The following is a 128,338-nucleotide window of genomic DNA, read 5'->3' as shown; positions in this document are numbered from 1 at the left end:
CATATGCTTCTTTTTTATCTCGGATAATTAAGGAGTTCCCACGGGATTTTTAAAAACCAAAATCCACGCGTACGAAGTCGCGGGCATCAGCCAGTGAGTAAATAAACAAACACACTTTCGAATAAATTAAATAATAATATAAGTACTTTTCCTCTGATTCAAAAGAGCGCCATGCTGTCTGCCCCGTTTATCATTTCTTTTATCAATCATGTTTTGGTGTTGGTAAAAACCCTGAGTGGATTTTACACTCTTCTCAGAATGCCAAATGGTCAGATGGTACTTAGGCGTATCTTAGTTTATCAAATACTAGCTTATTCCCGCGACTACGTCCGCGTTGACTACACAAATTTCAAACCCCTATTTTACCCCCTTAGAGGCTGAATTTTCAAAAATCCTTTTTTAGCGGATGTCTATGTCATAATAGCTATCTGTATGCCTTTCAGCCCGATCCATTCAGTGGTTTGAGCTGTGCGTTGATAGATCAGTCAGTCAGTCAGTCAGCTTTTGCTTTTATTGACTGAGCGAAGCGGAAGATCTCTTGAGTCTACTCGAGTGAAATTGCACTAGTCTGTCTGTCTGTCTGTCAGAGCCTTATAATTTCTGAATTACTGATCGTTATTACTTCAAATTAAACATGTAAAATGATGGCCTGCAGCCGAATATTGCATAAAAAATTATAAAAAGCTCTATTTCACGCAGGCATGCGATAAACTTACCTTAGCACCAGATTTTCCATTGATTTCTGCGGGGTATTTGTACTTATAGAAACCGCATGGGGCATTCGAGAGGAATTTCACCTTTAGTCCAGGGCCACACCGCTCTGACAATACTCGCTCTGCAGTCTGTGAAAGTAAGACAAACGTTAGTATCTGGTGCAGTATTTTTTTTGGTACATGGATAAGTTTCACGATGTTAATATCATACTTAATACAATTGAATTAAAATATAAGGTAGATCAAAACTAATAATAAATCAGTGAATTTTTTTGAACCTATAAATAAATGACTGAGAAACTAAGTTTGAGTATTATTTCATTTGAGTATCTAGATTCTAGATCGTCGCAACACAAATCACTCATGACTCAATCGCTTAATAGTATCTACAGTGCGACAAGGCTCTCTTGGCGCGTGGCGAAAATCGGAACTAATGCCGCCATCTTGTGAAGTGTCAAGCTGTCGCCTTATATGCCCCCTTATATGCAATGTAAAAATCTAAAATTCACTGGTTTTGTTAAATATTAGATTCCATTCCATATACATATACGTTATGTATATCCCGATAATATAAATAAAATAAATAAATAAAAAGCTATATTTAGCACTAGGTAAAAAAGCTGTGATAGCGTAGTGGTTAGGACGTCCGCCTTCTAATCGGAGGTCGGGGGTTCAATCCTGGGCATGCACCTCTAACTTTTAGGAGTTATGTGCATTTTAAGCAATTAAATATCACTTGCTTTAATGGAAAACATCGTGTGATGTCTACCAATCCGCACATGGCCAGCGTGGTAGACTATGGCCAAAACCCTTCTCACTCGAGAAGAGATCCGTGCTCTGTAGTGAGCCGGCGATGGATTGATCATGATGATGATGATTTCTGATACGATGGTACGGAACCCTTCGTGTGCGAGTCCGACTGGCACTTAACCGTTTTTTTTTACATTGTTGTGTTTAGTTAGTTACCTGTCGTAGAGTCTCTCCTTCCCTCCACAGTCCCTGTGGCAAGATAGTTTTAACATCATTTCCGAGCTTCTGATTCGTAACCAGTACCAGATGCCTTTGCAGACATCTCTCAGGGGTGCTTTTTATTCCTTTTTTATCAGCTTCTGAAAAATATGACAATGGATAACACCAGCGAGTTAAAATGTTACATTAAAATATGTCTATCTAGCTTATTCTCGCGATTCCGTCCGCGTGGACTACAAAAATTTCAAACCCCTATTTCACCCCCTTAGGGGTTGAATTTTCAAAAATCCTTTCTGAGCGGATGCCTACGTTACAATAACTATCTGCATGCCAAATTTCAGCCCGATCCATCCAGTAGTTTGAGCTGTGCGTTGATAGATCAGTCAGTCAGTCACCTTTTCCTTTTATATATTTACATAAAGTAAAGTAAAAGTAAAATATGCTTTATTAATTATTGTACACCAAAACAAAAACAATAGACATATAACAAAGATAGCATGTACAATAGTACATATCTAGTGCTTAGGTGATTAAAACGGGACCCTATTACTGAGACTCCGCTGTCCGTCCGTCTGTCTGTCCGTCTGCACCAGGCTGCATCTCATGAACCGTGATAGTTAGACAGTTAAAATTTTCACAGATGATGTAATTTTGTTGCCGCTGTACCAACAAATACTAAACAACAGAATAAAATAAATAAAGGGGGCTCCCAACACAACAAATTGATTTTTATGCTCGTCTTTATAGATAAACTAGATGATTCCCGCGACTTCGTCCGCGTGGATTTAGGTTTTTAAAAATCCTGTGGGAACTCTTTGATTTTCCGGGATAAAAAGTAGCCTATGTCCTTCCCCGGGATGCAAGCTATCTCTGTAAAATTTCGTCAAAATCGGTTGAATGGTTGACCCGTGCAAAGCTAGCAGACAGACAGACAGACACACTTTCGCATTTATAATATTAGTATGGATGGTACGGAACCCTTCGGGCGCGAGTCCGACTCGCACTTGGCCGTTTTTTTGTTATTTTTCCTAGATCACTTTACTGTAACTAAAATTAAGACCCATTCGTTATTAACTAACATCTGCAAAAGGGAATGAAAGGAAAAGGGGAATATCACGAATCCGTCAGCAGGCAGAGTTCTGCTATTATGTCACCTTCCATGCAACACATACAGTTACAGTACGCGGCAGAAAGTAATCTACATCGGCCTTTAGAATGACATTTCGGCTTTGTAGTGTTGTCTCTGTCACTCATACCCATTGATGTTGGAAGCCCTAAATTGTGTTCATAGTACCCATATGACGTTTTGTCAGTCTATACGACGGAGACAATGCTCTACAAATCTGCTATCTCATTCTAAAGTTCGATGTACATTACTTTCTGCTGCATACTGTACAAAATCTTCGAAATTCCGCGTCGCGTAGATATGGTGATGGTACCTGAGATTCCAGGATAAATAGTTGCTTAGAAAAATAATAAGTAATTACCTGTTATAGTATCAGCAAACTTAAACTGATTCAATTCATCAGTGGAAGCATCCTCAAAATCCTGAGCAGTTATTTTGCTCACAGTATCCAAGTCCACATCCACAGCTTCATTCTTAAGCAGCTCTGCTTGAACCCTGAAATATATTAGGACAATATTGACCATGTGGGCAGTTTCTATTTCTACATGATCAACCCATCACCGGCTCACTACAGAGCACAGGTCTCCTCTCAGTGAGAAAGGTTTTTGGCCATAGTCTAACACGCTGGCCAAGTGCGGATTGGCAGACTTCACACACCTTTGAGAACGTTATGGAGAACTCTCAGGCATACAGGTTTCCTCACGATGTTTTCCTTCACCGTTAAAGCAAGTGATATTTTAATTACTTAAAAACGCACATAACTCCGAAAAGTTAGAGGTGCGTGCCCCGGATCGAACCCCCTACCTCCAATTGGAAGGCGGACGTCCTAACCACTAGGCTACCACAGCTATTTCTACATAGGTTTTCTAAAAAAACCAGCCAAGTGCAAGTTGCACAAAGTTGTACAATGCAAGGATATGAAAAAAATCTGTCAAGTGCGCGGTGGATTTGCACATGAAGGGTTGTGTATTATTGTACAATAAAGTCTCAATACAGAGACAACACTCTATGACACCGCTTTCTCTTTCTTAGCTTTTGGACCAATAAGCTACATTGTGTTACATTAATCACACTAAGGAATATTTAATGTAAATCTGTAGTGAAACAATTTGCTTTATTACAGAACTAACCCGGCTATATTATTTTTCATTAAATCTTGCCTAGTCATGTACTTAGGTGTATAAAAACTGGCTTACTTATCACTTTCATGCCTCAGTTCATGGTCTGATTTAAGACTTTTCTCAATTTCAATTGTCCACAACAAGTCTTTGAACTTCTTTTGAATTTCATTAAGAGGTGGAGTCACAACAGGTAAACGTTCAATGCACACGCCTGCTACAATGTCCCATGATGATTTTGCTGTATAGATATAAGTTTTTTTATGTGTGTAGGTATATAAGTGAAAAATTAGGCTGGTGGTGGTAGTTATAAGGAATGATGATGCTTTTTTTTTGTTTGGTTAGCTTTTAGGATTATGTACCTCAAAAGGAAAAACGGAACCCTTCCTTGTAGGATCACAATTTTTATTTTTATTTTTTTTATTTTTGTCTTGTCTTTGTTGACTTTGTTGCCTGTCTGTCTGTCGGTCTGTCAAGAAACCTACAGGGTACTTCCCATTGACCTAGAATCATGAAATTTGGCAATTAGGTAGGTCTTATAGCAGACATTAGGGGAAAAATCTGAAAACTGTGAATTTGTGGTAACATCACATAAAAAATTAAATTGTGGTCATGAACTAAAAATTAGTACATATTTTCAATTTTCGCAGTAAGATAACTATATCAAGTGGGGTATCATACGAAAGGGCTTCATTTGTGCATTCTAATACAGATTTTCATTTATTTTTATGCATCATAGTTTTGAATTATCATGCAAAATGTCGAAAAAATACGACTGTAGTACAGAACCCTCGGCCGGTTTTTGTATTCTCCTGTGGAATTTGGGGCTGCAGCAGTGGTTTTATCAAGACTCTTTTTAAAGGATCTGCCTTTACAGGGTCAAGAGAAAAATTACAATAACATCTAGTAGTAGGTAACATGTAACAGCCAATTTTGCTTTGTATTTTGTGTAGGTAAGTAATTAAGTACCTATATAATAAGAGATAATATTATGTAGGTACATAATATGTACTTTATATTATAATGAAAAATAATAGAAGACTGACTATGGCTCTAAATTTAATACATCAGGTCATACACTTTAACATGCTGTGATATTATAAAGAACTAGTAATATATAGAAAACAAAGTAGTTAAAGGTTTCAACTAGATCTAGGTTACCTCTAGTTATTACTTTATGTCCTAAAAAAACTTCAGCAACAACAAGTTTTCTTAAAAGCATTCTAAGGAGACCGATGAAATAATGCTTTGGCCTTTAATTTTATGTACGTATAAGGTATCTTATTAAGCTTATTTTCCCAATTCGAAAAATATTTTAGGTTAGTTTTCTGACTTTAGAGATTTGACTTATGCATTTTTGATTTTGACTGTTGACATGAATTTGACATGGACATGACCACAAGGACATTTATATGCCAAGATGTGGCCAAGATCCATGCAAGATCCCAATATAGTAGATAATCTATGATCCCAATATTGCACTGCCCTAGGAAACAATATGCTTACTCATTGCAATATTGCCATCTGTCTGTGTCTCAGACTCAGACTATAGTCGAATTTTTAACCAATGAGTAAACAAATAACTAGGTTTGTTTCCTAGGCACTTCCTAGGTCAGTGCTTAGATGAATGGTCAGTGTTTTTTTTAACATTTTTTGACGTTCTCAGTGCTACCAGAGTTTTATGAAAAATAAATAGGTAGTGCAAACGGCTAAAAGATTCACCAACTGAGTTGGTGCTGTAACTACGAGTAACTTTGGAATGGTGTAACATTGTGAGTCGATGGTTCAATGGAATTAATAGTATAAAAACTATAAAAAAAGCTCGATCATCTGCTGTAAATTATTTAATAACATCTAAGACTCAATAAAATATATATTTAGGTAAGTCATATCTTAAAACCTTTTTTTAAAGCACTATTATACCAATCTTACCTACCGCTATTACTTATTTTAGTTTGGTAATTATTACTAGTTTTATTCATGCTTCCTTTTTACTCAGATTGTGTGAGCTCAAATTAAAATAGAGAAGCGGTTCATTGCCTCATTTAACATGATACAACTGAACCACATACATCACTATTATCCTAAATATGGTATCATTATTTTACTATTTGACATTAGCTAACAGCTAATGTAGAAACGTGTAGTTTAATAGGACGTCACGAAGGCTATTTGTGAAAGTTTGATTATGCACTCACCTATGCTCGACGCGCAGTCTGCTTGCGCGTGCGACACCTGATTAATGCTCATTTTCCATGGCACGAATGCAACCGGAGGGGAAGCAGTCTTCCTCCCCTGTCGCGTGCGATAGAACTCATTATCCGCACTCTGTAATACAAATAGGACGGGCAGGTCTCGTCTAGACAGGGCCCCAGTTTTCCTCGTTACTAGGCGAGGAAAACCAGTGCTTACAAGTACTTAATTAAAGGAGGAATGGTTCTATCATCAGCTTAGCCATTAGGATTATAATTGGGTCCAATTGACCTACCGTGATTCGGTCAGTTAATTGCCTATCTGTGTCGGCTCAAAGTGCCAACCCTTCGCCCTGGATATTTGTGTCAGCTCAAAGTGCCAACCTGGCGCCCCAGCTATTTATGTCAGCTCAAAGTGCCGACCTGGCACCCCGGCTATTTATATCAGCTCAAAGTGCCAACCTGGCGCCCTAGCTATTTATGTCAGCTCAAAGTGCCAACCTGGCGCCCTAGCTATTTATGTTTTGTACAATTAACTATTTCGAGACGTTCGTCGCGACAAGGTCTGTCTTAAACATTCCAATTGAAGCTCTTCTAATTTGGAAGCCGTCTGTTGTGCAGTGTGTGGTTTAGCGTTGTCCTGAAGCAGCAGTGGCCTCTAGAACGATTGACCAGCCTCGGTTGTTTAGTAGCTAGCTTTTTCGTCATGATTTGCAGTTGTTGCCAATAGACATCCACCGTAATCGTCTGGCCAGTTTAATAAAGCTAGTGAACGACACCGGCAGTAATCCACCAAACGCTCACAAGTAATTTTTTTATTATTGCCCTGTGTACTAGCATATTATGTGTGCCTAAATAGTTAGTTCTATTTGACAGTGAAGATAAATAACATAGAAATATTCGACTATCTAAATTCTAAATAGGTACACCGTGATACACCATACACCGTGATACACCGTGGAATAGTTTTAGCTGGCAACATTATTTTGCCTTTTCCGGCTATCGGTGTCACTGAAAGTAAGCATAATATTTTTACGGAATTAAAAATCTAAATTAATCTCTCAAAATCCTGTGTAATTCTGTGATTGAGTGCAATTACGAGTGCAGTTCATTGATAGCCATATGTTTTAACTTATATTTCGAAGTTTCTACAAAAACAATTCATTATATAGTGTCAAAGTTGTTTTAGGTTATGTTGATCGAAATAATATTTTATTTTTAGGCCACAACATGAAGCAAATCGTTGCAAATCAAAAAGTGAAAATCCCTGATGGATTGACTGTTCATGTGAAATCTCGTTTAGTGACAGTGAAAGGTCCTCGAGGAGTATTGAAGAGGAACTTTAAACACTTGGCTGTTGATATTCGCATGGTAAACCCAAGGGTTTTAAAGGTAGAAAAATGGTTCGGATCAAAGAAAGAACTCGCAGCTGTAAGAACAGTGTGTTCTCACGTTGAAAACATGATCAAAGGTAAGGTTATTTATTTTTAATATGAAGTTTAATAAGATCTTCCATATCCATGAATTTTCTGTGACTTTGAATGATATTTTGTCTGTGAACTACTAAGGAACAGTAAAAATTATTCATTTTGATAAAGAGATATTACTTTTAATCTTATTTTATAAGTTATAGCCATTTATTTGTAGGACTTGTTATTATTACCTACATATTTCAACAAAGCATGCATTTTTTGCTTTTGATACCTTTTGCATATATAGTAAGTATATACCTACTTAAAATAATTTTTTCTCCTTCGTTTTGAGTTTTTTTTATATTACGATACTGAATTAAATTATTTTAGCTAGGAAGCTAGTGTTTTTCAAGTTAATGTGAATATTAGTGATCAGTATTAGAATCATTTGCAATAAATAGGCACTCTGAGACTGGGCATATTTATTTTATATGCAAGGTATTATATAATATAACTAGATGATGCCTGCGAATTTGTCTGCATGGATTTAGATTTTTTAAAATACCGTGGGATCTCTTTAATTTTTCGGGATCAAAAGTAGCCTATATCATTCCCCGGGATGCAAGCCCAAATCACTTACGCGGATGGGTCGTGAAAAGCTAGCCGACAGACAGACAGACACACTTTCGCATTTATAATATTACTTTAGTATGGATAGGTACATATAACCAACTTTCTAATTTCTAAAGTATGAAATTGGTTTATCTATATTAAAGATTAAATAATTAATAACTATTTTCAGGTGTGACTAAGGGATTCCAATACAAAATGCGTGCAGTATATGCCCATTTCCCCATTAACTGTGTTACGACTGAAGGCAATTCAGTAATTGAAATCCGTAATTTCCTCGGGGAGAAATACATCAGAAGGGTAAAGATGGCACCTGGTGTGACCGTTGTGAACTCCCCCAAACAAAAGGATGAACTTATCATTGAAGGTAACTCCCTCGAAGATGTTTCAAGTTCAGCGGCTCTCATTCAACAGTCAACTACTGTCAAAAACAAGGATATCAGAAAGTTCTTGGATGGACTCTATGTATCTGAGAAAACAACTGTTTTATTGGATGAGATATAAGGACATTAAAGTTTTAAGCTGAATGAGTTTTTAATTTTATAATCAAATCTAGACTTACAACAGTTCCATATTACTTGTTCAAAATAATTTGAATTTTTCAAACTTAGTTCTGAACCAATTATTATCATTGAACTAAGCATTATAGATCACTGATGGTTATAGTCTGTAGAAAATTACTCACACACCATTTTAACTCTATGGGTTAACTGTCTTGTCAAAAGTAAGCCTTTGAACTGCTTTAAAATAAGGACTAAAATCTTATTTTTGATGTGTTTAAAGTTAGAATGGTGTGTGAGGAGTCATTCTTACGCATTTTAGTGTTTTTGTAATTGAGTTAGGTTTGATTCTTTTTTGGATCTTTTGAGATTTAGTTACAGTTTAGGATTGTGAAATTATAAGTAGTAATATAACCTACCACACTGGCCATGTGTGGATGGATTAGCAGACTTAACATACCTTTGATCTATATAGAGCTCTGGCATGCAGGTTTCCTCATGATGTTTTCCTTCACAAAGCAAGCAAGTGCCTGAGATCAGACCTAGGTCCCCTGAATAGGAGTTTGACTTAACCACTAGGCGATCAGTTCTATTTCTACCACCATAGTAATAACAATTTCTGCAGATATAACAAGGCTAGAAACCAAATATGCCAGTCTGAGCATTATATTCTATTTTTTTATAACAATGAATATGAATAGATAAGGAAAAGGTTTGGTGGATGAAGAAAAACAATGATAGAATTTTCAACGTAAATAATTTTATTCAAACTAGTCTATTGAACATCACTAACTGATAAACATTGTACATCTGCAAATATGGGAGTTTGGTAAAATGTTCAAGTTAACTAGGTGTTAAAACATTATTAATACTTACAATTTTATTAATATTTATTATACAAAAATTTAACACATTCCATTAATTTAATAGAATACCTACTTAGCACAACTAAATAAATACCTATTTAAATAAAACAATAATCATTATAATATTGTTAATACATCAGTGTAGTAACTTAAATTAAAAAATTATAACATGACAGTACACACACAATAATCAAGTATCCACATTCAAGTTAAAATTATATTCATTATGATAAATATTACATAAAGTGAGTCAATATAAATGTATATTTTATTTACATTTATGTAGGGTCTTAAAACAAACCACGTTCAAGCAACACCCATCTATTAAGTAGTTATTTATATGCCAATATGCCTTGTGAATGTGATTCAAATATCTTTGGTAGCTATTATGTAAATATAGTAAATATAATACATGCAAAAAATCGATTTTTGTCGCGATCGTCCTTAATGGATAGAGTAATATTAATCTATTTTGTCATCATGCAAATAAAATAACCCTTAAATTGTGTTAACATGGCATGTGTACTTTTTATATTTAAATGTAAAAATAAAAATATAATCTATTCATATAATTTAAGTACACAAAGAGTAATGAATAAAATCGAACCTTTATAAAATAAAAGGAATTAGAGATGTTCAATAAATGTCATAATTTTAAGCATAGAGTGCTCGCGTTCAGTGCCATATTTGCAGATGGGCATTCCATTACTCGTAAGAAAATAAAATTCTCAATAAATAAATGTCAAACACTATTGGTGAGACATTTCACACCATATAACACAATTTCTTACTATAAAAATGATCAACAACTTTGCACCTCGCCTAATTAGTGTTAATGGATGTTGGTGTGCACAATGTCATGAGATTCAATGGCTTCAATACGGATTGCCGCTTGAGCAAAAAATTCTGATTATACGACTTAGCCTAGCCATGCAGGATGTGAGGTGGGTTTCAACTACTGTATTATAATTTATAAAGTTAACAACTAGAACAATTGTCATATATTTCTTGTATCACCCAATTATAGTGATAATCGCTTCAAGAATTATTTTTGTTACCTGTGTACATAAAAGATTATAAATTATGATTATTAATGCTGACGAAAAATTCACAATTTACTCTAGCAATCTGAGTTAACAAATTAACATGAACAATAATATCATTTTTCTTTACAATATACAATTCATTTACATTCAATTGAAGCATATTAACTGGCTTTCTCAATAAATAACTTTTTATTATTATTATATTTTCTATTTCGCGAAATATAAACGCTACGGTAAAGATTTGCACAATAAACACAAGCGTAATTATGCTACAGTGAAAGCATTGGTATTATAAAACGGTTACCATTTCAGTTTGCGTGAAATGTTTCAAAAGACGAAACTTATGCTAAAACGATCTCCGCCTATAGTCTACAATGCGTCAATTATAAAATCGTAAAATAAATAGATTTTAAAAAACGTGACTATCTAATGCGCTTTGCTTCTAATGACCGCGAAATATTGCTCATAGATGATGAATATGCGACTTCATATTGCTTCTAGCTCTCCTGGAAAGCCCCATTGGCGAAAGATTCAAAGTTCTCGAACATGATATTGCTTTTGTAGATAGTAGATATAAGTATGATTGCCGCTTTAATAGTACAATACTTTGGTATTTGATTTTATTAAGTTAAAATACAATCTGAATTCAAGTTAACGATGGACTTAATATTATTTTAACTTTTGAATCTCTTTATAGTAACATTACAGTACAGGTTTATCAAGTGATAATTTGCTATTTATTCTTTTAAATTACATCTAAAACGAACAGTTTAGTTCGTTAGGGATAGTTCAACGCGTTGGTCAATTTATTTACTAACGCAATACAAATTCGCGTTTTCGGTCCTCAAACCTATCACATTATTCAACAAACGTAAGCTTCGTATCCAGTAGAAGCGATCGCAGGCTGAGGCAGCTCTTGAGACCTTTTAGTTAGAGCTGTTTTGAGTAGTCTGAAGTCGCGACGAGCGTATGGAGTCTGTTGCCATCGCGTATCTGCAGAAAACTGGTTTGAGCGGCCTCACCTGCTCCTATGGATATAAAGCTCCAGGGGAGTCAAATACCAGTGTTTGGGCCGCAGTTGGGTGGATGGGGAGGGGGGTATGGCACGGGGGCTCACAGTGGGTCGCGGCGCGGCACCCACACGGTGGGCCCGCTCTCCGCAGTGATTACGGCCTTCACTTTCGCGTAGATCTCTTCCGGCGTATCGCCTGTTACTACCGCTGAAAAGAAAATGCCTCAAGTTAGAAACACAATAGCAACACCAGTAGAACGGCGACAGTTATCAACGGGAACAGCCGATTCTGTTGGGCAAATTGATTGAAACCAGAAATACTAGCATATCATGTTGTACCGTGCCTCGTCAGAATAATATCGGTTTTATACATTTAGTATTAGTAGATTTGATTACACATTCAAGATGATTAAATAGAAAGTAAATAAGTATCTTCTAGAAAGTTCTCGTCTTAGACTTCTTGATTGCAGTCAAGCGCATGCCTATCAAAATAAAAACATTATACTGGACTGGCGTGTCGTATGTCTCCCTAACCATACTAAATGTATGAAACTGACACGCTTCTGACTGGTTACGACACAACATGGCACGCTAGTATATTTCCAGCTTGACTCGAGAATCCGTGAATTTTGGTAAATTTTTGTCACATCAATATAATAGATGGTTGGTTGTAATACGCTGGGGTCATAAAAACAACTTATAACGATGTTTTGAGTAAGACAAGTATCCTACCGGGGTAAGTTATGAACATCAGCAATAATTAAACACGAACCTGTAAAATATTCAGCGAATTCTTGCTCCATCTTTAGAGCGCGTTCGTACGTTTTTTTCGCTTGCTCTTCGGTCATTCGCTTCGTCATTTCCCTGTAAATAAATTGATTGAGTTTGTTTGTGGGCTTCTCTGACATTTGGAACCCGTGTAGCTTTAGTTTTAAGTTTACGTAATTATCACCATTACTCAATTATCTTACAAATTCAACAATTGATAATCAAAAAGTGTACAGTGGTACCCATTTCGAATTAATGGCTGACCTGACTTTGATTTTACTACGTCATGATAAATAATATAGAAGGTATGTAATCATTTATTTTTAAAAACTATCATACTCACATTATTGACTCTACACTCTTTGGTTTAATAAATATGGCAATAGGATAAAGTTGCGCCACTTGTAACCTTTTGATGGCGTTTCCGCTTACGTCTAAAATGCAATGTTTGCCCTGAAACAAATAAATTACAAAATAATAGTAATAAAACTAGCGATTCCTGTTTTCACAATCAGTTTTTAATCAATAGACTAACGAGCCATCCATTCCACATGAAGTTTTATTTTATCTATATCCTTATCGTACTGAGTCAGTAATTCATATCAGCTTTTTGTCTCACTCCCAACACTATTTATTTTTCAGACAAACTAAGCAACCCAAGAAACGTCAGTTTGCCTTATTTAAATAAAAATTCGACTATAATACAGTCGCTATTGATCTTATAAAATAGTAGTATACCTTTTCGGCGACTTCTCTGACAGAGGCGACGGACGTCCCGTAGAGGTTTTCGTTATACTGGCCGGCCTCGATGAACAGGTGGTTCTGTATATCGCGCTCCATCTGTTCGCGGCTGCCCACGAAATGGTAATCCCGCCCGTCGACTTCGTAGTCTCGTCGCGGCCGGGTTGTATCTGATATGGAAGCAATTAGATATTAATATTTTCAGAAATTGTCTGTCCCACTCACTCCGTGAACATCAGAAGTATATGCCCGATCGGCCAATATTTTGACAATCTGTGGAGTGTTCGCGGTATCTAGTACAAAATGTATGATCAGAGTGAGCGAAATGTATGGCCATACAGACAAACAATATTTCTGACAGACAATTTTTGATGGTAATATGCAGTGTCCTTACAAGATTTTCATCGATTAAAAATAACTGGTTAATAGCATGTCAAAACACGCATGGAATAACGGTTCCGTAATCATGCTTATAAAAAAATTGCCGATAAAAGTGAAAACTCCTACAGCCGAAACTAAAAATTGAATCTTAACAGATTGTGTTAAGGAACAAATTTTAAAAGCAAATGAAATAAGCACGCGACCTTAAAGTTTTTAATCATCCCAACATCACCTAATGGAGGCAATTAAAGGAGATTTCACCTCAATAATTTACACAATAAATAATTTAATTAATTACGTTACTCACGGGGCACGCAGCTTCCAAACTTATCGGGGAACTCTGATATGAGGTCGTCATTGATTCTGTCTTTGAGCGGGCCGAGGATTATCACCGGCCTCGTGTAACTGATCGTCAGCTGCTGTACTGTTTCGTACGACAAAACCGCTTCATCTTGACCTGTGAAATACCAAAGTGTCAGTAAAAATGCAATTTCCAAAGGCTGCGAGTATTGGACGTCCCAAGCGAATTCACGGTCTCAGGTGTCTGGTATTAATTAATTATCTTATCTATAGTTTCATGATAAGGGTTCAGGGTTTAAAAATTATTTTTTCAAACGAATTCGCTTGTTTCGACAAAACTATGTCCCTCGTACAGCCTTGATCGGTCATCTACGCATTAAATTCTCGTGAATTGCTCTAACGCTATCCTAAAACCTGTGAATTGACAAAAAGTGACTAATGCGACTTGTTATTCTGAAAACTTTGAGAGCATCCCAGTTGAATCGCTATAAGCAACTATGTTATGTTCAATAGGGATTTTCTATTTAGCGATTTGCAGTATTTTGGTATTATAATTATTTCGATCGATATCTATTCTAATTTAAAAATAGAATTCATAAGCTTTGAATTATTAATCGTGCAACGTGCTTCTATAACTATTTGCTATAGATAAAATTACTAAAGATATCAAATGGACGCAGTTGTGAACGTTTTCGTGTGTTAACAAACATGAACATACCTATTCCTATTTCCCTGTACTAAAATAATAAAAAATAGTAGGTTCAATGAGATTTATGTATCGTAGTAATCAATTTTAAGACCTGCGAGGTGATTCGCTAACCGATATATCATCGTTAAATGTAAGCCCATTTTGGTTCTACATTGCTGCTTCACTGAGCAAATATAAACGTAAGTTTCGTAGCAAACCTGCCAAGGATTAAAATTAGGAAGAGAAAGTCAAACAGCTTGGTGGCTTTCATTTACTGAGTTAGCGAATAACCCCACAGAGCCTTATTGAAAACACACGAATATTAATTAACAGCGTCCTATCGACAAATAATTATATTTTACAAAATCATGTGCAATACCTAAAACCTTGATTATTTAGCTAAGATATGATATTTACCAACTCAATTCAGTGATATAAAGCCATACTAGGTCGCGGAGGAATCAATAAAGTAAAATGTTCAATGATAACAATATTATCATTGTTTATATGTGTTTGAGAATATTTTGAAGAACAAAAATCTATGATTGCACCGCACCCTTTGAGTTCCTAAACTAGATTAACATTACTTAACAAACACCCTAGCATGGTTTTTGTAACGTTTTTGAAATAGATCTAGCTAATTACTACGAGAGCTAATTATGCAAGAGTGTATATACAAAAATATTATGCAATTTCTATCTTATAATTATTCTTTCTCACTTATGATATTTCTTACCTTAACGCATTGGAAACTTTTGGTTAATACAAAAAGTGTTCACAAAATATTTGACGTCAAATAAAAAAATACATACAATGCGTACCGACAACTATACCAATCTCAAATGGACGAATCAGCGAATAAATGACATGCTTTGCAAAATTACTTTTAAAACTGCAAATGAATTAAAAATCCTATAATATTAAAATATAATAATATAGCCAGGATTAAAGTAACACTACACACATTAATTTATTCTGTAATAGAACAATAATAATGGCTGTTGAAAGCTATAACTAACCTATGTATCAACCATTAGTCCTAAGACTAATATTGGTACTTGGTTGATACATACGATAGGTATAGCTTTCAAAGATTATTCTGTCAATACTTGTTTAGTTTTGCTTATAACTGAATATGCTGCATATTAAAATAAAGTATGTACCGAATTCAATAATTCTGGCTACAATGACTGTTTACATTGAACGTGTTCATTTCTAGACACAGTCGTGCACGCTAGGCCATATTTTACTAGAGCGTATCTCAACTTATAAAGCGACACAAAATCTACATTCGTAATTAAACCAGCGCAGCAAATCTGAAAAAATGAAAATAAGCCTAAAGAGATCAATATCTGTACATGCTCGTGAGAGATGTATCGCTAGAGGCTAAGGCGAAGCGCGTAGCGTGCAGCATGCGCGGCGCCCGAAGCGTCACTACTGTGATAGAGGCGGCTCTTGTGTCCTCGTGTGCTTCCAGTGGCCCACTCTCCCTTCACAAGTTAATAATGACTGTACCGTTGTATTGTACAACACATTGCGCCGACGGCCCGTTCGGACTAGAGAGCGCGACGTCATATATCTAGTTCATAAATGACTCAAACTTTGGTGGGCTTTATGGTGGATACAATCGTGTGCGGAGGCTATTAGAATCATCGCGTTGTATGAATTAGAAAAAAAACTAAACATAAACATATGAAAAATAATAGACAAAATCGAGTGTTATTAAAATGAAAACTACGTTTCTAATTGATGATCATAACCAGAATGCGGGAGGTAAGGTATCGGCTACGGCACTCGCAAGCTACGCCTCACTCCCATAACTTACTCTCGTCCTCGAGATAAATGAGCGTTATCTCCTCCATCATGGGAAGTTCCACTCGATACAAGATTTCCCCTACACGTAGAAAAATTCACGTTATATACATTTATAGAAGCACTCCACATTGCAAATTCTCCCTATGGAGAAGGTCTAAATGGGAGTCTGGTTTCGGTAAAAAAGTTACACACTATGATGGTTCAAATGTGTCATTATCGGTGATATTAAATTCAATGCGTCTTCGAAGAACGTAGTGTCTACCCATAGTTCTACTTTATGAGTAGTTCACGAAAAAAAATAGCAAATAAAAATGATGTACATAGTCGATAGGACGATGTTAGGATATGTTCGGTTTGGCTTCAGTTAGGCAACTAGAAGCACGGGACGGTGGCCAGTCGTGTACCTATTAAACCAATCCGTGTGCTAGCTGCGGCCCTCAAGCTGACCGCTTGCTATGACACCTAGGCGGTACAGAGTCTGTGACAATGTTCTTCAGTGCCGACTAACAACACAACCGCGCACCCAATAATAGTGTCGGTTTCTTGGCCGTATAACATGTCGTCGACAAAGTGATTAATCAATAATCAGGCATTTTGTATAATGCAAAGGGAAATGGGGAAGTTTGATTAATAAAAAAAACTGTAACGTCAATATTTATCACACTAAGGATTATCACGAATATTGCTAAGACACTGTTGTAATCTCAGTAACCTTTTCGGCAACATACAATAATTACTGTGATTGTGCATTACAAGGTTAAAATTCGAAAAAAAAATAGTTTGACCGATAAAGGCCTCTGAATGTCATAGCCTATTAGTTTCTTGACATTATTATTCATTATTTCCAGAGAAGTGCAAATTCTTAGAGTTATAATATTGGGTCATTTTGCAACATATACAATATTCATAAAAACCAAAACCTGCGGCTTAGACTACCACCCGCAAGCTTGTAATTTATAATTTACTAGCTTATGCTCGCGACTCCGTCCGCGTGGACTACACAAATTTCAAACCCCTATTTCACCCTTTTAGGGGTTGAATTTTGAAAAATCCTTTCTTACCTTCTTGCCTACATCATAATAGCTATCTGTATGCCAAATTTCAGCCCAATCCGTCCAGTAGTTTGAGCTGTGCGTTGATAGATCAGTCAGTCAGTCACCTTTTCCTTTTATATATTTAGATTTGCTTCGATGTAAAGCCGTCTAAAGAAGTTTTGCTTCAGTTAAAGAGCTCAAATTTTGGACTACACTCCCATAACATTTTTAAAATAAGAAAAAAATTACCTAGTGCTCAAAAAAAATACAGTAGGTACGCGGCAGAAAGTAATATACATCGACATTTAGAAGGAGATAGCAGATTTGTAGTGTTGTCCCGCTGCGCGATTGCGGGAGATTGACAGCTACAATATCACGATCGCAATCACCTCAGATTGTAAAAACTATCTGTCCCGGCCTACTCACGTGTGTAGTCGACGTTAGTCCGACTAGTTTCGCACGCGCCGCGGTTTTGACGCAGTCAAAACCGCGGCGCGTGCGCGGACGGACTCCCTTTGAAAAAGGACCCCGGATGGGTTCGAAACTAGTCGGGCTAACGTCGACTACACACGTGAGTAAAGCCGGGACAGATAGTATTTATAATGGAAATCACTCACGGTAGTTTAAACGCTAAAACACCTCAGATTGGTTGACGATCGCTCACTATTGGCTACAATGCATTGTTGCAACAAGAATCGCACAAATTCAGCCAATCAGAACAATTGAGATTGTAATAATGATTGATGCAGGTTTTAGACAATCGCCCTTCTGGTGTCATCACAGATTATGTCATTGAGACCGACAAAACGTCATATAGGTATGAGTGACAGAGACAAAGCCGAAATGTCATTCTAAAGGATGTAGATTACTTTCTGATGAAGTTTTTTAAAGTTTTGCTAATAACATTGCCCAATTCACCTTTGCATAATTCAAATAGCCCAATAATGATTTATAGTTCCATAATTAATTAATCACTTTGCTCGTAACAATATTATATAAACTCTCTGTATCACTGAATGGTTATGTGGCAGGACACGATAGTTAATTGTTACTGTAAGTTACAAACAAATGCAGATCACATAACTGGTCCTCGGGCCGCTTACACCATTTCATCAAGCAACAGTCATATTACGCATAAACTTCCAATTATATTACTATAAAAATTCTATAATTAATTATGAAGCATTGTCATGCTTTCCATAGACACTACAAGCGTTAATTTACTCACACATATCCAATTTGAAATAATTTAAAAATTTATAACAGTAGAAAACCAATTCACTAAATACATCTTACACAAAATATGAATTTTATTCTGTCACCTAACTATTTGTAAAATTTATTTTATAATTTTGATCGCTAGCAATATGTAATTTAGAATTTTTACCGACCTAATACAAGGAATCTCTGAACAAAATATTCGGGGAGTATGTATTAACGTCAAAACGCCTATGAAACTAATCAATAATAATAATTATAAGTGGGTTTACCCGATTTGAAATCCTATCATGTAATGAGAGACACAAAATAACATGAACATGTATTGTCGTCAATTGAATGGTTAGAAGAAGCACACAGCTTGAATAAAGACTTCATTATGTGACAATTATTAGCAGCCGCATGGATTTTGCATACAGTAGCGACGAAATCTTATCGATCATCTAATATAACTTTATTTAAATATTTATAAGATAGTTCCAAAAAGATAAACGACAAGGGCATTGGATAACTAATTTATAACAAATAGAATGTGAAAAGAAATTCAGTCAGTTAAATCGCGTATATGCCAAGTCGCAATTTTACAAAATATGGTAAACCGATTCTACACAAGGTCGCAAAAATTTGAACACATGTTTGTAAGATGTCATCAAAACTGTTCACACACTTCTGCGTAATTTTTTAAATCTTTGCTCATAAATGTGAGCGACATAATAATTTCTTGATTGAAACATACCGTAACGTTGGGTACGTTACGGTATGTTTCAATCAATGTAGGAAAGAATGCACATCGAACTTTCGAAAGAGATTCCGGTTTCGTAAAGCGTTGTCTCTGTCGTTAAGACAAAACGTCATATAGGTATATGAGTGATAGAAACGACGCTCTGCGAAGCCGAAATTTCTTTCTGAAGTTCGATGCACTCTTTGCTGCCATGTACTTTAAATTTACTAATTAAAAAAATTTACAAAATCCCTGAAGAGTATTTCAAGATCGATAAGACAACGCGCGGCGAATAATGACCTACACACGAACAGCGTAATAGCGAAAGTAATAGACAAGTATGGAGACTGAATGTGCACTTACCGTCCGCGTTAGTGTCCTCTTGAGTATAACAAAGCATGAAAGCTGTAACAAAATGGTATATTACAACTTGAGTCCATCTTCACATTGCCATGTGAAGGTGCAAGCTTTAGAGCCAACACACAAACCTGCGCGAAGCTTCGCAAAAGCTTACGAATTGATTCGCATCGCGAATTCTTCCGATGTTCTGCATCACAATTAATAACAGAAGTGCAACGCTTTTTGCTACCCATGACACCTGGACAAATCCGTTTAGACGCACGACGCCAAAAACACAAAATGCCAAATAACGTAAACGGTATGCAGAATGTCCTTAAATAATACCAAAGCTGATGTCAAATCGCTATGATAATAAAAACCTAAACTATAAGAGAACTTTAAAATTTAAGAAATCTTAAAGAACAGCTTGCTTAAACTAAGGGGTTTGGTATTTCTTCAATTTTGGCATTTTACGTTTTTGGCATTATGCTTGTTTAGTATTTTACGTAAGTAATTTTACATTATAGCAACGCAAAACACCACAAATTTTGCGTTTGCGCATTTTGCGTTTTTGGCATTGTGCGTCCAAAGTATAACAAAGTCCAGTGTATTTAACTATGGCAGCAGAAACCTTGCAACGCGTAATCGCATTGCATCGCAGTATTTTGCGTTACAAATTCGTATCGCATCGCAACGCAGGTTTGTGTTTCGGCCCTTTGAGTTAGATAGTTATTTACTGTGAGAAGTTTTGCAGCGTGTTTTGTTCCCCAATTAATTAATAATAAGGCCCATTTACACTTGTCGAACGATGGTTAGTTTAGATAAAAGCTCGCTATAACGACCCTTGTAAAGTTCTAAACTCTAATGTTAAATAAAGTACAATTAATAACGTATAATTGTATATACTTCATAGCATAGTTAGTGATTTAATAAGAGATAATATAATTTTTTCTTTAGATATCTATGAATTTTTATGAAGAAAATCGTAAAATGAATTAATTCCAAATAAGTGTGTATGTGTAAATGAGCCTTTAGGCCAGCTAATCATCCCAAAATCAGCGGTACGGAAGATAAAATACATAGTTTTGATTTTTCGAAAATTTACATTAAAAATGTTATGTTCGCAAGAACATTGTATCTTACACACACATGTATATTATGATTTGACTTTTTTTACATAAAATATTATTATACCAGAAGGCACCCTAAAGCTTACGCTAAGACTCAAGGCACATAGCGGCAGAGGCGAAGCGATGCGAAGACGTGTCTTTTCTAAAATAATACTAAGAACTTTACATTGTCATTTGCAAAAGGAAAAAAAAGCGTGGTTGAATGCATAGATTTATTTTTCTTGTCTTGTTGTTCCTCGCAAGTAGTTGCAGTTGATATAAATTTTAGTTTGCAAACAATTTAGAAAAAGTGCGTCGCGTCGCTTCGGCTGTCTCGCAAAATGCCTTGAGTCACAATCTTTTAATTATTTTTGAGTAATGGGGATCCACATTCCACATTGCGAATTTATCCCGACAGGTGACGCATAAGCGAACCGGCCATGATGGAACAAGCTATACTGAGCTGTCAAACACCATTATTAAAATTGTCATGTAACCAAAACCTCTTTAATCTAAGTATTATGCGTACAAAATAACTTCTGACGCGCCATTTTAACTTTATGTATCAATTGACATGTCAAAAGTACAATTTTAGTGCTTATTTTAAAGGTGAACCATGCTTTTGATATGAAAGTTAACCCATAGAGTTAAAATGGCTCGTGAGAAGTATTTTTGTACGGATTAAAAGAAACTATAAAGATGACAGCTTGCATTGTCCGGACCTCTTGTGGCGTCCTCTGAGATCAGTTTTGCTTGTGGATCCCCATTGGCGATAATGATATTATTACGCTTAGGAATCTTTTATGAAAAGACTTACGCTCCTGATCCGAGCCGTCTTCTGATTTGCCGTCCTCCCGGCTCTTCATGAATGGGAACTTTCTGCTAAACGATAACGTTTTCTTTTTCCTTTCCAATGTTGACTGACTCTGGAATCAGAATGGTGGAGTTCTTTTCAGTAATATTGCAACCCTTAAACAAATTATTTATTCCTTTTGAGGCGTATAAAGAGCTTTATGAGCATAAAATACGACACCGCTCAGTCGTTCGACGGCACAGCACCTCAAAGATTCTGTCAATAACTTCGGGTAGAAAGTTCTTACTCAGTACTTTTTAACAATATAGGCATGCGATTGACTGCAATGCCTTGCGCCGATGTTCTACTGTAGAATACCGACGCGCAGGCAATCTTGCGTCGATGTTCTACTGTACAATTGTTCTAAATTTTGGAGCTCAGAATTAGTACATCATATTTAGTGTAAATTCTGTTCTTATCTTTATAAAAAAAGGAAAAGCAGACAGACTGACTAATTTATCAACGCACACAACCACATCAGACTAAAATTTGGCATACAGATAGGTATTGTGACGTAGAAGAAAGGATTTTAAAAATTCGACCCCTAAGAGGGTAAAATAGGGCTTTGAAATTTGTGTAGTCCACGCGGACGAAGTCGCGGGAATAAGCTAATAAAGAAAGAATAGACGCCTATGAATATTGAATACTCACCGTGCTGACGGGTGTGCCCTGTCCCTGGAACTTGACCTGTCGATCCCGCGCCCGTTGTTTTCGCTCCCAGCGTCGCTTCGACGGAATGATACCGATTGCGTCTGGATCCGTCGTGTCTAGCCGTCTGCAAATGTTCATTGTAAATTAACAAACATCAATTCCATATTAGAACGGAATAACTCTTTAATGTTGAAGTGCCTGTGATTTGCAATATAACAAGGTTAAAGTGAACTTAAACAATGAAACTAAAACTAAAACCTTAAAAAATATAATATTATAACTAAAATATATTATTAAAAGGAGTCCCTTTAGGCAAGGTTCCGAAGATACTGGCAGCGTTCCCCCTTTGAATAGCTAGGCTAATTCTTTGTCCGAGGTAGCTGCCAGCTCTTCAGTCTCCTGTGATGTCGACTAACCTTTTTGCTATTTCCTTAAAAAGGCTTATAGCGCTAGGACCCCACGGACCAAGGGTCCGTATTATATTCCAATCAATCAAACAAAAAGGATCAAACAAGACAGACAATAAAAGAAAGAGTTTAGAAAGATGGTCCATGAGATATTTAGGCTAGCTGTATATTAGGTATCAGAAAACTTTGTCCCGCTGACTCTACGACTGCAAACGTCAGAGGATATCTAGTCCGCCGCAGGTTGAGATGGCAATCGGGGTACAAGGCGGGGGTACGCCCGCACACCCACACATCACCCGCCCGAAATTTAAAGTGCAAAAGTTTGCATTTATAGATCAAATAAAATTTTTTGGTTGTTTACTTACATATCACTTTAGGATTAAATTAAGACACTTCAAAAAAGGGATTGGCATCTCACACATACCTGGCTTGCCACCACTCGTCGTCAGAAGCGTTGGTGACGTGTAATATGTCACCGTATCGGAATGGCAGTCCTCTTGACGGCAGCCCGTCGTCCCGGATGGGATCGTAGTCAAAGAGAGCTCTCACATAAATCGTCCGTTTCTGGGAAGTCCTTAACAGTGTGTGGTGTTGCTTGAGTTCATTTATACGAGCTTCAAATTTATTGTATTCCTGTGGCCTGTACACTACCGTTAATTTTACATTTTGTCCTGTGCCCTATAAAAAGAAACCTCAATAGTTAGACAAACCAAACCCATACACCTATAGATACTTTTAATAAAACTGTTTACTGGACAATTTTTATACAATAAATATATTTTGAAAATTTTAATCGGAAGAAGCATTATTATCGATACAGTCTAAAACAGTATTTTTAGGGTTCTGTACCTCAAAAGGAAAAAGGAACCTTATAGAGTCACTTTGTTGGGGCGCTAGTTATAAATAATATTTTAGCGATCTAATATTTGAGCAATAATAATATACTCATGCCTAACACCCATAAAATAACAATTAAAATTTGCAACAAGTAATAATTAGCAGATGCTTAAAAGGCGCATATTGATTGTCCTATTCATAACACGTTGATTGAGTCATGGGATTTTTAAATTATTCAGTTACGCAATTCAATATTAGCTGGTCTATTTTGTCAATCAGACAAATATGGCAACTAGATTTGTATGCAGTTGACAAACCTAATATGTAGTGATAATAAAATGTAGCTTGATAGACTGGTAATGAGTAAAATTAATTTTAATTGTGTTCTTACGAACCTTTAAAATATTTTCTTAGTAATCAAGCAATACCTACCGTATTTTGTAATTCCAAGTGCATATCAATGTTAATTTAATTGTAGGAATTAAGGCAGCTCAGTTCGGTGCTTTCTTCATACAAACGTAGGAGGGAAAATACAACAATATTCGATATTGTACGCACAAAACTAAGAATTATATCGATTTATCTCGTCATTATCTAGGTTCAATGATATCTAAAACATTAAAAAAAATTTGATTTAAAAGTTACGAGCCTCAAAAGATTCCTATTTTAACACTAAATCTATGACAACTTTGGGCGTAAATAAATAAGATTAGGGATATGAAAATTCTAAAACAATTTATCATTACACGTAGTTTATTTATTCATTAGTTGAAATAACTTTACTTTGCAAACCTAAATTCAGTAGTTTTTTCTCAAAAATACTTTTCCCAAACTACTGTTCAACCCTTTTCAAGCGCTAGATTTCGGCTAAAATCATCATGCTTCTCACCCCAAAACATTAGACACCGCGCGGGTGGCGGAGGGAAGGGCCAGCCCAGCGGCGCGCGGCTGCGCGTGTAATATTGTGGTTTCTATGACGACAACTGTTGTTATGTTTTCAAAAACAAAAGTCGTAATGATTTTATAAAATTAATTTTTATTCGTTTATTAATTCAGTGGCTATGCAAATGTGTAGAAGATTGAGCAGAGCAGAGTCAATAAGTCCTTCAAATACTTATTGCATTTTGTACATTGACCTCTGGAATTTGAAATTTGGACACCAATTTTATTCATTGGTTTATTGACCTGACTTTGTTGTTGAGGTCCTAGTAGGGATATCTACTCGTGTGGTCCTAGTACAATAGGTAAGTAACTTTGTTTAGTTATTTATTTTATCTAATTTTAAAAAACCGGCAAGTGCGAGTTGCTCGCGCACCAAGGGTTCCGTACTCAGGTATTTTTTTGACATTTTGCTCCATAAATCAAAAACTACTATGCATAAAAATAAATAAAAATGTGTTTTAGAATACACAAGTAAAGCCCTTTCATATAATACCCCACTTGGTATACTTATTATACATTGAAAATTGAAAATACTAATTATTTTTTCATTAACACACTTTAATTTTTTTTTGTAAGTTGTTATCACAAATCTATGGTTTTTGGATTTATTCCTTTACTTGTGTTCTAAGACCTACGTACCTACTAAATTTCATGATTCTGGGTCAACGGGAAGTATCCTATAGGTTTGTGTGACAGATACGACACAGACGGAGAGACGGAAAGACAGACAGACAACGAAGTGATCCTAAGGGTCCCTTTTTTCCTTATAAAGTACGGAACCCTAAAAAGGTACCTGTATATGTATAATAATATAGGTAGGTAGGTACCTACCTGGTGGTATTTCTTTATATTTTTAGGGTTCCGTACCTCAGAAGGAAAAAACGGAACCCTCTGTCTGTCTGTCTGTCGGTCCGTCTGTCCGTCCGTCCGTCCGTCCGTCCGTCCGTCCGTCCGTCCGTCCGTCCGTCCGTCCGTCAGTCCGTCCGTCCGTCCGTCCATGCGTCTGTCGGTCCGTCCATCGGTCCGTCTGCCCGTCCGTCTGTCCGTCTGTTCGTCTGTCCGTCTGTCTGTCTGTCCGTCTATCTGTCTGTCTGTCTGTCTGTCCGTCTTACAAATAAAGTACGCAACGCTTCGTACAAATAGTACTTTTTTATTTATTTACTAGCTGACGCCCGCGACTTCGTCCGCGTGGATGTAGGTTTTCAAAAGCCCGTGGGAACTCTTTTATTTTCTGGGATAAAAGAAGGCAGGTCATGCCTGTCGTAGAGGTGATGGCCGTTGGAGCCGGAAAGTTCTTGAGTGGAGACCGCGTAGGTATAAGTAAGCGTAGTGTGGGACGCCTTCCAGCACGATGGACCGACGATATACAGAGGCTGGCGGGAAGTGGCTAGGTGAGGAAGGCTGAGGACCGGGTGTGGTGGCGCTCTTTAGGGAAAGCCTATGTCCAACAGTGGACGACCGCAGGCTGATGATGATGGAAAAAATCACGTTGATCCGTTGCACCCCTCACACGTCCCTATCCGCCTTCTCCACTCCTGTCACGCTGGCGAATAAGTTTGGAATAGAATAGGATTTCGATGGAGTGCGTGGATTTTTGTGAACGGAGTTCAACCATGTAGTCGTGGTTTGGTACAATATTAATTCACCAACAACAGTTCCTAAAACCCATAGAATAGGAGTGCAGTACCCTGCAGCATCAGTATTGAAGAGTTGGAACTTAAAATTCAATAATGGTATATATGTTTGGCATCTACAATATTATCTCACAATCAACAGTGGCTTAGGAGTGCAATACCCTGCATCATCAGGGTTGAAGAGTTGGGATATCGAGTTGAATTATGAAGTCGTTGCTTGGTACCTAAACCAGAGATAGTTTATTCTAAGCGTACCTTTAATATCAATTCAACATCAACTATTCCTAAAACAGCTGATTGAAATCCAAAAGTACAAAAGCTACCCGTCATTATTATGATGATGGTTGAGAAGTTGGAACTTGAAGTTTTAACATGTATGGTTTCTAACAAAAAAGAATGAATGAAATCGGACTACGCGTTAATGAATTACAGCTCAGTATACATTTTAACTTTCAACCCCTCTCCTAAGGGAACCATGCTGAATTTCGGGATAAAAAGTATCCTATATTCTTCCTCATAGTATGACGTCAAATCGTACCAAGTTTCATTGGAATCCATTCAGTAGTTTCAGCGTGATGCGCGGCCGTGATACAGACATACAGACAGACAGACAAAAATGAAAAAAATTCCAGTTTTGGGTTCAGTATCGATTATAGAGTGCCCTCGAAAAAAAAATTTCAAAATATCTTCAATGTACAGAATTTCACCTGTTACAGTTTTATTATAAGTAATAAAATAATAATAATAATATTGATTCAGATACAAGTTAGCCCTTGACTGCAATCTCACCTGGTGGTAGGTGACGATACAGTCTTGCTTACGACTATTTCGGATCGGAAATTCTTGGATTCAGGTTAAATGCAGTGCAAAAAGAGAGATCATTAGGATTCCGTACCTCAAAAGGAAAAAGGAACCCTTATAGGATCAGTTTGTTGTCTGTCTGTCTGTCCGTCTTACAAACAAAGTACGCAACGCTTCGTATAAATAGTACTTTTTTATTTATTTATTCAGATACAAGTTAGCCCTTGACTGCAATCTCACCTGTTGACAGACATAGAAACGGCGAGACTAGTATATTTTAGTTACTTTCACAGCATTATGTCATATGGCATATTATTAGAAAAGAAAAAGAAAGAAAAGAAAAAACGTTTATTTTTTAAAGCTGTACCACACATTACCAGTTACCAACTGGTTAGGTTATCCCAGCGCCTCTTATACTTGAGTAATAAAGTCAAAAAACCTCAAGTAGAAGAAGCGCCGGAATAAAGTATGTCATGTGTGGCACAACCCAAAAAAAAGGTCTATCAACACTATATTTTACAAATCCAACAACTGACAATCGAAAAGAGTAATTTATTACCTATTTTGAACAAATCATTTGACTTTGACTTTTGATCCCGGAAAATCAAAGTTCCCACGGGATTTTTAAAAAACCTAAATCCACGCGGACGAAGTTGCGGGCATCATCTAGTGCATACTAAATAGTTTTTGATTTATCATGCAAAATGTCAAAAAATACTATTTACCTATTTATTTATTTTTATTTTTCACTAGCTGCCCCGGCGAGCTTCGTACCGCCTAACAGTCGATTCTTTTTCAGGAATTTTTTAAAAATTTTCTCTCCGTAAGAACCATATTCGTACTTCAAGGAATATTATAAAAAAAGAATTAGCGAAATCGGTTCAGCTGTTCTCGAGATTTGCGATCAGCAACACATTTAGCGATTCATTTTTATATGTACCGAAATTCTAGTTACATAGTAGTAATAAATTAAGTTACATTGTAAATGCTTATCTCTAAACAGAGATTTAGAGATAAACATTTTACTATTGTAGTACGGAAACCTCGGGGCGCGAGTCTGACTCGTACTTGGCCGGTCGGTCTGTCGGTCGGTCGGTCGATTTATTTTAGAATGCATCGTATCGACAGCTGGTGGTAGTAGTTTACATATATCCTACTAATATTATAAACTAGGTGAAGCTATGATAGCCTAGTGGTTAGGACGTCCGCCTTCTAAACGGAGGTCGGGGGGTTCGATCCCGGGCACGCACCTCTAACTTTTCGGAGTTATACGCGTTTTAATTAATTAAATATCACTTGCTTTAACGGTAAAGGAAAACATCGTGAGGAAACCTGCATGCCGAGTTCTCCATAATGTTCTCAAAGGTGTGTGAATTCTACCAATCCGCACATGGCCAGCGTGGTAGACTATGGCCAAAACCCTTCTCACTCTGAGAGGAGACCCCTGCTCTGTAGTGAGCCGGCGATGGGTTGATCATGATGATGATGAGGTGATGCCCGCGACTTCGTACGCGTGAAATTAGATTTTTAAAAATCCCGTGGAAACTCTTTGATTTTCCGGGATAAAAAGTAGCCTATGTCACTCTCCAGGTCAACCATACCCATGCAAAAAATCACTTCGATCCGTTGCTCTGTTGCGACGTGATTGAAGGACAAACCAACGAACCAACAAACAAACACACTTTCACATTTATAATAGGTGTAGTGATGTGTGTGTGTGGATGTTTGGATGTTTGTTACTCAATCACACAAAAACGGCTGAACGGTTTTGGATGAAATTGGGAATGGAGATAGATAAAAGTGTTAATTAGAATAGAATAGAATAGAATAGAATAGAATGTTTTTTTATTCATGTAAACTTTTTAAAAGTGCTTATGAATAGTCAGGTTTAATTTACCACTGGTTCGGAATGCCGTTCCTACCGAGAAGAACCAGCAAGAAACTCGGCGGTTGCTCTTTTTAATTTTTCAATTTACAATGTTATTATACCGTACTATACAAGCCATTGCACCCCCGTGCATTGCGTCAAATCCAAGCTTTTTTATCGTTTACATAGTCTGCGACTGTATAATATGCTTTTTTTAGGAGCATACTTTTAACACATTTTTTAAACTTGTGTAAAGGCAAGTCTAAAATTGCTTGTGGAATTTTATTATAAAATATTACACTCATTCCCACAAATGACTTTCGCACCTTCCAGAGGCAGAGCGCAGGAGTAGCTAGCTTATTTTTGTTTCTAGTTTGCCTATCATGGAGATCACTGATTTTTTTGTAACTGTGAATGTTTTGTCGTACAAAAATTATATTATTGTAAATATATTGGGAAGCTACTGTAAGAATACCTATTTCCTTAAATATCTCTCGTAGGGAATCGCGCGGTTTTAAATTATAAATTGCACGTATTGGTATATAATTAAATTTAGGGTATACCCTAAATTAACACATAGGCTACTTTTTATCCCGGAAAATCAAAGAGTTCCCACGGGATTTTTAAAAACCTAATTCCACGCGGACGAAGTTGCGGGCATCAACTAGTAATAAAATATAATTTGGACTTATCCGAATTCCGAAAGTCAGGGTTGTCAAATCACACTTATATTATAAAGGCGAAATTTTGTATCTGCGTGTGTGTGTATAGGTTTGTTACCCTTTCACGCAAAAAGTACAAGACGGATTTGGCTGAAATTTGAAATAGTGATCGCTTTTGAAAGAGTTCTCGTGGGATTAAAAAACCACTATATCCTCGCGGACGAAGTCGCGTGTATCATCTAGTTACAAATATAAGTATGTAGGTCATATTGTGTGCTTAGACAATTTAATTATATACTTGAGTTTTCATGTAACAGAAACAAAAATGGATTGGCGGAAGAGGAAAAAGAAACGGTTTAGACTCGCAAAAGCAAATCGCTTGCAAAGAGGAGATCTATTAAAAATCATCAGAATCTTTCCAAACCATAATATTATCTTGTGATGATAATGCCATTACTTTTTCGGGGTTATTCCCGTGAGTCACACCCGACGTGAGTAACAATGTGACTCGACGGGAATTTTATTTGACTGAATATGTACTTTTCCGGGATGCTGAATTTGATAATGACATTTATTTTCAAATCCAAAATAGCAGACATGCACTTTTCACAAAAAATAGAAATGGGTGTCGTTTTCAGGTTTTCCAGGATGCTGGTTTTGATAATGACATTAATTTTTTAATCTAAGATGGCGGGCCAGCACTTTTTATAAAAAATAGACGCGAGTGTCGTTTTCAAGGTTCTCCAGGATGGTGAATTTGATGATGACATTTATTTATTTTTAATAAATACTTATATATTATACTTCTATTTTAGTGGATCACAGGATTTTCTTTGACAAGGAAACGACAAAGCAAAAAATCGAATTGAATTAGATTATGATGCTATCACACCGTACCATTTAGAGCCAGCTTCTGAAAATTTGACACTGTGTTTGTAAGTTGATATTATTTAGATACTAGCTAATGCCCGCGACTTCGTCCGCGTGGATTTCACATTTTTCAAAATCCCGCGGGAACTCTTTGATTTCCGGGATAAAAAGTAGCCTATGTGTTAATCCAGTTAAGAATTCTAAATTTCATTCAAATCCGTTCAGCCTTTTTTGCGTGATTGAGTAACAAACATCCAAACATCTACACTTTCACATTTATAATTCCACTAGCTGCCCTGGCGAACTTCGTTCCGCCTACGGCCTAACAGTCGATTCAAATTTTTCAAATTTTTCTCTCGGTAAGAACCATCCTCGTACTTCAAGGAATACCTAATTTAAAAAAAGAATTAGCGAAATCGGTTCAGCTGTTCTCGAGATTTGCGATGACATTTAGTGATTCATTTTTATATTATAGACTAGCTTATGCTCGCGACTTCGTCCGCGTGGGCTACACAAAATTTCGAACCCCTATTTCACCCCCTCCAGAGTTGAATTTTCAAAAATCCCTTCTTAGTGGATGCCTGCGTCATAATAGCTATCTGCATGCCAAATTTCAGCACGATCCGTCCAGTATTTTGAGCTGTGCGTTGATAGATCAGTCAGTCAGTCAGTCACCTTTTTCTTTTATATATTTAGATTAGGATTAGGATAATATAATTATTATGTTACTAGCTGCCCCGACGAACTTCGCACCGCCTACAGTCGATTCTTTTTCAGGACTTTTTAAAAAAAATTCTCTCCATAAGAACCATCCCCGTACTTCAAGGAATATTATCAAAAATAATTAGCGAAATCGGTGCAGCTGTTCTCGAGATTTGCGATCAGCAACACATTCAGCGATTCATTTTTATATAATATAGAGATTTACTATTTGTTGTCAGATTTGTCAATGCTGAATTATGTTGTATTTTAGTGACTCAAGACATTCCTTTTAGAAGAAAACAAGGAAAATAAAATGAATGTGCCCAATATACGTACCACTGAAATCCAACATGATGCTGCAACATTCAATTCTGTACTAAATATTGAAAGGTCTACCATACCATACTTGTAAGTTGTTATGCTATGTTTTTTGCATACATTCTATATAGATAATACTCACAATATAATTATGTTGATTGTATGTTTATTAATTCCAGAAATGAAATGGAGAGCTTCAATAGTTCTGCGTCGAATGATACATCTAATGTGACTGTTGAAACAGAAAATGATACATATTGTGTTTATGTGTGTAGTGGGCTTTTAGAGGGAAATTGAATTGTACCTACTTCCTACTTATAAAAATAAAATTTTCATTTTTGAGATCAAAGTGGAATTTATTTTGACTTTTGTATACACAAGTAGATAGTATATATAGTTTTTAGTCGCTACTAATAGATAAGTGTAGGCAACAAAAGTTATTTTCACAGACAAACGAATGTGTAATCATGTGTTCCTAATAGGTAATCCGCCAGCACAGAGAATTCAACTCCTAGAGTACGCATATACAAGGTTTTACATGAAAACAAATCGTAAAATGTTGGCGGGGGACAGGGGAGAATGCTTTGTTGTGATTGGTGGACTGACTAATCAAAACAATGTGCGGAATGAGGGTACCGAACGGGCGTGGGCGATGATTCATTTAAAATTCCGTGGGATCACCACGATTTAGCAATGCAATTCCTTAGGTACAGCATCAGGGTCGAGAAGTGGGTCTTCGAGTTCAATGATAAAGTCTTTACTTGGTAGATATAGGTACCTACCTCCAATATCAATTTATAACCGACAGTTTCAAAATCCCATAAGTTTTGGTGGTCATGTCCCCTGCAGCATCAGGATTGAGGAGTTGAAATCCTGTGTGTCCTATATAAAATGACATTTTATATAGGACAATGTCGCAAAGTTTCTTTATCAATTAAAAAAAATACCCAAATCGGTTCAGAAATCTCGGAGATTTCTGTGTACATAGGTAGAAAAACACAACTCCTTTTTTAAAACTCGGTTAAAAAAGTATCCTTTGTTAATCCTCTACTTGTCTGTAAAAGTCCCGTCAAAATAGGTTCTGCCGTTCCGAAGATTAGCCCGTTCAAACAGACAGACAGACAGACAGTTTTTAAAAACGTTTGATTCAGCTGTTATGGTACAGTTCAAATAACAATATTATGAGCTTGCGGTAGTTATTTCGAAATTACAGACAGACACTTCATAGAAGTATGGATTTCTATAATATATACGAGTTGTTTATACACGCTGAGGCAGTAGTTACCTAATAGGTATGTATGTAAGTGAGATTTTATAGTATTCATCAAAAGATAAGTAGGTAATCATTATCATTCAAAAAAAAAATTAAAAAATATTTATTTCAGTAGGTAAAACAATTTCACATAGTGCGTAGTAATTGGGACCATCCCAGTAACTGTTTTAGTATTGCTACGAGTACTCGTGGCAGGCGACCCCGCTCTTCCATAAAATCTTATACAATAATAATTGAAATAAGTAGTTCCTTCATAAATCATATATTTACAAAAATTCATCGGTGACATCTGTCCAACTATCTGTGTGCCATCATCAATATATCCGGACGCTAGTGTGAGCGCATGCACTCGCTACACTGCTCATCACTGAGTCTATCTCTTTCTATCACAATGTTAGGTGAAATAGCATACAGGTTACCCACGTGGGCCGAGCAGTTCGGACGTGCATCCAGCGTCACCTTAACTGGTCGATATCAATGTTCTTGCACATTTTTACCGACCATCTATTCTGATTGGAGATGTTAGGGCGGTTTCAGACTAGAGTATTTTTTTGCGCGTATACGGTCGTTTCAGCATACGCGCTTACACGCGCGCTACATACGCGCTTCAAAAAACCGGACGCGCGTATACGGGAATATTTCGGCGTGTACGCTCGAACCGGTGGCTCGGTGGGTGGTGGTCTCGCGCTTATACGAGCTTTGAAGTGCGTTAACGCTCGTACGAGTTGAGCGTGTGCCAAAAGGCGCGCCTATACGCGCCTACATGCGCTTCCAAAAACGAGCTTATACGCCAGTCTGAAACCGCCCTTATAGTCAAAAGCCAGGATTAAGAGCCAGCGCGTGCCAGACCTTTGTTATTTTATAAAAGCTGAAGATTCTTTGCGTATTGACAGGGTTACAGACAAAATAGACACACTTTAGTGGATACAGATTAGATCCCTTACATACCTTCAATGCTTTAGCGGCTTGTTCATGAGTAGCGTGGGTTATATCAATGTCATTGACAGCTAGTAACCGGTCCCCTCTTCTCAGTTGGCCTGACTTCTCTGCCGGGCCCCCCGCCAGTAGGAATGATACGTAGATCCCGTGGCCGTCTTCACCGCCCACGATGTTGAAGCCGAGGCCTTGCGGGCCTTTCTCGATGTCCACCACACGAGGCTCCTCGGAGCTATCTGTTTCATCCTCGCGTCTTAGAGAATTTGCAGTACTTGAGGCTGGAATCATTACAAAGTTACAAAATTATCTAATTTTTCTTATACTTTCCAATCTTTAAGGTTGCCTGGTAGAGATCGCTAATTAGCGATAAGGCCGCCTTTTGTATCTTCCCTCTGTCTGTGTATTTATTATTATTATTATTATAAAGTTGGCAAATTATTTTTTGTAAATAACATGACTGACTGATCAATAGCGACTCTGCACTGTATGACATAGCAATCATTGTGCTCTGTGTGGCACAAATGAAAGCCACAAAGCAAAATAAGAAGCAGAAGACATAGTATTGGTATACCCACTTCAAGGTGCAATAGCCACGCGGCACAAGACCGTTGATAGTGAATATCGGATAAAATATACTTAAACAGGCCTGTGAGAATTAAGTGGCCTGTGTTTTGGTAAAACATTATAGTCCCCGATGCCCTCTTCGATTGTCATTTCGACCTGTCGCGTATTATAGGATATTTCAGTATTTAAGAGTTACTTTTACACCTTTCCCTGGGTTATAAAGTCTTTCAATTTTACAACCTAATAAGTTAAAATGCGAATCGTTATCGTCGCCGGGTCGCTAGGAGTAGATTATAGCTTACGTGTGTTAGCCCGCGACGTCCTCGGCGAAGGCTGTCCGTGCCTGGGGCCCGGGATGAGCACCAGCTGCACGCGCTCGCCGGTAGCCTTCAGCGCGCTCACGGCGTCCTCGTGGGTCACGCTGTCTAGATCCACGTCACCTTTCTGTTTGACAATTGACGTGACTTAAACGTAAAGTGTAATGGCGTTTATTCAATAGATCATGCCCAAAATAATTACTATTTTAATTACACATATTGAGGACGCAAATCACTTTGTATGTGTGTGCCGAATATTAACTACGTATCCGAGACCAGTGATTAAAAACACTAACATCCTTAAGAGAAGTAGTCCTAGCGCGCTCTTTAGCGCTTTACATACAAAAGTATTACACAGACAGCTCTGGGAAGCGCGCTAGGGTTACTTCTTATAATAGTCGATCGGATATATAGGCTCGGTCTGTCAAGATACTATCCAACGGGTCGTCCATAGAACTGAATAGTCCATATCAAACTTACTGAAGTGTTTTTAACGACCAGCAGTTTGTCGCCGACCCGCAGCCGGCCGTCGCGGTGCGCGGCTCCGCCCGCCATTATCTTGGTCACGTAGATGCCATTGTCGCCCGGTATGTGCTGATTGCCCAAGCCACCCGCTATGCTGAAGCCTAACCCCGACCCGCCTTTCACTAACTCTATTTCTACCGCTTCTTCCTTATTTGATATTTGTGACACGCTTAGCAGATTCTCATCAGTCGGCCGACGTCTTATTTTCTGTAAAAAAAAGCGTTCTTAAACACACGGTCATAAGGAAAAGGGATGCTAGCCCAAAAGGGAGTCACTGTACTTAATGTTATGAGTACTCTCATCAGTACGAAAACCAATAATTAAATTGTGAAAGTCTATTCCGTACAAAGTATATGGACCATAAGATTTTTTGTTAATTTGAGATTTGGTCACACACCTAGTTAAAATCCTTACTATAATATGAAAACACATGTCTGTCTGGTAGCTTATCACAGTCTATTCGTTTATCAGATTTTGACGAAATCTGGTACAGAGATAGTTTGCATCCCGGGGTCTTAAGAGCAAAGGCTACTTTTTATACTGAAAACTAAAGAGTTCCTACGGCATTTAAAAAAACCTAAATCCATGTCAAAGAAGTCGCGTACATCATCTGTTTTGGTCTTCTTTTGGTCCCGAAAAATAAAGAGTTACCATGGGATTTATAATAAACTTAGATCCACACGGGCGAAACCACGGGCATTAACTAGTAAAACTTAAAAAGGACACTTACCAGTCTTACGGTGTTTCCAGCCTTTTTTAACGCATCAACCGCCTCGGCGTGGGTCACATTTTCGACTGGCGTGTCGTTAACCTGAATGAGTTTGTGAATACATTATATTAATATGAGTGACACACTGTTTTATTAAATTACAATTCATAGTGGATCATAATCTTGTGACTAATAGATCAAACTAAAAACTGATTTAAGATTTATTCGGACAAGATAAAAAGAAGAAGAATTAAATTAGCTAAACAAACCACACTTTTTTTAGAATTTTTGTTTGATGTCTAGTCTTGGTGGACCATGATTTAACCTGGCCTCCTAATCAGCGATAGTTGTTACAAGCCAAATTAATGCTATTTTTGTCGAAACGGTTTTAACTAATAGACGAAGAAACTAGGACTACTGAATAGTCAAGATGAAACTGAGTACAGTGACTGGTTATTTGATTTATGATTTTTTTTACAGATGTAAGGATGAGGATGGAGACAGAGAGTAACACCTCTTGTATATGACTAAAGCATGACACAGTATACAGTGCCTAGAGTGGTGACAGTCAGGAATGCTGCAGCAGTCATCTCTACAAAGTAACAAAATCTAACTATACAAAAATTCTGATCAGTCTTCTTCCTGGATCGTCTACATCCCAACATCTGCTGGTTAAGTATTTAGGCTGGCCGTATTGTATAAGAATTTGTTAGTCAGAAAAATCTGTTAGATGGCATTCTCCTTATACATTTTGTACTAGACCCAGAGTACAGAGAATTTTGCAATGTCATACCTCCGCTTTTGACGCTCACCAGATACACGTCAGCCCGACGTCAATTTTTTTTTGAATCAAAACGTCGGAAGGCGCTTTCTCCATACATTTTGTGCAAACCATCAAAAATTTGCTTTTGTATCAGAGAGCGGCCAATCGCAAACTGAACTTAGGTTCGCCAGAGGAAAATTTGTGATACTTTGTGGGGTGGGGTGTGTCGAGGGTAGTCAACGAGCGTCAGAAAGTTTTCTGATAGACAAATTCTTATAATATACGGCCGGCCTTAAGAGCTACCGCCAATCACAATACCTGTAGTATCGCGTCGTTAATTAGCAATTGGCTAGCAGCAGCCGCCCCACCGGGTATGAGCTTAGTGACGTAGATGTGCGGGTCGTCGGCCACGTGCGGATTGTCGGCGCCGCCCGCGATGCTGAAGCCGAGCCCCGCGCCCCCCGCCCGCGACAACACCACAGTTAAGTACAAGTAGCCATCTTCGCCCACCGTGCGCTCCGAGCCACCTTCTATCCCATTTATCTGCAACTTTCACATCAACCAGTCAATTGGCAGGCTAAAGCTGATCGCACAGTACAGCCGCAAAGCACACACGCACGCATTTTTCTGTACTTATAAACATCTTGAGCTAAAGCAATTTTTTTTATTTTAAACTAATATGGGAGTAAGCTGGCAAATGCGGGAAGCAAGGACCAACTTAAGTGGAACAGGCCGACTTATCGAGCAATCGTGTGCATCCACGCCGACTGATCAACGAACCGCGTGCACCCGCCATTCCCAACCAATCGCGCCAATGTACAAGATGTTTGCCGAATAATGTAACTAATGACCATCAACCGCATTTATTTGGCGAATTCGAACTAAAAATGCGGATGACGATATTCATCAAAAGTAAGTAACAAAAAATGCGTTTCTTTGGCCTCGTCTCGTATTGTGCGATCAGCTAAAGGCTCCTTCACATAAAAACTTGTTATCATTCTTCAGGAACAGTTTTTAAGATTGCCAAATACCTAAGATATACTTAATGAATATCTTTATAGGTAGATATATGAGTAATGCCTCTACAACAACTTTTTATCTTATATGTCAAGGAGCCCTAACTGTTTGATAAGAAAGGTACATTTTTAAGCTGGGACATGCATAGTTTAGTTAAAGTAGGTAAGCCAGAATAGTGACAACTGGTGATTCGCCTGGCTCAGAAGTCCCATTTGAAGATGTCAAATGATTGATATGTAAACAATGCATTTGTGCTTTAATGATGAAGCGCACACCGCTCTTAATTAAGTAGTATTTTATAAATATCACCGACATGCAATTAATCAGTAACTTCTTGCTGATTATTATATTTTATAGTAATTATAAGTACCTACATACAGATATTATTCATTGAAATGTCTCTAGCACTAACTACCTACTACCTACACAGTGGCGAGCAGCTCAAAGAGGCATAAACGCACTGCTTACCCTCGTTGTAATAAGTCAATGCTTATTTTTCATTTTAACCTGCCGTAAAATAAGTTCATATCTAAATGCATACCCTGGCTGAACTCCTGTGCACGCCACTGTACCTACAGTACATTATAGTCCATAATGAGCCCTTAACACTGAGTGCAATACAAAATAGATTGTCAACACATTGACTAACTATAATGAAAAGGGACAATGTTACAATGCAATATGCATACATTAGCACACAAACTCAGTTCAAAGAATTCCATCTTCAGGTTAAAAAACTTATTACGAAACTTTTGATATAACTAAATGATGCCCGCGACTTCGTCCGCATGATTTGTTTTGGAACTCTTTAATTTGCCGGGATAAAAAATCTATGTCCTTCCCCGAGATATTAGCTGACTCTGTGTCAAATTTTATCAAAATCGGTTATACTGTTGGGCTGTGAAAAGCTAGACAGACAGACACACTTTCACATTTATAATGTTAAGTAGTATCGGTAGTAGTAGGTAATATAGTAGATATTATTCAAAAAACATACATCAAAATAAAAATTTTGGAAATATGGTGTATTTAAAATGTTAGATCGAGATTTGATAACACTTTGTTTGAAATAATAGTTATATAAGTATTGGTATATATGTGAACACATAATATTCCTAAAGTATTCAATTGAAACAAAAAAATTGTTAAGTATTATATTATTATGGAATAATTATGTAATCATAATAAGTGTGATATATTATTTAGTTTTAGTCTTTTATGTACATATTTTTAGGTAGTTTTAGTAAATAATATTTAGGCTACAGTCAGAACTCTTATCTGATCGAAACTACTTTTAACTGAAAGAAACAGTTAAAAAGTATTTTTTACTATAGAGGTAGGTTAAAAGTAATTTTAACTAAAATTTATTGGTCAATACTGCACGGAGTAAGTGTGCTTCGATTTTGTTCTGAGCCACATTCAACCTAATCTTGTATTTTTTATGGACTTAATCATGATTTATTCCAGCGAAGAGTTTTTATTTCACACACTGCTGTAATTTTATTATTGTATATACCTACATTTATTCTAAATCTATTCTGTTAAAATAGTTTTAATTATAATTTTAAGTAATCTCTTTTGGCCTTCTGTTATACCTAGATTTAAATTTAAATAATAATTATGTATTTACGCTGTTGATTACTTTCAAATAAACAAAACAAAACAAAACTTTTGAACAACCTCCATAGTGATAAGTAATTTCAACTGATTTTTTGCTGTTGAAAGTAGTTTTGACTGGATGATGCTGTTTTGACTGTAACATATACATACAACGTGTCCAATGTAAGAATAGGAAAGTCAATAATCTCTGTCAATTGTCACTTGAAAATTATGGTTTGGATACAAGAACAATGCTTTGCTTAGTATGGGTAATCTCTTCCTATGTTATTTAATTAAGCCTTAGTACTGCAAATTCTATTGAAAATATATTAAATCAAAATATGACATCCAAGATATTACAATATGGCAAAAAATTATTCCTGTTCATAATTTGGACATACATTTTAAGTGTTATGTTAAAATAGTTTCCTTTCATAATATTACCATTATTAGCTGTAATTATTTAATTAATAACGCTTAACTTACTTCTAATGATCAAAATCATTATTTTAATATAATTACCTGCTTCATTTCAGGTGGTGAGACGTGAGCCTGAAATATAGAAACCATTAACTAAAGTTAAATACCTAAATTAAGTTTTTACCATGAATAATGATATAAAATAGTTAACTACTTCCTAGTGATTTAGTAACATAAATTCTAATGAATTAAACTATAATCAAACTTAAATTGATGAGTTAAAAACCTAAAAATATATGAATATGCCTTTGGTTTTTCATATTTTAAAACGCCAATGGAACATCTCTGAAGCATTCTTTTTAATTCTTGCCTGTTTGTGTATCTAGGCTACTAAATTTTATTTACTTAAGTTCTTAATATTTTTTTAATTAACAAACTAATAATGTATTTATTTAAAATAAATTGTATTCAACTAAGCAATGTATTTATTTAAAATATCATAAGAGATTCTATTTTTAATTTTATTATGAAATAGCGGTTATATTTTCCAACAGAAATACCTAAGTAATTTTCACTTGTTTGTTTAATAACTTATAATATTATTCAAGTATATACAAAAAGATCATTGTTCATTATATTAACAATGAAAGTGTTACACAAAAATATTCTAAAACACCTCTTAGGTTCTTTTTGAGGTCAAGTTATATATCTAAATAGAGTGAAAGTTCTATTAGAAGTTTGAATAGCAACTCTTTAACACATTGTGTAGTCCAATGATGTGTTAGATTTCTTATCTATTGCTATAATCTTATATCAATTTGGCTGCTGCTTATATCAATTTATCAGATTGAAATGAAGTATATTTAAAGAATATTAAGTAAATTAATTTAATATTACTATTTACTTAATTGTATGTTTCTTTATTGTCCTAAAACACATTAAATAAGCTTTAGTCCTACTAGATGATTAGTATTTATGAAATTTAGATCTATTGAGGTCTGAAAGACCAATTTGTACAGATAGAAGCAATAACCTACTCACCGTGTCAAGGTTAAACAAGGAGGAGACTTTCCGAAGGAATCCATTATGGGTTTTTTTCTTCCGTCTCTCAGTCATTGTGACAACCAAGTGTGCATAGCCCTCAGGTACTTGTATTCAGTTCTACACTATGTACACTGCATGCATGTTAGTTACACACTTGTGCCGCTGTCAGGAGCTCACTGGCTGCACTCCGGCATGCACCATTCTCTACCTAGAACCCACTTGTAGCTTGCACCAAAAACTTTAACTGTGTTTTGTTACCACTTTTAAAGGAATGCAACCTCATTTTTTGTTTGCATGTATTCCCACAGTATAAGCTGGTTATCATGTTAGCTCACTTAAAAATTACACCAATCCTTATCAGCTAAGGAATTATTTTCGAGCCGAGCCCTTCCTGATAGCGAATTTTATTAGAATGTATGCGTATGTAAGTAGTTAATTGAGTGTTACCAACTTGTGTTCGATGATAGGATGGTAAATGAATGTCAAAGCGATGAACTTTAATTAGAATGTCCGTGTTACGTTATTTAACGTGCAATATAGATACTCTAAATACACTAATATTTAGAAGAGAGGTAAATCGTTCAGCGCGTAACAGCGAATCGTTACAAGCAAAACTATTTCAGAAGTTTCATTAGTCTCACCAAAGGTTTGAAAACGGTCCCAAATTGTAAAGAAGTTACTAAACGTTTAAAAATAGATTAGTGTATATTATATGGCCTTACTTGCGACGAATACGAAATAACAGCAGTATGAATGTCAAAATTTTGTGTGCAATATCATTTCACTTGATAACCATTTACGTTTATTCCTCAGTCGATGTTGTGTTCGTATGTCATTGGCACAATTGTAAAATTTAACAGCACAAAATCACACAACGATGAAACGTTAGCGTACATATCGCTGAAACTTGTACTATATTTGAAGGTTATAAATAGTACTACGAGACGCGAAACACCAACCATCCGCCATTACCACTTGTTGTATAGCGTTCGGCTGTGGCGTTCGGTAACCTACCTTTGGAAACGTCACGTCATCAAAAACAAGACAATAAAAAAAACGATCCAACTATCGGTAAACAGTAAACACGACGAGTTTCGCAGGTTTTCTGGAAGGTGGCGCTACAAGTGTGATTCTACGACTATGGAGTAATTATTTTTATTTCGTGTTCAATTTAAATTATTATTTACTTTTTTTTCCACTAAATATCTTAAATTTTTGCAAAAGTCTTTATTGCTCAGAAAATAATAACAGCAGCAGCCAAAGAGATTTTCCATACCTACCCCACTCTACCATTCAGAGGAAGTAGGTAAAAATAACGGTTAATTTTTGAATACCTGTATTACCTGTACCTGAATACCTGTATTCAAAAATTAACCGTCATTTTCACAGTTGTAATTTGTATACATACCTACAAGTTTAAAAGGTTTATGTGGTATTTATAATTCTTATTAATTTATTACATATACCAAATAATATTATATGAACTTTTTGTATAGAAATTAGTTTACCTTCTTCTCTTCTGCTTCTCCAGTTGGCGATATGATAAAAGGAATGGCCCCCACCTTGTAAAATATTCAAGAGTAGGTAAAATTATTAATTTTAATATTAAATAATTAGATAACTAGGTACCTACTTTAAAATAATTAAATAATAATAATTAAATATTATTTTTAAACATTATAAAGGTAAAAAATTTACTTAGGTATATTTTAGTTACTGGGTAAGTAGATCTACGTAATTACTAATTATTTAAAAATGTAGAGTTCAGTTTTGTTGGAATAATTATTAATACTGCAGTGTAATAAAAGATTTTCTATTCTTTTGTGTTTTATAGCACGTTTTCTACTTTTGTAATGTAGGTAAATTAAACAGGTACCTTTAAAGTACCTTATTGAGGCATGTATCATATATATACCATTTATAGTTCAGCTAGCTCGTGCGGATGTGCGGGGCGGCCGACCGCCTCATACCCCGATTGATATCTCGACCTGTCGTGGACTATACTTGCGTAGTTTACAGATCATTTAAATGTATCAAACAGTTCATTGATCAAACATACCCGCGCCGAATCTGGCGTGTCAGCATTCCGATTGTCCGATTTTCTATTGTTATCTTGCAGAAAGGCATTCGAAATTGATCTATATTCATTGTCTCCTGACTGTAAATATAAAAAGGCACCTATATTATGTAGGTATACGAAAACAATCACAGAATCATTAACTTTTATATTATGGATAGTTAGGTACCCAGGTATACATAATTTTTTAAAGTTAAAAATACTTTAGACATCTACTCGTACTATCTATTTCAATAAGCATCCTATTATGTTCTTATTATTTAGCGATCTTTTTTTACAATCGGAGCGTGAGTAGGTACTGTATTGTACTGCGGCCGAAAGTAATACATCGACCTTTAGAAGGAGATAGCAAATTTGTAGAGCGTTGTCCCTGTCGTTGGGACCGACAAAACGTCATATAAGTATGAGAAACAACAAAAGAGATACTCTACAAAGCCGGAATGTCATTATAAAGGCCGATGTATATTGCTTTCTGCCGCGTACTGTAGCTGATAAATATTGGTTGGTATAGCTAAGGCAGGTGCTATTTCAAACAGCTTTCGAAGTACTTATTACTAAGAGTAGGTTACCTATTAATCATCAATTATATTAATGATGCCCGCGACGCATGTGGTATTGAAATTTGTGTAGTCCACGCGGACGAAGTCGCGAGCATAAGCTAGTGGATTATAAAAACTTACTTCACGACGAACGCCGTCGGCTTCCCACTTGTTTGCTATGCGGATTGTCTCCGCAGTTTTCTGCTGAACAGACTTGGTGTCGTCGAGAAGGGTTAACTCGTAAAACTCTTGAATATCTGCACATGAAAGTAGGTACCTAAGTTAGCAATTGTTTGTAGGTTAGAAGCCAAATTTCTAAGAATACATTCTAAAATTGTGTAAATCGATAGGTAGCCCGAAAGGGATGCGTTCATATTATGTAGGTAGGTAAGTAGGTAAGTAGTTTTCCATTTTACCAGGCTGCATCAGAAGAAGGGTAATAATGAATGTGTTTAGGGTGTATGTTATAGACCTTTTGATCCTGTACCACCTACTCGATTTATAAGACTTTTTAAAATATTGATTGATTCAAGCGGCAATGAGTTTGGCTATCAATTTTTTTTAAACGTACCTATAAAAATGATACCCATACCCGTACCCATGAAAAACTGTGTTGGAGAACAAGTCCCATGTATGTAATAAATGCCTAGGTACTTAGGTACCTATAGCATTTGTTAACTTTTAAACTATTTCGAACTCCGGTGTATTAGTTATTTAAATTTATACAAATAACTGAGTTCAAATTATTGTAGGCTGGAAAAAGCTTCAATATAAATCTCTCTAAACTCGTAAAAGGATTAAATCATGTTGTAGTTTTCATATAAATTCACATTTCTCTTAGTAAGTAGGTAAGGTAGGTACCTAGATTGCCTGCAAATAATCGCGTGTCGTGTATTAGGTGATCGATATCAACAACGGGTAACGAACCTATAAAATATTATATAGGTAAGTACTTATGTATTTATGTATTATTATACTTCAGTCTAAAATGTATTTACAAAACTTCAAACACTTTAAAAATATTTCTACGCACGGTCTACATAGAGTTATAATAATGAGTGTTACTTAAGTATAATAATACTCCAACAGAATATGCATGGACTGGCAATTATTACTTTATTACCTATCTATATATTTATTTATTTTATTTACTTTTAGTCTAAAGCAGAGCAGCGTTCAGGAAGCTTCGAGATTTCTTCTCGTCCGAAATTCCTCAGTGCTTGAAGATCAAAGTCTTCGAACAGTGCGTGTTGCTTAGTGATGACATAATAATGGATTATTATGGATCCGAGATAATATTATAGTCTCTAACTATGGCCTAGTAAGAAAGCTCAGAGTCACTCAGCGAGCGATGGAGAGAGCTATGCTTGGAGGTACTCTATGTGATCATATCAGAAATGAGGAGATCCATAGGAGAACCAGAGTAACCGGTGGCGAAGCTAAAGTGGCAGGGCACATAGTTCGAAAAACCGATAGACGTTGTCGTTCGGGTCTCAAGGTGCTGGAATAGCGACCTCGCACCGAAAAGCGCAGAGTTGGAAGACGAAGTCAGACGAGTCTCAGGGCGGCGCTGGATTCTGGCGCGGGCGGCGCAAGACCGTAGCGTGTACACAAGAGACCTATGTCCAGTAGACGTCAATCTGTTGTTGATGATGATGATGACTTTTATAAATTAATTTTTAAGAGAATTTTTATAGCAGTTGCCGGATTAGAAAAAATAAGTTTTGGTTTTGGACTGGGAATTGAAGCACTTCTCTTCTAGATCGGCCTAAAAAATTGTTAGAAGGCAAAGTTTTGACTTTGGGGCAAAGCGATCTCGGCATTCCTGAGTATATTGCCTAGGCTAATCGTGATGTGCCGGTATTTCGGCTTTGTATTATAACATAATACCTATTACGACGTTATTTATATTTATAGGCTCTGATATATCATAATACTTACCTGCATTTTTAATTAATATAATAAGACCTGTTTTATTCATTAGTTTTTTTTATTATGTTGTTAAAACTTTCAATGTTACTAATGTTATCCCATGCACATTATCTATGCGAAACCAGTCACTTGTAATTTGAATGCATAGACAAGCCACGTGGTATCTATAGTCTAACAAAGTACTTATTTGAGAGCACACACACAACGTTCACAGCCAGAGAGCACAATGAATCAATATTATTAGATTATATAGACCGTCGTTATTTTATAAAAGCTGAAAGTTTAATTGCATATTGTCCCCAAAACATGGTAGCTTTGGGAGATAACAGGTAATAAATAAAGGTTGTAATAAAAATCTTTCGTCAAAATATAAAGTCTAATTTTTTTATATTTTCTTCAAAATATTATAGTATTAGAAAACACGTCATGCATTGCCAAATGCCAGACACTTAGTATCGTGGCAAACCCATGCCAGACGCCCTTAAAGTTTAAGTTTAATACTATTATAAAGAAAATATAAAAACTAGACTTTATACTTTGACATAAGATTTTTTGCACCTTTATTACCTGCTATCTGCCAAAGCCACCATGATCCCAAACTTCATAGTCGCTCGTCGTTCCACCCTGTGTCGGGGACAAATAAACTTTCAGCTTTTATAAAATAACGAAGCTCTCTGGCACGCGCTGGCTCTTTCTCTATTCAGATTGTTAGTTTGACTGGAAGGTTAGATTTTATTTAAGTTTATTCTAGCTACACCTACTTACTAACAACAGATACCTTATTATACTTAGCTAAATAATAATTTCTTCGGTACATACTTAAATTGTCACTAGATAAGTTGATCACAATAGAAATACTTGATTCTTATTTCTTGTAAAATATGGATGTACTTACAGTTTGATAGGTAGGTCACTAATAGCTGACATTTCATTTATCGCACGAACGATTATTTGAATTTTAATTAAAAATACTTTTCCAGCTTATAGCTGAGCAGAACTCAACTAAAAGCTGGCAAAGGTAAACTGTGGGCGAAGCTTTGACCCATATTTTTATATTTGGGTCGAAAGAAACATCGCTGCACAGCAATCATAGCTCTGCATTCAACCATTATTCAGGTAGATATATTCGTAGTTTTATATATCTATGTTCTATTTTTTTTAAATAGAATAACTAGCTGTTCTTATACCTGAGTAGTTATAAAAATGTCGCATGTTTATCATACTTCAGGCTTTGAATAATGATAATTCATATCTAATCCTATACCCTTTAACAAATAAACCTGGAATAGCGGTGGAATAGTTATACTCTGTTTTGTCTTTTTCGTTCAAATGTCAAATTATTGATGACAGAGAAAGACAAAACAGAGAATAACTATTCCACCGCTATTCCAGGTTTATATGTTAGAGGGATAAAGTATAAACCACAAATTAAACTATGAAATTACGAGTAGAAAGCGATAATGTTTTTCTCCCTGTAAATGTAGTCCAATTTTCATATTTTTATGAAATGTTGTAGATATAATGAAGAACTACGCTCGTATTTTTTAATGTTAAAAAAATGCTTATGTTAAAAGTTACTAGCGTCTAAAAATATCAATATTTTTGACCCGAAATTTTGTTTGATTTTTTTAAATTAAAATATAAAAAAAATAAAACATACGAGCCTAGATTAAGGTGTACCTACTGAATTTAATGAGACCAAAATTGACTAATTTTGTAAACGTTTGGGAGGGCGGGGGGTAAAAACGTTATCACCTACTTAACTGAACCTGTAACTCTATCTTTCACGAGAAGAAAGAAGCGAAGCGGCGTGAAACAGATAGCATTTTTGAAAATATCTACTCACGTTGCGTTTTGTAACTAGACGATTATATTTTAAAACGATTTCGAATTTTACGGTGTACCACAGCCCCTGCCTGGATGACTAAATCGTTAATGAAATAAAAATCTTAGCTTGAATTAGTTTCTGTTATATTTCTGTGAAAAAAACCTAAGCAAAAACTTATCGTAGCAGGCCAGTGTGTTCGAAAATAATGCATTTTAAGAAAATAATTTCAAAAATCTATAGGTACTTACTTATATACATATACTTATATGTACCTACTTATATACATAATCAGAGAAACTGATATAGTATAAAGGTATGACATTTTATAAGTAGATACCATCACTAAAAAGAATGTTGGTCACCCGAGTGAAGTCCAAAAATAATTAAGCATGGGCGGAGGCGTAGCCCACCGCGTGAAGCGTAGCCGTAGCGCAGGTAAATACTATACGAACGCTCTACGGGGGAATAACCTTTTTTGCTGAACTTTTATTTATACCACTGTTTATTGATTTTTTATTAAAATTACTCAAACAAAAATAAGTTTTGCAGCTGAAGCTTCATTTTGAAATAAGTAAATCTGTCATGCACTCTCTCAAAGCTTTTGTGTCCGCGACTTCGTCCGCGTGGACTATACACCAAACGCCTATTTTACCCCCAGATAAAAATCCGTGCACGCTACACAGTCGAATTTGGACTGCTTAGTTTGTTTTGTTTTTATCAGCACTTCAAAACCCCGATTAGATATAATGGAGACAGACCATGGCCGTGGGCAATGATCTTACTTGAATGTGGCAGGAATATTAAGTTTGTACTTTTAAGTATTTGTGTACTTAATGGTTTTTTGATAAGCAAGTACGTAGTTCAAACAGATTGCTAACTATTAAATTTTTTAATTAAAAGTTTAAACATTGGCGTGGTATGTTTGATGTAGCTCATGCAGATTATTAACTATTAGAATTTTTTAATTGAAAGTTCAACGAATTCGATCAATCGTGCGATAAGTGTAAAGAATTAAACCTATGCCTACGTACTACGCAGTTATTTCAACGTAGTGCTTCCACGTAATCGATACGATGGCTTTTGGAATGAAAAAACCGGCCAAGTGCGAGTCAGACCATAGGGTTCCATACTCGGGTATTTTTTTCGACATTTTGCACGATAAATCAAAAACTATCACTTTCATATGATACCCCACTTGGTTGGTTTGGGTGGTTTGTACATGAACAGATTTTAATCGAATTTATTCGTTTACTTGTGCTATAAGACCTACCTATGCCAAATTTCATGATTTTAGGATAACGGGAAGTACCCATGAAGTACCCTGTAAGTTTCTTAATAGACACGACCAACAGACAGACGGACGGATGGAGGGACGGGCAGACGGATGGACGGCCGGAAGGACTATAATTAAGTAGCTATTTAATTAGCAAAGGGACAATACTTAGCGGTTTTAAAATATGTACGTGGTACCTAAAAGAAAAACAACAGTAATCGATAACCTGATTCTCACAATGCGGAGCTGGTCCGTGCCTTAGCGTATACCTACCTACTTATGATTTTATATTGTTTGACCTACCTATTCCCTCTGTTACATTATAAGGGTGCTAACAGAATGGACACCATGTTGTTCACAATATTATCGTGATTGAAACGTGAATAAGGATTATTTGAAATTTTTGACCTACTTAATTGTTTTAATTTATGGTCATAATTTGAACATATTTTGTGAAAGCTTTTTAATTTTTATTATTAAAAATAATATAATATATATTTTTAAATATAATATAATCTAAATATATAAAACGAAAAAGTGACTGACTGACTGATCTATCAACGCACAGCTCAAAGTACTGGATGGATCGGTCTGAAATTTGGCATTCAGATGGCTATTATGACGTAGGTATCCGCTAAGAAAGGATTTTTGATAATTCAACCCCTAAGGGGGTGAAATAGGGGTTCGAAATTTGTGTAGTCCACGCGGACGAAGTCGCGAGCATTAGCTAGTATTATAATAAAAGTAAAAGGTGACTGACTGACTGATCTATCAACGCACAGCTCAAACTACTAGACGGATCGGGCTGAAATTGGGCATGCAGATAGCTATTATGGCGGAGGCTTTCGCGAAGAAAGGATTTTTGAAAATTCAACCCCTTAGGTGTTGAAATAGGGGTTTGAAATTTGTGTAGTCCACGCGGACAAAGTCGCGAGCTTATGCTAGTAATATTATATAATTAATATTTAAAAAACTTGTATGAGTGTAAAAAGGCCAACTTTTATATGCAAAGCAATGTAAAATTTATGGGAAAGCTTGACTTCAGAAATCTTTACATACCTAGCACTTAATTAATTTAATTGCCGCAATGCATTTAAATTGCTCTAGACTTAGTAGCATTTTGAAATTGCTTCTTTAATCAAACTTTTTCTCACTACATATTGTAAACTACATGTTGATGTCATGCACCCTAACTTGAATAAAACCGTATCCTACGGCCTACGATACGAGTAAAGGCTACGTAACTTAGCTACACAAGGCGCGTCTACACTCTACACTACACTGTCGTAGCACTGTAGCGCAATGCTACGTATGTGAACATAGCTTCGCTTTGTATGTGAAAATATTAAATAATATGGTGTACGCTACCTAGGTGTAGCGACTAAATAGTTGTTAGTTAGCTTCACGTGGTGTAGAAGTTCTTGTTCACGTAATATTATCCAGTAAAGAGTAGTAAAAGTAAAGATCATTTAATCGTTAAAAGTGAATATACTTATTCATGTACAAAAAGCTAATTTATACTGTAAAAAATAACCGGAATAACGACATGAATAAACGAACAGAAAGGTTAGTGTTTGTGTGAGCCTACAGGTACATTCGAGTCGTTTCACAGACCAACACAATTATAATATGGATACGTATATGTGTCGCGAATCTCGATCGCTGGTTGCGGTCGTCGCTACCAAAATGTAAATAAGTAGTATCTTTATATAGTCCGCGACAGGTTGAGGTGGCAATCGTGGTATGAGGTGGGGAGACGCCCCGCACACCCACACGTCACCCGCACTCACCCGCAAAGGATTAGCTTTCGCAACCTTTCGCATAGGTACTATAGGTGTTGAACTGTCTAGACTCGAGACTGTCCACACGTTCTATTCACTTCCTATAGGTAGTAAACGGAGACAGTGTGTTTAAAAGCAGCTATCACAATTAAACGGCCGATGCTCATTCCAACGGTTTAAATATACACAACACAATGGCAGTGTCTTGGTCAGCACTCGGCTTCAAGATCGGTAGTGACGCGTGGCTGCGGTCACGCGCGCTCACGATGTGCGATCCGAAGTATTTATAGCATAGTAACGATATTTAGTTCAACAAAATCATTTGGGCTTTAACTACCTATTGTTCTATTTTTTAAATTTGATTTCGATTTGATTGTTTCGATAAAGGGAGCTTTTTAGGGTTGCGTACCTCAAAAGGAAAAAGGAACCCTTATAGGATCACTTTGTTGTCTGTCTGTCTGTCAAGAAACCAGTTGACCTAGAATCATGAAACTTGGTAGGTAGGCAGGTCTTATAGCACACATAACCCCTTATGTGTGCTATAAGACCTGCCTACCTACCAAAATAATCTGAAAACCGTGAATTTGTGGTTACATCATTAAAAAATTTAAAATGTGTTCATGAAAAATAATTAGTACTTTCAACGTATGATAACTATATCAACTGGGGTATCATATGAAGGGACATTACATGTACATTCTAAAACAGATTTTCATTTATTTTTAGGCATAGGTAATAGTTTTAGATCTATCGTGCAAAATGTCGACAAAATACGATTGTAGTACGGAACCCACGGTGCGCGAGTCTGACTCGCACTTGGCCGGTAAGTACCCCGTAGGTTTCTTGGTAGACCGACAGACAGATAGACAACAAAGTGATCCTATAAGGGTCCCGTTTTTCCTTTTGAGGTACGGAACCCTAAAAATAAAATACTTAATCTCTTTGGTTACATGCAAGAAATATAACAAAAGTTAAGTACTTACCTAATTTATGTGGATAAACATAATTAACATTGGTCAACTCTATGGACTGGATAACTCGGACTTTAAGCACTGAGGAAAAATGAGTAGGTCAATAAAATCGTGACACCTCTGATCGTCGCTTTCGGGGAAGTTTGAAAGTTAACATGGCAGAAAAAGACAAATCCAAATAGCCAAAGTTGCAAAGATCAGAATTTCTCTATTTCTTCTATTCCTACTTCTTCTTTCGCTTTATGGACTCTATTCCAACTTATCTGGGAAAATCAGTTTTCTACGCGATTTTTCTGTTAAGTATACCTAGATTAATGTTTGAGTTGCAAACTGCAATATACCTACTTAGGCATCATGTTGTTGTGCAATTGTGCATACGTACCAAGTAGAGCTTGGAATAAGCGTGACTTGAAAATCCTGATAACTCTTTCGATGGCAAGGCGAAGCTGTCGGTCTTGTGGTTTTATTAGTTTGCTGTGGTAGTCTTCCAGCAGTTCTAACGCTCGGTGGGCCTCTGTGAAATAGAATACTTTGTATCAACACAGTACGTAGGTATGGAAGCACTTAGGTTATGCTTAACCTGAATAATTCATCAAAGTGCTTAACGTAAGTTACGTGTAGGTAGGTATAAGTTAGATATAGGCAGGTGAAGAACGAATTTTTTAGGCATTTCCTGTGTATAAAAAAAGAAAAGAAATATACTAGCTAAGTATACCTACTTATTTGTTAATAGATACCTACCTACCTATTAATAATATCGATTATTGTGTTTGTGTCTACAAACTAAGCACCTAAATTGAAAATTCAAAAGTACTATGTAGTAAACAAAACGTGGAAACGTTCATTGTGTTCTTTGACACACATCGTGGTTATTAAAATAAAGTAGAGATTAAACATTAATTATTGTAAATAGAATTCTTCTCTGCATCGCAATTCATTTGTCTATGTTTTTATTTTTAATGACTATAGGTAGGTACAGGTGGGTGTATTGTTTTATTTTTAGAATTGCTACACTATACCTTATAATTTAATAAGACACATGACCTCTTTAGTTAAGGTAAGTAAATAAGTAGAGTAAAGCCTTGACTGGCAACACCACCAATAAAAACATGAGTGTTTTTTAAAGCCATGTACAATATCGCCCCTTGCATAATCTCACGTCAATAACAACGAACTAAGTAGTAGGTATAGATCAAACCACAACTTTACGATGTTAATATGTTCACCTTGCTTACGAACTGGCATCACGGTACCGCCCCCTAACGTAGCTAATCCTGTGAAACTAATACAATTGTAAAGAAATAAAACTATAAACTGTTTTAGTAGTGAAAAATGGGGAACTTCATTTCACAATTTGAATCACACGCAAATACATTGTCAAACGGCACATATGGTCACACACCAAAACATTAAAATATAATACAATACAATACAATAAAAATGATAATTTGCGGTAGTTCTTCCGCTTACGAGGGCCGTCGTCTACTGCTTAATGGGATTGGTCGATTTTCATTGTGACGTCAAAGGGTGGTTCATAGACAATGTAGAATTGCGAGGGTGAGGGCGAGCTTTTTAAGGGGTGGCCTCACTGGCCTACGTTGATGCATGCTTTATGCTTAATATCTTTGATGAACATAAAATGCCGAGCTCTAACCTTAAGTAGGAGTAGGTACCTACCTACTATCGTTTGTACAATGATAAGTATAAGAACTAAGTTGAAGACCAGCAGTTAATCCAAACTGTGGCTCAAAACCATTGTAAATGGAATACCTAAATAAATGTTCCAGGTTAGCCCGCTTCCATCTTAGACTGTGACATAGATCCAGGAACGGACATAGGCAAATTTTTATCCGGGAAAATCATTTAGTTACCACAGGTAAGATTGTAGTCAAGGGCTATAACGTGTATCAAAAAAAATTGTTTTATTGTATTTCATAGTATAGGTAGGTACCCTATGTACTAGCAAATAAACAATCTTGAATTATTAAGTGAAACTTAGTTCCCGCAGATAATATGTTTGTGTGGACCTAGCCTAAAGGGAAACTACCTTCGTTATCTTAAAATGCAAATAAATAATTACTTGAATTTTGAACTTAAGTACTTATTTGAGAATGTTTAGATATTGGAGGTACCTACTAAGCAAAGACTTTTTGAACTCGAGGACCCAACTCCTCAGCCCTGATGCTGTAAGGAATTGCACTCTTAAATCGTGGTGATCCCACAGAATTTCTAAAGAACCACGCATTCAAATGTTTTTACGAAATTGGGTAACTACTGAGATATCTTGCATCTCGGGGACGGGCTAGGTAACTACTACAGAAAGGCTAATTTTTGTCCTGGAAAATGAAAAGTTCCCACAGGTTTTTAAAAACCTAAATTCACGCAGGCGAAGCTGCGGTATCAGATAGTTTTAAATATATTTAGTAACATTTAAAGGTAACAATTAATGACGCCATCTATTATCTAATAGCTGAACTTTATTATTATAAAAAATCTCAAATGAAAAGGAAATATTATTTTTGAACCATACAATACTAGTAGTAACTATTTAGTCAGTTTTATTATTTTAACTTATGTAAGTACAATTATTAAAAATCAGTTTTAAGTAATGCATCGTGATCAAAGATTATGATGACGATTTGATTGTTCATATTTTATGAAGTGTTAAGCAGGTGCTAAGGCTCAATGCCATCTTTGAGCTAGTGGCTAATACTTGAAGTTTGAATTTTGAATTTTACTCAGACTATATAACTGAGGAATTTTAGAACCCGGAAATGTTTTAAGTTGGCAAGCCTAGCTAGACCACAGACTAATAATATACCTAAACCACTAACCAGTGTACCTACCTATCATAAAAATAGAAGGTCTTCAACCATAGACTAGACATAGACCTCTCAGACTAAGAATCAAGGAGACTTGGCATCAAAATATTACAGCAAGCTAGGTGTTTAGAAAAGCTCTGAAGAGTGATAAAGATAAAATATATTTTTTGTCTTTGTCATAGTTTAGCTTTTTTTTGTTGGGCACAGTTGTCATCTGTGCCCAACAAACCGCTGTGATAGTAATTTAATGCGAATATTACGAGTTTTTTTTAGTTTTCTGTTTTAAGTTTAGTACCTATTGAAGGTTTGTAGAAGCCATTTATGGTGCATTGCTGTGTGATCAGCTGTAAAACTTGTAGCGAACACAAATTATGAAATATAACCTTTCATACATAAATATGATTTCTTTTGTTGTTTTGTCCCTTTCGGGTAAACGCGCCTGACAAGGTATTCTTGATTCTTAGTCTGATGAGCTTGCAACAAACAGCAAACACACTGGCAACCGGGGAGTGGAATGTGGATAGGTGTTTGCGTAGTGTTACGTATAGTGCAACCGTTTAGAGTGATTAAATTAAATACTTTGAAATTAAGGCCTGACCAGAAACACTCCAATGTCGGGCACCCACACGTCGTGGTCACTCGTGATAGTTTAGCTTTGTTTTGAAAAAAAGCTAAACTATGACAAAGACAAAAAAATGAGTTTTATCTTTATCACTCTTTAGAGCTTTTCTAAACACCTAGCTTGCTCTAATATTTTGATGTTTTGATGCCAAGTCTACTTGATTTTTAGTCTGAGGTTGCAAGTATGTGGTGCCGCCATTAAACGCCCATTGGGTGTGTTGGGTCAAGGAATATTACCTAATTATTATTGCTGAGACAAAAATTGACAAATATGAAGTGAACATTGTGACTTGTGAACGTATTGGAGCCTTATCTGATTTAAGATTTTTTTTAAGATTGGGATCTTCACAGTTTGAAAAACTACTGACATGTTTAGCATGCTAGAACGCTTTACACCATGCAATTTAGTGCGCTAGCTAGTATACGAGATGAGCTAGCGCGGCAGAGTCCATGCGTATGCGATCGCACTAGCTGTCTAACTACCTTTACGCACCCTTAACTCATCTAGCGCTCTGCAAATTGGATAATGTAATGGGCGCTTTAGATATAGAAAAATAATAAGAATTATAACAGATAAAAAATAACTCTACTCTCTTGTCTACGTTTTTATTTTATGTAGGTACATGGTGAATTAATATCTAGAAGTCGTGTAAAGTACCTAAATGTCGTATCGCAAATACTGTGTTAAATTTCGTGTAAATCCGTAATCGCCAAGAAATAAAGCTTATTTTACGTACTACCTATGTAGTAGATATTTTTCATAGAGCAGTTAGGAATTGAATCTCCTACTCTAGCTAGTCTAGGCTAGATATTTGCAGGCCTACAAGATGCCTCTTTTTGGCAAAAAGGATTTTGGGAGAAAATCTAAAAAAGAAAGTAAGGACACCGAAAGACAGCCATCCATCGAAGATAAGTATGTCGTTAAGGATCTGCTGGGAACAGGAGCCTTTTCAGAAGTACGTCTAATCGAGAGCAAAGAAAATGGGCAGTTGTTTGCCTGCAAAATTATCGATAAAAAAGCTCTCAAAGGCAAAGAGGACTCCTTGGAAAACGAAATTAGAGTTTTGAAAAGATTTAGTGAAAATGCAAAAGGGGAAGCAAGTGAAAGAAAGATGTTTTCACATCCAAATATCGTCCAGCTGCTAGAGACATACGAGGACAAGAACAAGGTATACCTTGTGATGGAATTAGTGACTGGTGGGGAGTTGTTCGATCGCATCGTCGAGAAGGGATCGTACACCGAAAAGGACGCGGCTAATCTTATTAGACAAGTGTTGGAGGCTGTGGACTACATGCACACACAGGGAGTGGTGCATAGAGATTTGAAACCTGAAAACCTGCTCTACTACAGTGCGGACGAGGACAGTAAAATTATGATAAGCGACTTTGGGCTGTCTAAAATTGAAGACTCTGGTATAATGGCGACAGCCTGTGGTACCCCTGGCTATGTCGCTCCAGAAGTGCTAGCCCAGAAACCTTATGGCAAGGCAGTGGATGTGTGGAGCATAGGTGTTATCTCATATATTTTGCTATGTGGATATCCTCCATTTTATGACGAAAATGATGCAAACCTCTTTGCCCAGATTCTTAAAGGTGACTTTGAATTTGATTCTCCTTACTGGGATGATATAAGTGAATCTGCAAAGGATTTTATTCGACATCTAATGTGTGTTGACGTTGAGAAGCGGTACACATGCAAGTAAGTGTGAAAAAATGTATTTTAATATAACAAAAGTCTGATCCTATTTATCATAAACTTTAGAGTCCATAGATATAAAGTTTTTAGTATATTTATTTCATTCTAGTGACACACTCCTGTTCTGCATGGATAGCTTGAGAGGAACTATTCTACTCTATATACAGTATTTTCATGTAAATTTAACTATTTATGCAGTGCACACTCTGGGTCAGGGTGATTTTTCCAACATAATTTGCTATTATCATCATAACAGGACCTTATTTTTGCAAAATGTTTATAAATTATAGCCAACCTTTTTATATCCCTCTAACTATTGGTGAAAACTGTATGAAAATCCTATTACAATGTAAAGGATTATTTAAATGATAAACAAGCTTGGGAATGAGTTGCTTAACGGCTTTGTAATAGTTCTAATAAGTTTCAATAATTTTGTAAAGTGGTGATAATAAAAAGAATACCCAGCTGAGTTTGTTGTACATATCCAACATCTGACCATCAAAAAGAGTAATTTATTACCTATTTTGAATAAACCATTTGACTTTGAAAAGACATATTATTAGTATTTTCTGAGATAAGGTGAAACAAACACAAAATCAGCAAAAAACCTTTAACTTATAACATGTAATGATAACAGCATTGCTCTTTCAAAAATTTTTATAAACATGTTGTGATATTGTCTTGACAGGCAAGCCTTAGCTCATCCATGGATCTCTGGCAATGCAGCCAGCAGTAAGAACATTCATGGCACTGTATCTGAACAACTCAAGAAAAACTTTGCCAAGTCTCGTTGGAAGCAAGCCTACCATGCCACCACGGTCATCCGACAAATGCAGAAGATGATTCTTAGCAGCAGCAGCTCAAGTCGCAATGCCAACAACGCCCAGCAGCCCAAACCACAGCAATAGTTGACCTCCAGAAGCTGATTGTATGATGAAGGTACTTAATGATTATATTCTCTCTCTCTCTTATAAATACATTCGTTTTCTCAGCAATATAAACTAGTCTGAAAAACAAATTGACACTGAAAATTTCAATTGGCATTTACTTAGACAATCAGCAACATTTTTATTTTATTTACTTATCTCTTATATTAGTTTTTGGACTGGTTTGACTAATGTAGCTGTCCCAGAAATGAAATAGGTACTGTAATAAAAACAATTCCAAAAAATAATTGAAATTATTATACCAATTGTAACATTCAGTGTGTATGTATTCAGGATTTGACTTACAAAAGGTTGGATTGCTGTACCAACAGTTTAGGGTGTGTATATTTGACAATTGGATGACAATTGTCATTTCTTTAATAAAAAAGACTGGTTCCTTAAGCCCCTGTATACATGCTTACTAACATGTCCGTTGGTATGAAAGTAATAATTTGGTAGATGCGTAACATCAATTGATATTTATTGATGGGGCAAATGCCAGCAAGCAGCAGCGTCTGAGATTTGTGTCAATACTTAATTTGTATCATTGCTTTAATGGTCAATGCTTGATGATTTTTAATTGGTGAGTATAATTCACCTTAAGTAAGAATTGAATTGAACAATCAACAAATAGGCTACTTGACACTTTTTTTAAGTTGGTCTTAAATGGTTAATATTTGTCCTATTATATCAAAAAAATTAACACTATATTTTTTGCGCCCTAAAAACCGTAAAACTTTAATTTAAAAAAATATTTTTCTTAGACAGGTGAAAACACTGTCGGCCATGTTTGGCCGATAGATTATCTGTGCTCTGACGTCATGCATTTGTAAACAACAGCATAACCTCCCAAAGTTTAATAAACATGACTTCTATACTAGTTTACATGAAAAATATAGTAATTGTCGTTATTGTATCATCCGAGAACGTAAAAAACGCATCGATAAAGACCACAGGAAAGTTGTGGATTAGAGTGCCCAGTGAAATAAATATACGTAACACGCAAAGACTTGCTTAAAGGGATCCTATATGACTAACGACTTCAACCCAAATTTATTTTTGCAAAGATCACTTTGTTGTAAGTCTTACTTAATAACTTATTCAATTTATAAAGAGAAAACGATATTTTTTTACGTTTACTATGAGTTTTTAGAAATATATAAAAACTAGCTTATGCTCGTGACTTCGCCCGCGTGGACTTCATAAATTTCAAACCTCCATTTAACCCACTCAGGGGTGGAATTTCAAAAAATCCTTTCCTAGTGGACACCTTCTCTTTACCTACAAAGAACACACTCGCCAAATTTCATGTATCTAGGACCAGCTGTTTAGATGTTTAGGCTGTGCGTTGATATATAAGTTAGTCAGGACTCTAAATTTTATATATATGGATACTACGTTAGTCCCCGCGTGACATAGGAATGACATTTCTTTGTTTACATATTTAATGACGTCACATCATGGCTGACAGCGTTTCAAATAAAAATAAAAATTGTATTTTTTTAAATTGGATTTATATATCCATCCTGCGTTTTTAATAATTGTTATTGATATATTTCGTTGTCTTAAGCAAAATACTATAATAAATAATGATTTATTGGACGAAATTAGATATGAGTCAAGTAGCCCATTGTTTTAATGATAGATTGCGCTAGTCACAGTATAGTATATACAGTTTCTAAACACTGTTTATTGTGACTACATCAGTGCAGTGTCATTGCATACTGTAGAACATGATAGCTGTAGGCAAGTTGTAAAATCTAATTAGAAACTTTCTTTTCTACGCCTGCTGCATGCTATATTACTCACTATTCTTGGAATCTCATATTACTTTAAGTCCATGTCCATGATAATCTCTATTTAACCTTATGACATGACATTGTATAAAATATATCCCTAATTATAATATATTTGTATCATAAATATATTCCTTTGACGAATAATGATTTGCTGTTTTAGTAAAAACAGTATGAAGCTAGGATAAACATTCTCTTCTAAACATTCTGTGCTAATAATTACTTATAGGTATGGTGATAATCACTTAATGCTAAGGTTTGTTGCAATTTGTTATAAATTAATTATAACGAGAAAAATATTTAATGGCTTTATAATGGGCTGATGATGATGACAAAGAATGTATTTAATCACATTAATGTGGTTATTAATAATAATTGTTACTGTTTGAAGAATGATGTCCACCAAGTGTATTGGAGTAGACCAGAATTCATCTATAACATTTTTAGCATCCAAAAGCTGTCATCAAAGATTTTGCTAGATATAATATTGCTAGATTTGTTAATAGCTGTTCCTTCCGTTTTGTATTCAATAATTGTATTATAAGTAAAAAATCGCAAAAAAAATACTCTGTATATTGACAAAAACATGTGATGACAAATACATTTGATTTTATATGAAACATAATAATATCGCCTAAAACATCATGATAAATCATATAACATTTATGAGTAGAGCACCTTATATTAGAACTAGCTTATGCCCGCGACTTCGTCCGCGTGGACTACACAAATGTCTAACCCCTATTTTACCCCCTTACAGCGATCACGCACTCATCCGATCCGAATCCGTGAAAATACGAATATAAAAAATGTCTACCACATGTCATATATTTTTAGAATATGCTTATGGCAATTTTTTTTTATTATGAGTTTTTTTACTGTGCAAAATGACAAAAATTACCAGTGCTACAAGTATATTGTCAGTTACCTATGAAGCATTATAGTGGAGAGATTACTGGGCAAAAAAGGATGTGGCCTTTAATTTTTTTAATTGGGCGGTGGCCATGTTTGTAGCCCTCCCTCTGGGACCAGCAACACTTTTCTTAATGTTTCCCGGACTAGATATCCTTAGAATTATTCAATGAACACCTGTTGTGAGGGCAAAGCTTAGTAAAAAACCGGCAAAGTGCGAGTCAGGCTCGCGCAATGAGGGTTCCGTACTACATTCTTATTTTTTTAACATTTTGCACTATAATTCAAAAACTATGATGCATAAAAATAAATAAAAATCTGTTTTAGAATGTACAGGTGAAGACCTTTCATATGATACCCCACTTGATATAGTTATCTCACTTCGAAAGTTGAAAATACTAATTATTAGTTCATGACCATAATATAATTTTTTTTGTGTGATCGAACCCTAAATTCACGGTTTTTAGATTTTTCCCCAAATGTCAGCTATAAGATCTACCTACCTGCCAAATTTCATGATTCTAGGTCAACGGGAAATACCCTTTAGGTTTCTTGACAGACAGACGGACAGACAGACAGACAGGCAGACAACAAAGTGATCCTATAAAGGTTCTGTTTTTCCTTTTGAGGTACGGAACCCTAAAAATTAAAGGTTCGATCCAACATTCCCTCCACTATTACTGTACTACATATTACCTCTGTTGATAGTTTTGATTCACAATACAATTATTGTTTACAAATTCTTAATGTTGCTAAGATATAATAATATAATGGATGTGATTGTGTGCATGATAATTCCCTATTTAACCAAACTACACATAGTGGTTTATGAAGAGAACATAATAATACCTATGCTATAATAATAATTATTAATGTGTAAGTTTGAAATATTCTAAATCTGACTCCTTCCTGTCTTTTAGTCAAGTTCTGAAATTGGAATAGAGAATTCAATAGTGTATTATTCTATATTCTTGAATCCTCTTCACAAATCGATTTTAATTACACTTTACACGACGCAAAATATATGCTATCTGACTATAAAATCTAAATAAAATAAGAAAACGTTTCTGCTCCATTTAAATTACTTTTTGCTTCCCCCTAACGTAAACAATACTTTATCTACTTACCTACTGTACAATTTTTATTGATACCATACCCTTGGGTTTTAGTTTACTCGTATTTTAATCACGATGTATTGTATGTTATATAACTAATCATGTATTCCCTTTGTATTTATTTAGTTTATTTTAAAACCCCCAAGAAATTGTAAAAATTGCAATTTGGGTTGTTCATGTTGGGGTGTTGGTATGAATGTTTACTTAAGGATAAGAAATTGGATTGTAGTCAGTTTTAAGAATTTTTATTCATATTTTACTAATTTATAAGTTATTTACTGTTATTATTATTTGTCTAATATCCATACAATCATAATATATAGTCATGTGCACATAATTAAGAGTGACTACCTTCTTCATGGGAAATGTAGTAAGTAGTCGTTACTAATTATGTGCATACGACTGTATGTTACCGGATAATTGTAAATATCGTTAGTTTATAATAGATAGATCCAGCGAGATTGTGAACTGACACAAGATTATGAACGGACATTAAAATGTAAAACGCATTACTTTAAATCCGTACGTAATCCATACTAATAAATATTATAAATGCCAAAGTTTGTAAAAGAGGTCGGATAGCCCAGTGCGCTGATTGGTTAAATGATGTGAATGATGTGAATGATTTAAGTAACAATTCCTTCCATTTTGTTACTCACAAATTCACGATTTCGCTGACAGGGTAAGATTATTAACTATTGAAATTTTATGCGTTAGTTACTTTTTTAAAGTTTAGTTTTGTAACTTTTAGTCAACTCTACTGACCGTTCACTGTTACAAAACTGGATAGATTTATTATAAACTATCGCTTACATTTACCCGATGCATGACGCCGAATAATTATAATTTGTAATCAGTATAATATAATATATAACTACATTCCTTTAGGGAAATTAATACATTTTTATTATAATACTATATATGTATTATTACAAACGACATTCCATTTCTCAGTATTGCATTTTAAATTTTCTTTATTTCTGAAATGATTGGCATTCCAAAATAATACACCTGTTGTAAGATTTTTAACTATAAGTGAAGAGTAAGTAAAAGAAATGCATATAATAATAAATTTATGCAACCGATATTCTTATTCATACTGTCTTCCGTCCACACCTTTCACGATCTACACTCCTGGATTTTTTAAAAATTACTTACGAATTTTTTTATTTGTTTATAGTAATATTATTTATTGCCAAAAAACGATATGAAATTAAAACATTATTTTAAAAATATTACATGTTATGTAACACTTAAAATATATTTACAGATATTGCTTTATTTTTATACAGAACACGATGTATAGGAAATGTGTTTTATAATGCATTTTGTGTTCATGAAGGCTGTGACGGGAGAACGAAATTGAATTACTTATATGTGGAGGAAAATGTGGAGGTTAAAATGAAAATATGGGAACTGATTTAGAAAAATATTTTTTTAAAAGAATTTATTATAGCAAAGGTTTGTTTCAAGTATATGTTTTTGTCAGGCATAGTAGGTCCCTCTGTATCATAACAGTGCTAGATTTATTACAATTTTACTTTCTCTATTAGGTATAATATTAGTATAATAATATAAGTATATTTATATCCTAATCTTGCTTTATGTAAACTAGTGTATACTCAATATTATTATTAACTTTTCGATAACCCTTGACATAGATAATAATATCGTATTGTATTCATTCTACTTACGCCAGAAATGTGGAATTTCCTGTTCGTTGATTTTATTTATGACAGTATAAATTACACATATAGTATGCGACAGGTCGAGATGGCAATCGGGGTGGGGGCACCCCACGCAGCCGCACAGCCCCCGCGTTAACCCGGTGCAGGGGTATCTTCTCGCCTCATACCCCGATTGCCATCTCGACCTGTCGCGAACTACTGCTGGCTAGTCCTTGCAATCTCAATGTCTCAATGTTTAAATTATATTTATTTTCAGATATACTTATAGATACCTTAGGAACTAACTTCTTAACTTAAGTCGATTATTATTGATTGATTCTTGTTATATCATATTGTTGATTATAAAATAATTAATGCTTTTGTAAAATTTGGGAAAGTATTTGTAGGTTTCTTGATGAACTTAATAACAGAATATTGTGCCACCAATTCATACTATGAGAAGTGGCGAAAAGAAGAACTACATTAGGTAAATGATTTGCATGCGGTTTGCAATCTATTAAAAACCATTCGAAATTAGTCAATTTTCCATCACTATATATTACCAATTTTTAAGGAATTTCAATAACTGCAATAATATCGATTCGTTATCAACATTAAAAAGACGCCTAGCGACATTGTTCAGTTCGCAGATAAATTGGTGGACAAGTTATAGATGTGTCACACTCCATACATTTATATTTTATTTACTTGTAATAATAATAAATACCTAACGAGAAGGAACTGCCCCCCAATTGTGTAAGAATAACCATTTCATGGCTATCGCAATCGTCGAATTCGCCCCTTTGATTGGCTGTGAAAAAATGTAAACAGCGAATCAACCAATCAAAAGGCAGAATTTCTTGACGATTGCGATAGCCATGAAATGGTTATTCTTACACAATTGGGGGGCAGATTTCCTATGCGAAGACTGTCAAAACAACAACTTTATCTCTTAGTTTAATACTATCTATTTAACAGCGAAAAGTCTGCCTTTAGGCTACCTGTCCACTGAACCGGAGCGGAGATGTGCTTAGAAGACCAGTCGTGTTATTAATAAAACCGGCTAAGTGCGAGTCAGACTCGCGCACCAAGGGTTCGTGCTACAGTCGTATTTTTTCGACATTTTGCACGATAAATCAAAAACTATTGTGCATAAAAATAAATAAAAATCTGTTTTAGAATGTACAGCTAAAGAAAGCCCTTTCATATTATGATACCCCACTTAGTATAGTTATCTTAAATTGAAGATTGAAAGTACTAATTATTTATTCATGAACCCATTTTAATTTTTTTTTGCGATGTAACCACATATTCACGGTTTTCAGATTTATTCCTTTACTTGTGCCATAAGACCTACCTACCTACCAAATTTCATGGTTATACAGACAGACAACAAAGTAATCCTATTTAAGGGTTCCTTTTTTCCTTTTGAAGTACGGAACCCTAAAAATGACGTGATAAAATCTTCACATCATTTTAATTAAGATCTGGATTTTAATAGTTTCAATAGTGTCACGTCATCTCTCAAAAAGATTCGTTGACTAATCTCCGTTCTGCTGGTGTTGACAGACACCCTTAATTATATATTTAAGCACAGATGTACGTTGTATGATATCATTGCGCACTGTCGACGGCCGTTACTTTCTGTAGTTTTAAATGGGTCTTTACTCTTTACGCACTGCCAGATAGTCGTCCGCCTGTAGTACTTTCAGTCGGCGACTAGTCTACATTGCGTAATCGCTCTGTACATGGAGGATTTAATTTTGATTTTTATATGTATGTTATTACTAGCTGACCCGCCTCGGCTTTGCATGGGTGGGCTTACCTATTCCATATTATGGTAATTTACAATACATAGTAATATAAACCTTCCTCGTGAAATGAAACTAACAATTCCGGTAATGAATCCCACTGCGAAGTTTAGGTATCATCCGCCACAGGTCGAGATGGCAATCAAGGTAAGAGGCGAGGGGACGCCCCACACACCCGGACGTCACCTGCACTCGCCCGCACTGGGTTAGCGGGGGGCTGCGCAGGGCGTTCCCTCCCTGTTTGCTATTTCGACCTGTCGTGTATATAGGTACCCCGAAATCGAACCTGTCACTACTAGGGGACAAATAAAAACGTATGTATTTTAAATATGTGTAAGTATAGTTAGTTTTTAGTATTTCTGAACTAAGTATTACAATGACCGCGATTGAGTTGCGGAGACTGTTCCGTCTTCCATCTCCGAAACTACTCATTTCGTTATCTTCTTCATCTCAACAAGGGTAGTCCCCTGGTTTCAAACTTTTCATTTGGTCCCAAAAACCTCTTAGTACCTACAAGATAAAAGTATGTTGAAATCCGTTCAGATTTGATAAAAAAAAATTACTGTTTTGGGACCTTTTCGATAAATAATAATGCTCTCTCCGATTTTTAAAAAGACATTTAATGTACAGAAATCACCCAGTTACAGTTTTGTTATAAGTATTATCAGAGTGGCCATGTTGTGTTCCATACAGCGCATCTTAACTTAAGCATCGATATTTCGCTTTTAAATCTGGTCCAAAATATCTAGTGGTTTTGTATACTTTTTAGTTTACACTTTTATTGGTTTAAAGATGTAATTATTTTGTCATATTATTTGTAATTAGTACTTACGATTGTTTGTAATAATAATAATGTTTGTCTATAATATACATATAGTTACATCAGTTAAAGCGCCTTCTTGATACGATGTTGTATTTGTATTGTAGTACTTGTCACTGTTTTTATGAAGTAAGGAGTTATAATTATTAATATAATAATTATGTATAATGTGTAATTTCAAAATTCGCTGTTTTTTGTGAATGTGCCATTAAAATAAAATTGTTAACATGCCTTTTAAATAAAAGTGATAAAATAAATATTATAAATAGGCATATAACATCTTTATTGTTATTTTAAAAATCAAATTGTTTGATTAATTTTTTTTTATTTTTGACACAATACGGCTGACGAAAATAATGCTGTTTTTTTATTTTTACAACTTATCAGTATCAATGAACCAAAAGCTTAATTTGCATATATATCAGTATCACATAACTGACGATTAAGTATGTGCGTAATTGCGTTAATAATAATTGTTATTATTTTGAATGGCGCACAATACAAAATTGTATAAACTACAAAGTAGTTTAATTTCATAATTATTTTAATTCTATGTATTTGAATTTAAAGGTAGCCTTTGAGGTACGAACATTTGAGGTGAGCGACCGCGATGCATGATACTGCGTATAATCGCGCGACACATGTCGCTGTCGCGCATCGCGATTGCTGCCGCAGATCTACCTTGAATATAAAAAACGGGCTCACGCACGAAGGGTTCCGTACTATTTATCTATGAAAACGGCAAAAAATCATGTTTGTTGTATGGGGAGCCCCCTTAAATATTTATTCTGTTTTTAGTATTTGTTGTAACAGAAATACATTTGTGAAAATTTTAACACTATCACGGTTCATGAGATACAGCCTGATGACAGACAGACAGTGGAGTCTTAGTAATAGGGTCCCGTTTTACCCTTTGGGTACGGAACCCTAAAAAGGTAGGTAAAGTTTTAGGCGTCCATACCATATATTTTAAAATTTTATTTTAGTCTCTTTTGGTACAAAGAATCTAACGTTGGGCCCAGAATTTTGCCTTTATTTTTAAATAATAATCCATGCCCTATTAAGACGTTCACAGTTCCCATACTAGAAAGTCTTGACGAAATAGTATATTCGTATTTCGTATACAACGATAGTTTTAATATAGAAGCAAAATCGAAGTAATTTGTTCAGAATCAGTAACAGAATCAATTCAATAATTTTTAGTGTTATATTTGGATAACAAAAATAATTTAAAAATCCTGCAAGTTAGAATAACCACATGCACCAAAAATTGATTCGCGCCGCGCAAGCGAGAGCGCGCACGATCCACGCCAGGCGTCCCGTTCACTCAGCCGCTCGCTTGGGGCGACCATGTTTTTGCGAGGCCATCGACTCGATACTTATTTTTTGAAATTAAATAACAATATTTTTGAAATTTTGTATATATTTTATTCTTTATGTTAAAACATTCGACACTAGTTTCGGTTTTTGCTTATACTTACTAAAACTAACGTTGTATAATATTGTTTAGGTAGGTTTTAAGATTTTCGCATGTTTGTCTCCTTAGTCATAAATTCATAACAATCTTGCATGAAAAACTACACTTAAGCTAGAAAATTCATTCAAAATCGTCCAAGCCGTGGGAGCATGGACGTGGTACAACTTGCCGTCATCCTTATGGGGCACGTGGACTGTCAACGTGTTAATTGGGTTATGTTGATTTTCACACTTGCTCTCTTTTAGTTGCGTATCACTTTTATTTAATTTTTCACTGTGCCAAACCATATCATAATCAGTGATACATGGTGTATTTTTAACATAAGAGTTCTTATATTTATTAGAGTTTAAAAAACTGAGATTACCTATATATTTCTTACTCGACAATTTATGCAGTGCTAATAGTTGCTCTATTGTAATACATACAAGTTCCTTGTCGAATAAACCATGTACCTACTTCTTTATTTCTTAAAAATTAATTAAGTGCATACCTAACACATCTACTATTTTTCGAGGGTTATTACTTAATGTGTTCTTAATGCAACACAAGTTAATTTTTTAAATTAGCACAATAGTTTTAAGGGATGGGATAAAATTTTAAAAATATCGACAAGTTTTCTTTTATGTAACAAAAAATATAGAATTTGTTTCTATAATGTTGTGAAATTAATTTTACACTATTCGGAAGAATTTCTGTTTCTGAAAGGATGACAAGACAAAGCATAACATTTTTATTTTGTTTAGTTTATATAGATCTGATCTGATGCTATTGAAATCGTAATCTTGTGATTTAGATTTTATACTTCTTGTTCTAAACAATCAAAATTTATTAGTAGATATTAGATGTTAGCTCTATTTTCAATGTCATTGTAAATAAAATGCCAACTTGTTGAACCTAGCGTTTTATTTAGATCCCGGTTATTGCTAAAAGAAAACAAAACGATGTTACATAGAATATGATATATTATATTACACAATTTTATTAACAAACAGGAATGTTTACTGCATTTCCTCGCCTAGTAGAGACAGTTGCTTCAGAAACTGCGCCGCATTCGGCAATGTGGTCGCACCATAGATGATTTTCCTCGAAGTACCACTTGCTGCTTGTTGCTGCAAATAAAAACAAATAGTTTAGTCAACACTTCTGAATAAATGTTCTATCTAAGCTTCTGACACAAAGTGAGAAGTCCCTTCGCTCTTCATAGTCCGGTGGTAACCTGCCCCCCGATTGTGTAAGTAATCGTATAGTATGTGCATCGTAAAAAAGCCGCGATAGCCTAGTCGAATCGGACCCGGATCGAACAGCTACAATATCACGATCGCAATCACCTCTGATTGGTTGATGCTCGTTCACTATTGGCTACAATGCATTGTTGCAACAAGAATAGCATAAACTCAGCCAATCACAATGATTGAGACTAATAATGATTGACGCAGTTTTCCGTGCTTTACATCACCAATATACCAGTACCACCAATATTGTGTCAGCCAGAGTTGGTTGTGATTATCATGCTGCAGCATGGCTGTTTCATCAAAACCCTGCGACAAGTCTATGTCAGGCTGGGTTCACAGGTATTCGACGTAGCTGATAGAAGCCTAGTGTACCTTGGCGAAGTCCATCAGGTTGTGGTACTCGATATAGCTGCCGCCGCCCACGAGGAACACCACAGCGTCGGTGGGCGGCGGGTGGCGCCGCGCTGCGTCCGTGCGCGCCGCGCGCGGGTCCAGCCACGCCAGCTCGCCCTCCGCGCCCGACAGCGCCGCCTCCACCGCCCTGCTCACTGGCAGTTTCTATAATTGAAGCTTGTTTAATAACGGATACGTACGATTAGTTGGAAGTTAATCGATCGCGATCATTATCAGATGACTCAACCTAAAAATCCTGGGAAAAGCCCGCGAAGGATAGATAGATTCTGCCACTAAAAGTTTTCGTCTTGCATAGCAACAAAGTTCCTTCGCCTCGGAACACGATCCATGTAAATGGTTCAAAATATTGAAAACTAAGCAATTGTCGTATATACGTGAACGTGGTGCTTAACTGCTATAAAATCAGTGCCCATATTATAAATGCGAAAGTATGTTTGTTTGTTGGTTTGTTCTCCAATCACGTCTCAACGGAGCAACGGATCGTTGGGTATATTTAAAGACCTGGAGAGTGACATAGGCTACTTTTTATCACAGGAAATCAGAGAGTTGCCACGGGATTTTTAAAAACCTAAATCCACGCGTACGAAGTTGCGAGCATCAGCTAGTTAAACCATGCAATAAGCTTAAAATCATTATTTCTATTACACTACTTCAGTCACATTACGGAAAACCCTGTGCAGCAGTGAGAAACCCATGATCACTAGCAATATTTGACTGCCTACCTGGCGTAAGTAGTTTTACAAATCTGAAGGGTTCTGGGTTTGATTACCGGCTGGAAAAATTATGAATTCTAAATTGTGTTAGTCTGGTATGATGGCTGGCTTTGGCTGTGGCTAGTTACTACTTGGATACAGATATTATACAGATTGACCGAGCAGTCTAACAGCTCTTTCACACGGCGTCGTTTTTGCAGGATCCCGTTTGACGGCGAATGTGTTTATATGCTAGCGAGCATCCCGCATGCGGGAGCTCATGTGAACGCTAGCATACAAACACATTCGCCATCAAACGGGATCCTGCAGAAAACGGGATCCTGCAAAAAACTGGACTGCCGTGTGAAAGGGGCGTAACCTGACTTTAATAGTAGAAAAGCAGAAACTACTTACATGTTTCTTAACCACCAAGTTCTTGACTCCTTCCATTACAAAGGACGAACCTTGAGAGACTAGCTTCGAAAACATAGAAACTGTTTTGGTTCCACCACCTTCGTATTGACCTTGACTTGACATTTTCGTGAATGCTCTGTAAACGAAATTGATGAGCTTAAAACACTGGCTAAAATTCCAGACTTTATTTACTGACTAAAAGAAAACGATAGGTCAAAATTCGCAGCCACTAGAGCAATTCATAGACAAAAGATGACAAATCCATGCTTAATATGTATTATGAAAACGAAAGTTGTTTCTGTCTGCTAGTTTTCACGGTCCATTCGTATCATTGATTCGGTACAGAGATAGCTTGCATCCCAGGGAACAGACATAGGCTACTTTTTGTGCCGGTAAATCAAAAGGTTCTCACGGGACTTTTAAAAAGTTAATTCCATGCAGAAGTCGCGGACATCATCTAATAGTTCGCAGCCACTAGAGCGGACTCGAACTTATTATACTCTCCATCAGTATCTGTGACGTGGGTAGGTACCTAATATGTAGATGATAAATAAACGCATCATAGATAACAGATACTTCTACCGCTCCATGCATATCACCGGTTTGACGTCACAGTTCGCAGCCACTAGAGCGGACTTGAACTTCTTATATTCTTCATTAGTTATCTGTGATGTGTATATGTATCTAATAGGTAGATGATAAATACTCATCATATACTCAATGCCATCATAGATGTCAGATACTCACTTCCACCGCTTCATGTATATCAGCGGTTTGACGTCACAGTTCGCAGCCACTAGAGCAGACTCGAACTTCTTATACTCATCATCAGTTATTTGTGACGTGCACAGATAATAGATGATAAATAAACGCATCTTGTCTTCTTCGGTGCCAGCGCTAGAGTCCGTTATTAGGTCCATCACCGCTTTGCTTTCTATCCCACTGCTTTTGCTCATAATTTTTTCTTCCAGTTCGAAAAATGAATCCAGTCGTCTTGATTTGATTGCGTTGAGAATAGCTATTGATTAAAACAAAAGGTTGATTAATTTATTCAAGTGCCGATAATAGCGAAATAGAGCTAATATTATAAATTATTATGCTTCTTCCGTCTCTTTCGTACCATACTTCGATACTAACTTAATTAAATTTTTTACTAAGTGATGCCAGCGATTTTGTCTTTGTAGATTTGTTTTTTAAAAGTCCCGTGGGAATTCTTTGTGGGATTCCCATGGGATAAAAAAGTAGCCTATGTACGTCTCTGGGATGCAAGCTATCTCTGTACTGAGAAAAGAACTGATCATCCTTTGACGGCTGAACACATTTCCATCAAACTTAGATTACAACCATCTCTTCGAATACAAAAGCCAAGTTCAAATCGGTCTATCCCTTCGAGTGTTAGGATGCTCCAGACTCACAGACAGGCAAAGCAGTCAAATATAACAATCCTCTTTTGCATCGGGGGTTAAAAATAGTTCTCACCAGTGGCAATAGTGGTGTGCATGTCAATGAGGCGCTTCTTCTCCATGAGTTGTGGCAGCGAGTTGACGGCACTGGTCAGTCGCTGCGTGTTGTCACTCACTAGGCTGAGAGCGAGGTCACTGTCCGCGTCCAAACCCATCGAACTTTTCAACTTCTTCACTTCTGCTTCTGAACTCCTGTGAGTAACCACAATATTAAAAGAATTTAAATTTCAAACCTATAGTGCGTGTTCACACTTCATTCCTCACTCACGCAAAACCACGAAACATTAATGTGAATGACTGCAACAGTTCTTTTTTAAATTCATTATAGGCACACGATTGACCAAAATCACACCTGATGGAATATGATGATGTGGCCTAAGATGGGAATTGGGATGCCACATTATCTGAAATAACCAGTATCATACTAACCGGTACTTATCTAGATCTTCTTGTATAGCCTCGGCGACAGTGGGGAATGGACTTCCTTTGTGTTCTGACCACAGTGGATCCCTGGAGTCCAAATCACACGTCCTAGTTTTTGTCTTCTGCCCTGGTATCGCTGGCCCAGAACTTTCTGGTACCACTGCTCTAAAAATTAAAATTTGTCAGATACACAGGGAGCCGCTGGATCCAGGCGGCGCTAGACCGTGGCGTGTGGAAGTCCCTACAAGAGACCTATGTCCAGCAGTGGACGTCTATTGGTTGATGATGATGATGAAGATACAACAAAAATGCAATGAAATTAAAAAAAATATTATTGCATCTTTTGAACTCTTTTGCTAAGAAATAAACCATATACAGTAGGATTCAAAAGATACATGTCATTATTACATGTCAAAACCCCACGACATATTTTCCGTCATTAGGTATCTATACCTGCGCATTTTCACTCTTGTAGCTAAATTCTAAGTTGCCAAAAAGATTGGATCCAACTAATATCAAATCAAATATTCATCCAAACCTGTTTAGGGATAAGTCCAATACATCATGAGCCAAAGCCTGATAGGTCCAAGTGTGATGCAGCGGCGTGGCCATGTCTATATTTCTGTCCAGCAGTATGAGCATGGGGCGAGTGAAACTGAAGGTGCCTGCTTGCCCGTGAAATAAATTATTTCGGGCATCCCAGAGATTCTCGCGCAACTTTTTGTCTAATTTTTTCGCTACCATTTCTGCTGCATTTCCTTTGCTGCATCTAATTATAGGGACATTACCTGTAAAAAAGTATGTACATATACAGTACTACTACTAGCTAATACCCGCGACTTCGTCCACATAGACTACACAAATTTCACACCCCTGTTTTAACCCTCTAGGGATTGAATTTTCAAAAATCCTTTCTTAGCAGATGTCTATGTCATAATAGCTATTTGCATGCCAAATTTCAGCCCAATCCGTCCAGTAGTTTGAGCTCTGTGTTAATAGATCAGTCAACCATTTGTATGACAACATCACTTTGTGTCAGATTACTTAGCCAATACATTTTTGTTATATCAAATTCAAGTGTTTTATTAATGCTTTCAAACTTTACAATCAATAAAAGTACACTGAGTGTAACTTTATTATGATGTTTTTTTTTGTTTTTCTGTGGTGCTATGATAGGTCTTCTCTGGGATACAAGCTATTTATGTATGTTGGCTTCAGCGATTAGGACTGGGAGGGATACAGTTGAACGTGAATCTACATTTGACTGTTGATCTTAGATTACTTACCGAGTGTAACAAATACTGAAAACAAACTCTCAACAATTTCATCCATAATGGCTTCCATTTCTGTATCTTTTGTGTCTCCTTTATTGATTGCTGTAAATGAACATTCATATATGAGTTATGCAGTTATCACACTTGAATAAAATGTACCCATGGAACAGAAATTCAGAGCGAAAAATAGAGTTATACAAAGCTGTCAAAATTAATATGACTGGACATCAAGTTGTAAGCAAAAATCATCTTCCTGGTACAGGGGTGAATTCTGTCTTATAAGTGGGAAGTCCTAGGTTTTATTTGGGAGTTTATAATTTGTAAATTGGTCTGGTCTAGTGGGAGGCTACGGCTGTGATAGTGCAGCCAAGCATTTTTTATTTTTTTTTTATTTTTTTTTTGTACCGTTGCCGGCCTTTTAGGAATTTGTTCAGATTCAGATACAACTTACAAGTTAACCCTTGACTGCAATTTCACCTGGTAGTAAGTGATGATGCAATCTAAGATGGATGCAGGCTAACTTGGAAGGGGTATGGCAGTTTTTATTAAATCCATACTTAGTACATAATTTATAACATACTACATAAAAATTGTTGCATCTAAGAAATAGTTACCATAATAGGACAATGAATCTGATTTCTGATGTTTCATTATAAATAAGTCATCCTCCAAACATATAAAATTCAAATATTGGTCATATATTTTGTGTATGCTCATAACAGAGTTAGACTGTATAGAAGAAGCGGCTAGGTCCTCCAACTTCTGCCGCGTTATAGGTGATATGAAGTTCAAGTGGTACTGGTCATAGAGTCCATTGTCGAGGTCTTGGCATATTCTTCCCAGATTCTCTTCTGATGGAGTACAAAAATATACTGCAGGAACTTCAGGTATTGAGTCTCTGTCTGAGTGTAGTTGGCTGCAATGATATAGATTATGTTTTGTTGTATAAAGAAAATACTTTAAAAAATTCAACACTTTTTAAATATGTTTTAAATGGTCAAATATTTACTTTTCAGTTTACTACTTCCATATGGGAAAAAAAACTAATTTACTATGCTTGGAGTTGTGTACTAAAACTGCTTATGAAAGTTTGTGCACTCATTCCATATTTGGTTCGTATCAGTGATTCTTTGAAGTGGCCGTCATACAACTACGTACATTCGATTCGTATTTTTTTCACGGATCCGTAAAATCACGGATGAGTGCACAAACGCCCTATCTCTGGCATTAAAAGATAATTGAAAAAAAATAAACTATTTCACTTAAAAACATTTGTTTGGACTAAAATAATGATGAAAGTCCAAAATAAATACTCAAATTCACCAAAAAACTGTTTCCAATCACTCCAAGTATTTTTTTAATTCAACTTCTCACAATATGTTTCCTTTTGATTTGTAGTGGTTTATTGAACTGGTACTTTTAGAAAATCGCACAAACTTTTATCAAGCTCTGCCAGCCATTGATACAATTTCTGATCCTGTGATCTCATAACTATACCTGTGATCTTATAGCTTTCCCATATTAAAAGGTATAACATAAGATATGAAATTCTTTAGTTTAAAACATCTTTTACTTACACATGCAAAGTGACACCCAATTCCCTCAGTTCCTTTATAGATACCAGCGGCGAAATTATGTCTTGACCTACTCTGTCATATATTAGAACTTTCCATGAGGGTTCATTTGCCACAGCTTTAGTTAAAGGCTGGTTCAGATTGAGCATCTGTTTCAATGCATCTATAAGAGAGACAAATAGGTTATTAATAATTTATGTATGCAACAACAAAATATGAATGCAATGATGAATTAATTTTCTAAATAACACAAAACTTTATATTATATTTTTTAATATACCTACCTTATATTAAGAAGTTATTTAATGTTTGTCCGGGAAGCTGTGGGACTACAGAATACTACAACAGCTGATAGAAAATTATGAAAACATAATCTTTAGATTCATCTAATGGGTCCTTTGAATGTAAAACTGGCACAACAAAGGCGACAAAGCCGCAGGCAAAGGCTAAATCTATAATTATTGTACAATTTCATCTAATTGCAACTTACTGAGTTGGCGTTCCCGTAAAGATGTCATTGTGCCTTAAATCCAATACACTGCCATCAAATAATAAACTAGTATTTCTAAAATTACGGTTTATTTTTAACTATCAATGTTTTCATTTAATACATATTTTAATTGGTGCTAAGCTAAAATAAATTAAAAATCCCTTTTGCTATTTTCTCTCTCATACATTTTTGAAATGTCAAAATGAACTGACATTGCGACAGTCGCGTACCTTTCGCCACGTCGATTTTGACATATATCATTACTTGCTATACGTAGTAGTACATACAAAACAAATTCTTTGCTTGCTACATAACAATTTCTAATTTTCCACTTGGATATAGATAATATTAATTTTAGTATTTTTAAATACAAAATGCTTGCGCCAGATGGGCCAGTTGAACGAACTTAAAGTAATACATAATGTACTCTGTGAGTAATACAGTTTGCACCTAGTATATAGTAGATAATCTATGGTTTGCACATTCACACCAAAGAGTAACTACCTAGGTACCATTACATTTAAAAAAGTCACTCCCGGTATTTTTTTTTGAATTCGAAATTTGAATTTTCAAAGAAATGGGGTTGATGAAGTGAAGTCAGAATGTGAAAAATTAAGAAGAATCCGTACATATTATTGAAAGAGTGTAACCTTGTAAGTATACCTAATATTCACTTATAATACCACAAGAGCTTCAAAATTACCGGGTATTTCCCGATAGGTTCGTTGCAAACAAATGAAGGAGTCAAGATTTTCAGGTTAAAAAATCACGAGCGCGAAGCGCGAGTGATTTTTCCTGAAAAACTTGACGACTTTATTTGTTTGCAGGGAACCTTGAGGGAAATGCCAGATAATTTTGAAGCTCGTGTGGTATTCGGGGGATTATTTTTCCGTCCCAAATGTCGGCCAAAATCTCCAATTTTCACAATTGAATTCAACCTGTCAGTTTGACGTGTGGACTTCAACTACCAGAGAAAATTTTCAAAAAATTATCAGTATAATACCATGTAGGTTGTACCACGTGACGTCGAGTCGTCAAGTTTTTCAGGAAAAATCACTCGCGCTTCGCGCTCGTGATTTTTTAACCTGAAAATCTTGACTCCTTCATTTGTTTGCAGGGAACCTTGAGGGAAATGCCAGATAATTTTGAAGCTCGTGTGGTATTCGGGGGATTATTTTTCCGTCCCAAATGTCGGCCAAAATCTCCAATTTTCACAATTGAATTCAACCTGTCAGTTTGACGTGTGGACTTCAACTACCAGAGAAAATTTTCAAAAAATTATCAGTATAATACCATGTAGGTTGTACCACGTGACGTCGAATGGTGCAATTCTATTGGTCGACATTTGGGTCGGAAAAATAATCACATTAATTTACACATACCTAATACCTATTTTAGTAATAGGTACCTATAGCATATTTTTCAGTTGGCCAAATGATAAAAAAAGTTTTACGACCATCGATTTTCCTCTCATTGAGCGCTCATTGAACAAAGGATAAAGTTGGATGATTCAAAACAAAAGTCAAAAGCTTTTCTACGTTACCGGCACAGCATCGTAGTAAAAGTTAAAAAAAAACCGACTTCAACAACACAAGTGACAATACAAAAAATCTTACCTAAAGCGGCAAAATATATCTGTTATGCTGGCTTGCATAACTTTAGCATTCATTAAGACGTTGCATGTAGGTATAATTTTAACGATCCATAACTACTTTGAATTAATTAATGGCTCTCCGTTCTATAGCCTTTCTAGGTAATGTTATGGCAGGCTCATTAGATCAGATGGTTTAGAAGGAGAAAGCCGTGCAGACGAGGCGGTAGACAGCTGACCGCTGACGGTAGCTTGAGTGGTGGGCAGCCTCAGGTACCTCTGCTAGGCACTATGGCAGTGTGCGCGCGGTGGTGAAAGGTGTTATGTCGATTTGTAGAGTGAATAGTGTGCGGACCACCATGGCCGCGTATATGCGAATAATTCTTTTTTGTGCCATATATGTGAACGGTTAGTTAAGTTTGTGTATTAAGTACCTATACTTTTAATTATTTTAAAATATTTTTATTTATTTATCGTGTCATATTTTTACTGGATCTACCACTAATTGGTTAACTCGTAATGTACTTTATTATGCAAGTTATTTAACACAGGTAATATTTACACGGTTATTTTAACCCGCGCTCGGTCAACGCAACCGTTACACGAAAACGCAGTGAAAGCTATTCAAAAGTTACATTCGCATACGTAAGCTACAATAGGAAGCAAAAAGTACCTACTTACTAGGTAACGTTTGCATTGCGAAATCAATTTATCAATCGGTCTACATATTATTATTGTCATAAGTGTTTTAGAAAGTAGGTAGGTACCTATCTGATGATAATACGAGTAGGTGCCTATATCAGTAGTGTACCCTTTCGTCCTTTCTTTCACTTGACATTGAGACGTGACCAGTTATATGATTATAATGAAGAGTTGGTTATATACATTAAATATTGACATAATATCTGTATTTTCTTATTAGTAGGTACACGAATCTATTGACTAGCGAAAGCAATGGTCATTAAGAATTACTTGAATGAAGACTCGATCATTGCATTCCTATTGCGGCCCATAACAACCTACTTACTGTCATCCCACGGTAGTCGGTACGCATTTGAATTGCCTCTGATTTGCTTTCATAAATAAAAAGATATAAACTCTTATTAACTATCATTAAATTTTCCATCATTCACAACTTCGTCGTATGTCAAAACCTATTCTATAATTATACGAGGCGAAGCAAACTGAGAGTGTAAGAACAAGTATTTTGATCAAGTAGTTTTTGCCTTGATGTAAATGTTATAGTAGACTAGTGTTCGACAGGTTTATTGAGCGTGTGCAGTTGCTTGCATTCATAACATTTTTTATTTAACGGCGGTCTCTATATACAAACGTAGGTAGGTACTTAGTTTGGTTTCTTGGCAGACAGACTGTTAGCGATAACTAACCTATAAATTCTATATGTATGTTATTAGCTAAGAATAGTTTGGGGCAGATAAAAAAGAATTAATTTAAAAGGCCTTGACATAGGTTGCCCGACCCAACCACCTACTAAAGATATTAATTAAATTATTAAAAAACCGTTTTAGAATGTCATTTGAATACTGAACAGACTCGTTTATTATTTTGGTCTACGAGTTACATAATTTTGCCAATCATGTGCGGCACATTGTATATATCTAGCTAGGTAGATCTCAATTGTGTTAATCATTAGGTAGGTAGGTACTTAGATAATCACATCCAGGGCCTACCCGGGGTAGTTTTGTCGGTGGTGTGAGATGTCATTTTGGTTGCATGAGTTGAGTCGTAACTCGTAGGTAAACGAATAAGTTTATCTAATGTTTTTAAAAATAATATAACTGCTTTACCATAGCTAGATTTAAAAAAATACCTACCTAGCTAATAAAAATATCTAGGTACCGAAATCGTATGCGACCTTCCCAAAAATAATTATTTAACATTCATATGAGTGAGTAAACTGCATACCTACGGGCTACGCACCTACCTACATAAATACTTACCTAGTCACAGAAGACAACGCAAGAATTTTAATGAACACGTAAAATAATTTTACTGACCATTTTTAGGGTTCCGTACCTCAAAAGGAAAAACGGAACCCTTATAGGATCACTTTGTTGTCTGTCTGTCTGTCGGTCTGTCAAGAAACCTACAGGTACCGTTGACCTCGAATCATGAAATTTGGCAGGTAGGTACTTAGGACTTATAGCAGACATTCGGGGAAAACTCTGAAACCCGTGAATTTGTGGTTACATCACACAAAAAAAAAATTGTGAACATGAACTTATAATTAGTATTTTCAATTTTCGAAATAAGATAACTATATCAATTGAGGTATCATATGAAAGGGCTTTACCTGTTCATACTAAACAGATTTTTATTTATTTTTATGCATTATAGATTTGATTTATCGTGCAAAATGTCGAATGAATACAACTGCAGCACGGAACCCTCGATGCACGAGTCTGACTCGCACTTGGCCGGTTTTTAACCTACTAGGGACTTTATTGACTTGTCTTCATAGGTGCCTCGATTCTATGCAGGTTGAGGCACATGCACCGTGGTTGACGGCCGAACCAGGTACAAGCACGTGAAAAACTGAAAGCCCATACATTTTATGCCTTTGCCTGGGCATGTACCGTTCAGGTACACGTCGAACTAGAGGTAGACTGAATATAATAATAACTAGCTTATGCCCGCGACTTCATCCGCGTGGACTAAACAAATTTCAAACCCCTGTTTTACCGTTTTAGGAATTACATTTTCAAATATCCTTAATATCCATAATAGCTATCTGTAATCTGTATGCCCTATACTTATCCATTAGTTTGAGCTGTGCGTTGATAGGTCAGCCAGTCAGTCAGTTTTTTCTTTTATATGTATTTATAAGGTTTATAAGATAATTATTATGTTATTCTAACGATATGCACAATACATCCCTAGGTAGATACTTACTTAATACGCGATCTTGCATGATAAGTATTATAAATTCAACTCATACCTACTAATAAGTATTAGGTAGGTATATATTACAAATACAAAAGTTTTCTGTCTGTCTGATAGCTTTTCACGACCCATCCGCTCCGTCTAACCGATTTTGACGAAGTACAGAGACAGCTTTGTATCACACGGATCGACATAAGCTACATTTTTATCTCGGCAAATCAAATAGTTCCCACTGGATTTTTAAAGGCCTGTCCGTAAAACCAATTTTGACAAAATTTGTAACAAAGTCAGATTTCATCCCGGGGATGGACATTCGGCCAAGGCAAGCAAGTTCGGCCTCGGCGACTGATAAGTATACTCAGACTGAGTATATCGGCCGCCGAGGCCGAAATTCGGTCGGGAGGACATTTTTTTATCGTAGGTATAGATAGGTACCTACTTAGTGAGTAGTAGGTAGCTATACAGTAGTAAAAGATCCTATGAGTGATGCGACGGCTAAGGCTGTACGTGAGTTGCAATTATAATAATAATAATATGTGACCACAAGAACCTCCATGAACTGTTTACTAAGTAGCCATGTTTTGTGAGTCGGTACTCGGTAGGTAGGTAAAGGTCTGTGTGTTCCTCTACCTAACAATATGTATAGCACGCGACAGGTTGAGATAGCAATAGGGGAGGGAACGCCCCGCACATCCACGTAGCCCCCGCGCCAACCCGGTGCGGACAAGCGCGGGTGATCTCTGTTACTTGTAAGATTTTGAAAAAAAATCGAATGTGTCAGCTACGTACAACTTTATCGTCATCAAGGAACTATATGCGCAAAAATTATAACTTAAAATGTCTACCTAAATTCGGATGAATGCGGAAACGATTAATTCTTTTTAAATTACTAATCAGTAGCTATTAATGTATAAATTATTACCATCTATGTTCTTAATTACCAAATACTTAGGTAACTTCATCTACGTAGTACCTATAGATTTTATAGGTAGGGTACGGGTAGGTATCTTATTTATTTTCAAAATTTAATAGGGAATAAGGCGACACAAATCTGGTGGAATTTGCCACAAAGTGACTTATTATAAGTGATACATGCGGCTTATATGAAATAAATACATAAATTCAAAAATTCACAAGTTTTTGATGCAGGTGACTTTTTTGCAACTGTGTTTTTACTAATTTGGGTTCCCTGATCCTGAATTTGTTTTCAAAATACTAGCAGCTCAAGTTTTTTAGATAGGTAGTTACAGCTGCATTCTAAAAATTTACTTCTCTGCTACTGCAATTTTTATGACGCTTAGCGCGTGGGAACCCTTGCCAGACACTCTTAAACGTTAATAATTTATTAAACTTTAAAGGTGTCTGGCAGGGGGCTTCCACCATATTAAGTGTCTGGCAATGCATGACGTGATTTCTGATACTATTTTGAAGAAAATACAAAAAAATAGACTTTATACTTTGACATAAGATTTTTACACCTTTTTTTTATTTTGCCTGCCTTTCTTGCCTGTTATCTCCTAAAGCCACCATGATCGAAACAAATGTTCCTCCCAGTGTTGGGGATAATACGCAGAGAAACTTTAAGCTTTTATAAAATAAGGAAGGACTGGCACGCGCTGGCTCTCTCTCTATAATATTGAACTAGATTCATGATTGGTATTGCTATTTTTTATTCAAATAGACCTATTTAACCAATCTAAATTGTTTTTTTGTAATGTTGCCCATATTGCAAAAAAAACATGTGAATGCTTCAGATTTTGGAAAATGAGCTTACTCGGACCACTTCAGTGGCTCTACCGCGGTTGTTTGACAGCTACAATGTCACGATCGCAATCATATCTGATTGGTTAATGCTCGCTCACTATTGGCCACAATGCATTGTTGCAACAAGAATCGCCCAAATTCAGCCAATCAGAACAATTGAGATTGTAATAATGATTGATGCCGAACTCCTAGTTTTGGATGTTTTAAATGTTATCAAATGTTTGGATTTATCAATAAATAAGAAAAAAACTCATATAATTTGAAGTTATATACTACTTATAATAATAATTTCTTCTAACTCGCAAAACTGTAGGTAGGTAGCTGTACGTGCCTACTGCCTACCTAGGCACCCATTGAAAAGTGAAACTGAAACCTTGATATTCGCAAAAAAAGGTCATTACAGCAATGATATCCTAAGCTATAGTAGGTAGGTACCTACTTATGTAAATGTTGATGTATTTCGTTTTCGTACAAAATGTGACCTTATAACACTGAATAATATTAATAATATTGATTTTTCTATTTGTTGTAAATATATTCCGACCAAACTTCCTAGGTAGCCACTTAAATATCGATCACTAATATAATAGTAATAATTAGGTAGGTACTATGTGACACTTTGTGTGTTTATTTAACACTAGCTGATGCTCGCGACTTCGTACGCGTGCATTTAGGTTTTTAAAAAATCCCGTGGGAGCTCTTTGATTTCCCGGGATAAAAGGTAGCCTATGTCCCTCTCCAGGTGTTTAACTATGCCCATGCAAAAAATCACGTCGATCCGTTGCTCCGTTGCGACGTGATTGAATGACAAACTAACAAACCAATAAACTAACAAACCAACAAACAAACACACTTTCGCATTTATAATAAGGGTAGTGATTGTACCTACAAACAGTGTACTAATTATAGGTATTAGGTAGGTACTTACTTCTAGTAATTTTCATTGCAATTTTTTTCCATCATGCTGTTTGATAACACAACGATTTTCAAAGGTTTATATCGTGTCAACTATTGGACTAAATTATTTACTATCAATTAATAAGAAAAAGTAACCTTTTTATTATAAATCAACATATCCAGATAAGGTTGGTAGTGCCCGTCCTTTAGTTTGGCTCGCCTTGGCGGGGGCACTCCCGTGCCCCCCATAATAAAAAAGTACTTTAATTAATTAAGTAATTAAAAAAATATTAGTCAATTTATGCCCTATTACGCCAAAATAATTGCCTACATCAGATGAAATTTTTATGTGGTTATTTAAACAATGAGTGAAAAATTATTACTCTGACGATCTGCGAATAGAATTATTTTTTATTTTTATCTTATTTGCAGTAAATTGCCAGAAAGAAAAGGAAGCTGAGGAATACGTTTGTCCTGAAGGCCCTAAAGGCAATGGCAATTTCGCTGATCCAGCCACTTGCCGCCGCTTCTACCAAGTGAGTGCGCTCTTGTTAATTAAAATTTACGGTGATTAACATTTTTAAAACGAAAAAATAGTTTGCTTTTGAACAAACCAAGCTCTTTTAATTTAAAAGTTGTTACATAATTGGAGAGGTTCCTATCCTACTTGAATTAATGAAGTAGAAAAACTGTACATACCTAGTACCTAGGTACTACTTACCAATTTTAGGCCCTTGTGTCCGATCCAAATTCAAAAAATATATCATGGTAGGTAGGTAGATACCTTTCTGGTGCACAAGCACCCGCAATATCATTTTAAAATAATAAGAATATGAACAATATCAAATAATACGAATGTACTTTGTACGTGCGCACGTGTTGACCATTCATAAAATTGAAAAAATTGCAAAGTGGCAACTCAGCCATTCGGACGAGTTTCATTCGTTCGAGACCTACTTATTAATCTTATTCAAATTGTATAGAAACTTAGCCTATTTTACGCCAGCGCAGCGCAACGACATGCGACAATACGGCATGCTGCAAATGGCAACAAAGCGGCCTAGCGAGGCGGAGCGGAGATGGGTTGAGCAGACCAACCAGATTATTCATAGATGCCGTGATAATTTTATTCCGACAAAAATCTGACAAAAATCTGATTGGTCAACCTACACATCTCCGCTCCGCTCCGTTTCTGTGGACAGGTCGCTCTTATGTATCATGCGATAATCTTTAGTCGAGAAAAATCGTATTTTAGAAATTACGGCACGGTAGATGGTTCTTGCTACATTTTAAGTTAGTATATAATATAGCTTATTATATAGGTAGTAAGCTGTGATAACCTAGTGGTTAGGACGTCCGCCTTCTAATCAGAGGTCGGGGGTTCGATCCCGGGCACTCTAACTTTTCCGAGCTATGTGCGTTTTAATTAATTAAATATCACTTGCTTTAACGGTGAAGGAAAACATCCTGAGGAAACCTGCATGCCTGAGAGCCATAATGTTCTCAAAGGTGTGTGAAGTCTACCAATCCGCACACGGCCAGCGTGGTAGACTATAGCCAAAACCCTTCTCACTCTGAGAGGAGCCCCGTGTTCTGTAGTGAGCCGGTGATGGGTTGATCATGATGATATAATATAGCATACAGCCATGTGGCATGTTATGTCGCTCCATGTTGATTCGGCTTAAAAGAGCATTTACTATATGCTTCAAAATAATATGCGTTTAAATGAAATATACAGGGAAATATTTAATTACTTTTATATTAGACATTTAACTTCTAGCTTGACCGGTTTTCACTGAGAAACTGGAATCTTATTGACAATAATTTAATTTGAGGTGTAAAACGACATTTACAACTTCTTAATGTAATCATTACGTGTCTGTACGACTTTATATTATAAATGGACTATTAAATTAGCAATTTATTTAGATTTTAGACACACATTTATGTTTAGGTGAGCAGGGTGAGCAAGACGTATAAAAAGTAGTGATACTATTTACCGTAACTCAGATATTTTAGCCCAATCAGAAGTTCCCGGTCTTTAAAAACGCGTAGCATATGACAACTTTTATAGGTCACTAGATGATATATTATAATAGAAATAGATGGACAAATGGATAAGCAAGCAGACAAACAGAGACAGACAGACACACCTTTGCATTTAAAATATTAAGTATGGATGGTGCAGGTGTGGGTACTAAAGTATTCTAAAACTAAACCCAAGGTTTTTTAAATATGGCAAAACTTTATGTTCACCAGTTATTATTGTGTAATAATTTAAACAACTAGGTAGGTGTGTTGCCATAGAAGTAGAATACTTGTCGATTCCAATAATTGTTATTTGTTTAATTTCCATTTGTACCTATTTCAGTGCGTGGATGGTTTCCCCTACATGAACAGATGCCCGTCTGGCCTGTACTTTGATGACATCAGCAAGTACTGTACTTTCAAAGTCGAAGCCAGATGTGGGCCGATTGCAACGAGTAAGTTGATGATGATTTATATTAAGTTTAACTCAACAAGAAAGGCTTGGACAAACGCGACTCGTAACGTTGCTGCTGGCAACTGTTTCCTATACTACGCAACGCGATTTTCATCAGAAAATTATACGTTTTAAGCATAGTTCTAAGAAAACACCTTTTACAGCTCTCAGTAAAAGAAATAGATTATGTTGGGGCATAAACACTTTGTAACAGAACTGCTTTTAATTCGCATTAAAAGAAATCGAGCAAAATAAAATTTATTATTACGCTCCTTTGGAACACGTAAGCAAACAAATAGTTCTAAAACTTGTCTTACACGTACACGTTACGTACAAAAAGAGCGTCCCTAGACACTGCACTAATGGAACGACAGGCGGGATGGCTGGGATGCCAAACATGCAGCAGCATGCAGCGGTGAAGGCCTGTGCTCGCACGCTGCACACTCTGTTTGCTGACGGGACAAAGCGCCCCGACTTTGTACATCGTTGCAACTTGCAACCTTAATTGTTTGAATCTTTTAACATGACATTAAAAATAAACATTACTGAAGAAAACACAACAGTACCTATAGGTAGGTAGGTACACAATTTACCTATTGCGCAAAAGTATAAGTTTACCTAAACGGTCATTTTAGTTCACTTTTTGATTTTCTTACTGGGTAGAAAATGCGTATCATTTGACTATACCGGGTGCCGGTATAGTCACAAATGTGGACCAAAATATCATATACTGGGAGCTTGTATGATAATTTGCTAACTCATTGATAGGGGATATAAATGTGTGGACGATACGAGATTTGGTTCTTACGAAGTACGAGTAGGAAGGTATATTATCTACGACAAATATTGTTCAAACAAATCTAATAAAAACAATTGCGTAAATACCTCCAAATTGTCATATTGGAGAGTAAGTTTGATGAGGAAGTTTCAGGGACAGCTTCAATAAAATTTTCATAGATGTCTCTTGAATATATTTCGCATAGGTCGCCACGAAAGAGGAAAAATAATACCTATATCTATATGATCTATGCTTTAATGTTTAGGTCGTGTCAATCAATGACATAGATGAAGAGTAAGAGCAATTTTCCTTACGTTTCTTCCCCACAAAATCTGTGAACTATAATAGAAGTAATTAATTAATTTCGCATCCAATTTAAATTTAAAAATTTAAAGCATATATGATATAGATATAGGTATTATTTTTCGCCTTTAGTGGTGGTAATATATTCAGCGCCATCTATGAAAATTTTCTCGACCGTTGCCTGGAAACCTCCTCATTGAATTTTAATTTTCCACTTGCAAACATAGCTTAGCCAGTTAAACATATCGCTGGGCTGAGAAATTTCTGTATCGCAGAACTGGAGGCGAGACGGCACGGATTCCAAACACGCGGCAGCAAATGCCTGCTCCCACACAGCTTGTCTCTGTTTACCGACGAGACACACACCTATTTCTCTTATAAGTTGCCTACTGTGTGATCTTTCACGAATTGTTTGGATAGTCTAGTGACACGGCTTTGGGAATAAAATATATTTGTGTTAGTTACCAAATATATTTTTTCTCTATTTACCAAACCTATATTGGCCACCTTTAAATATTGGTTTAGTGGCTAAAAGTATATACTTAACTAAGAATATAGAAGTAGCAAAATGATCATAATGATTTTGAGCGCACACTGGCTGCTTGTGCTGCGATAGCCTAGTGGTTAGGACGTCCGCCTCTTAATCTGAGGTCGGGGGTTTGATCCCGGGTACGGACCTCTACTTTTCGGAGCTATGTGCATTGTAAGTAATTAAATATCACTTGCGTTAACGGTGAAGGAAAATATCGTGAGAAAACCTGCATCCTGGGAGTTCCCCATAATATTCTCAAAGGTGTGAAGTCTGCCAATCCGCACTTGGCCAGCGTGGTAGACTATGGCCAAAATCCTTCTCACTCTGAGAGGAGACCCGTGCTCTGTAGTGAGCCGGAAATGGGTTGATCATGATGATGGTGATGCTACTATCACCATATTAAAAATGCCCTCCACGGTAGCTCGAAGTCGTGCGTGAGAGGTGAGAGCATGCTATTTTAACGGGGGGGGGGGGGGGGGGGGGGGGGGGGACACCGGACATAGGTACTCAAAAGTCAAAACCGAGATGCACGATATTGTGACCACACAAATCAGAGTTTGGTATCACGTTAATTTTGCATAACATATTAATATTTGTTAATAAATCAAAGACATGTTTATTAGTAGGGCAGGCAGTGCATATCGCCTGCTGTGCTGCCATCGATGTGTGCTGCACATTGATACTATACAGATTTGTCTGTTTTAGAGAATTATAGCAAATTAAACTTGTCGTTCCTTGTTTATCATGGCCATGGCGTTACTATCTATCCAATTCTCAGACATAATTGAGACCTAAAACAATAAAAATAGAATAATAATTAACGTAATACTTTGGTATGGAGAAGCGCACAGCGCCTAAAAAGTAACTCACGATCAATATTCAAATGGTTTGCTCCCAAACGCCTCGATGGAAGCCAAATTAGCGCTTACAGATCTCCCCCTCAGCCTTTAGATAAGAGTAAAAACATTCATAAAACTTATAATAAGTTTAGATAGGTACGTTTCTTATTCCACAATATAATTTTATTTTAATCTTTTAGCTCCAGCCCCGATCACAGAAGCGCCGTTAGACCTAGCGACAAAGTGCGACACGGCGGAATGCGAGCTGCCGTACTGTTTTTGTTCGAAGGACGGCACTCTCATTCCAGGCGGGCTAGAACCCGAGGATGTAAGTCTAGATGAACAAATAGCATTGTACTTCCACAGAGAACGTTAATTGAATTGCTGCCAGAAGCAGAGCTAGCGGATTGCGAAAACTAGATTTCGAAAAGCTATAATATTTATGTTGAAATTGTTGAATAACATTATTCCTACTACCTGCTACTCTAATACTATACTAATTTCCTTCGAATTTGGCTGTGTCTAGCTGGCTATAATAATATCCTGTCATTAGTGAAGTAATTAGCTTTTTTGGTTTCTCGCAAACTGATAAGGTTCAATTTTTTATGTAAGTGGCTCTATAGAAGCCATCGGTCGTTTAATAAAAAGCAATATCATGCCACTCGCAGGATGATGTTGCTTCGTGATCACCATGACTGCTCTGCTAAGAGTGTTATAACGAAGAAGAAGATCACTAGGTTTCGTAGGCTCGCTTTTTTCACTTATTCACTTCTTTTGCGAGCTTATGGCTTCGTGTAGGACAAACAAAACTTCGCGGAGTCAAGATGATATTTCAATAATGATTTCGACAGCTGTTATCGGTTATCGTTATGGAACAAATTTTAAAAACTATTAATTTGTGGGGCCATAGCATTATTTCTTGACTAGCGGCAGGATATTTCCTTTTATTGAAGGACCAATAATTGTGGCCGTCAAGACAATTTATATTTTTTCACATTCGTGTGAACTCCGGATTCAACGCAGAGAGATCTACTGTCCAACTTAAGCCAAGGAATGCGACAGGTCGAAATGGCAATCGGGGAGGGAACGCCCCGCACACCCGCACAACTCCCACGCTAGCCCGGACGGACGAGCGCGGGTCACGTGCGGGTGTGCGGGGCATCCTCCCGCCTCATACCTCAATTGCCATCTCGACCTGTCGCAGACTATGGATCCTCGTTATTCGTACTTAATTTGTAATTTACTTGTTTCAATACTAAAACTTAAACTCAAAGTACGAGTAATTTTCACAACTGAAAACTTTTGGTTTAAAGTTTTACTTATCAAATATTTTCTTAGATCTTCTTTTTAATTTCAGACTCCGCAAATGATAATGCTCACGTTTGATGGCGCCGTTAATTTGAATAACTTTGATTTGTACAAGAAAGTTTTTAATGGGAAATTGCGTAATCCAAACGACTGCCCGGTTCGCGGCACTTTCTTCTTATCTCACGAATACAGGTTAGTGTTGAAGGTATTATACTTTAGGGTGGACGCCCACTGGGTACTATCGCCCAAACGATTGCTTCTTTTCAGCAGCTGAGCATCTGCTTTATACCAGCTTTAGGCCTACATTGAGACGCTCATGGGCGGCTGGGGTGTTCGAACTTCGAAGTCATGAAATAATTCATAGCTGACTTGAGAACTTGAGCTGAGCTTCTTCTTTTGACGACTGCTTTATGACTGCTAGGTAGGTCAGACGCTCGAGGTAGAATTCCATGGGTATGGGTATGCGTCCGAGCAACGGACGTGCCGTGACTGACGCGACAAAACAAAAATTATGAAACTGCATGGCATATCAAACGCACGCGCCTGACGTATTGAGCCGCATAGGCGCGGCCGCGACCGCGACCCACGGAACATTTACTTTCATTCAGGCGATAGTAACTAATGTGTGCCCAGCCTTATCCTATCAAGACATACTATAGTACGCGACAGGTCGAGATGGTAATCAAGGTGCGGACGTCACGCACACCCGCACAGGTGCCGCGCTAACCCGGTGCGGGATAGCGTGGGTGACGTGCGGGTGTGCGGGGCATCCCCCCCGCTTCATACCCCGATTGCCATCTCTACCTGTCGCGTACTATACATACCTAGTTATTTATTAAGGTGCAATCAAGTTATCCTCCACTGTACCTACGTGACTACCGTACCATGCGACAGCAGAGCTAGTTTGAAAACCCATACAAATTCATGACGGGCGGCCACACCACTGTAGCCACATTGCTGTTGCACATACCACCCAATAATTGGAAAAAGTTATTTTTCGAGTTCATATTATAGTAGCTTGCTGCAATCGGTGTGGTGTCATATCATAGCTATTTGATTGCAATCAAGCTAAAGAGTTTTTAACATAGGGTTGTTGTAAATTATCATCATCAAGCCAATGCAGGCACACTACTGAGCACAGCTCTCTTCTCACTGTACAGTACCCGTAGTATAAGATTTTACGTCTCACCAAACGTTGCTAGAATTCGAGAATCGAAATACTTCCGCGTTATAGTAAACTGGATCTTAACTGCCTTGTTTTTAAGCTCAAGTTTGTCTACACATCTACAGCCAGCGCTCCAAGCGGAAACATTGCGAAATTAAAATCAGTGGCATTGAATTTTTTACTTCAATTCAAGGCTGTTTAGGTCCATTTTACTTTGATGTTATTGTGTTTCGACTCTCGAATTCTAGCAACGTTTGGTGAGACGTAAAATCTTATACTACGGGTACTGTACTGTGTGTACTGTATTATGAACGGTATTGAAAAAAATTGAGTTTTCTCCTACAAGTACTTAGGTACTGTTTTTGGCGCTTGCCTTGTAGCGCTGTTTTCGTACGCAACGAAAATCACGTGTAAAGTTTTACAAGCTAATAACAATAATAACGGAGCTATGTGAATTTGTATGGAGGTGTCAGATTACGAGTTGACCCGTCTATCATCTCACGTTATTCGAAAAGTTTCACAAGGAAATCTTTTTCTTATGACCTAAGTATAGTACGCGACAGGTCGAGATGACAATCAGGGAGGTAACGCTCCGCACAGCCCCCGCACTAACCCAGTGCGGGCGAGCGGGGGTGTGCGGGGCGTCTCCCTGCCTCATACCCCGACTATAGAGCTATTTAATTCTGCTCAATTATCTTCCCTAAAAGATACCCAAAATACCTCTAGTGTGGCAGCCGCGCAAAGTAATCGAATGAGAGATGTTTCGTTAGACGGCACATGAGAGCCGTAAAATTGGGTTATCTGCAACTGAAGGCGATTAAGCGTTCTTGACGTCTCCTTTCGCGACGACGACGAAATCTTTATGTGCTTTTATATTACTCTAGTCGCCTTGTTAGTTACGTAAACATGGCTCGGTTGGTGAAATATAAGGAAGATGGTTTAAAATTAGATTAGAAAAGTGGGAGAGGTAGCTATTTTTCATTAAATATTTTTTAATTTAACCTTAACTTGGTTAACCTATTTGTTTTTTTACAGTAACTATGCTATGGTACAATCGCTCGCACACGATGGTCACGAAGTAAGTAGATACAAGATATGTATTTTAAAAGTTTAACTCTCAGAGAGGTGCCATACCATATACTAGCTGATGCCCGCAGCTTCGCCCGCGTGGATTTAGCGTGGAGTGTTTAAAAATCCCGTAGGAACTTTTGCTTTTCCAGAACAAAAAGTAGCCTATCCGTAGTAGCCCGTCCCTTGGAGGCAAGGTAACTCAGTACCAAATTTCGTAAAAACATTTGAACGCATGATTTTTTAAAAGTCCCGTGGGATTACCACGCTTTAGGTATGCACTGCAACTGACTGACTGACCGACTGACTGACTGGTCTATCACACACAGCTCAAACTACTGGACGGGATCGGTCTGAAAGGCGGGCAGATGCGAATTATGACGTAGACATCCGCTAAGAAAGAATTTTTGAAAATTCAACCCCTTTAGGGGTAAAATAGGGGCTTGAAATTTGTGTAGTCCACGCGGACGAAGTCTCAAGCATATTATGCTAGTTATTTTATAAGAGACAAAAATAAATGTTTCTTTAAAAATGCTTAATAATCCAAGTTTCGTCTTTATGTTATGTCTTTGTAACACCGAAGTTTTATAAGCCTCAATAGCTCAACAGGTAAAGGAGTTGACTGAAAAACCAAAAGGTCGACGGTTCTAACCCCGCCCGTTGCACTATTGTCGTACGTACTCCTAGCACAAGCTTGATGCTTAGTTCGAGAGGAAAGGGGAATATTAGTCATTTAACATGGCTAATATTCTTTAAAAAAAAAAATTAGGAAGGGGCAGTTTTTCAACGCCTGCTGATAAGGTTTGCATATCTAACAGGTCTATAACTCAGTGGCTTGATTTAACAAATCGATTGTTTCCAGATAGCAACGGGGACGATATCCCAGCAGCAAGGTCTCCAAGACAAAGGTTACGAAGAGTGGGCGGGCGAGATGATCGGTATGCGAGAGATCCTCCGAAAATTCGCTAACATCTCACGCTCAGAGATCGTTGGAGCGCGCGCCCCATTCCTGAAGCCTGGCAGAAATACGCAATTTAAGGTTTGCTGAATTAATATGTGTAAAGAAGGTGTAATGCTTTAACACACACAAAGCGCGATAGCTACGAGTTCAACGAGACTCGTTGTTTTTCTATATAATACAAGGAAATATACGTGCGAAGTCGCGATTGTGATATGTGTGAAATTTCGGTTGCCCTTATGCGGAAGATAGAAATTGAAGTGTGTGGAACTCTTAACAGCTCTTATTTATTTATTTGCTGCTTGGATTTTATGTTTTATATTAGGAATTCTGTTTATATTAAATTAGCGATTACGTTCAGAGATGTTTATAGCATACCTACTCGCAGTCGCACCTACGTCTAAATTCTAAACCAATTTAAAAGGGTCTGTTGTTGTTTAGAAGCATAAAAATATTATATCCGATTTATACTTCGTAAAGCTTGTTCGAAATCGTTTAAGTTTAACCCTCTAAGTAAAAGCTAGTGATTAAGTAGGTACCTACCTACCTTGCTAAAATAAAAACAAAAATTATTTATTCAAAACTTTTACAAGTAGGTACTTTTGAATCGTCGAATGCATCTACCACCGTTTCAGAGTGCCTTTCCTACTAAAAGAACCAGCAAGAAAATTTGATAAAACTACTTAAATGTTTTTAAAAATATGAATTCGCATATACTCGCAGTATCTTAAAAAGCTACACTCACTTTTGCAGGTGTCAACGATCAAGAACAATCGTAGTCTTTAATGGTTAAATGATTTTCAACTTACAAATAAATCGTCAGGCGTCGAGTCTTACAGATGTTTGTTACAGGTCTTGGAAGACTTCGGGTACATTTACGACAGCTCAGTGGGCGTGCCTCCTATACCGATCCCGGTCTGGCCTTACACGCTCGACTACAAGATCCCACACGAGTGCAAGTCCGGCACATGCCCTACGAAGTCATTCCAAGGTAGATTACTCTTAGGTACCCACATCTCTACTAGAAGATAGAAAAAAGATTGTGATCTCTCTCTTTTTTCTTATAGTCCGCGACAGGTCGAGATGGCAATCAGGGTATGAGGTGGGGGGACGCCCCGCACACCCGCACGTCATCCGCGCTCGCCTGCACCGGGTTAGCGTGGTGGCTGTGCGGGGCGTTCCCTCCCCTAATGACATATCGACTTGTCGCCTACTATACATATAAAAGGAAAATCCGACTGACTGACCGACTGACCGACTGACTAAGTGACCGACTGATTGAATGGCGAAACTGACTGACTGACTGGCTGATTTATCAACGTTTACTCAAACCACTTGCACTGGACGGATCGAGCTGAAATTTGGCATGCAGATAGCTATTATAACGTAGGCTTGCGGTAAGGAAGGATTTTTGAAAATTCAACCTCTAAGGGCGTAAAATAGGGAATTGAAATTTATACAGTACACGCGGATGAAGTCGCGAGCATAAGCTAGTATTTTACATTTTCTCACCCGTCGTCGCTTCGCCCGCCGCATCTCTAAAAGTCATGGGTAGGCACTAGGCAGTAAATTGGAACTCTACAATAATTGTATTTACATTAACGAGGTTGCGATATTCCTGAGGGAAACCTCTTTTGCTGACCTTTGGGATCTTATCAGAGTTATCTAAGTTTCCGCCCTGCACAATTATTTATGGGTAGGTACAAACCTACTAGTAACTAGAAAATTGCCTCATAGTTTGTGGCGTGATTCGTGAATGTTTTTAGGATTCCGTACCTCAAAAAGAAAAAAGGAACCCTTATAGGACCACTTTGTTGGCTGTCTGTCTGTCAGTCTGTCCCTATAAGTTTTCTTATAGGGTACGGGAAGTACCCTATAAGAAAACTTATAGGGTACTTACTTCCCGTTGACCAAGAATCATTACATTTGGCAGGTAGGTAGGTTTTATATCACAAGTAAAGGAAAAATCCGAAAACGAATAGGTAACTAATATTTTCAATTTTCGAAGTAAGGTAACGATACCAAATGGGGTATCATTTGAAAAAGCTTTACCTGTACATTGTGAAACAGATTTTTATTTATACTTCTTCTTCTCTTAATATATGGCTTTTTCCAGTGCCATGTCAGCACAATGCACTTTGACAGTCTCAAGTAGCTTGAAGGAGACACAGAGGAGATTGGCCGGTAAAAATGTGCAGTTAAGATCTTAAACTGTTTACTGTAATAGAAGGGTTAATTTATTGTTAGTGCCATAATATAACTATTACATATAATATTACAACTGGGATCACATTTATTTATTCTTATGCATAATATTTTTTGATTGATCGTACAAAATGTGGAAAAAATACCCGAGTACGGAACCCTCGGTGTGCGTGTCTGACTCGCACTTGGCTGTTTTTTTAAAATTTCTTTTCTTCTGTCACTAGGTCTGTGGGAGGTGCCGTTTAACGCCCATTACGTCGAAACCTATGAAGGTGGACACTGCCCCTACTTGGACCAATGTGTACTGCACAATCATGACTCCGATGAGGTAAGTTTTATTTGAATTTTTATTGCTATCTTGTCAAGATACCTACAATACTTCTTCAAGTCAAATAATTTTTTATGTGCAGTTAGCTTTATATCGGCGGCATGCTGTCATTGTACTTATTACAAACTGCAAATATTATTTCCATTAGGTACTTACCTTATTTAGGTACCTATTCGCAATGTTAGATTGAAAAGTGGTGATAGCCTAAAGGTTAGTTTTTTGCTTTGATATGAGAGATTTTGGGTTCAATGCCAGGCACTTACCTATGATATTTATTATTGCAAATAAATGTTGCAATAAGCACTTGCTTTAACGGTGAAGGAAAACGTCGTGACTAAACCTGCTTACCTGAGAGTTCTCCATAATAGGTGTGTGAAATCTACCAAATCGCACTTAGCCGTGCGATGGACTTTTTTTTTTATCGCTGGGAAATGCGTTTACGCATCCCTCCCTCCTGAAAGCCAGCCAGCCAACCAACTGGAGGGAAGGTATGTGGGACTCGCCGGCCGAGAGGCGACCAGAATACCCACTAAAACCCAGCGGCATTCCTGCACGTCGCCTGGTGACTGGGTCACGGGAACGCCGAAGCAAACCACCGCGACCCAGTCTGCGATATCCGCCGAGGCGGACCCTCCACCGGGGAACCCGCTCACGAGGTCCCCACACCGCACGTCCGAGGCGCACCGACCAAGTGCGGGTAACTCCCGACCCGGGGAAACTGCACACTCCGCGCTCGTCGCCCGCGTCCCATCCTCCGCCTCGTCCGCTGTGCCCTCTGCTAGTCAGAGGGACACGCAGAGAAACCTTCCCCCTGCCAGGTCATTAGCCATGGCTAACAATATCCCCGAAGAGAGATTATTATTAGCCATGTTACCGGGGTGCACCGGCCCGAATACTACTCTTCCCCTCGGATGTCCGATGCATCCAAAAGGGACCAGCAGCACTCAGGCACACTGGGAGGTTACCTGGCTGGCACCCCAGCCGTGAGGTGGACCTAACCTAACCTAACCTAAAACTTTCTCATTCTGAGAAGAGTAGGTCGGCAATGAGCTGTAATGACGATGATGATGATGAATGTAGGATTTTGCAAGAGGAAAATAAATAAATAGAAAACCCCAAAATGTTTTACACCCGGGCACCTACTCTGAATGGTAAATATTTTGAGAGTTGTTTTAGAACGTGTTGCCTCGGGGTTTTATTCTTTAAACGGTGCAATTTACGTTCCGATGCAGTAGACATATTGGACGCGCGAGGAAACGAAAAAAAAGGAGTTTTATTTGCGGCGTGTAATTGATTTACATTCCGAAACAAAATAGACATGTTATAGCTAGGAGGAAATGGTTTTACTGTATTTCCGCAATGAGAACGAAACATGCAATTCCAATGTACATTATTATTTCATGACTTTATTTTATTGTTTGTAGAAAATGTTAAGTAAGTACCTACTTATATAAATATAAGCAGTAATAGCATAGTGGCTAGGACGTCCGCCTCCTAATCGGAGGTCGGGGGTTCGATCCCGGGCACGCACATCTAACTTTTCGGAGGTATGTGTGTGTCTTTTATGAGTTTTTTTAATTCAGATACAAGCTAGCCCTTGACTGCAATCTCACCTGTTGGTAAGTGATGATGCAGTCTAAGATGGAAGCGGGCTAACCTGGAAGGGGTATGGCAGTTTTATTAAACCCATGTCCCTTTGGTTTCTACACGGCATCGTACCGGAACGCTAAATCACTTGGCGGCACGGCTTTGCCGGTAGGGTGGTAACTAGCCACGGCCGAAGCCTTCCACCAGACCAGACCAGAAATTTAGAAATTATAAAATTCCAAACCTCTGCCAGGAATCGAACCCGGGACCTCTCACTAATAAGACCACAGTGCTTACCACTGCGCCAGGGAGGTCATGAACGCTATTGTTTAAAATTTTATACAGAGTGTCATTTATATGGAACATTCGGGACTTTCCCCGACTTTTTCAGCATACATTTATTAAAATGTACCTATGCCGAATTTAGATATAGGTAGAGTATAGAGAGGGCATTCTAAACCCGTTTTAGATTCACGTGTCGAGTTTATGTTTCGTTGCATAAAAACTAAAGTTCGATTCTATAATTTTTATACTTGAGAGGGCGTGGTAAACACAAATCTCCTCTCCGCTCCGCTTAATTGGATACCTACCGGGCCTGGTAGCATTTTTTTAGAGCAGTGTAGTCGAAGGAGTGCCTAGAGTCGGGGTTTTGAACTTTATCTTGTTTGTTTTAGGTTCTAGAATGGCTACAAGAAGATTTCAGCAGATACTACGACCAAAACAGAGCGCCGTACATGATGCCTTTCCACACGAACTGGTTCCAGATTAAGGAGCTCGAACAAGGCCTGCATAAATTCCTTCAGTGGGCATCTAAGTTGTAAGTGCATGTGTGGCGTACAAGTTAGTGCGGAGAATTACTGGTGCTCTGCCGCCCAAGTAATTGTTGTGTGAAACGTGGCAACTGAGACGTAATCAAGACGAATCTACCTATCATTGTATTATGCATTTAGGTCTCTCTTTATTGCATAGAAGACATGATAATATTATTAAGAGATTACATAAAAAAAATCTCAAGCAGTAGGTGCATTTTTATAGTCTCATGTTTCTAAGAATTTTTCTTAGACTGTAGTTTGAACTGTACTTTGATATGCTAGTTGCATAACTACTAGAATCTAGATGATCTCGTCTTCGTCTACGTGGATTTGAACTCGTGGCTCTCTTTATAGCCTGTGTCCAAACAGGATGGAAATTATTTTCTGTAGAACGAATGGGCGGTGAAAAGATGGACACAGACAGAAAAACAAACTTAAATGTTAGGATGGGGCCATATACCTACGGATGAATATTTTTTGACGATCTTCTACTATCCAATGAGCAAGTTCTAGTTTATAGAAAAGCTTAGGTTGTGCAATGGGATGGGTCGCCTATGCAATACTTAGAGAAATATCGAAACAATCCACGCAGGTTGAGTAGAATATTAAGTCAAATACTGTATTATGATAGAAAATTTTATTTTTAGGGATGACGTATGGTTCGTGACCGTGACACAAGCTCTCACGTGGATAACAGATCCACGCCCCGCAAAGAATGTTAAAACCTTTGACGCGTGGCAATGCGACAAGAAGGACCTGCCTCCGAAGCCTTGCAACCTGTCCAACAAGTGCGCGCTGCCCTTCAAGACTTCAGAGTCCAACTTCACCGACACACGCTACATGGAGACTTGCGCTGAATGCCCTAACCAGTAAGTTTTATTTACATAATAGCTGATGCCCGCGACTTCATCCGCGTGGAATTAGGTTTTTTTAAAAATCCCGCGGGAACTCTTTGATTTTCCGGGATAAAAAGTAGCCTATGACACTCTCCAGGTCTTTATCTATACCCATGCACAAAATCACGTCAATCCGTTGCACCGTTGCGACGTGATTGAAGGACAAACCAACAAACAAACACACTTTCGCATTTATAATAAGGGTACTGATTTAATAACTGATGCTGGCAACTTCGTTCGCGTGGATATATAGGTTTTTAAAAATCCCGAGGGAACTCTTTGATTTTTGCGATAAAAAGTACCTAGCCATTTTCTGTCAATGTCATTTTCTATGTCTTTAATTGTACCCATGCAAAAAATCAGGTCGATACGTTGCTCCGTTGCGACGTAATTGAAGGACAAACCAACAAACCACCAAACCAGCAAGCAAACACACTTTCGCAACCTTGCGTAGAGGATTTTGAAATTCCCACGAGAATTTCAAAAGTCTCGACCTCTTATAAATACTTAATTTAAAAAACACTATCGTAAAAATATCGTGTAGGTAAAACACTATCATAAAACTTATAAAAATCTCGACCTTTATCATCAGGCACCGTATTCTCGGTATTTTCGTATGTAGTATTCATGATTCACGTTTCATTTGGTTAACAGCTGATGAGTAAAGACCGACTTTGTACCGGATCATAGACCACTAGGACCATATTATATTGCTGGATTTATTTTTCAGGTATCCATGGTTAGGAGACTCAGGTGGAACAGGCATTCCTGGAAAAGACAACTACATACCCGAGAACCTCAGAAAGTAATAACTGCTTAGTTTTTATACTGGTCGCACATTATAACCAAGGTGGAACGCTCGTGGCTTTTGAATTTGATATTTTGCCAAAGAAATGCATATGACATAATCAGTAGGGTTATTATGACATTTTATAACTCAACAACGTTGATGAAATTTGAGTGTTGATATATACAATAACTAGTTTATGCCCTCGACTTCGTCCGCGTGGACAACACAAACCCCTGACTTGACAAAACTTGAAAATTCAATCCCTAAAGGGGTAAAACACTCCTTTAAGGATTGAATTTTCAGGAATCCTTTCTTAGGATATCTAAGACCTAAGTCGTAATAGCTATCTGCATGCTAAATATCAGTCCGATCCGTCAAGCAGTTTGAGTTGTGCGTTAATAGGTCAGTCAGTCAATCAGTCAGTCAGCTTTTCCTTATATATAGTAATATCAGAGTAAAATGGACCTAAAAGGCCTTTATTTATTGTCAGAAATTTAGTGCCATCGACATTTCGCAATGTTCCCTGTTGGAGCGATAACTGTAGATAAAATTGTGTAGGTACGAACTTGAGCTTTTAATTTAACGCTAAAGTGTTTCAACGTTCGAACTCTATCAACGTTGGTGTGATGTAAAATCGTATAGGTACTAACTCTACCTACGCATGTTCAGCACTGAAAAATGCGTTGCTTGCGACCCGTCTCATAATGTGTGATCAGCTTAAATGTTCTCGCGACAGACTGTTGATGAAGGTACAAAACAAAATACCCATTTTTATTTCCACTAAATCTTTTAACCTTCTATCTATCTATGTAACTTTCTAACGTTTGTACCTTTCTATCACAATACTAATATCAATAACGGACAAAAATTTAAATACTATAGCTATAGCTATTTCTCTAAGGCTTAAATTTTGCGGCAGAGTCCACGAGAAGCGACGTGCCTTTTCTCTGAAGATAATTCAAGTGCTTTTCTCAAATATTGCAAAGTAAATAAAACTTTGTCTATTCTCTATTTGCTATTATCTCCATACATATATAAATGTTTGTTAATCAGTATGAAAAGAGGCGACGCGACTATTTGTTTTTATTTAATTTAATTTGTTCCTCACGGTCCACAAATATGGGCATTACTAGAAAGGTATAAAGTTTAATTTGCTTAGCAACACTTTAGAAAGGGCGCTTGGTTCTTACGCAATATGCGTTGAATCTTAAAATATTTATTTGTAACATTATTTTCCACTTTCGTCAATAGTATGTCGTTTGCGTTAAAATAATCTATTCAGAATATCAATGCACATTAATGTAATTTATAAAGTACTTATCTATTATGCTTCAGATTTAATATACTAAAAGCAAGGCGTTGCCATAGGAAAACTAAAATAATAACTACTTAAGTACGATGATATGAAAGTAGTATGATATTTTGAATAGATTATAACATTGTATATATTTTGTTATGTAGCAGTGACTAGTCATTGCGGCCCGGTGTGTATGGTTGTATCAAAGCCTTTTGTATGAGTCTGCACTCCTTTTACTGAAATTATATCAAAAGTAAAGGCGTTTTTACTGGACCACCGTACGACATATTTTGCACACGACTGTGATCCAAAAATCTTCGACTGATGATTCCGGCAGCGTGAGCAAAATCAATACGATATATTAGTTTTTGCAACACTTTTTGTATCCAAAAGGTTTAAGAAAGGGGTATGGCAGACGCGGATTGTGATCTTCATAATAGGTATACGAGCTTTGTGGTACATCGTAAACAACTTTAATTGTTTTGTATTGCAGTCGCTATATTGTCACTGGGCAAAAACTCACATAGCAGCTCCGACGTCACTAAAAAGTTGTTCCCAAAACCGCATCGTGTCTTGGTCTCGTTGCGTGATTTATTTAAATAAATAAGTACGGCATTTTGTCGTGTCGTGCACTGGTCCAAAGACAAACGCCCTTAGGCTCTCATAAATGTAGCGCCGAGGTCTGTCTGGCTTTTTTGATTTTAATAAACGTAATGCGGATTCGTGAAAGGGCTTTGTATTTTATTATAATGTATTGTAAGGAATAAGATATTTTGACGATGATTTATTGTAATAACAATACAATATAAAAAAAAGTTTTTAGTTTTTTATTTAGGTAAAATCATCATACTCACTATTTTGACCTCATGTCTACCTAAACAAATAAATAAAATTGAAGTGTCTGTTTGTGATAATGCTGTCCGAGTCTCCGAGAAACATTAACCATGTTTCTCGTTCTCAAAATGCAAACACCCACATTAAACTTATTATCTCAGACAAATTGTCTGTCTGTATTTTTTCCTCCAGGAAAACGAAGGGCAAAGAACTACCTATCTATATAAAACAGAATATCACTTCACTTCAGTATTTGCATCGGCTACCGTAGAGTTCGTTGCAGATTTAATTTGAGATTGCGCTGAGATTCACTCACAAGCATTTGGGGGAATCCGTTGCAACTTGCAAGTATTTGGTACTTGTAAATATATTGCTGTACTAGCTGATCCCCGCGGCTTCGCCCGCGTAGATTTAGGTTTTTAAAGATCCCGTATAGCCTATGTCACTCAGGAATAATGTAGCTTTCTACTGGTGAAAGAATTTTTAAAATCGGTTCAGTAGTTCTAAAGATTACCCCCTACAAACAAACTTAACGACATTACCTCTTTATATAATACTAGCTGATCCCCGCGGCTTCGCCCGCGTAGATTTAGGTTTTTAAAGATCCCGTATAGCCTATGTCACTCAGGAATAATGTAGCTTTCTACTGGTGAAAGAATTTTTAAAATCGGTTCAGTAGTTCTAAAGATTACCCCCTACAAACAAACTTAACGACATTACCTCTTTATATAATACAACGGGCCGTGCAGCAGAAATCGTAATATTTTAATTTCGCCATAACTTCAAAACCAAACGTCCAATTTTAAGACCAAATATTATCTCCATAAACTGTTCTTAGTGATGAAATCATTTATTTTGATAAGGATTAATAGCATGAGTAAAATAAACGCGTTTAAATGTAGTCCAAAAAAAATTCAAGATTTTTAAATAAAAAAATGGTTGCTGTGCCTCACTCGACATAGATGGGTATAGTGTGTCGCGGACTTTTTTGTAGATATTTATAAGATCTACAATTAATTAGAACATTTTATGGTTCTATCTTTTATAGTTTAGGCAGCGTACGCAAAATAAGTAACTTTTCTGGTTGATTTTTTACACCTTGTGTCCGAAAAACCCAAATATCTTACGGAACCCTATTTTTTTCCAAAATAAAATATAGCCTATGTTACTCGTGGATAATGTAGCTTTCGAATGGTGAAAGAATTTTTAAAATCGGTCCAGTAGTTTTTGAGCCTATTCAGTACAAACAAACAAACAAACAAACAAACAAACAAAGTTTTCCTCTTTATAATATTAGTGTAGATAAGACCTTATAACAACAGAGAAAACATGATATTTATATTAGAATAGAAACATTTTTTATTCAAATAAACTTTTACAAGTAGGTACTTTGAAATTGTCAAACGTAAACCACTGACTGGTTCGGAATGCCTTTCGTAACGAGAAGGACCAGCAAGAAACTTGGCGGTTCCTCTTTTCAAAGATTCAATTTACAATATTATGCTATGTACTAGCTTAAGCCCGCGACTTCGTCCGCGTGGACTACACAAATTTTATACCCCTATTTTACCCCTTATTAGTTGAATTTTCAAAAATCCTTTCTTAGCGGATGATAGCGTCATAATAGCTATTCGCATACCTTTCTGCCCCATCCGTCCACTGGTTTGAGCTGTGGGTTGATCAGTCTATCAGTCAGTCAGCTTTTCCATTTATATATTTTAGCTAAGAGAACTTTTTTTGGAATTACTCCAAAAATTCATATTATATTTTGTGTCCATGTTAAAAGTAATACCTAACAAATTATATTAACTTTCGTTGAGTAAATAGCCACAACCCACGTAATCAAACGAACGTAGCAGCCTCAGTAAATAAGGGGAATGTTTAGTTGTACGGACGTAATAAGTTCTTGTTTATATTTAACAACTAAAACATACAAGGGAACCTTATAAAATATAAGCAAAATTATTTTGCAAAGCTTCAGGTTTATTTTGCAGAGAAAGTTGGAATTCTACTTATTAAACCATACATTTAAAAAATATATAAATTAAACTAGATGATGTCCGCGTCTTCATCCGCGTGGATTTATATTTTTTAAAACCCTGTGGTTTAAAATCTTAGATTTTCCGCGATAAAAACTAGCCTATCTCCTTTCCCGGAATGTAAGATAACTCTGTACCAAATTTCATCCAGATCGGTTAAACTGTTGGGCAGTTAAAAGCTACCAGACAGACACACACTCTTTCGCATTTATGATATCAGTATGGATTAGCTATTATATCAGAAAAATATAAGCATATTTTCATTTTTAAACAGTTTTATGTGGAAGCTAAATTTCCCTTTTCTTTCCTGACATTACAACTATATGACGTAACTCCGGGTTCTAAACTGGAAGAACCAAGGATTTTCAGATTGTGAATTGATATTTTGGTGAGACTTAATAAACCATTATGACTAAGATAAACAAGTGGGAAATAGGTAATACTGGCTATATTTCTGTTAATTTTTTTCAACTGAATTTACTTGTGTTTTCACAAAATCTTATATTTTTAAACGAAACTCACTTCAAGCTAATAAAAGTCAGTAAATGTCGTTTATTACGTTCCTACATCCATCTTATTATGAACGGTATAAGCGTACTGGGAATATAAAAGTTGAAGTAAGTACATAACCCTAACTTACTCTACAGTCTACAGTATACACAACTGTAGTACGTAAATATTGGGTCATGTATTCGAGTAAAGCCTTGTATGCTTTCAACGGCACATAACTGCCCCCTGAAGCATGCATGAGGGCCTCGTAAAGTATAATAAGACTCGCGTAGTGTAACAGGTTAACGTTGCACATTTCGTATTATGGACTTCAGGAGACGGTGATACCAGATCTTATAAGTTTTTGTAAAATCTTCAGTGTTTATATAAAGACAGAATTTATTACAAACTAGGAACAAAAACTTAATCTAACTTAGTAAGTCTTAGTAACTTAGGAAGCCTAAGTAAAGTCAAGTCTTCCTATTGATGGGTTTAACTTAGCTATGCTATCCGTAGCTTAGCTATGTAGCATATCTCTGGTGGAAAGGCAGTCTAATGCTAAAATAAATCTTAGTTGGAGATGCATCAGGAAAGACGCTGCATTTCACCTCAAATATCTAATCTGCGGGTATGCGTTGCTCCTAAAAATGAAGATGTATTTATTAACAGAATTGAAACGGTTTTGCGCCTCCCAAGTCACAAGATATTATATAAACCATGCATTGCAAACTGCTCGTATATCTACTCTTTATGCGAACAAGTTCATCCTCCGAGTTGCTATTTGTTATTCTGGATCTTTCAAAGTGTGCAAGTAGTTAGTGAAAAGTTGGTTCCATATTTTGAATTTACATTTTAACGGATTTTAAACTTAAATGTTTGTAGTTCAACGACAACATTTTTAAACATTTGAATAACGAAGTCGGGGTTACCTCTTTCTTCTGTTTCCACTCTAATACAGACTTCCCATGGTGATATTGCGGACGGACGCGGACCATCCCGCACCATACACCAACGTGTATCGGTGGAACATTTCTTTAGAAACTTCCCAAAAACCGAGGCAGTAAAAGTTGCTTATTTCAATTGAGCATTCTTAATATTTTCTCCTCAAAATATGCTAAGGAACCGTTTTATATTTAAATACATTAGCGCTTCTGAGTTCTGAAATGCGTTCATAGAAAGTACCTACAAATTATGCGAAGATTTATGAGCATTTCAAATAACAACTTTCCGAATTTATATAAAGTACGAAAGGCATTTTGTTGTGGCTTTTCTTGGTTAGCATTAATTACAATATTTTCTCGGAATTGTTAGTAAAAACTGGTGTACATAATATTATTAATTATATACTAACATACGACCTACCGATATTACGAGTCGGTACTAGCTACTAAATTAAAATCATTTTATCTAGTAGGTAAGTAGGTAATATCCTTAACTATAATACGCGACAGATCGAGATAGCAATCGGGGTATGAGGCGGAGAGACGCCCCACTCACCTGCTCGTCACCCGCACTGGGTTAGCGCGGGGGATGTGCGAGTGTGCGGGGCGTTATCTCACCGATTGCCAACTCGATCTGTCGCGGACTTATTGGGTATTAAGTAGGTTAGGATACCTAGTACCTACCTAATACTAACTTTTTCTGTTGTTTAAAATTTAATGTTCCACCAAGTCACATTCAATAATATAAATGTGGTAGTAATTAATAAATGCAATTTTCTCTTTTGTTAGGAATGTTAGGATAACAGGCCAATACAAAATCAACTTGCTATTCAAACATTTGCCCAATTTACTTATTTGTATTCCTGGATTGTTCTGAAGAAGCAATTTGGTCACAGCAATTTAGCCGACTTTTGTATTTTCGGCAAGAAAAATAACAATGTACCATCGATAAGAGGCCGTCGTCAAGTTGTCTGTCCGCACGATAAATCGTTTTGCAGACGATTCGCATTTCGTTTTTCTTATGCAGCTATTTTAGGGGCGCGGTAATTGTTTGGTAGGCAATCTGGATAAGTTTTTTGTAGCGGGTAAATCGTAGGTGTATCTACTGAGGGACCTATTATACAGTGCTTTTACTACTGACGCTTTTCCTCTATACTAATCCATATTAATATCATAAATAAGACGATAGTTGTGCCTGTGTATCTGTATGTCTGTCTATTACCTTTCCACGGACCAGTTTTGACGAAACGCTTGCAAAGGAGACGGTCAGAGGCTAGTGTTTATACCGGAAAATCAGAGTTCCCGCGCCATTTTTAAAATCCTATGTCCACAATAATCATAATTATACGTGGTGCTTATTGAAAAACTGAATTCCAAACATGTAGAATATTTACTGCAGGTTGTTACTCTCCATGTATGTACGCAACAGGTCGAGATGGTAATCGAGGTGTCGACAGTGTGCACAGTTAAGTGTACCTAATACCTATTAGTATTGTCCAGAATCCAGATACCTATAAGCCGCGTCTTACAATTTGTTTCTACCTTCATCGACCATTTACTTCCGAAAGAATTATAAAGCTTATTGTAGGTACATGTGATATAAGACGAAAGTTATTTCCATAAATCAGACCAACAAAAACAAGGGGGTAGCGACTAGCGTCGTAATGAACAAATTGGTATCATGACGAGTGACGACCATAATGAAACTGTCTTGAGTTCTAATTTAGAAGAATGTGTAGCTACGTATCGTACGTAGGTAGGTATAGGTATGGTAATAGAGAAAGAGCCAGGGCGTGCCAGACTTTCGTTATTTTTATAAAAGCTGAAAGTTTTTCTGCGTATTGTCCCCTACACTGGGAGGAACGTTTGCTAAAATATAAGACTTTATAGGTACGTACTTTGACGTAAGATTTTTTACACTTTTATTACCTATATCTTGAAAAGCCACCATGATCCAAACAAACGTTACTCCCAGGCGTTGGGGATACGCAGATAAACTTTCAGCTTTTATAAAATAACGAAGTTCTGGCACGTGCTGGCTCTTAGTCCATAAGTGTAATACTTATTAGTTTTTACATTTCTTCGCATTTCTTTGCCTTTACCAAATTACAAAATTTTGTTCACAAATAAATTCTTATCTAAACTTTTATAATATCTAACTTGGTATAACTCCTAAATCTGAATAAGTACATAAAGACGTAGCTAGGAAGGTGGCTGTAGTCGTACATAAATTCCGGGTTACACTTCGTTATTACCTTAGGATAACTATTGGCGTAGGTACAACCAAAATAGTATCAGACTTTCTTATTTAAATAACTCTCAACTGCGTCGTATTTCTCATTGCTGGGAGTCGTGACTTCTTTCTATTATTTACATAGTGGTAATGGACTTTTTTGTGATAATAATGCGGTGGGTAATGGAATCCCCTATCCTTGCGCATACAACTTGACTAAGACACGATTTGTAGGCAAGATTTCGACTTTAGATTTTACAATGATCAGATTTTAGTGATGACTCTTGTGATAAAGCTGAACCAATGAAAGGAAGTGGGCGAATACCATGTATAAGCTCATGAGTAGATAATAGATATATATAAGTAAGCAATCTAGCGTAACTGATGATATGCGCTCCCGCAACAAGGCCACAATTTTTACTTTAAAATAATATGAACAAACAAGAATCGAATTTAAAATACATGTGAATTATGAAGTGAAAATTTATTTAAATAGATTTCGAATTGAATAAGCGAAGCAGGTATTTTATTACACTTATAAAGGTAGGTATTTGAATAACATCACTTAGGTACCTATTATTTAAAGAGTATCTAAATCTGTGTAGTTACCACATAAAAAAATAACTAAAAAGGTACAATACCACATCAAAAAGTAAGAGGCATAGAGGTTGTAAACTGAAATCAAACTTCTTCAAATATTCAGGAGGTTTGTTAGAGCGTCAGTAAAGTTTGCCGTAGCCATAAAACGTACGTTAAACTGTATGTAGGTTTCCTCTAGAATTTTAATAGGCTTGGCAGTAAACAGAGTGTAAGCGGGAATATATAGCTTCATGTGCAATCGTAGATATCTCAAAGGAACTTGGAACACAGAACTGCAATTTAGAGAACTAAACAGTAGCGGCAGGCACTATGCTTGAAGACAATTTTATCGAGAAATAATGTATTTTTAATGTAATATATGACTGATAATTTACGTTGTATTGATTGGGAAATAACATAGTTATCTACATAATATAAAGCTTTGTGTCCATAGACGCAGTTCAAACGGGCGGCGGTGCATGGTGCGAAATTCCATTTTGGCGCCTACCAGACCCTAATTTGTAATTTTTTCATATGAGTATTTCTTTAACACAATATCAATACTTATAATAAAATCAATTATAATATGTACCTCATGTTCACACATTAGACCTCCGTTTTTTTTTCTGTGTAATCATCAGCCCAATCAGGTCAAACGAAGCGAGCACGCCTTTTTCAATAATATTGCCCAAGGGGCATTTTTCACTTCGGTTCGCACTACCCCTGGTCCGGTCCTGGAGTAAGACGTCATGCCATATTTTATCAGACTTTCAGCAGATGAGCATGTTTATCGATTTGAGCAGCTTCAGGTTGCCTCAAGTTGAAGATACTTACTCAATCATAGGTACTTACTCAAATGGATAAGAAAGCTTATTTTGTTCAAAAAAAATTACGAGGTTTTGCCACGCCCTACAAATTCAAGAATGTTAGCACCCTAATTGGTTGTACCTACATTGAACAAATATCTAGATAAGATTTTGTAAGTACATACATAGCTAGTTTAAATTACACGGGCGTGAAACGTGCGTATAGTGTGTTTTTGATGGTTTGTATGGTGTTGTGTGATGCTAGTGTATACCAATTGCTATACTTGGGAGTAAAGTACCAGGAGGGCGATCGGTGTCAGCACATGCTGCACTATATAGATTTATCTGATATATAGCTTATGGTTCTCTGTTCCTTACTAAAATCATTAAACGTATTATTTCTGATTAAATTGTACCTACTAACTAGAAACAGGAATTCTATGTTTCTAACATTTTAATGTAACTATTACAACTGAATATACGTACTGCGTAGCTGGAACGGGCCGTATTGTAATATGATTTGGTCCCCTCCAGGGAACAGTTTTTAATTCAGCGCTGCAAAGTCTATTGTTCGTGTAACAAAGGCCTGCGGTGTCATTTGTAGTTGGGTAAAGTTCATTTAAATTCCGTACCCGTGAGAGAGAACAGAAGCAAATATGACTTCCTCTAGTCCTATTGTCAAAATTGTCTCTGAACACTGAACAGAGTAACGCAATTCAGAGACACGAGTATAAAGTTCCGTGGTTTCCAGCTAAAAATAAATGGCATGGAACTTCTTATTAAGTTTTCAATTACACTTGTAATTATGACGATCTAGCCACTGTGGTCTAGCTGCAAATTATTATTTTCACTACTTAGATAGATTTCCTTTCAAGATGAGGTTTATACAAGGGACGGATCAACAAATTCTTGAAAGGCCGACAACGCATTGGCGGTTATTCTAGTGCTGCCAATGTTTATGTCGCTGATCAGGCCTGCTCGTTTGCTTCTTTTTAACCGACTTCAAAAAAAGGAGGAGGTTCTCAATTCGTCGGAATCTTTATGTATGTTCCCTGATTACGCGAAAAGGCCTGGACCGATTTTGAAAATTCTTTTTTTGTTTGAAAGGGTATACTTCAAAGTTGGTCCCATTTCAATTTGGTGAAGATCTGATGAACATCTTCGAAGATAGATACTGGAACTCCTCAACGGATAAGAGTAAATTGCTCGCGATCAGTGTAATAGCTTAGTAAACAGTAGATTTTTAACCAGTCATAGCATAATTCCATGGAGCCACTAAAAATTGTAAAATAAATTTTTTTTACAAAAAAAAAAAAAAACCGACTTCGTTACACAAACACTAAAAATTGAAAAATAATTTAATTTATTACCGAATATATTATGTATACAAGAGTTAATATAGTTCCATAATAATATTTTTTGGGGTCGGCGCCAATGAGGTGCCATTGTGGAGTCCCATAAAAATATGAAGTCTAGACGATTCGCGCAGCTAAAGCTAATTGGCACCGGCACCAAAAAGTATTATAATGGAACTATATTAACTCTTGTATACATAATATATTCGGTAATAAATTAAATTATTTTTCAATTTTTAGTGTTTGTTAAATTAAAAAAATATTGTTTTACTTATAATTTTCTTGCCCGCGACTACGTCTGATCTATCCTAGATCATTTCCGGTATTGTTCTCTGCCTGCCTGCAAAAGTCTTATTAAAATCGGTTCTGCTGTTTTGAAGATGAGCTCGGGCAAATAAAAATAATTAAATTAGATGTTTGGGTTCTACAAACGATAAATAATAATCACAATAAAATTGTGAGTTTAATCAAAGTAAATACTATTGAAAACTCTGCTTTTAGGTATAGGTAATTTTTATTTGTATAAAGGATGTAGATTTGGTTTTGGTGTATTTGAGGTTGAACAATTAAAAAAAAATATACTAATACGTAGTACCATATCCGTAGTATAATAATAATATTGCTTTAGCGGTGAAGGAAACGTACGTCCCCAGTCTAGTTCTCTATAATGTTCTCAAACGTGTGTGAAGTCTGCCAATCCGACTTGGCTAGCGCGGTAGACTATGGCCAAAACCTTCTCATACTGCGAGGAGACCTTATATTATTTCAAAGTACATTAGGTACCTACCCTCGTCATCGGTGCGCGTGTCTGGCTCGGACTTTCCGGTTTTTTTTACTTTTTGAATTGCAACATTCTAACGGTACCTACCTACCGCCGTGTTGCTGTACATAAAGTTTAAATTGTGTTTCAAAAGTTCAGTGCAAATGTATTGAATAATATTATAGAGTAATCTGTCGCTAGACTCTGGGTACTAAGTTTAAAAAATTTTTTATTTATAAGAAGGAAATAGGATTTTTTTCCCTTTTATACTGCAACTTTGTAACTTTCATACCGAACTACAATGATATTAGAAGAAAAGAGGCCGAACTACATAAAGTTGTAGGTACAAAGTTGTAAAATAGGTTCAAATCCCGGTGAAATATATTTAATTAAATTGTAGAGTATCTACTGTGTAATCTTCTGTTGAGTTTTACAGAGTGAGTTTTTAAATTATACTGAGTATTAATGTCATTATTAAGCGATGATAGCCAACTGTTTAAGATCTCGGCCTCCTAGTCGGAGGGTCAGGGTTCCGGGCACGCATCTCTAACTTTAAGAAGTTGTGTGCATTTTAAGAATTAAATAGGTATCACTTGCTTTAGCGATGTAGGAAAATAACGTGAGGAAACATGCATGTCTGAGAGTTAACTCCGTAATGATTTACAGCCCGAATAGCAAAATAATACGACCACAACAAGTCCAATGTTGTTGATACCTAAAAGTTACATAGATGTGCATAGATACAAGGAACTGCATGAAGCTTGCTATGTTTATATTTAGAAGCTTGGATCGTAGAGATTATGTAGAACAGAATTAGCCAGACTGTCTAGTGTTGCTAATTCTGTTATACAAAATCTCTAAACTAAAATGACAAAAATGTAATTTCGTAAGGCTCCCTGTGCAAAAGGATACCTAGCATTAGATTTAGACCTGTCAATTTAGTTTAGTGTGCACAGAAATCAGAATCAATAAATAAATTTGATTTGATTTGATTCAGTGTTTTTGTACTTACTATAGAATATGCATCAGTGAGATTAATTATTGCCGTGTAGTCTACCTAGCTCTCTTGGTTACAGCGACACTGAAATGGACTGGTTTTAATAAAAAAATATTCTAGAAATAGTTATTGTTTCTTTTCTTCATTTAAAAACCTCCACTTCTGCGAATTGCAACGAACGACCCCCTGCAGTGTAATGCTAAAAATCTCAACTTTAATAACAAATCCTTGGAATTTGCTCTGTGTCGTTTAATTTAGTTAACATCGTACTGTACATACAGTACAGTTACAGTTTGTTTTAAAGTTTGATGTGTTCGTATTCACAAACACTCACCAAAATTATCAAATTACTACCCGATGCCTGTGGTTTCGTAACCTTTTGTTTAGCGGCATAAAATTAGGATATAATATGTCACTTTCCAGGTCCTTTCCGCAATGAATTAGGTAGTAGTAGTATATGTTAGTGATTTCAGTTTTTAGATTTTCTAGTATAATTTATGCCGATGAAATAGCTATAGTAAATTTAATGAATGTGTAAATATTAACATTCTGTTCTTGTGTTACGCTATTCTTATGTAAAGTTTGGCCAATTTTAACGAGTGAGTATAAGCTATCTTTTACAGGTAAGGTAAGTGTGAAAGATTAATGGCCACCTATAAATCTTTCATATTCAAAACACTCTATTTATAAGGGTTTCCAGCATTTTTAAGCTTTTCAATAATATTATATTATCGACATAAGAGTAGTAGAATAGTATTATGATTTTCTTAAAAGATATGGTGCTTTTAAAAGTTATATTAAAATGCCTATACTTACTTGATTAAAAAAACGTTTTGGGATTTAAACGTTTCAAATAAAAGTTAACGAATAAATATTCCACTCAAATTTTTTCAGTTCTGCTGGTAACAGGTCGTAAATTAGGCTTAACTTTTCTTGCAAAGTTTCAATTTCTCCCGAGTACTATTTTTGCGACGAATTTCATAATTTCAAAAGTTTTGTAATGTTAGTAAAAAATCGCAATGCAAATTTTTTAAAGCTGCTATTATGCTGTAGTTTTAATTACAACTGGTCTCAATGAGCATTTTTTTTGCTATTTATATTATATTTACTAACTACAGCAAGTGTAGAGCTTTTAAATATAAAAATGTACTTAGTTTGATACCCGTAAAAGAGTGTGTTGTATAATTTTCTAAATAATGCACTTTAACAATTATATTATATGTGACTAGCTTATTTCTGCAACTTCGGTCCGCGTGGACTTCACAACTTTCAAACCCCTATTTCTTAGCGATATCTACGTCATAATAGCTATCTGCATGCCAATCGTCAGCCCGATCCTCCAGTAGTAGAGCTGTGCGTTAATAGATCAGTCTGTCAGTCCGTAGTCAATCAGCTTTTCCTCTATATTATATAGATGTACCGTCTTCCGTAATATTGTAAATATCTAGTAGGTATTTAGGTAGTATTTAGAATTAGTAATTGAAATTATACATATTTATTTTACTAGCTGGACTTAGGTATTAAAATCCCTTAGGAATCCTTTCATTTACAGACATTAAAGTGACTATACAGTCTTCAAGATGCTGGTTCAGTGGTCACTGTTGCGTCGTGAAAAAGTAACAGACAGACATAATAGATTGATAGCACACTGCTCACACTAATCACACTAATATTATACACTGGCGAAATTTTGTAGGTATGTGTGTGCGTGTGGGTATATTTGTTACTCTTCCACGCAAAAAATATGGAGGGATTTGACTGAAATTTGGAACAAAGATAGCTTATACCCTGACTTAAACATAACCTAATAGGTACTAATACTTTTTATCTGGAAAGTCAAGAGTTCCTACTGGATTAAAGCTTATATTCACGCGACGAAGTCGCAGTATCCTCTACTTTATAAATTAGCATGGATATTATGTATCTTAAATATATATTTTTTGATATCCTAGACCTTGCACCGACCTACTCTTATTTTATTTGTTTTACAATGTCACCAATTTTCTTTTCATTCGAATACAACATGCTCTCGGATAGCCTCGTAAACAGAGTGCAATATCTGCGATACATTTCTGTGAGATTAATTCGCAATACTGCTCTCGAGTCCCGCACAGCGCAGTTCTCTATTCATCGCGTTTAATATACAAATCTAGCGACTATGTACAATTGCATACGTTCCTCGACTTGTACTAAATTGCAAAGGCATCTATATTATATTTCAATTGCTATAATAATAGGGTTTCTTTGTGATTTTAATGGTTTAACTTAAAAGTAAAAATATATTTACTATTTTGTAAGTTTATAGCGAAAGTTTGCTACTAGACGTACAGATAACTGTGTATATTCTAAGGAAATAAATTAATTTAAATTTCCTTCATCTAGGTACTCGCACTACGGCGAACTTGTTCGTAGGCTGTCTTTTAAATTAAGGTGGCAACCCGAGTTTGGCTTGGGATAAATTACAAACACAGGCTACAGAATGCTCGGAGGTCAGTAGGGTTCGTATACAATGCGCGGTTTAGCGAAAATTTACAACTTTTTCCGGTGGTCGGTGTCAGATGGAGGCCGTAAAGTCGGAAGCAATCTCGCCGCACAGCGACCAAGTTATTTGGCGTAATATTGCGGTGCGCGTGACTAATAAATGACAAATTGAGGGCCTCGTTCCAGGAGTGACATACTGAGGAAAAGTGTACTTTAAACAAATTCGTGTTCGGAAGTTTGTAATGCTACATGTCCTATACCTAAAATACAATAAGTATTATTTACTACTATTACCTAATACGTCATGCAACGCGCTTGTTGTTGGCAACTGTACTGGATAGGCAAAAATGGGCGAGCTGCGGGGAAGCGCGAGGGAAGCACACAGATATCCTCATCATGAAGTACTCATCAAGTACTAATAAGCATAATATACCAATAAAAAAGCTAAAGCAAAGCTAAAATATAAGTACAGAATGTCGGTCTCATATTTTTAATTAATAAATATGACATGAAGCATCATTCCATGATTTGAAAAACGTCTTGTGCAATATTAATTATATTACTACGAGTGGGAGTGTTTGCTAGCTGTGCGCATAACAACTTCAAAATAATTGATGGATTAATTATGGCAAGAGTGAATAGTATTTATTCAGTGTAGTATTCAGTGTTTTATATTTGCTAAACTGGGTTATGGAAAATCAAAGTGGAAACATTTTAATTCTAAATACTACCTACTTATTTTTTTTGTAAAAAACTACAACTTTTTTTACAACCTTTTATGAGTAAATTAGGTCTAGTAATAATATTATGTACTTACTACGTTTGACTATAATAATAGTAGGTAAAATACCTAACTAATTTAAATTAATAGCATAAGGGTGAATGGGGCATAATAAAAAGTAAACTACTAACGGCAACTTAGTATTTAAAAGACTTAGACCATGGCATAAGGCATATTCTACATGTTCATACGTATTACCTACATACTCACTAAACACAACATTTCACGTGCTCAGTACCTACCTACAGTAATTTTGTCTTATGATAATTAGATTAATTAAATTTTCTTTGGACGATTCAAACTAGTAGTAAAAGTTTATTTATATAGAAATATATTCTATTGTAACGGAATTTTGAGCTTTTATCCGCAAGTCAAGTCAAGGAACTCTTCAAAGAGCAAAAAATATTATTAAATAAAAATCAGACGTTTATGAGTGCAATTTTAGGTAGGTATAACTGCTTTTGAAAAATATTGCTCACGACTGAAACTTGAAGTATTTAATGCTCCTGTTATCGCGAAAGGTTCGTTTAATTCCATACCCATGAAAAATTGTTGCGTACTCCCCTCTACTGAAGTGGTCTTCAAGAGCTGGCGCAAAAATTATTCGTGGTTTGTGAAAAATTAAACGTTGGCTAAAGTTATTTAGATTGCAAGTAGGTCGTATTAATATAATAATTATAATAAAAATAAATTGTGGAGTTAATCATTTAACAACATAATGAATTGGCATAAAGTTTTTGTTGCTAAAAATCATGCAGTTTCTTTCTCTCTCTCTCATAGGGAAAAAAGTGCACTAACTTTGTTTTATTTGAATAGGAGACTAATTGTTAAGTAGTATTGTTCAGATTTGGGCCATTGATTGACATATAATTCATTAATTTGTGAATTCGAAGCAATTATATGCATTATATATTAATTCAGAAGTTATAGATAAGGCTCTGAACAGCCTCTTACATAAAAACAATGGATGGATAGTCGAAAGGGACGGATGAACTGACGGACAGACAAATAATACGAATTTATTCGGAGACCTACATATTTTTTAAATATTATTAGGGGAGTTTTTGGTAGCCTTGTCACCCTTTGCCACCTCAGCGAGGGCATTTATGGCAGCAAAAAAAGGTTTTTCAGAGGTTATAAGCAGTATGAAACTCTAGAGGTTTTAGTTACTAATTCTGGTATGACAATCATATTATTTTTCAGTGTTTTCATAGTGATAGGCACGGTAACTTACTTCTACCGTGAGCGACGAAAAGGTTAAAATTGCATTTTGAATTTAGTTGCATGGAAAGCATTGGAAGTAATTTATTTTTGTACAGTAGGTATTTGGATAGGTCATAATTTTAAGGATGTTTTACAAAAAACTAATTATATTTAGTTGTTTTTTTGTTTCTAAAATGTTTACATGTTCCTTATACTATAAATTTATTTTTGAAAATAAAATTAAAGAGCGAGCGCGAACCACGGTAAATTTCCGCTAGAGGTAGGCAAAGTCTGTGAACTATAGAACTACATAGAATTTATAAAAGATTTTATAAAATAATCAGTCAATATCAGTAATATATTTATACTAAGCGATGCCCATGACTTCGTCCACACGGATTTAGTCGTCGTCGTTGATTTTCTGGGACTAAAATTAACTTATGTCACTTTCCGATCCGTACCCCGATGCGGCGTGAATGAAGGAAAATCCTACAAACAAACACACTTCGCAGTTAATTTTATGATATAACATTTAGCCAAATGATTTTGTCAGTTTATAATACTTACTCATTCGAAATATTGGCCTAGGCCTTCATTCAAGCGTCTGTATAAAACTGCCTGTACAAAAATAAATCTGAACTGGTAGGGATACTAATTAGTTTTTTCTCATTGTAAGTTTGCGCTATATTTCATAAGTGGGATTTTTGTCCTTACAAATATCGGCCAGATCCTTTATACTTACATAATATTATTGTCTATTTAAGCTATTTTAAAGTTTAAGTTTAATGGTATAAAACCTCTTTTTTCATAAGTATAGACATCGTTGGTAGTAAAATAGGGATGCGTTTATCAGGTAAAACGCTTCGTGTATCCTAAAGTTAGATTGGAAAACTTCTGCTTTGCAATGTGCTGTAAACTACTGCGGTGTACTTATTACGGCTGCAGCATCACTTTTTGTTTTTAAAAACTATATTAGATAATAATTTTGATGACCAACCAAACTATAAATAATATATCATTTGTTACACAGCGTAGCCTAAACTTGCACTGAAGTAACTTCCAAGGTAGTAGGTACCTACCTACGGAATTCTCGGTGCGCGAGTCCAACTCGCACTTGACTGGTTTTGTTTGGTATACAAGTCTGTTTAAACTATAGTAGGTACGGAGCAAATAACTTATTGCTAACTTAATTTATTTAAAATATTTAAATTTAAAAGGAAATATAAAACTTTCTTTTCAAGTAGGTAGTCATAAAGGCAAGTGGACTGCTGGGCTAATGAAGTTCTACAGGATCAAACAGCTGTAAAATCTGTGTAATTTTCTCACGGATTTCTTATTTAAATTGAATAGGAAATATGATTTAAGCAAAGAATTTGATCGAATTTTGCCATTTTAATCACGATTTTCGCAAGGGAAGCGTTGAAAAATTGCGAAATCGACTCACGATTGCGAACGTGAGAAAGTAATCAAAATTTATTATTCTTTGCTACGAATCCAACGACGCGAGAAGTTATTTTAATAAAAGTTTGATTTCGATTCAGTCCGCCGGCCGCACCGTATATTTGAACTAGCTTATTCCCGCGACTTCGTTCGCGTGGCCTACACAAATTTCAAACCCCTATTTTACCCCTTAGGGATTAAATTTTCAGAAATCCAGTCCAGTAGTTTGAGCTGTGCGTTGATAGATTAATCAGTCAGTCAGTCAGATTTTTTATATATATAAAAAAACCGGCCAAGTGCGAGTTAGGCTCGCGCAATGACGGTTCCGTACTACAGGCGTATTTTTTCAACATTTTGCAGGATAATTCAAAAACTATGATACATGAAAATAAAAAAAAAATCTGTTTTAGAATGCACAGGTGAAGCCCTTCATATGATACCCCACTTGATATAGTTATCTTACTTAGAAAATTTAAAATATTAATTATTAGTTCATTTTCCCCAAATGTCAGCTATAAGATCTACCTACCTGCCAAATTTCATGATTCTAGGTCAACGGGAAGTACCCTGTAGGTTTCTTGACAGACAGACAGACAACAAAGTGAGGGTTCCATTTTTCCTTTTGAGGTACGGAACCCTAAAAAGTATTTGCAACAAATTATTTGTTATGTTATGTTGTGTTATTCTTGTGTTATGCATAGGCACAAGAAAAGAAATGTCATTTCAGAATATGAAAAGCTTCCTAAGGGCCCTAGCACACACGATACTTTTAGCATCGCCGAGCAGCGACGTAAAATCCATAGATACGCTGCGATGCATGGAATGTTGAATTCGTATGTATTACTTAACTAGCTGATGCCTGCGACTTCGTCCGCGTGGATTTACGTTTTTCAAAATCCCGCGGGAACTCTTTGATTTTCCGGGATAAAAAGTAGCCTATGTCCTTGCCCGGGATGCAAGCTATCTTTGTACCAAATTTCGTCAAAATCGGCTGAGCGGATGGGCCGTGAAAAGCTAGCAGACAGACAGACAGACAGACTTTCGCATTTATAATATTAGTATGGATATGGATAGTATCTAGGTCTACTTTTCAGATAGTATAAAGATTTTAATGTATTTATGAACTGTTTTTACTCGACTACCGTACCGTAAGTAGCCTTAAATAATATTAGGAAAACCCAAGCTTTCAACTAATTTTATAACCATACAACTGTAAGGGTTACGCAGATTAGAACGTTGCCGGTAGCTAAATTCTGGCTTTGTTATGAGTCTGGTGAAAGATTTAATTTCGTCGGAATTTAATTGTGTCAGCGAGTGTACTAATTACGTTTTGCTATTCGGGAGGTTTCCGATTCTTGTCTTTTTACCCAACCCGGTATTGTGAAACCGGTTGAATCATTTTCAGGACACGCACAACAACACAAAAATCATTCTATTAAAACCAGAGTAGGGTCTTCGATTTCTGATGGAACGAAGGATGGAACGTACGAATACAAGCATAATTAAGTAAGCAGACTTTAGTGTAAATCGATCATTGCTCTAAAGGCGGCCGTTGACGGATAAAAATCGGCATTCGATGAAAAGCATTGTCTTACAGAGTGAGCTAATGCAGACATGAAAGTCTAACTTACAAACACACACAAACATATACACGAACTTCATAGTTTAATTATTTATCAAATAACTAGCTGATGCCCGCGACTTAGTCCGCGTGGATTTACGTTTTTCAAAATCCCGCGGGAACTCTTTGATTTTCCGGGATAAAAAGTAGCCTATGTGTTAATCCAGGGTATAATCTATCTCCATTCCAAATTACAGCCAAATCCGTCGAGTGGTTTTTTGCGTGAGTGAGTAACAAACATCCAAACATCAAACACTTTCACATTATAATATTAGTAGGATAAATTATGCTAATTACATATAAATAAATTAATATTATGCTAACCAAGCACGATGAAAATATTCCCGTATATATTGTGTTTGATATAATGTAACTTTCGTATCTCGCTTTGTACAGTATGTTCGCAAACTTACACTAGCAAGAAATAACAAGAAATTAATTACTGCTACATCGCGTATATATGAAAACAGAGCAAACAAACCTCAAGACCAAGCATACTAGGTATACAAAGGATGTGATACTTATTAGAATGATTACCTGGAAGCTATCAAATATCTTGCTACTGCAATGTGTAATTGGATTATTTCAAAATCTCATTCTTAGACTGCCTTACCACTAGATGTAGGTAGGTACTACGTTGTAGCTTACTACATATTCCCTGATTTTCATATTACAGCTTAGCTTAGCTCTGGTGGAAAGAGGTTCACAACGAAGCTATTTTTTACATATTTACTAATTGAAGCGACGATACTAGCTAAGGATACAAGTGAGGGATGCGCGAGTGGTGTAGCTATGGGAAGTACGGAGCACTGCAGCAAATGCCTCAGCATTCTAGCTCGCATTATGCATCTTCCTCGAATAGCTACCTCGCACATAGCGCATTTTCATAGCACATCTTACCCGCTCCGCTACAAACAGCTTTGGTGGAAATAGACACATATACCTAGTCATAGTTTTGTAGCTTAGCAGTATCTACCTCGCTCACCGCTTGGTTCCATCGCACATCTCTGGTGGAAAGGCAGCCTATCAGCCTCAGTGTATTTTAAAACTGAAGCCTTCCATATTTTTTATTTTTATTAGCATTTCTTATTAAGTTATCATATTACTAGAGGCAGTTATGTCTCGTAAAATAACATCGACCTATCTCTTTTTATTATTAAAAAATTGTCTATTTTAAATTATTTTTATCTAGTGTAATATCTAGATTAATTATATAAATTCGTTGATAGTAGTTAATAAATTATTATATCATTCACTACCAATACAACTCAACATCTAAGAATAGAAGCGATTCTATAATTATGTTACATACAGAACTATTCTATAGGTGGAGACTGTAATAAATTTTTAGCGTACTGGATTCTAAATTTACTACCGTAGTCAAACAGAGAATCGATTGGTACAATAAATTTCATTATTTGAAGAGGAAGTCGCGAGTTACGATAGCCTTTGGGTTTCCGATCACGTCTTTCTACTATTGGCGAAGATATTCGAGCCACCTGTGCCTGTACTCCATTTGATTTTAAACACGCTGTAGCTTGGTAAGACTCTTTATAAACAGCGTGGTTAGTATGAGATTTTACATCTCACTAACGTTGATAGAATTCGAGCATTAAAACAATAACGACAGGCTAGAATCGACCTGAAAGTCTTTGAATAAGAGTCAAAAATTCAGTAATACTTATTTTAATTTCGCAATTTTTTCACTTGGAGTGCTGACTGTAGATGTTTGAACGAATTTGAGCTTGACTACTTCAATGCTAAAGTATTTCGAGGCTCGTTTTCTATTACCGGGCGGTTGTTGAGATATAAAAATATATATAATTTATCTTATACTCAGGCTACAGTCTGTAAAATACACGCGGTGTATGCCTGCCACCATAATATTTCCTTATGATTTAATGAATGATGCAAAGCTGTGTTCATTCAAGTGTGCAGGGCTTACTTGTACGATACGTGTATAGTGTATCATAATATAGCTAGGTAGGTAAATACCAATGAAAGATTTTTCAGAATCGGCTCATTAGTTCAGAAGATAATCCTCTACATCAAGACTTACAAACTTTACCACTTTATAATATTAGTGTAGGTGTGCAGATTGTTAAATAAGGTTGACCAGCAAATTATTATTAGGACAGAATAAATGAGTAGGTACCTGAAAATTAACTGGTAAAAAGAAAAGACGATAACACAAAAAAAGCGGTAAAAAGAGTCTTGAGTTAAATAGGTAAGCCTTGACTCTATCTGGTACATTATTAGATTCTCTAAGTCAGTAATACCTACGTTTTTAGTCCTAATTTTAAAGGTGAATTGTACTTTTGACATGACAGTTGACACATAGAGTTTCAGAATCAGATCTTTAGTTCCGAAGATTTTCTTCTATATTATTCTTTACTAGCTTTACCTCGTAGATAATACTCGTACATCAATTACTTAGTATTATACTTACTTTAGTTACCATGAAATGGAACACTATAGATAGTAATAGTCTAGGCATCCAGAGCTACGTCGTCTCTCCTTTGTATTCAATTTTTTACTCCAGTTGCCACCAAAAGAGCAATGCTAGCGCTTGGCTTATTTCCTCATCATCTGAAAGAGAAAAAAGTATCTTAAAAGTATTAGCAGTAATTAACCTCGAAAAACAGATACATCTCCTTAACCTGTGAACCCTACTTAGCCATGATAGTTTTTTTCATTATATAATATATACTACCATTTGGCTGATAAAGGGGGGGGGGGGGGGGGGGGACGACGACGACGACGACGACACTTGACTCTATCAAAAATTAGCACTTTAATTCATATTTTACAAACGGATCTAGAAATCGAAAAATGATGATCCCACGCCACAGTATTTTTAAAAGACATATTCAACGATACCCCGCACTATGGGATACCTACATGGTTTACCTTCGGCAAAATAAATTAGAGAAGTGTAAAAACGTGTAATTAAATACGTATAGTACGGTGTAGTAATAAAGACATGAAATTAAGGTGATGCATATATATATTATATATAGCTGAAATGTCTTTAGTAGGTAATTAATGTTTTATCACTTTGTATGATTTTGCTCTTTAAGTAATTTAACATTTAGAATAGGTAGGCATTTATCACTATTAAGAACCGCAGTCTTTACCCAAGTTGAATAGGATACCATTCAAAGAATGAGAACTAAAGGCGTTATTCAGCACGTCACGCTGGCAAACGAAATGTTCCGTATAAATAATCCGGAATAAAGCCTTCACACAAAATGGGCCACGCAAGTGAGGGGAAGACGAGATTTATCCTCTTGAATCTAATCTCGCGAATGGCGAAAAGAGCAGTTTCCAGAAATACTCTGGTCTCAGTTCTCTTGCGGCTGCGACTATGCACTTCAGCACAGAGCTCGTCTAGTTGACCGTGGAAAAATTAATTACTACTTAATCAAGATAATTAATTAACCGACACAACTTTTATTTTTTATATAATTTCTTATGTAATATTTCTTGTACCAATTGATTTATTCAAAGTACCTACATTAAATGAAAGTCAGGGATAGAATGTAGATATTCTGCTCGACTGAAGTTTATCTTAAGTACTGTATACCTATCGTAGTCGTTTGATGTCGATTTTCACCTAGGATATAATATATTCTTACGTATACGTATATACTCAAGAAAAATACAAAATTATTCTTGAAAATTTGAAGGAAACTCATAATTTTCTTGGCGTAGTTGAGTCAAAATTTATCATCGCTGTAAAACAGGAGATTCGATCCAACAATAAATTTCAAAATTCATTACTTCACGAAGAAGTCGTGAGTTGCCAATTGGAATTGGGGTTTCCGATCACGTCTTAATACTATTGGCAAGGATATTCTCACCACATGCACTCGTACTCTATGAGGCTTTAAACATACCTCTATCGAAATTGTAAAATATTTGTCTGTATTTGAAGCTACAATTTTATGAAATTTACTGGTGGTTCTAAGTAAGTTTTTGACTTGACACTAGTCGTCACTATATTTTTAAATACGGCGTACCTAATAATAATTTATAATTTATATTGTACTTTATGGCCTAAGAGCTAGCGCGTGTCTTAAATAGGTTGCCTGTACGTGCGTGACATAAGGTTTGTTCACCTTTATTATCTGTTATCTCTCAAAGCCACTATAATCCAAACAAACATCGAAACAAACGTTCTTCCCAGTATTGGGATCAGCTTTTATAAAATAAGGAAGGTCTGGCACGCGCTGTCTCTCTCTGTTAGCTAGTTGCCTAATACAGTGCACAGTGAACATATCTCACGTTTTACCTCAGAAACTATTTTATACTAATATTCACTTCTGCCTACACTTCTTCTGCGTGGATTTATGTTTTATAAATTTTTTATACTTTTCAGTGATTTTTAAGTCGGTTACTTTTTTTTAAGTTTTAAAGATACACAGTGAACGTTACTATTCGTAATTTAAACGTAGATAAATAATAATTTAAATTCTATATATTGTCTATGAAAAACTTTGCGTCATCTGAGTATGCTTGGTCGTGGCCGTATCTCAAATTAAATCTTACCAACAAATCTTCCCCGGGATTAATTGTCACTACCCGTACTGTGGATTAGAAGTATTGTTATATAAAACTTTAGGTACTTTTGATACAAGTTATTTCACAGGAAACTCACTTGGAGAGGGTCCCGTACGATGAATATGTAAGTTTATACGCACAATCTTAAAAGATTTATCATAATATTTTAACACCATAGATTTCTTATAAGTATTCCTGTAATCTATGTATGTAATGTACCGAATTCTTTTCATTATTTTTTGTAAAAATTTAGGCTCAGTAATTTGGGAGATAAGGGAGGAGTCAAATTTCAGACATTTTCTTAAATGACATTAAAACCATTTCAGTATTTCAAAATTTAAAAAGTAGGTACCTATATATGATATTCTTAAGTTTCGCAAAACTTTTCAAAATTTATTAATTCAAGTTACATGTTCATTTCAATTTAATATGTCATCATCATCATCATCATCAACCAATAGATGTCCACTGCTGGACATAGGTCTCTCTAGGGACTTCCACACGCCACGGCTGCGCCGCCTGGATCCAGCGGCTCCCTGCGACTCGTCTGATGTCGTCCGTCCACCTAGTGGGGGGTCTTCCAACGCTGCGTCTTCCGGTGCGAGGTCGCCATTCTAGCACCTTGGGACCCCAACGTCTATCGGTAGTACGAACTATGTGCCCTGCCCATTGCCACTTCAGCTTCGCAACCCGTTGAGCTATGTCGGTTACTCTAGTTCTCCTACGGATCTCCTCATTTCTGATTTGATCACGTAGAGAAACTCCAAGCATAGCTTTGATGTCGTCTGTCCAAATCGTGGATTAGATCAGTTTTTCGCACTATGTGCCCTGCCCATTTCAGTCTCGCAACCCATTGAGCTATATTATGTCAGTTACTCTGGTTCTCCTACCGATCTCCATATTTCTGATTTGATCACATATCATAGATTTGATAAAAAAAACTGAGCATAGCTCTCTCCATCGCCCGCTGAGTGACTCTGAGCTTTCTTATGAGGCATATAATATGTACCTAAACTTAATCGGTGCAGTAGATTCGGAGCAGATTGGCTATAACAGACGGACAAACAGACATACGAGTGATCCTGTAACGGTACTGTTTTTTATTCGGATGTACATTTGGCGTATACGGAACCTTAAAAATAGTGTAGAGCTGACTTTTTATTCCGTCTAAAACATTCTGCGAAAATGCAATTCTTTTGTAGTAGGGCCAGACCAATGGTAGAAAAGCTCATCTTTTGGCAATATACCGAAGCTCCGAGTCACAATTTGTTACCGTGCAGCTTTAAAAATCTACGTTTTATTGTTCCGCCTCTCATTTCGACTCGATCTTTGCCTCTTGAAGAGTCGCTTTGAATTTTATACATTACTTACAAAATACCGAGTAACAAAGAAGAAAGAAAGAGAAAAGTTTATTTTGTAAGTTGTGCAACACATCACAAATATGTTAGACCTAAAGGTTGGTTATCCCGCCGAAGTAACTACTCAATAGGTAGATAGTAATCCAATACACAACACATTTTTCCATATTTTTTTATGGATACTTTAATTGGTATATTACAACTAAATCATGTAAATTAAAATTAGAGAGGAGGTACTTAATATTGCCCGCGACCTCGACCGCATGAATTCAATTTAAAAAAAAAATATTTTCCGGGACAGAAATTAGCCTATGTCCGTCCCTGAGATGCAAGCTATCTCCGTATAACAAATTTTATCAAAATTGGTTAAACTGATAGGACGTGAAAAGGTGGCAGACAGATATAGGGAGATAGGTACATTTTCACATTTATATTAATATTAAGTATCGATATAATAAATTAATACGAGGAAAGTCCTCTTGTAATTTAACTCATGAAAATTCAATAGAATGCAAAACAGATTTTTTGAAATAAAAACAACGCTCGCTGTTTATTAGGCGGCATTGGCGTGCTCCCATTCCGTTCGGTCTTGTTGACTACATTAAACTGATTACTGCAATTAGCGAAAGATGTTGTTCTCCATTTTTAAATGCTTCGCTTCTGGCCTACAATCATTTTTTTACTTTCTAGATAATTGAGAATCGGTAATTAATGGATTCTTATCAAAGAGTATATATTTATTTTTTATTATTTTCTTTTTATTATTTTTATTTGCTTTTTTTTTACTTACATACTTACTTACTTCACTTTTATGATTTTCTTTCATAATTATTATGTGTTTAGAAGTTTCAGATTTTTTATTATATGCTGGTTTACCTAAGAGTTATGGAGGAGAACCTAATCCTACTACTAGCCTAAAACTGCCTAGCCAGTATGGCGACAAAAACTCAACACGCGTATGCCTTTATTGTTAAATAAATCAACGTAATTATCTGCTAAGACTGGAAGACTGGAAAGCCATGTAAAAATTACTTTTCAGAAATAAGCGCAAATACTAAATGATAGGTACCTACTACCAATAAAGGTAAATATTACCTATTATTGAAAGACAAAACAATCGTTTCACCGTTTGATTATTCTAGTCGGCGATGCTAAGTAACGATTATGGTTTTAATTACATTAAGTGGATTTCCAACCGTATTTATTACGGTTTTGTTGGGATTTACCTTTGCTGAGGTGACATTTTAGTTGTTAATGTGATTACTTTCGACGAATTTGCGCGCGTAAAGACCAAAGGCAGAGCCAAGGCAAGGCGTCTTTTTTGATAATAATCTAAACTAAGCTGTATTTACTATAGCAAGTACGCTGCCCTTCTTTCGTGATTTATTTTCTCTATAACGTTATATGGCAAAGTTGACAAAGCTGAATAAAAATACACGATGCCACTTCACTCCATCCACTGACTTCTAATACAAGTACGCTGGACTTGCTATTCCAACAACTTGATTATCGCCATTTGGGCGCTGATACAGCAGTGAGCGTCATGACGTGTGCCTACTCGGAACTAAATGTAGTGATAATTTGCCAAAACAGTGTCAACACAAATACCAGTTTTATTTATATTACGCGACAGGTTGAAATGGCAATCGGGGAGGGAACTCCTGCACAGCCCCCGCGCTAACCCGGTGCTGGCGAGCGCGAGTGACGTGTGGGTGTGCGGGCTGCCTTATGCCCCGATTGCCATCTCAACCTGTCGCGAACTATACTTAATTCCCGGTTCACTTGGTGGGACGCTTTGTATCGACACAAAAATATTCATTTCAGTGATTTTGTATGGCACACCTTATCTAGCGTACTTGTAGTTGTATAATGCCCATAATCTGCGACTCCATCTGTATTAGTCAGACCTAACGTTGTAAATACACTAACTATGGAAATTAGTTTCATTACAAGTTTTGGATCTGAAAGCTTGTTTCTAATCGGATACTTGTGTACGGCCGTATACTTTAATTAGATGTGAGGTCTAGTTAGTAATTTTGTTATTACGAGATTCCCCGCAGGGGAATTTTAATAAAGCGCCTGATAGGCAAGTAATGTAAAGCAGGCGGCCAATATAATTTAGAACATTATTTTAATGAAAATATTATCGTTATTTATTAAATTATGTATTTTGATAAGGGTCATTATCAATTTTTATTACTTGTCATATAAAATGTTGAAAGAAATTTGATATCGCAGGCATATTACAGGATTTTATATTTATAGTCTCAATTAGGTGTTTGTTAACAAAATACCTACGTTATTATTGTACCTACCTACTCATAAAGTCTACTATTTTTGATGATTTGGGTTTATTGAAAATCTACACATATATTCAGACACATATTCACATTTATAATATTATCTAATATGGATTATTAAGTTTAACTTAAAGAAAATTACTATGTAGTTATTTTAATTAGGTACCTATGCATTTTATTTACTCGTATTCTTTTGTTACTTATAACTAGATGATGCCCGTGTTTTGGTCCACGTGAATTTAGATTTACCAAAAATCCCGTGGGAACTCCTCTATTTTTCGGGATAAAAGTAGCCTTATAATATCTGTCTCCAGAACACAAGTTATCTGTGTATAACAAAATATGGAGCGCGCTTATTCGGAAAGGGTTTGCCTAATAAGACTTTTCGTGGCATCCGCTGCATCGTACTGTAACGCTAAATCCCTTACGGCAATACAGAAGAAGAGCGGATTTAGTGGTAAGTGTCTGATTTTTATATTTTTTTCCATACTGTAATATTCAAAAACACTCTCTTGGGCCATTGTAATACCTACTGGCACTTTTAGCAAGAGCCTAATGCGGTTGCCGAAATTACATTTAACTAGGTAGGTACATATCAGTTGCTCTTATGTTTTTTTAGTAGGTATTCGGCCGTTAGTAGAGTAATTTAAGAAAAGATTAATAGCGTAATAACATAAAATCCATACTTCCATACTAATATTATAAATGCGACAGTGTGTCTGTCTGTCTGCTAGCTTTTCACGGCCCATTAGTTTAACCGATTTTGATGATATTTGGTACATAGTTTGCTTACATCCCGGGGAAGGACATAGGCTTCTTTTTATCCCAGACAATTAGTCAGTTAGTTAGAGTTCCCACGGGATTTAAATAACCTAAATTCACGCGGCCGGAGTCGCGGGCATCATCTAGTAATTAATAACTAATAGATATAGAGGTGGCCACATAGATTCACACAACACAATGTAGCCATATCAGCGCAGTTGCATTGCATGACACAAAATCAAAACGGTTCTGAGTTCTGACACTTCAAATGGGAGCGAACAGTGACGATTTCTATAGAGATAGGCAATTGAAATAGTGTCACGTAGTTTCTAACTGCACCATTCAAAAATAAAACCTGACACGGCTGGCTATTTGTGAAAAAAGCCTAAGTACTCTAGCTTTTTGATACTATATAAAACATGCAGAGCGTTAGAGTGCTGCATATTTGAGTTTCAGCACACAAACGGAATTTCTCACGTATAAAATATGGTGAAGCTAGATGCCCGAGTAACGTATGATTTAAAAAAAAATGCGTTGTGCGGCCGGTGCATATAACCTGTACGTAAGTAAGAAGTGCAGTCCAAACATAATCAGCGCGACAATCTTTCTCTAGGTTTACGAAGACAGCATTGTTGCGAAAATTGTTGGGCGATTAGAAGAAATTATTCTAAAATTGTATTAACTACTAGCTGCCCTGGCGAACTTCGAATGGACTACCTAACAAAAATGAAAATTCAGATTGAAAGTGACAATATACCTATACATCCCACAGGGGCATCGAGGCACGCAACGCCAGTTCCGACTATTTATTTCAGTTTAGGTGTCAGCAAGGTGCGATTCCTTGAATTTATAACCTCCCTTCTCGAACGGTTTAATCTTCACTTACCCATATTTTGTAAGGTATTGTTTTGTAGCGGTTGAACCAGAATGTGTTTCAGGGTTTGAGCACAAAATGCAAATAAAGATTATAATTACAGTTTTTTACTTTAAAAATGAGGAAGGCGTTTAGCCTGAGATCTTAGAGTGCACTTTGACTTTGTCTTTATTCAGCTGGCATTAATCTGTCTCTTTTTAACAGTCTAAGCAAAGCCAAAGTGCGCTCTATATATCTCACCCTACCAGTGCGTAGAATTTTTACTATTATCCCGAGTATTTGCATTCACATGGTTAAACTATGTATGAAGTTGAAACTTAGGCATTCGTCTTCGCGGCTTTGAGAAATTATGCAATAACGACAAGAAGTTTGATCATGTATACGTGTAGTCTCTATATCGGCGGCTTAAACGTGGCTGAAACGCAACATACGACATACCTACATACTTGAACAATAATAATATGTTACCTGGCTGATTTCGAAATGCAGTTTATTTTATTTTTAAATGTTAAAATACGTTCGTTATAGGTAAATTATGTTTGAAATTATAATTTAAGTGAATGACGGTAGTTGCCACAACCAACCTAATATTAGTTGGATGTTTAGAAACTTGCAATTTTTCATATTTTTTCTTATAATACTTGCTAGGATCTATATATTTCTAAGTTGTATAGAAAAGAATATTTTATTTATTAAAAAAATTTACCGGAACAAGGCCGGGCTGGGTCACCAAGTATTTAATTATTTCTTATACATGGTGTTTCAGATTTTTCCCCATAAAATAACTTGCTCAAGATTATCTGTGAGCATGCTGAGAGCTTGGATAAGAGCATTATGAAAGCCTTCGTTGCCTCAATCGATGGACCTTTACAATTGAATGTACTGGTATTTTAAAGGCTTATCCAGACCCCAAGGTTTTCTCTCAACGCATCGCTTAATTTTTACTTTTATGATACAAGGCTCTTACGG

General features: G+C 36.3%; 6 protein-coding genes and 1 long non-coding RNA gene across 20 annotated transcripts in view; 4 read left to right on the top strand and 3 right to left on the bottom strand.

The window, feature by feature from the left end:
- Positions 1-5,315, bottom strand: part of mRpL46 (mitochondrial ribosomal protein L46) — a 7,725-nt gene extending 2,410 nt beyond the window's left edge. The window contains exons 1-5 of the mRNA XM_034971488.2: positions 5,088-5,315; positions 4,005-4,167; positions 3,170-3,303; positions 1,680-1,822; positions 717-842 (exon numbers count right to left, since the gene is read on the bottom strand). Of these exons, the coding sequence (XP_034827379.1) occupies positions 717-842; positions 1,680-1,822; positions 3,170-3,303; positions 4,005-4,167; positions 5,088-5,148 (627 nt within the window). The 5' untranslated portion in view covers positions 5,149-5,315. The remainder of the gene's footprint in view (positions 1-716; positions 843-1,679; positions 1,823-3,169; positions 3,304-4,004; positions 4,168-5,087) is intronic.
- Positions 5,316-6,985: 1,670 nt separating this feature from the next.
- Positions 6,986-8,687, top strand: RpL9 (ribosomal protein L9). The gene is made up of 3 exons (XM_034971489.2): positions 6,986-7,135; positions 7,341-7,589; positions 8,333-8,687. The coding sequence occupies exons 2-3, from the start codon at positions 7,349-7,351 to the stop codon at positions 8,662-8,664; spliced, it is 573 nt and encodes a 190-aa protein (XP_034827380.1). The 5' UTR covers positions 6,986-7,135; positions 7,341-7,348; the 3' UTR covers positions 8,665-8,687.
- A 713-nt stretch (positions 8,688-9,400) lies between these two features.
- Positions 9,401-52,305, bottom strand: dlg1 (discs large 1). 13 transcript variants are annotated; one of them, XM_034971469.2, is made up of 21 exons: positions 52,037-52,305; positions 51,193-51,324; positions 43,167-43,282; positions 42,469-42,567; positions 41,918-41,971; positions 39,468-39,497; positions 36,648-36,878; positions 35,588-35,668; positions 34,813-35,064; positions 34,318-34,459; positions 33,464-33,729; positions 23,034-23,287; positions 22,203-22,326; positions 21,516-21,624; positions 19,614-19,655; positions 16,288-16,356; positions 13,782-13,931; positions 13,091-13,263; positions 12,696-12,805; positions 12,357-12,448; positions 9,401-11,792 (listed from the first exon to the last, which is right to left on the bottom strand). In XM_034971469.2, the coding sequence occupies exons 1-21, from the start codon at positions 52,053-52,055 to the stop codon at positions 11,686-11,688; spliced, it is 2,652 nt and encodes an 883-aa protein (XP_034827360.1). In that variant the 5' UTR covers positions 52,056-52,305; the 3' UTR covers positions 9,401-11,685. The 13 variants fall into 13 exon arrangements, with proteins under 13 accessions (XP_034827360.1, XP_034827361.1, XP_034827362.1 ...); XM_034971470.2 differs by having other exon boundaries at positions 36,648-36,872; XM_034971471.2 differs by lacking the exon at positions 16,288-16,356.
- Positions 24,106-32,110, top strand: LOC138402662 (uncharacterized). Of its 2 annotated transcripts, XR_011237019.1 has the most exons (4): positions 24,106-24,690; positions 30,168-30,287; positions 31,196-31,332; positions 31,422-32,110. It is a non-coding gene; the product is annotated as an uncharacterized lncRNA (long non-coding RNA). The 2 variants fall into 2 exon arrangements; XR_011237018.1 differs by lacking the exon at positions 24,106-24,690 and having other exon boundaries at positions 28,865-30,287.
- A 2,582-nt stretch (positions 52,306-54,887) lies between the features above and the next one.
- LOC117984823 (calcium/calmodulin-dependent protein kinase type 1-like) lies at positions 54,888-67,366 on the top strand. Its single transcript, XM_034971486.2, has 2 exons — positions 54,888-55,952; positions 56,638-67,366. Exons 1-2 carry the CDS (start codon positions 55,081-55,083, stop codon positions 56,855-56,857), a joined length of 1,092 nt encoding a protein of 363 aa, XP_034827377.1. The 5' UTR covers positions 54,888-55,080; the 3' UTR covers positions 56,858-67,366.
- On the bottom strand, positions 67,359-74,665 carry Slh (sec1 family domain containing Slh). Its single transcript, XM_034971483.2, has 11 exons — positions 74,450-74,665; positions 73,963-74,122; positions 73,000-73,301; positions 72,398-72,487; positions 71,650-71,899; positions 71,118-71,276; positions 70,705-70,880; positions 69,973-70,243; positions 69,226-69,361; positions 68,078-68,263; positions 67,359-67,582 (listed from the first exon to the last, which is right to left on the bottom strand). The coding sequence occupies exons 1-11, from the start codon at positions 74,475-74,477 to the stop codon at positions 67,472-67,474; spliced, it is 1,869 nt and encodes a 622-aa protein (XP_034827374.1). The 5' UTR covers positions 74,478-74,665; the 3' UTR covers positions 67,359-67,471.
- Positions 74,666-76,167: 1,502 nt separating this feature from the next.
- Positions 76,168-99,767, top strand: Cda4 (chitin deacetylase Cda4). The gene is made up of 12 exons (XM_034971484.2): positions 76,168-76,448; positions 82,038-82,141; positions 83,977-84,088; positions 86,740-86,867; positions 87,897-88,039; positions 90,048-90,090; positions 90,943-91,119; positions 91,891-92,029; positions 93,468-93,571; positions 95,833-95,975; positions 96,618-96,839; positions 97,597-99,767. The coding sequence occupies exons 1-12, from the start codon at positions 76,364-76,366 to the stop codon at positions 97,673-97,675; spliced, it is 1,479 nt and encodes a 492-aa protein (XP_034827375.1). The 5' UTR covers positions 76,168-76,363; the 3' UTR covers positions 97,676-99,767.
- Positions 99,768-128,338: the final 28,571 nt, after the last annotated feature.

Source organism: Maniola hyperantus, chromosome 8 (assembly GCF_902806685.2).
Source record: "Maniola hyperantus chromosome 8, iAphHyp1.2, whole genome shotgun sequence".
NCBI classification, from domain to species: Eukaryota; Metazoa; Arthropoda; class Insecta; order Lepidoptera; family Nymphalidae; genus Maniola; species Maniola hyperantus.
The sequence above is the reverse complement of the archived record's forward strand: the minus strand, read 5'-3'. Positions and strand labels throughout refer to the sequence as shown.

Coding starts and splice junctions, on each gene's coding strand:
- RpL9 (XM_034971489.2), top strand. CDS start 7,349: ATGAAGCAAATCGTTGCAAATCAAAAAGTGAAAATCCCTGATGGATTG. Junction 7,590..8,332: donor CGTTGAAAACATGATCAAAG/GTAAGGTTATTT, acceptor AACTATTTTCAG/GTGTGACTAAGGGATTCCAA.
- dlg1 (XM_034971469.2), bottom strand. Junction 19,656..21,515: donor AGACGGCTCGGATCAGGAGC/GTAAGTCTTTTC, acceptor ATTTTGTTACAG/CTTTCATGCTTTGTTATACT. Junction 12,806..13,090: donor TCAGAGAAGTCGCCGAAAAG/GTATACTACTAT, acceptor TATTTGTTTCAG/GGCAAACATTGCATTTTAGA.
- LOC117984823 (XM_034971486.2), top strand. CDS start 55,081: ATGCCTCTTTTTGGCAAAAAGGATTTTGGGAGAAAATCTAAAAAAGAA. Junction 55,953..56,637: donor GAGAAGCGGTACACATGCAA/GTAAGTGTGAAA, acceptor TTGTCTTGACAG/GCAAGCCTTAGCTCATCCAT.
- Slh (XM_034971483.2), bottom strand. CDS start 74,477: ATGACATCTTTACGGGAACGCCAACTCA. Junction 73,302..73,962: donor TTGGGTGTCACTTTGCATGT/GTAAGTAAAAGA, acceptor ATATCATTGCAG/CCAACTACACTCAGACAGAG. Junction 69,362..69,972: donor ATATACATGAAGCGGTGGAA/GTGAGTATCTGA, acceptor TTTCGTTTACAG/AGCATTCACGAAAATGTCAA.
- Cda4 (XM_034971484.2), top strand. CDS start 76,364: ATGTCGATTTGTAGAGTGAATAGTGTGCGGACCACCATGGCCGCGTAT. Junction 82,142..83,976: donor CTTGCCGCCGCTTCTACCAA/GTGAGTGCGCTC, acceptor TACCTATTTCAG/TGCGTGGATGGTTTCCCCTA. Junction 92,030..93,467: donor CCCTACGAAGTCATTCCAAG/GTAGATTACTCT, acceptor TTCTGTCACTAG/GTCTGTGGGAGGTGCCGTTT.